At 42.4% G+C, this 144,179-nt stretch overlaps 3 protein-coding genes across 8 annotated transcripts in view; 2 read left to right on the forward strand and 1 right to left on the reverse strand.

Annotated features, from left to right (window-relative positions):
* The first annotated feature begins 13,597 nt into the window (after window positions 1-13,597).
* On the forward strand, window positions 13,598-97,627 carry CFAP46 (cilia and flagella associated protein 46). Of its 6 annotated transcripts, none has more exons than XM_060274838.2 (61): window positions 13,598-13,737; window positions 18,071-18,151; window positions 20,168-20,292; window positions 20,388-20,519; window positions 20,935-20,999; window positions 22,696-22,860; window positions 24,982-25,105; window positions 27,510-27,604; window positions 28,661-28,762; window positions 29,661-29,760; window positions 31,497-31,595; window positions 32,290-32,480; window positions 33,133-33,361; window positions 34,456-34,576; window positions 38,644-38,767; window positions 39,502-39,629; window positions 40,667-40,818; window positions 44,282-44,421; window positions 46,385-46,597; window positions 47,953-48,169; window positions 50,329-50,478; window positions 51,071-51,178; window positions 51,878-52,059; window positions 54,205-54,336; window positions 56,202-56,370; window positions 56,758-56,836; window positions 56,937-57,075; window positions 58,075-58,258; window positions 59,125-59,284; window positions 59,868-60,028; window positions 60,881-61,000; window positions 62,943-63,011; window positions 63,096-63,257; window positions 63,903-64,051; window positions 65,796-65,894; window positions 66,394-66,514; window positions 68,448-68,594; window positions 69,023-69,223; window positions 70,326-70,438; window positions 70,861-71,043; window positions 72,765-72,900; window positions 73,660-73,848; window positions 74,687-74,875; window positions 76,558-76,698; window positions 77,781-77,960; window positions 79,060-79,230; window positions 79,775-79,872; window positions 82,029-82,201; window positions 83,649-83,845; window positions 85,242-85,354; window positions 86,187-86,377; window positions 87,180-87,344; window positions 87,788-87,858; window positions 89,260-89,320; window positions 90,026-90,061; window positions 90,836-90,935; window positions 91,435-91,547; window positions 92,601-92,682; window positions 93,726-93,862; window positions 95,026-95,109; window positions 96,957-97,627. In XM_060274838.2, exons 2-61 carry the CDS (start codon window positions 18,103-18,105, stop codon window positions 97,085-97,087), a joined length of 8,157 nt encoding a protein of 2,718 aa, XP_060130821.2. In that variant the 5' UTR covers window positions 13,598-13,737; window positions 18,071-18,102; the 3' UTR covers window positions 97,088-97,627. The 6 variants fall into 6 exon arrangements, with proteins under 6 accessions (XP_060130821.2, XP_060130822.2, XP_060130823.2 ...); XM_060274839.2 differs by having other exon boundaries at window positions 86,187-86,239; XM_060274840.2 differs by having other exon boundaries at window positions 86,187-86,224.
* Window positions 97,628-111,823: 14,196 nt separating this feature from the next.
* Window positions 111,824-118,173, reverse strand: LOC118096249 (vertebrate ancient opsin). The gene is made up of 5 exons (XM_035137803.3): window positions 117,434-118,173; window positions 114,481-114,691; window positions 114,283-114,400; window positions 113,355-113,594; window positions 111,824-112,824 (listed from the first exon to the last, which is right to left on the reverse strand). Exons 1-5 carry the CDS (start codon window positions 117,798-117,800, stop codon window positions 112,594-112,596), a joined length of 1,167 nt encoding a protein of 388 aa, XP_034993694.1. The 5' UTR covers window positions 117,801-118,173; the 3' UTR covers window positions 111,824-112,593.
* A 20,380-nt stretch (window positions 118,174-138,553) lies between these two features.
* Window positions 138,554-144,179, forward strand: part of NKX6-2 (NK6 homeobox 2) — a 7,270-nt gene continuing 1,644 nt past the window's right edge. Inside the window, exons 1-3 of the mRNA XM_035138169.3 lie at window positions 138,554-139,725; window positions 140,627-140,799; window positions 143,910-144,179. The exon at window positions 143,910-144,179 is cut by the window's right edge and continues 1,644 nt beyond it. Of these exons, the coding sequence (XP_034994060.1) occupies window positions 139,293-139,725; window positions 140,627-140,799; window positions 143,910-144,179 (876 nt within the window). The 5' untranslated portion in view covers window positions 138,554-139,292. The remainder of the gene's footprint in view (window positions 139,726-140,626; window positions 140,800-143,909) is intronic.

Below are 144,179 nucleotides of genomic sequence, written 5' to 3' on the forward strand. Positions count from 1 at the left end.
AACAATGCAGTGCACGTCTCCACAGGGGTGTCGCCCTTTAAGGCCAATTACGGGCGCGACCTCAGATCTTTCCCAGAGAGGGAGAGGGAGGAGGAGGAGGAGGGCCCACAGGCTGAGGATTGGGCAGAGGAACTGGAGACGGTGCACCAGCAGCTCAGAGAACACTTGGAGAGGGCCAAGGAAGCGTACAAAAAGGGGGCAGATCGCCACAGGCGACAAGGGGAGGTCATCAGGGTGGGGGACAAGGTGTGGTTGTCCTCGGAGGGCCTTCCCACCAGAGGGAGGTGCAAAAAGCTGGCACCCAAATGGCTGGGCCCCTTCACTGTCACGCAACAGGTCAACCCGGTGGCATACAGGCTGGCACTGCCAGAGGACATGAGGGTGCATCCAGTGTTTCATAGATCGCTGCTGTCGCCGTACAGGGAAAGCAGCAGGCTCAGAGACAGCGAACAAACCCCCGAGGGAGGGGGGGAGAGGGAAAGCAGGGAGCAACTCAATGAGGCCACGGCCATCCTGGATTCAAGGTGGGGGGTGGGGGGCCTGGAGTACCTCATGGCATGGGAGGATGCTCCACCGTCCCAGAATGAATGGGTTCCCGCCACTCAGATACAGGAGGAATTCTTGGTGGAAGAATTTCACGCCCTCTTTCCCCACAGACCCAAGCCCTGGCACATGGAAAGGGAGGGGGAGGAGGAGGAGGCACGGGAGAACAGCTCACCATGGCGCTGGGAAGCGGAGTTTGAGGAACCAGAGGATGAGGTATGGGTGTCGCCAAGATCCACCCAGTCAGAGGAAGGAGCAGATTGGCAAAACATTTTTACCCCCACCAGCTCTGACGCCACGGACTTTTTGGGATTCCCGTCCTCCCAGGCGGAAGGGGGGGGCTCGCAGGACTGGGGGGAGGTGTTCACACCAACGGGCTCGGAGAGCACCGAGTTTTTAGGCTTCCAGTCGTCACCGACACATGGGGGGGGCCTGGGGAGGGGTGAAGGAGAGCTTGGGAGGGGGGTGGATGTGAGGGACAGGGGATATCGCGAAGTCCCTCCCCTCCTGAGTTCAAGCCCGTCCCCGAGCAAAGGGGAAAGCAGGGAGAGTTCCGATTCCAGTGGGGAAGCAGGAAGTCGTGTCCGAGGCTCAGGCAAGGTAGAGGAGCCAGGGTCCCAGGTGGGACAGGAAGGGGCAAGTAAGGGGGGAAGACCCATCCCCCCAACTCCAGAATTACGCAGGAAGAGGAGGGGCAAGAGGATGGGTCTGCCAAAGCTTTTGTGTTGGAGAAAGACGCGCCAAAAGCCATTAGGAGGTTCTGAAACCGACTGACAACATCGCTCCGTGTAAATAGCAATGACTTGAGCACTGTAAATACGCAGCACCAATAAAAGAATAAAATGCAGAGCTGCGTAGCGTCGTTACTCTGAAGTAGTCCACTCCGGCCACTGTGACAGAAAGTGATTGGGAAATGCACTGGAAGTGTGGAATAACATTTGTGTGATGTGGCATCAGTTGACTGTCTTGCAAGCAAATCAGAATTGATGCTCAACCTATAGCTGATGTTGTCTAATACCCCCACAAGCAAATCAGGATGAATACTCAACAGATAGGTCATCTGGAACCAATCATACTTATAAATTTTCTTTCTCAATGAGTTGTACTCTGCACCTGCTGACTTGCCAATTTGCCTTAGAGCAAATTCAGGTCAGTTCTGTGCATGCTGGTGTCTGAAGTCTAAGTCTGCTCAGAAGTGGGTCCTACTGAGTTCAGAAAGGCTTCCAGATAAGTGTGTGTTATTTTACATATCTATTTAGGATTGTATATACTATGTCGGTGCTGTGTGTTCCAGCGAAGGTATTATTCGTCATTTATTTCTGTTCTCTTTCCCCCCCAAAAAAGCAAAGCAACTTTTGCACCCCCAAAAAACCTCCAAAACTTGGGTTAGCAGCCCCCCCCAAAAAAACTCAACAACTCTGGGCACTTTGTGATAAATAAGGGGTTTTTAGTTTTGTTTGGTTAAATAATTAGTTTTTGGTTTATTAAATACAGTTATAACAATTATACATTTTTATTATTTAAACTATAAATATCGTGAAATTATGGGTTTTTTTCTTGAAGTGACACACCACCCGAGTTATGCATGGTTTTTTTGGTGAATTTTGACACACAGCTATATAAGGTCAAAAGGTTGCCCATCACTGCCTTATACACTAACAATAAAACCTTGATCTTGGCTCAGCACCATATTGGAAGCCAGTGCAATTGACTCTAACAAAAGTGTTGCATATTTGTTGCATATTTGTGGTAGGGCTAGGTTAGGGTGCTGCTACTAGCTGTAGCATTCCAGACCAATCTTAAAGGCAGCCCCACATAGAGCACCTGATCTGCTCCTGCCCCCAATCAGACCCACTTTTTGGCCTTGATGGCAAAAAGAAAACAAGAGAGACACAGGGCAGGTGGAGAGGTTTGTACATATGTCTTGTATGCATCTCTCCTGTGTGTATACATATCAGAGTGTACACACAACAATCTGGGTTGGCCACAACCACCACTGGTTCCCAGAGGATTTTGGCCCTCAGGCCCAGAAAAGTTTAACACCCCTGCCATAATGAGAGAATCTGACCCGATCTGTGCTATACAGTCATACCTCGGTTTCAGTATGCTCCGGTTTGAGTACTTTCAGTTTAAGTACTCCGTGGACCCATCTCCACAGGGTGTCTGTTGTTGGGGAGGAGGGGAAAGGAGATTGTTAGCCACTTTGAGACTCCTTCGGGTAGTGATAAAGCGGGATATCAAATCCAAACTCTTCTTCTTCTTCTTCTTCTTCTTCTTCTTCTTCTTCTTCTTCTTCTTCTTCTTCTTCTTCTGGAACGGATTAATCCACTTTCCATTACTTTCAATGGGAAAGTTCGCTTCAGGTTAAGTATGCTTCAGGTTAAGTACAGACTTCCGGAACCAATTGTGTACTTAAACCGAGGTACCACTGTACATCTAAAACAGTGTTGTACCACTTCAAACAGTCACGGCTTTCCCCAAGGAATCCTAGGAGTTGTAGTTTGTTAAGAGTGCGGAGAGTTGTTTAGGAGACCCCGTCGTCCCCTCACAGAACTATGATTCCCAGAATTCTCTGGGAAGAGGGATTGATTGTTAAACCACTCTGAAAATTGTAGCTTTGTAAGGGCAATGTTTAAAGTGGCACGATACTGCTTCAAATGTATAGTGCAGATGGGACCTAGTTAGTAAGATTTTAGGGTGAGGGCTTGCTTGTTTCTATGCCCCCCCCAAAAGAGTCTAAGAATAAATGTCTGCTCTAATTTGACTGTATATGTTTTTTGCTCCGGCTTTGCATAGTGCAGAAGATGCTCTAGTCATGCTTTTCTTCTCCACTGTGAGGGAACAGATTCTCCAATATGAGAGGATCTTTCCTAAGGGGCTAGTAGATGTGTGATCATAAATAGACACCAAAATGACTCTTCCGTTAAAGCTGGGAGAGATTAATCCAGGAGTGTATCATATAATTTTTCCCAAGGATAGAGATGCTCAGCATCTATATTTGTCCTGTGGTGCTGCATGACAGATCACATAAAAACCAGGATAAATTGTCCCAGTGGCACTTGTACACTTGTGTAATATTTGCTTAACATTTCACTACCATCTTCCTTTCGCCTGGTCCCCCCATCTACCCACCCTGCCCCAGATATCCAGGCTTTGGAAATTTGACAATGCAGCAGTGTTCAGAATCAACATGAGTTATGCCTGATGTTTCTTTTCAAGCTTATACTTAACCCCCCAAAAAGGATCAATTGATTTCCTTCCATGGTAAATTAAAGCAATGTGAAGGATCAGCCAAATGGTGACTAATCCACTTGCTTCCTTGATTGTTTGTGACTGGCAATGTTACCCCTTAGGCGTATCTTGTGCTTTAATAGACGAGCCCATCTAAACAATATAGAAGAGCAACATAAATGGAACATCAGAAATATCCTTATTCCTCACCATACCATTGTTCCATTTCGCTCAGTAGTGTAGGGGATGGGCTCTTCTACACTGGGAGGAAACAGTTGCTGTTCAGGATTCAGAGAAGGATCTTTCTCAATCCTTGTTTGGAGATGCTGAGGACTAAACCTGGGAATTTTTTGCACGCAAGTGCTCTGTCGTGTCCTGTATCAATCAGCTAAGGCTATGGAACTTCTCTGCTCCCTCATATTAGTTAAAGTTATTGCTGTCTATTTTCACTGGGGTAGGGTCTAATCCATAGAACATAGGCTCCCAAACTGTGGCCCATGGATTACCACTGGTCCTGGAGCATCATTCAGCTGGCCTCCAGAAGGTTCCTGCAAGGGAATGTGGGCCTTAGACCCAGTATACGTGAAGGACCGTCTCCACCTCCATTGTTCAGCCTGGACACTGAGGTCCAGCTCCGAGGGCCTTCTGGCTGTTCCCTCACTGCGAGAAGTGAGGTGACAGGGAACCAAGCAGAGGGCCTTCTCAGTAGTGGCATCCGCCCTGTGGAACGCCTTTCCATCAGATGTCAAGTAAATAAACAACTATCTGACTTTTAGAAGACACCTGAAGGCGGCCCTGTTTAGGGAAGTTTTTAATGTTTGATGTTTGATTGTGTTTTTAATATTCTGGTGTGAGCCACTTGGAGTGATGGGGAAACCCAGCCAGATGGGCAGGGTATAAATGTTGTTGTTGTTGTTGTTTGTTGTTAAACCGTTTCCCACCTTGGTGGTAAACGACGTGATTATATCTACTAGGATAGAATAGCATTTCCCATTAAAATAACTATTTTCTTTTTCAAATTAATTTTATTCATTTCTTTTAGCAGTCAATTGTAATTGTCAGAAGTTGACATACGAAAAAATAATACTATTTTCATTCCAATCGACTATTTTCCTTTCCAGCTTTTCTTCATGTCTACATTTAAATGCAATTTCAACATGCGGGTAAATCTTTCCAGGCAGACTCTAATGGCAAGCTCAGCTGCGGAGTGCCAACTGGACTGAAAAGCAAGAGTGAAGTAGAACGATGTATCCTGGAACGATGGCATGGGTGGCGTGGCTGGCTATATAGAAGACTCATGCTGCAACATTTTGTTGTAGGTTCCTACTTGTTAGTATTGTTAGTATGTACTGTGCCCCCCTTTTTACTTAAAGTGATCAGAATTTGAAACCCAGGTACCTGGGTTCAGCAAAGAAGCAGGCTTCATTGGTGATCCATCCTAACAGGATATTTTGTAGGGAAAATCCTCGAGTAGGTTACTTGCAACAAGTAACTGTCGCTTCATACACAATTCCTGTTTGTTGGATGTGCAGCCGCGAGTGGAGAATGAAATGGATACTTGGTAATGTGAACTTCAACAGTATCAATCATTTGTTCATGAGGCTGGAGCAATTTAGACCCACTTCCCCATCCTCTGCTATCAGAATTATAGTTCAGGGATGTTGCATATTTCTTTAGTAACAAATATTTTGCTCAAAGGCTTTTAGCTGTGGTTTGACAGCAAGGAAAGGTCAATCAATAAAATAAAAAGCATGTTTATTACATACATTTTTATGTAATAAACATTAAAGCTGAAACTGCCTTGTACCGAACTTTGAAAATAAAGAAGCAGTGTTTCATTCATATTTAATTCCAGTAATAGATAGTTCAAGCTGCAGCTTCCACATCACTTACCTTCATGCTTAGACCCTTAGGGCACTTTAACTTTTGTTTCTGTTGAAAGAAATGGGTAATTTGAAGAGTTACTGTGCTATAGCATTAAAGTACCTCTTTAAGAATATAATGCGTATCACAGAATGAAGAATCACTGCAATAGTATACACCATGGCATTGAGCTCTTCAACATTTAAAAATGTCTTAACTGGCAAGGCCAGGCCAAGAAATTTTGTTGCAGCTTTTAGTGTAAGATTAAATTTGTTTTTATATGTTGCTAATAATATTTCTAAATATTTTTGGATTTTTAAAAATGTTTTAAATATGTTGTTTTGCTGCACATGCACACCCCTTTTAAAGGCCGTGAGCTTTTTTTGGGAGATAGAACATGGCAGAAATATATAATAATATAATATAATTAATATAAATGATAAAGTCCAGAAAATATAGTTTGCCCTGGGATGGTTGGTTCAAGGGTCTGCTGCTTTTTTAAATGACTCCAACCACTTTCTTTTGCTATTCTTATTTATTTTAAATATTCTAAGCTGCTTTTCGGAAGCACCCTCGCATAAAGTGACGTGCAAAGGAGTAAAATAAAAAAATTCCTTCAGTAGCACCTTAAAGACCAACTAAGTTTATATTTTGGTATGAGCTTTCGTATGCATGCACACTTCTTCAGATATCTGAAGAAGTGTGCATGCACACGAAAGCTCATACCAAAATATAAACTTAGTTGGTCTTTAAGGTGCTACTGAAGGAATTTTTTTATTTTGCTTCGACTCAGACCAACACGGCTACCTACCTGTGCAAAGGAGTGAGAGACAAGGATAGAATAACAGGTCAAGCATACAGAGAAACTGATTTGGAGCCTCAAGCTATTTATGGTCCCAATTTAAGGCAGTTGTGAAGAGTAAGGTCTCCAAGGCCCACTAAATGACAGAGTTTGATCCACTGGAAGAGAGGGGCATAGTTTTAGAGCTGCCACCAAGAAGGCCCTTTCTTTTGTTCATGACAACCTGACTGATATTAACAGGCAGCATTCAAGAAGGATCACCGAGGTAGTTCTTAGCATATGGTTGCCATACGTCCAGAATCTCCCAGACATATCTGGAATACTGTAGTCGGCAGCAGTGTCCAGGCGGAAATCGACAAAATGGGAAAATCCGGATGTATGGGCACAAGTGGCTTAAGGTTTTCATGCTTACTCTAAACCAGCATTTTGAATTGGGCCCAGAAAGTGACTGACGAAATCAGATGGTTACAGCGTGGTGCTGATAACACCAAGGTTGCGGGTTCAATTCCTGTAAGGGGCACCTGCATATTCTTGCATGGTAGCCAGTTTGAGTACATGATCCTTGAGGTCCCCTCTAACTATATGATTCTATGAACATGTTCAGATTTTCTGTGCTTCACTTTTATCTGGGCACTCACATTTTGCACTAGTTTACCTGCTGCACCTTCTTCAGAGGCAGACCTACAGTATATTTCTGTAGTCTGCTTTGGAGGTAACCAGAGCCTGGATAACTCCTTTTTCCTCTTTAATTTGACCCCCATCTTGCCAATCTTGTGGTCTTTTTCTTGCCCCCTTCCTATTTATCTTGACTGTCCAAGGAGACATTAGGGGAGGGGCGTGTTTTTTGCTTGCAGGACTCTTTCAGGACACCATATATCATGATGGTGTCATAAACCACCATCATTTATGATGCTATTGTAACATCCTTTGCTGAATTCCTGCCTTTCTTGTATATGAGAGATAAAGCTGGTTGGAAAATTGAACTTGTTAAATTCCCTCCAGCTTCAGCATTTATTCTGAGCTTGCTTACACAATGATCTCCGCATTATAAATCCCAACAAGCCATTCCTGTAGTGCAGCTAGAGGAATAGCCCAAACCTACATTTCATTTTGCATCCCTTTGGAATTGATGACACCAGGGTCAGAGGAGTTCTACAGGATGCAATCTAACTCTGACAGTATCTCTGCTCAGTACCTCTCTTCTGTGAAATATTTTTCCATCTCTGCAGCATGCTTGGCTGATATACTGTGAAAGGAGCCTAGATATACCAATGGTTTATGATTCAAAAGATGATCATTCATACCCAGTGGCTGTTGTCTCTATCGGTAGATATGATCCAGATGTCTTTTGCAATTACAAGTGATCTCAGCCCATAGCTGTAGTCACTGGTGGCATTGCTTTCATCTCAAATAATTTTATCATAGAGCTAGTACCAAAGCACAGATGCATGTCAATGTTGATAATGCCCTGCCGTGATCCTCTCAGTCATAGGAAACTATCGATCACAGCTTTCGCTAACAAATAGCTTTTTCAAAATTAAGACTATGTATTTATTATGTGCTCGTTACTGCGACATTTATTTTAGGGAAATACATGTAGTCCGCATATTGCAGTACTGCATAAAAATAATGCTGTGGACTAAATTACTTGAATAATACAATATTTTTTTGAATTTTTTCAAACAGAGTTTCTATCTATCAAAAGGTTTCTCCAAGGGAATTATCTGTGCTGTGGGACTTGGTTACTGTAATGATTTAATAACCAATGGTCCCACCCAGTCACTGTCATTATTAACAACAACAACAACAACAACAACAATTTTATTATTTATACCCCACCCATCTGGAATGTATTTCTTCAGTAAGCAGGTCTGGCTGTGAGAGAATCTGCTTCTATTATAAATACCTATTTTTACTTTTGCAATTCGGCATGTGCTCCAAGTTCTCCCAAGGGCTGAGAAGTTCCAAGACACTGTAACCCAGATTCTGGTGTCTTCTTGAGAAATGAGCACTAGACATGGGTGTAGACAGGGGGGGCAGAAGCAAAAAAAAAAGTATTTTACAGACCATAACCAGCACTTTCCCCCTCCAAAAACTGAAGTGGAAAGGGCTTTGCTTTAGCAAGAGCAGCTCTCCACTTGCTGGGGGCGGGGGGGGGGGGCGGGCGGAACACAGCTGTAACAAAAACACATCAAATAAATAAAGCAAAGTGGCTACCGGTACTTAAGCAGTTAAGAATATCCCTTCAGGCAAGGTTCACCCTATTCACCCTATTGCTCTTCAGTGGAAGTTGTTAATGAGCATTCAGGGATCGCATTAACAGTTCTATTGGCGATTTAATGAGGGTGCAGAGGATTCAATTTGACTAAGGTGGCCCTGCAAGGCTAAAAGGAAGTGAATAAGAAGAGGGGGGGCTGTAGCTTTGATAGACACAGTGATGTTTATAAAAAGCAGTGGTGTTCCAGTCTGCCCCTCCTCCTGCATCTGTATACTGTAAATCAGTTGTGGCCACCTCCCAAGAGACTTTGATCTACTCAGAGTTAAAAACTGGGAGTGATCTACCCCCTTTTGGGGGGTTCAGGTCAAAGCTGTTGAGTTTTTTTAAGAAAGGGAAGCCCTGTTTTGGGGGGTTTAGGTCAAACTTGTTGAGCTTCTTTTAGGAGGGAGGGGGGCCCATTTTTGTTTAGGGCTTCAGGTCATAGTTCAGCTTTTTTTAGGGAGGAGGAAAATTTTGGGTGAGCTTTTTTTAGGGGTGCCAGTGATCTAGCAGTGATCTACCACAGATATCCAGTGATCTACTGGTAGATCACAATCTACCTGTTGGACATGCCTGCTGTAAATCAAGCAGAGAGAAAGCTGCTTACGAGGCTCCTGTACAGGTGTAGCATCACAGCGTCACCCAGAGGCACCCACAAGTGTGAGTTATCCCTCTCTCTATTATTCCTTCCTTTCCTCCCTCTTCCATCCTCAATAAAATACTTGGGGGGGGGGGCAGATAAGCCCCACATAGAAAGCCCATCAACATGGGGGGGGGAATGACTCTTTAAAATACAGTATTTACCAGTAATGGGGGGGGGGAGGCACATAGGCCTCTAGGAGTTGGCTGCTATGCCTAGGACAATTCAAGAAAGCAGAATGATGCATATGCTATGGTAATATATCAATAGAATCATGGAATTGTAGTCGGAAGGGACCACAAGGGTCATCTAGTCCAACCCCCTGCAATGCAGGAATTTTTTCCTAAGGTGGGGCTTGAACCCACGACATGGTTGAAATATTATGCTGATATGCAGCAACGCCGCGGAGCCATCGTGACTGCGGCTGTGCCTTCCCTCACCCTCGCCCGCCCTGCCACCCCCTCTCGCCTGCCCGACCCTCCCGTCCTCTTGCTGCAGAGTTCCAGCATCAGAGCATCACCCAGATGCACCCACAAATATGAGGTATCCCTCTCTCTATTCTTCCTTCCCTCCCTCCCTCTTCCATCCTTAATAAAATACTGGGGGGGGGGCAGATAAGCCCCACATAGAAAGCCCATCAAAATGGGGGGGTGACTCTTTCAAATACGGTATTTACTAGTAATTGGGGGGGGCACCTAGGCCTCTAGGAGTTGGCTGCTATGCCTAGGAGTAGGAGAATTCAAGAAAGCAGAATGATGCATATGCTATGGCAATGCATCAATAGAATCATAGAATTGTAGTCGGAAGGGACCACAAGGGTCATCTAGTCCAACCCCCTGCAATGCAGGAATTTTTTCCTAAGGTGGGGCTTGAACCCACAACATGGTTGAAATATTATGCTGATATGCAGCAACGCCTCGGAGCCGTCGTGACTGCGGCCGTGCCTTGCCTTGCCCTTGCCCACCCTGTCACCCCCTCTCACCTGCCCGATCCTCCCGTGCTCTCCAGCCAAGCAGGGTAGCCGCCACCGCTGCCAGCCCCAGAAGCACAAGGTGGCCGCTGCCGCCGCCGCCACCACGATGTCGTCAGGCCAGCTGGCCCTGTAGCCCCGCCCACATTCCCACTTTGTGGCCCCGCCCCTGAACGACTATGGCTTGCCCCCCCCTAGTTTTGATCCTGGCTACGCCCCTGGCACTAGAGATTGAGGGGTTTTTTTTGTAACATCTGCAATATTTTCAAATATACCAGCATTTCAAACAGATAGAATTGCTACGTCTTCCAGTTATTAACCAGCCACCTACCTAACAAAAGGAAATGTCATTCCTTTAGCCATAAGAATATAATTGTCCCAATTGCCTTCTCTGGCAGCTTATGGAAGAAAGAGCTTTTTTGGGGGAAGCGCCATTCTGGTTGTGCAACTCCCTCTCCAAAAAATACTTGCATGGTACCTATCTTGTTATTATTTGGAGTTCTGTATTTTGTATGCACTTTTTATTTTCATAAAATAAAAAATAAAGAAGCTGGAAATGGTTGAGAAAAGGATAACCAAAACAATAAAAGGGATGGAGCAACGCCCCCCAATGAGAAAAGCCTAAAATATATGGGGCTTTTTAGTTTAGAAAAGAGGCAAATGAGAGGAGATATGATACAGTAGAGTTATTTGCATAAAGGATGCATGGAGCGGAGAAAGTGGACAGAGGAAAGTTTTTCTCCCTCTCTTAAAATAGGAGAAATTGGGACCATCCAATGAAGTTGAATGTTGGAAGACTCAGGGGAGATGAATCTTCTTCCCTTCTTCTCGCAGGGCACAGCTAAACTGTACAACTCGCTCTCACAAGAGGTAGCGATGACCATTAACTTGGGATAGCCTTTAAATGAGGATTTAGACAAATTCATGAAGAATAAAGCTGTCAACGACTACTGGCCGCGATGGCAGTATGTCCTTGAATGCCAGTTGCCCGCCGCTCAAGGGGACCTCAAGACTTCTGGATTGGGCTGGACAGGATTCCGAGGTCGCAAGTTAAGCAGACCGAAACCTGAGCAGCGTTTACGGGCTGGAAATCGCAAGCTACCCTCTAGCCCACGGGTGTCAAACTCAAGGCCCGGGGGCCAAATCCGGCCCGCCAGACCTTGTCATGTGGCCCGCCGAGCGCCCCAGCCAGCGGGACCCAGCAGCAGGACCTTGCTGCTGAAGTGCCACACTGACAAAGCGCCGACAAACAGCTGGGGCCTGGGGGGGTAGAAAGGCGGCCGGAGCAGCGCTGCGTGGAGCGCCCCAAGCCACAGCAGGAGAAGGAAGAGGCAGCTTGCCAGGTCAGCGCCCAGCAGCGCCGCACGGAGAGTCCCGAGCCTCTGCGACGCAGCAGTGCTCTGTAGCACTTTGAATCCTCCTCCTCCTGCCACGGCTCGGCGCCTGGAAACGGCTGCTGCTGCTGCTGCTGAAGCACAGACAAAGCACCCAGCAGCGCCGCATGGAGGAGGAGGAGGATTCAAAGTGCTACAGAGCACTGCTGCGTCCCAGAGGCTCGGCACTCCGTATGGTGCTGCCGGGCACCGACCGACAAACCGCCTCCTCCTCCTCTTGCCTCACCTCCTCCTCCTCCTGCTGCGGCTCAGCCTCATGAACGTGAGCTCAGCAGCGGCTCAGCCTCATGGACGTGCAACTCTGAGGCTTTACGCACGTCTGCTAAGACGGACACCCGCTGCCTCATGCTGCATGGGAAATACTTTTTGCCCCTGGGTCCCTTCGCGCTCTTTTCTGCCGCTGAATCAAGGCGGCGACCCCCCCCTTCCCTTTCTTTCTTCCTCTCTCTCGTTCTTATTCTTTCTTTCCCTCTCCTTCCTTCCTTCTTTATCTCTGTCTTCTCTCCGTCTTTCTTTTTCTTTCCTTCTTTTTTTCTTTCCTTCTTTATTCCCTTCCTTCTTTCCTACTCTTCTTTCTCTCCCCTCTTTCCTTCCTCTCTCCCTCCTGCTCCCTCCCTCCTTCCTTCCTTCCTTCCTTCCGTCCTTCCCATCTTTCTTCCTCTCCCTCATTCTTATTCTTTCTTTCCCTCTCTACTTCCTTCCTTCTTTCTCCCTTTCCGTCTTTTCTCCCTCTTTCTTTTTCTTTCCTTCTTTATTCCCTTCCTTTTCCTACTCTTCTTTCTCTCCCCTCTTTCCTTCCTTCCTCTTTCCCTCCCACTCCCTCTTTTCTTCCTTCCTCCCTCCCTCCCCTCCTCTCCCCTTCCCTCCCCTCCCTCTCCCTCTCCTCAGAAACATAGGATGCTGCTTTATACTTCTGGCCCTTAAACCCTGGAACCAGGAGAGCAGCTCCAGTGAGTCAACCTCAGCCAGTCCCTTTGGTGAAGGGTGGTGGCTTACTGGCAGAACATCTGTCCTGCATGCAGAAGGACCCCAGCATCTCCAGGTACCAATAGCTCTGCAAAGCTCCTGCATGAAACCCTAGCGAGCCTCCACCACCCAGTGCAGTTACCAAAAATCATTTTTCAATAAATTGTACAATAATTGTACATTTGAATATCTACTTGCCATTATTCTGACTATGTTTCTGCTTTCAGAGCTAGTTATTACTTACATTATTACAAAAAAACAGTAATAATTGAATGCAGTGACAATAATTTATGATAATAAAGAGTGGACACATAGTCCTACAGATACAACCGGCCCTTTGAGGGTGACCAAACTGCTGATGCGGCCCCCGATGAATTTGAGTTTGACACCCCTGCTCTAGCCTATAACACAGTGCTAGCACTGGACCACCTTCCTAGTTTGTTCTTTGCTTCTTTCTCTCAGCCTTTGCCTGACCCCGAGCAACACTGGATTACATAATAAAGGGGCAACACTGGATGAATAAATAAAGGTGCAGCAGCAGATTACGCAGGGACTGTGACACCAGTCCGACTCCCACCACCCGCATCCGTGCGATCCTCCAACCTGCAATATGGACACATCACACACAAATTCGAATTTGCACAGGCAGCGCTACAACAAACTCAAGAGCGTTTCACACGAAATAAGCTTAATTTGGGAAGTGCGGGGACTCCCCGTTATTTTTGTTTTGTTTTCTTCCTCCTTCCTGCTCCTCTTCCCCCGCTTCCAGCTCTGGTTTATTCTATGAGAACGCGGCAGCTTCCCATTCAGACAACAGAAGACGCACGGCTCTGCCTACTAGCGTCGCGGGCCACGGCGGGGAAAACGTTGCGCTTGCGAGGGAATTGTGACTTGCGCAGGGACCCGTAGGGCGGTGGGCGGGCGTGAGAAAGAGGCTGCGCGCGACTCGGTTGCCGGTGGCGCGTTGCTAGGAGACCGAGGGACGCGGAAGAGCGGCGGGCTTGAAGTTGCTCCTGGGATTCCAGAGGGGCAATAGCATGTTAGCAGGCAGGGGGCCAGGAAGGAAACCAGGTTGGTAGTGAAACCGGGGGGAACGAATCGTCCATATATATATATAAGTTTATGTGTGTATAGCATTTGTATACACACACACACACACACACATACTGTATACACACACACACACACACACACACACACACACACACATACATGTATTATATATTGCAATATGTGTATATATATATGTGTGTGTGTGTGTGTATCTATATCTCTATCTATATGTTGTTGTTGTTTAGTCGTTTAGTCGTGTCCGACTCTTCGTGACCCCATGGACCAGAGCACGCCAGGCACTCCTGTCTTGCACTGCCTCCCCCAGTTTGGTCAAACTCATGTTCGTAGCTTCGAGAACACTGTCCAACCATCTTGTCCTCTGTCGTTCCCTTCTCCTAGTGCCCTCCATCTTTCCCAACATCAGGGTCTTTTCCAAGGATTCTTCTCTTCTCATGAGGTGGCCAAAGTATTGGAGCCTCAGCTTCACGATCTGTCCTTCCAGGGAGCACTCAGGGCTGATTTCCTTAAGAATGGATAGGTTTGATCTTCTAGCAGTCCATGGGACTCTCAAGAGTCTCCTCCAGCACCATAATTCAAAAGCATCAATTCTTCGGCGATCAGCCTTCTTTATGGTCCAGCTCTCACTTCCATACATCACTACTGGGAAAACCATAGCTTTAACTATACGGACCTTTGTCGGCAAGGTGATGTCTCTGCTTTTTAAGATGCTGTCTAGGTTTGTCATTGCTTTTCTCCCAAGAAGCAGGCGTCTTTTAATTTCGTGACTGCTGTCACCATCTGCAGTGATCAAGGAGCCCAAGAAAGTAAAATCTCTCACTGCCTCCATTTCTTCCCCTTCTATTTGCCAGGAGGTGATGGGACCGGTGGCCATGATCTTGGTTTTTTTGATGTTGAGCTTCAGGCCATATTTTGCGCTCTCCTCTTTCACCCTCATTAAAAGGTTCTTTAATTCCTCCTCGCTTTCTGCCATCAAGGTTGTGTCATCTGCATATCTGAGGTTGTTGATATTTCTTCCGGCAATCTTAATTCCGGCTTGGGATTCATCTAGTCCAGCCTTTCGCATGATGAATTCTGCATATAAGTTAAATAAGCAGGGAGACAATATACAACCTTGTCGTACTCCTTTCCCAATTTTGAACCAATCAGTTGTTCCATATCCAGTTCTAACTGTAGCTTCTTGTCCCACATAGAGATTTCTCAGGAGACAGATGAGGTGATCAGGCACTCCTATTTCTTTAAGAACTTGCCATAGTTTGCTGTGGTCGACACAGTCAAAGGCTTTTGCATAGTCAATGAAGCAGAAGTAGACGTTTTTCTGGAACTCTCTAGCTTTCTCCATAATCCAGCGCATGTTTGCTATTTGGTCTCTGGTTCCTCTGCCCTTTCGAAATCCAGCTTGCACTTCTGGGAGTTCTCGGTCCACATACTGCCTAAGCCTGCCTTGTAGAATTTTGAGCATAACCTTGCTAGCGTGTGAAATGAGCGCAATTGTGCGGTAGTTGGAGCATTCTTTGGCACTCCCCTTCTTTGGAATTGGGATGTAGACTGATCTTCTCCAATCCTCTGGCCATTGCTGAGTTTTCCAAACTTGCTGGCATATTGGGTGTAGCACCTTAACAGCATCATCTTTTAAAATTTTAAATAGTTCAGCTGGAATATCATCACTTCCACTGGCCTTGTTATTAGCAGTGCTTTCTAAGGCCCATTTGACTTCACTCTCCAAGATGTCTGGCTCAAGGTCAGCAACCACACTACCTGGGGTGTACGAGACCTCCATATCTTTCTGGTATAATTCCTCTGTGTATTCTTGCCACCTCTTCTTGATGTCTTCTGCTTCTGTTAGGTCCTTACCACTTTTGTCCTTGATTATGGTAATCTTTGTACGAAATGTTCCTTTCATATCTCCAATTTTCTTGAACAGATCTCTGGTTTTCCCCATTCTATTGTTTTCCTCTATTTCTTTGCATTGCTCATTTAAGAAGACCCTCTTGTCTCTCCTTGCTGCTTTTTGGAAATCTGCATTCAGTTTCCTGTATCTTTCCCTATCTCCCTTGCATTTTGCTTGCCTCCTCTCCTCCACTATTTGTAAGGCCTCATTGGACAGCCATTTTGCTTTCTTGCATTTCCTTTTCCTTGGGATGGTTTTCGTTGCTGCCTCCTGTATAATGTTACGAGCCTCCATCCATAGTTCTTCAGGCACTCTGTCCACCAAATCTAAATCCTTAAACCTGTTCCTCACTTCCACTGTGTATTCATAAGGGATTTGATTCAGATTGTATCTTACTGGCCCAGTGGTTTTTCCTACTTTCTTCAGTTTAAGCTGGAATTTTGCTATAAGAAGCTGATGATCTGAGTTACAGTCAGCTCCAGGTCTTGTTTTTGCTGACTGTATAGAGCTTCTCCATCTTTGGCTGCAGAGAATATAATCAATCTGATTTCGATGCTGCCCATTTGGTGATATCCATGTGTAGAGTCGTCTCTTGTGTTGTTGGAAGAGAGTGTTTGTGGTGACCAGCTTGTTCTCTTGACAGAACTCTATTAGCCTTTGCCCTGCTTCATTTTGAACTCCAAGGCCAAACTTGCCAGTTATTCCTTTTATCTCTTGATTCCCTACTTTAGCATTCCAATCCCCTGTAATGAGAAGAACATCCTTCTTTGGTGTCATTTCTAGAAGGTATTGTAGGTTTTCATAGAATTGGTCAATTTCACTTTCTTCAGCACCGGTAGTTGGTGCATAAACTTGGATTACTGTGATGTTAAAAGGTCTGCCTTGGATTCGTATCGAGATCATTCTGTCTATCTATACATCTCTATCTATATATCTAACTATATATCTATATCTATAATTTTTGTGTGTGTGTCCACACACACACCTGCTTGGTGTTCAGAACTGTGTAAAAAAAAAAGTCGTAGAAAAACAGACAAGACCCAGAATGGTTATGGAATATGTGCATTCTCCTCAAAGGAACAGTGCCTAAAAATGTTTGAATACATATGCTGGATTGGCAGGTATAACGGATAGGTTAAGAGAAAAGGAGGATAAAGCATATAAGGAGGATTGGAAAGTGTCTATCGAGTGTTTTTAAGAACCAGTATAAACAAGGTAAAGAACCAAGCAGATCTTGAGTCAATCTGGCAGAATAGAAGTGAATAGAATTTAACAGAGGAAGAAATCTGAAGAGTAAAAATTTAATAGAAAAATAAAATAAAGAAACCAGGTAAAGGGTGGAAGGGGAGCCACCAGGTATTTAGTTGTATGTTGAGATTGATATGAAAGTTGTACAGCTGGGATGGGGAGGGAAGGGGATGTGGGATGTGTTTTTTTCTTTTCTGTCTCTATTAAAAATGAAATGAACAAATGAATGAGTGGAACAGGGTGTCTTTGTTGACGGCATTCTGGAGGCTTTGCAAAATTCACCTACATCACGTGGTGTTTGCATTTGAGATGATGAGGATGGGCAAGGGGTGTAGTAGCTTTTTGTTTGTTTTTTAATTGCTAAGTTGCTTTTTTTGAATTATGAATGGTTGCAGTTGTGCTTTTTTAATGAAAAAATGACACCAACAATGTAAACAGCTTTGAGTTTAGGAAGCTTGCAAATGTCTTCATTACCATGGCAGTTCCGTTTTTGCAAGCTTTCAAAGCAGACCTAGCCCTTTGCATCTATCAGTGGGCTTAAAAAGGTAAAGGTAAAGGACCCAAGACAGTTAAGTCCAGTCACAGACGACTCTGGTGTTGCAGCGCTTATCTCGCTTTACAGGCCAAGGGAGCCGGTGTTTGTCAGCATACAGTTTTTCTGGGTCATGTGGCTAGCATGACTAAGCCACTTCTGGCAAAACGGAACACCGAAACCAGAGCACGGAAACGCTGTTTACCGTCCCGCCAGAGCAGTACCTATTTATCTACTTGCATGTGTGCTTTCGAACTGTTAGGTTGGCAGGAGCTGGGACCAAGCAACGGGAGCTCACCCCGTCACGGGGATTCAAACCGCCGACCTTCTGATCGGCAAGCCCAAGAGGCTCAGTGGTTTAGACCACAGCATCACCCGTGTCCCATTAGTGGGGCTTCCTCTTGAATAACTGTGAATGTGCAACCTTGTGGCCTGGTCTCATGTAAACCACAAAGGCTGCAATCCAAAAACCACTCACTTGGGAGTAAGACCCATTGCACTAAGTAGGACTTACTTTTGGGTAAGCATGTATAGCATTGCACTATAATGCGATTTACTTCCATATAAGTGTATGTAGGATTTTTGCTGCTTTCAGCATTTTAAAAACTTGTTTATATTTAATATTGTTTTGTTTAATTTGCAAGTTATTACTTTCCTGCCAGCAGATTTAGGGCAAAGTTACAACTAAGAAGGTATGGAGATAGCAATCAGGCAGCACCTGTCAGATGCTGAGAGACATCAAGGTAAATGTTACTAACCGTCTTTCTCTTTTTAAAAGATGTATAATGTTGACTCTTCCTTTTCCACATACTCAAATAGACTAGGTATTCTCCCCATAGATACAGATACTCCTAGATACAGATTGGGGCATTCCTAGGTAAATGTGCATAGGATTGCTGCTATCATTGTGTAATAAAATCCCATGTATAATACAATTCTTTCTGTTTAGATAAAAAGCCACGGGGGGTGTGGGGGGAGAGAGAGCGATGTTAACCAGAAAGTTGATAGCTTGAGCCCACCTAGGGACAGCTGTGGGCAGGATTCCTACATTGCAGGGGGTTGGACTAGATGACCCTCGGTTCCCTTCCAACTCTATGATTCTATGATTCCATTATTCTAACTGTGCTTTACCCTATATAGCCTTATGTCTATTTATCTTACATAAAGGGTGCATACATATTTCAGAATATCCTGATATCGTAGTATGCTGAAACCAATTTCAGGCATGCTGAGCTATGGTATACCCCCACTGGCAGCATAGAAATAGCAAGTCTTAAGGGTGGTATGTTACAGTTGCTCCTTGTAGGGAACTGACCCCCAGTTTCCACAATCAAAAATATTTCTTATTTTGTTTTGGCTCGTGTTTTCTGGTGGCTTGCATGTGGTGTGGTCTGAATGATTTGCCACACCTTAGACGATTGGCAACATCACAATAGATGGTGCATTGAAAGTCACAGCTGATCTGTGCAGCTGCATCTTATGCTGCAACAGGCAATTGATCCTTCCAGCCAGCATTGTCTACTCCGACTGGCAGTAACTGTCTCAGGCAAGGATCTTTCACAGAGCTGCTTTCGGAAATATTTTAATAGGAGATGTGAGGAGTTGGAACTGGGACTTATTGCATGCAAATCATATGGGCTTTTTTTCCCCAGCCAGAACTCAGTTCCGGCACATCTCAGGTGGCTGCCATTGCCATTATAAGAGAACAAGGGTTTATGATGAGTTCCAGCATCTAATTTTCTAGAAAAATAGCACTGGTTCAAGTCAAGGCTTGTGGAGAACTGCTCAGGAAACTGCTTTATCACATTTATATTTTGCTGGAACTGACCAAATAGAAAACATCAGATCAAAACAAATCCTTGTTAACCAGAAGCACCATAACCAGACACTGGAAAGACCTATCAGGAGTAAACATGGACCAATGGTACCAAATAGTATGGGAAACAGCCCTACTAGAAAAATTAACCAATAAGTTGAAACTGACATGGGGACAAATAGAAGAAGACGGCTTCACCCCAGTATGGTCCCCCTTTATCACATACACAGCCCAACATGACAATGACAAAGATCCCCCAACAGCAAACGAATCAATATGGTTAACCTGACCCAAAACACTCACCCACCCCACTCACACACAAAACAAAGACCACCACAGCTAACCACAAAGGAACAACCATATCCTAGGCCAACCCCAACATCTTTCACCATCAAAGGAAAACAAGTGAACAACAGAGAACCTACACAAGCGTCGCTGATAACCCCCCCAACACACACTTATTAAGCATAATAGAAACATTGTCACCCCACCCCACCTTCCCCCCATCTACTTTCCTTCCCCTCTCCTCACCATTGTCTCAACAAATGAAACTGATTTGTAAAAAAATGCTAAGAGAGACATTGCACTTATCTTTGTAAACCAAGAAAACCTTTAATAAAAATAAATTAAAATAATAATAATAATAATAATAATAATAATAAATAAATAATTCATGATAATTGCAAGATAAAAAAAAAACTTTGTTAATGATCATGCAAATTTGCCCTGATACATATTGATAGTCCAAAACAGTTTACTGTGTTAGGATGCAATCCTATACACACTTACTTGGGAGTAAGTCCCATTGGACTTAATGAGACTGAGGAGTATAGGATTGCATTTTGCCTGGCAATGTTTGATTGTTTACATTATGAAAATAAAAACAGGTATTTGTTCAAAATGGTTACATTATTTTCTGCCTAATTTAAATTTTATTTTCAAGATGTTGAAGCACTGAAGAGTGCTTACAAATTGATCAAATCAGCTAATGATGGGAAATCAGCCCTTGACGCCTTGGAGAGTTTCTCTTTTGACTTGTATGTCATGTGTGCAGAACAGGCTTATAAGGTAACAATACGCCCCTTTTTGTAACAATACGCCCCTTTTTACTTTGTGAGGTGTTTGTTCATCTTAATTTAAAACTGAAATCTGTTTAATTTTAGATGGGTTTTCCGGACATGAGCAATGACTGTCTACGAATGTATTTTAAAGGAAAACCTCCAATTAACCAGTTTTTGGGTAGAGCATATTTGTGCAAGAGCCAATTATATACCCCTGTGTCTACTGATAATTTGGTGAGCATGTACTGTGAGTTTGGGTGTTGATTTTAAGGCTGTCCTTTGGTAATGATCAGGTGAAGGCAAAATTCCATGTTATATAGTAAACAGTATGACTTGCCTTCTAAGAAAAGATAAAGCTATGGAACCAGTTATTTTCCATCCCCCCCTACACCCATGAAAAGTCTTTCTGAAGGATACAGAAAACGATGTTGTTGGATAGGACATAGGTGGGGGGGGTACTGAAGCAGAGAGGAGGGGAGGGAGTTGGAGCTGGCTCAAGAGCTAATATGCACAACATATATGTTGGGGTTTTTAAAATTTAAAAAAATAGAGTGTATAGAAGTTACAAGTCATACTAAGTCAGTAATAAAAGCTTTGAGTCATTCCCAGTTTTTTATATATATATAAAAAATATTTTGTTTTGTTTTAGGAACAATTTGACAGATTCACTGTACATTTGCTGAAAGTAGTAGACTTTGCATTAGGTAACGCAAGGTAAGTCCTCTATATTTGGTTTCCATTTGGGGCACTCTTTGTCGGTTTGTCTGTTTCCATCATGCAATATTTCTGAACTATGGTTCTAGACTAGAACAATTACAGTACAGTATATCACAGTGCGGAAGATTGCATTGAATCATTGTATCACAGTTTTTAAAAATGCACCCAAAACAGTGATCAATATATTTGCTGTTTTAGTTCAGAGCTGATGTGTTGCAGCAAAACAATGAAGATCATGTCTGTATTCGATCAAATGGGCTCCATCCTCCCAAATTAAGATACATTTCCTAGTCCTTACTTTTATATTAAACATAATAGTCAATGACTATAGGATACAAATGAGTAGCAAGGAGGATTTCAGTCACTTGAAAATTGCAGAAATTAGAAGCTTATGTGAAAATAAAGCCTCATGACAGCCACCGGCAGCATTTAATACCTAGAGAAGGGATCCCCAAACTGCGGCCCTCCAGATGTTTTGGCCTACAACTCCCATGATCCCTAGCTAAGAGGACCAGTGGTCAGCGATGATGGGAATTGTAGTCCAAAACATCTGGAGGGCCGAAGTTTGGGGATGCCTGACCTAGAGAGTAAACATTGTAAATCAAGGTGGGGCTACCTTTGAAGGTGACCCGGAAACTACAACTAATCCAGAATGTGACAGCTAGACTGGTGACTGGGAGTGGCTGCTGAGACCACATAACACCAGTCCTGAAATACCTACATTGGCTCCCAGTACGTTTCCAAGCACAATTCAAAGTGTTGGTGATGACCTTTAAAGCCCTAAACGGCCTTGGTCCAGTATACCTGAAGGAGCGTCTCCATCCCCATCATTCAATCCGGACGCTGAGTTCCAGCTTTGAGGGCCTTCTGGTGGTTCCCTCAGTGCGAGATCTGAGGTTACAGGAAACCAGGCAGAGCGGCCTTCTCAGTAGTGGTGCCTTCCCTGTGGAATGCCCTCCCACCAGATGTCAAAGAAATAAACAACTATCCAACTTTTAGAAGACATCTGAAGGCAGCCATGTTTACGGAAGCTTTTAATATTTTATGAATTATTTTATTTTAATAGTTTGCTGGAAGCCGCCCAGCCTTATATTCCTTTCAGGTCTGCCACGCAGACCACCTTGCATAGGCCACTTGCCTCAGGTTGGCCACCCATTAAATAGACGATGCAGTGAAGTTGACAACAAAATCTTGGTGGGGCAAAGAAGCCCTGAGCCCGTTTCATCCCTGCACAAAATCATAATGTGTTGTTGTTGTTGTTTAGTCGTTTAGTCGTGTCCGACTCTTCATGACCCCATGGACAAGAGCACGCCAGGCACTCCTGTCTTCCACTGCCTCCCGCAGTTTAGTCAGACTCATGTTGGTGGCTTCGAGAACACTGTCCAACCAACTCGTCCTCTGTCGTCCCCTTATCCTTGTGCCCTCAATCTTTCCCAACATCAGGGTCTTTTCCAGGGAGTCTTCTCTTCTCATGAGGTGGCCAAAGTATTGGAGCTTCAGCTTCAGGATCTGTCCTTCCAGTGAGCACTCAGGGCTGATTTCCTTCATAATGGATAGGTTTGATCTTCTTGCAGTCCATGGGACTCTCAAGAGTCTCCTCCAGCACCATAATACCAGTATGTCTGGTATTGAGTCAAACATAGAATGTCTAGTGCTTCTAACTCCTACTGATGTGTACTCTATTTTATTCCAGGTACTATTTTTTGATACATAATGCTTCGGTTATGTACTGGAGGATTGTAAGGCCATTTCTTAAGCCTGGGTTCCGCCACTATCTTATTCCAAGCCTCTATCAGATTGTGCCTGCGCTGAAACATCCCACTGAGCAAGACAAGGACTGGACTGCAGAACTGATGATGTAAGTTGAAGTTTATTTCTTTCTTTCTGTATAAAATGCTTCTAAACCTCTCATTTGTATATAATACCAAGCTGGTATATAGCAACGTGTGCAGATACAGTAAGAACATAAAATGCCATTAAAGCAATACAAAACAATTGTAGAAATAAGTAGCTCATCTAAAGGAAATTTAAACAACTGAATAGGCCTGCTAGCATCAAATGGTCTTCAAGTGACTCTTGAAAATTAGTAGCAAGTATTCTGGCTAAATTTATGCTGGAAGGGTATCCCCACAGCATGGGAATTTAAAAACATTCATTTTTACCCAGATGATTGATGGCTGAAAGATATTGTTCTTGGAAACTCTGGGATTCTTAGCTGCGAGAGTAGCTGGTTGGTTTTGGAAGTTTGCTTTTCGTTGCTCACATGCCCAGACGCCATAACCCACTGCCCCCCCCATCCATTAAATGACCACTCATGACAACATTATTTGGTTCAAATTAGGCCACAACTTTTTTGGTTAAAGATGTACATGGCTTAGGCTTAGGCTTTGGGTATAACCATTTCAACCTGCCCGCCTGCTGGTTGATTCTTCCAGGGACTCCTATGACATACATCAAATTGGGACTCCCCACAAAAATCACCTTTGAGGAGAGCTATGGCCCTAGCCCCCGTCTAGATGTCCAGAGAGCAGCACCTCCACCAGGACCCCATTCCCTTGGAGGGCAGGCAAAGCCTTACAACCTAACCTCCAACCATGACTTTTACCCAATGCCTTACCCACTAATGTTGTTACGATAAGGTAGGCAAAAATCCCAGGTCAGCCAATTGACCCAAAGAACAAATCCCTCCTGAGCATCAAATGCAGCCAACAATCGTAACCCATAGTAAAGTCAGAAAACGAACACTATCTCCATGATGGGCAGGAACCAGCCTAACTCTAGCAAGGGTGGGAGGGAGATTCAAAGTGCCAGGTATGAGGACCGGCACTCTTTAGATACTCTGGGAGTGGACCTGAGTGAAGTCCTCAATGGATCAATCAGGCCCACTCCCAGGAATGCCTGCCCCTTGACCTAGCCGCTGTTGACTAATTTGCAGCCAGACCCGATTCAAACACTCCAGTAATGTTTCCCATCAGTTGGAGTCCCAACTGGAGAGACTGGGGGACTGGCAGGATGCCGCCGTTCCTCAACGCCACCCACCATTGGCATAACGCAGTATTTTAGATGTTTTAATTGTATTGTTGTAGCATTGGGGTGTTTGCGAAATACAAATGTAATAAATAACAAAATAAATAACAAATAAGTATATTGATCATGCTTTAATGCATTTTCATTTTGTGCGCCTAAGGATCACAAGCAGCTAAAGTCCCCCCCCCCCTTGCTTTTTGCTGATCCAGAAGTAGCCAGTCTTGGGGAAAATTACAGAATGGTCTTTCCTACTTTAATTTAGGGAAATCCTAGCAGTCCATCATATTGCAGGAGATCATGGTTCATTGTGTATTTGCAAACTTCATATTGATTTCTGGCTTCTTTTCCTTCCTTCCATATGCCTAGATTGTAGCATCGCTTCCTTTTTCTCTTGACACACATATGCTTTGCCTTGGCAGAGATGCCAACTGCACACTGGAGCCTTTGTCCTTGTCAGTTTTCATTGAACTAAACGGATGAGACTTGTTGGTCTTTTATTGCCAATCAGATTACTGTCTCTTTCAAATGAAACTACTGGAGGACATGGTGTTGACTGATGGAAGGGAAAGAAAACTGATGGTATTTCTGAGATGATTGTAATGGCTCTTCATAGGCTCAAAACATTTCCTCTGGAGGGAAATAAAAGAGAAAAGAAATGGAACTGGCTAAAAAGTTCCAGCCAATCAAATGCTGGCTCAGGTTTCTAAACTTAAGTCTGTCTGCATTCATTGGACTTTCACCCTTACTGTCAACATTGATTAAACAAAGGGTTTAATTTACAATAAATTGTTAATGTAATATTCTGCTGGAATAATTTCAGAATCAGCAAGCAAATTGGAGTATTGAGGGAATTTGCGATGACAGGAGGAGTGCATCAAGGCTGCTTGTTAGCTTTCTTGCTCAGACTTGCACAATTGTGTTTACAATAAACATTATTTTGTTTGTGTTGCAGAGAGTTGCTTGAGTGTTACCTGGATGCTTCCAGAATGCACGAAGCTATAGAATTTTCATCAACTGCAGCAGCGTTCATTAAAGAACATGTTCCAGGGAGATATAAACAAATATTTTCAATAATGGTAACTTCTGTTAATCAACAAAGGAATCATATGGTTTCCTATTGTAGCAGTGGGGAACGTTTTTTCAGTCCAAGGGTTCATTACCTTTGGGGAAACTTCTGGGGACCACATGTTGTAGTGGACCCACCACTTAATACCACCAGTTAATAAGGTGGTGAGTCCACTCCCACTAACTGCTCCCTATTAAATATAGTGCACCCACCTCATGGTACACCCATTGCACAAATTTCTACAATTTACCACGGATTATCTAGTGGGGACGTGTGAGAGAAAACAATGAATTAGAGTCTCAGGCCAGAGTCGAACAAACAAACAAGAAAAGTTTATTGGACAAAAGAGGTTTATGAAACAAAGTGGGTCAGGAAATGATTTCTTTGAGGTAGAAGTTAACTTGTTTACTTTGACTAACTTTAAGATGTCTCGGGCTTAAACACAACACTATAGGCACAGCTCCTTTTAATCAGTTGGTGCACTTCAGGTAGATAAATATTCAGGTTTCCAGTATAGATGGGGAAATGCCCAACTCAGTTTCTGTCACTTCTCTTTTTATTCTCCCCCCTAAAAAAAAGTGCTATTTCCACCCCACCCCACCCCACCCCCCATGGCTATACTGACACTGTAGCCAATCGGTGAGAGGCTCCGGCGCTCTGGTGGAGTTTCAGAGGAACTGCATCACCAGACTCTGGTCTGACTCTGCTGCCCGTCACACATGCTAACGGTGGTTATTGAGTCAGAAGCATAGGTTACTTTTGTAACACAGAGACACCCATCTCTATCCAGGCAATCAAGAGGCGTTATCACAATTCAGACACACATTTCAGGCAGGCAAAGCATGCAAAGAGTACACAGAGCAAGGCTAGTCAGGAGTGCGGCCTAAGAGAGTTTTGAGGGCCAGCTGGAGAGGGTTTGAGGGCTTCAGTCAGACCCCGACAGGTTCTCCACCCCTGGCCTACTGTCTTGCGAGGCAAGATAGAATTTCTTTAAAATGGCATTTAATGATAAACTTGATTAGTTTAAAACAATGAGTTGAATGCTGTCGCTTCCCCCCTCCATATTTTTTTAACTGAAGGCCATTTCAGGTTACCCAACTTTCTAGAAAACTTTGTTCAATTCTGCAACTAAAAGTAAACCAGCCTGGTAGAATTCTGTTGCAGTTGTTTGTTCTGCCCTGCATACACCCTAGGAAAAATGACTAGCTAAATCTGATCACCGAGCATTATCAAATATGTATGCGTTTGATGCCTAATAAGATCAGTGATTCTCCCCACCCTTCTGTTCCATTTCTTTTCATCTTTTTGTTTCTTTCCACATGATCAATCTTGGGGTAATGGGGAATGGATTTTGCATAACATTTCATGAAATGAAAAATGTACTGAATTTCCCACTGATGTAATATTAATAAAGCCATAAGATAAAACTAAATCAGGTTTTGCATTATACACTGCTCAAAGGTACCTTTGAGAAAAGCAACCTAGCAGTGGTCTTAAACTACTAAAGCAATTTTAAAATGGCTCGTGAGCTATACCTCTCAGAAGTGCCACCAATCATTTCTGTAATAACCACATAATAAGTGAGCATTCCAGTACACCTGCAGTCCATGAGAAAGGGAAGTTGGAAAGTTTGTTGCTATAAAGCTTCAATTTGGAATAGACAAAATAAGCAGAAGAAAGATTGAATTAAAACTCTGTAGCATAGCAGATTATTCAGTAAGTTCACATTTGCACCCATTGTTTAATATTTAGTTGCTAGTGTCACATTCCAGAATTGGGGTCATTCATCTTGCTCATTTTAGTGGAGAGAAGCATCCTACACTTTGGGAGCCCAGCTGGAAGGGAGCTTTGTGTGCTAAGTGAAGCCTTTATAAATGTATAGGACTTAATGTTCAAACATAAGAAGCTTTTTCTGCATCAGCCCCACAGCCCATGGCCAACATGCATCACTTTACACTTTCTTGCACTGCATTTGCCATTCTACTGCCCGTTCTCCCAGTTTGGAGAAATCCTTTCAAAGCTCTTCACATGCCTTTTTGTTTTAAGCACCCTGAGCAGTTTGGTATCTTCATCAAACTTTGTTATCTCACAGTTAACCCTGAACTCTAAATCATTTGTGAGGAAGTGAAAAAGCACAGGTCCCAATACTGGTCCTTGGGGAATCCATTTTCTACAACCCTCTGTTGAGGCTTGTCCATTTATTCCTACGATCTGCTTCCTGTTTCTCTCCTCTTCTTCCATGACCACTGAGGTTGCTCAGGTCTTTGGTGAGACTAAGGATCCTGCTGTGGTGATGTCAGACAATGGCATCATTTGCAAACTTAAACATGCAGGAAAATGTTGTGAAGGATTTAAATCTTTCTTGACTTACTCCTTGCTTTAAATGCTGGTATAACTTTTGTAATTGCTTCTAGGTGCGTTACAAACTAATGGACGCTTTAGATATAGAAGACGAAGTGGAAAGTTCTGCCAATCTGAACATTATTTATAAAATCCAAACAATCAAGTTGTAAGTATCAGTTAATGTAGATGAGAATCTCAATTGTTTAAACCAGAGCTTTCCAAACTTTTTATGATGGTGGCATACTTTTGAGACATGCATCTTTTCACGACACAGTTTTACTAGCAAACTGGAGGTTAAACCAGCCCTTTTCCAGACCCAGGAGGAGCGTGGGGAGTTTTCACACGACGCACCTACACACTGATGTGTCGCAACACACAGTTTGGAAAGCTCTGGTTTAAACCATATGGGCAATATTCAGTGCACTCATTCCATCAGCACAGGAAATTTTGGACACACAGTGGAATTTTGCCCCCCTCTCTTTTTCCTGCTTGCTCCCTAAATCTCTTACAGATTTTCTCTCAACCTTCCAGAAAAGATCTGGGGAGAGGAGGTGGGGAGTTCAGCTGCTCAAATGGAAATCTTTGTGCTAATGTAGCAAGTGCATTGGATACCACCCAAATTCTAGAGGTGGGCTGCAATCCAGAAAGCCATGTTTGGAAGAAAAACTGCTAGTGCAGTTCAACATAGAAGTATGGAACAGTTGCCTTGCAGGATTAACCCCATCCCTTTTTCTCTCTGTGAAATAGTTGCAGGCACATCCAGCAGCAGTGTCCTGGGTAGCATGTTATTCAGGTGTTGGCCTGAATTGTTACTCAACTTAGGTGAGCAGATGAGTGACATACTGCAGATCTGTCTTATAGAGGGTCAGTCATAAATGTTTGCTGAGATAGCTGCTGTGATGATCCTCAGTATAAGAATAAAGCACTCAGAGCCTTCCCTCCACACTCAGTTCTTCTTGTTTCCTGAATGGAATGGAATTTTGCATGCTCTTGTGAAAAATGAGATTGCTTGGAGTGTAGCTTTGCTTGCCAAGGCCTATTGTCTTAGAGGAAGACAGGTCAATCAACTTTTGATTTATTTTAGGTATATATTTTTTAAAAAACACCCAATACTGTACTGTATTCACAAATCCTGCTTGTGTTAGAGGGGGAAATGTTGATTGTTTAATAGGTTTTGAGATGTTCTTCTGTTAGTAATCATTGCATTATAAAATAATTGCAGGCAGTTAGATAAAAATGAGATTCCTCAAGACGTTGATACAGAGTTGAAAACAATATACGGAATTTTGAAAGGATCTAGAAGGAAATTAATCCGCATAGATAGGTAAGTTCCATGTGTTAGCAACACTCTAGAAGCCCTTTTTAAAAACGTAAGCATTTGCTATTTATCTTATATCCATGCCAAGAAGATAAGAGTTGACAGAATGTCTCCCATGCTACATTAAAGCTCTATTGGTCCAAAGATTTTTTGTGATTTGTCCTTGGGACACAATCCCTCCCAGCACCAATGAAGTTGTTGTGATGAGGGTTCATGCAACTCTCTCCCTCCTTGGCATATGCTAGCCATTACCCAGAGCAGAAGGCCTGTGTGCTTGTGTTTTCCTCCCTTCCCTGCCCAACTCAAGTCCAACCTTGGAGTTTACTTCAAGCTCAAACAAAGTCACAGCTGGAGTCCTGGGTTGGGAGGGAGAATTGAATATGGAAACAACAAGTGCAGAGTTTCCCATGCGCATAACCATATGTGCATTGAGAGATCACAGTAGAACCCAATAGAGTACTCTGCTCCCATTACTGTATTTCAGAAAATGTTCCGTCTTCTTAAGTAATTCATTACATTTCCCTTTATGTTCCTTCCACTGTATTTGGGGTGGGGATGGGGGTTTGCTGTTTTATCCATGGCTCTCTTCTTAACCTCTTGTTTCACATAGCAGCATCCATCCACTCCCTTTTAAACAGCTGACTCTGGTAACTGGCTTGCTGGGCTACATGCCCATTTTCTCCGTTTCTCTCATAATTTGTTTGGAGGTGGAATTGTGCTTTTTTTTAAGATTAAGAGATTTCCCGGAGCACGCTCAAACTTCCATATTCATGAAGGGGGCTGGGGATTTAATGCCAGATTTTCACACACTGCCATTTTAGGTTTATAGTAATAAATAAGCAATAAGTGATTTCTTTACCAACACTACTTCTATCCTAATTGGTTTTATTTTCTACTTTTCCAGAATTTCCTTGCTGCTGGAATTGGCTCGACTTTGCTTGAAACTAAATTGTATACCTATTGCGTCTTTATGTTTAAGTGACCTGTTCAAATATAAGATTACCGTGAGTGTCAGGAAATTACTTTGTTCTATCATTCTTTTTTATACATGTATGAGTGTCAAGCTGAACAAAGAGGAAAAGATTCCAGTCCTATAGCTATTATCAGAGACAATTAAAGTCATTGTTCCCTAAAAAACAATTAATCACAAAAAAGTAAGGAGAGAATGTATCATTGGAAATAAATTAGTACTTTGCTGTATATATACATTTAAAATTGAGAAGGTTTCGCAAAAGCTGGCTATCCTGTTTGGCCCAGTGGGCCATTATCCTCAGCTGTGTTTGTGATGGAAATGATGGGTTGTTTCCAACTAAGTTATGCTCTGAGTAGACCAAATTAATGGACTTAAGTGGGTGATACTTGTTAATTTCCGTGAGTCTACTCTGAACATGAGATGGTTGGACAGTGTTCTCAAAGTTACTAACATGAGTTTGACCAAACTGCGGGAGGCAGTGGAAGACAGGAGTGCCTGGCATGCTCTGGTCCATGGGGTCACGAAAAGTCAGACACGACTAAACGACTAAACAACAGCTCTGAAATAACTTAGCTGGATACATTCCAATGTGGTTAATTTTCACAACTCCTGTCATACAAAATAATTCTATTTAGCCACAACAAACAGTATGTTCCTACCTCCCCGCAAAGCCAATGGTGCTGATATTATACAGGGTGGAAAGAGGGACATCCACTTGTTTTTGTAGATTCTTAATCTATCCCCTTTGTACTGTTTATATTAAATGTTAAGTATTGATACACCAATAATGCATATCAGCACAGGGAGTTTCCCACATCCTTGTTATCATACAAACGGTAGTGGTACCCGCCCTGTGGAACACCCTCCCATCAGAGGTCAGAGAGATACCTGACAACTACCTGACATTTAGAAAATACCTAAAGGCAGCCTTGTTTAGGGAAGTTTTTAATCTGTGATATTTGATGTATTTTAATGTTTGTTGGAAGCAGGGGAAGTCCAGCCAGATGGGTGGGGTATAAGTAATATATTATTATTATTATTATTATTATTATTATTATTATTATTATTATTATTATTACATCAGCACAGATCAAAGGCTCTTTGAGATTTCAGGGATGTAGCAGCAGGTTAGATGGCAGTCTAAAATTATCTATCTGCACAATAGTCCAACCCAAGTGTCCTCTGCCACTCGAACCTCACCTTCCCTTGCCCTTGTTGTTGTTTAGTCGTTTAGTCGTGTCCGACTCTTCGTGACCCCATGGACCATAGCACGCCAGGCACTCCTGTCTTGCACTGCCTCCCGCAGTTTGGTCAAACTCATGTTCGTAGCTTCGAGAACATGTTTGGTTCAAACTCATGTTCGTAGCTTCCCTTGCCCTGACCAGGTAAAAAGCAAGAATGCCGATGTTAGGAGGATGGCTTCGCCACAATGCATGTACTGTACTATAATTGTGTGTACAGTATAAGGCAGAAACAATTCCAACTGAAGATAACGCTTTGTGCTTCTGATGAAGTGGATTCTAGTCCATGAAAGCTTATGCCATAATGGATCAGTTTGTTTTTAAGGTGCCATAAGGCTCGTTGTGGCATTTACTGCAGTAGACAAACACAGCTGTGCTTCTAGAAGTCGCGTGACACTGCCGAGTGCTTGTAGCACCCTTGGTCAACAAGCACAAATGCGCAACACTGTAATGAAACGTCCGGCTGCATCAGAGATTAATCACGGGCATGTGCATTTCTGGGTGAAAAATATGCTTATATTAATAGGATCCAGCAAGAGAAATTGAATTGGACTGCTTGGAATGTGATTGCGAAGTCCAGAAGCTTGGGCCTAAAATTGCAACTTATGCTAAAAGTGTTGTTGAGGTATGTTTGTTCTTTAATTGACACTGCTTTGAAGAGAAATCTGCCCCTTCCACATAGGATTTGGGTTTCCCCCCCCTTTCCTTCTGTGTCATTTCCCCAAATCATTAAACATAGTACAGAGGAAAGATAGGGAAGTGTGCCCTAAGCTGGAGGGAAGAGAGTGGCCTGCCGGTCAATAACTGTTGTCGTAGAAAATTGCAAGACAAATTTCTGTAACTCATGTGCTATGCCTCATAATCAGTATATGACTACTGCAGGACAGTGCTGCTGGCTTTTATGCCTTGTCGGCTGCAAGGACACACATGTAGCCAATGCACTTTCAGCCTGTGAGGCACACACACACCCTGCCAGGAGAGGCCACCGATTGGCCCATTTGAGATGCAGCAGCCAGCGGGAACTCGAGCCAGATGTCCCGGCGGCCAGGGGGAAATCCCCTAATGGCTGCCTGACCATGTTCACTCTCTTCTCACTGCCCAGGGATGGCGGCCGAGCGCAAGGGACCTTGACAGGCACCCACTCAGAAAGGAGTAAGCATCCACTACCAATAAGATGGTACAAATTATGAATGGGAAAACAGTTTTGTGTTCTTGGGAGATGCTATCAACATGCTGTCCAGGCTTTCCTCTAGTCTGCCGATTAAGTTCAGGAAACATTGTTTCTATAATCAATGCAAAATGTATGTTTATACTTGTAGGCTCAGCTGAAAACAATACAGAAACTTGACCTAATTTTGAATCGTGCCATTCGGCTGAAGGACCCTAACGTTATTCAGGCAGTATGTGCTACCCTGTGGAATACCTGCTTACCATTACTGCAGCACAACTTGCAACAGCATGTCCGAAGACCATTGCTAGCTATTGCTGAAATCCTAGAGAAAATTGACAGGTAAATGGGTTTTGATATGTGTTGTTTGTTGTTTTACGCTTCCTCAAACTCAGCCCTACAGATATTTTGAGACTACAATGCCCATCATCCCTGACCCCTGGTCCTGCTAGCTAGGGATCATGGGAGTTGTAGGCCAAAAACATCTTGAGGGCCGAGTTTAAGGAAACCTGTTTTACGGGATCTGATACCTTTTGTATCAACATCTGATGTATCAAGGAGCTGCCTTTTACTGATTCAGACATTAGCTCTCCAGGCAGCAGTTTTTCCCAGTCTTTCTATAGAGATCCTTTTAACCAGATATCTGGCGCATATCCAAACAACCCATGGCTTTACTACTGAGCTAAAGCTTCTCAGTGTTCTAGTCTTCCTATGTGACTGTAATAACGCCACAGGTGCTTCACTGTAAGATAATATTTTATGCTGTAGATTAAGTCATATACATGAATCCTTTGAAAATTGTTCTGTCATTGCCCTTCAACAGCCAGTTATGATCATTATACATATTTATATGACTCTCTCTTTGCCAGATTTACTGCAAGTGGAAAAGGAAAAGGTTTTTTTCATCCAAATAAATCATTATTGTAATACAGATGCACCACATAAGAAGAAAGCACCTCTTCATAGTTTTATTGAATATGGTTATGTTTTCTAGCATGTTGATTTTGTTACGTTGCCAAGTTCATATGGAAATTGCCCACATTGAAGAAAATGGAGACAGAATAGAGGCTGCCATGGAACATTTGCAGAAGGCGATTTATCTTGATAACAAGGGGCTGTATCATGAATACCTTAAAATGGCTTTCAAACGGCTTAGCGTAAATACAATGTTATACCAGCCCCTGGAGCGTCTAGAAGACCAAGCAAGCTTGATGATTGAACAGGTAACTGATGGTGAAGTTATTCAAGTATATCAGTATTAATATAATCTATCTATAAACTAAATACTCATGCCTCTGTGTGTGTGTCTCTAAAACAAATAAAAAGCAGGTGCAGATTTGACTGAGAATAAGTAGTTGATTTTTCTTCATAACAAAGCAACCTATTGAAAATCTAGGGTATATTAAAATAAAGGTAGGTAGCCGTGTTGGTCTGAGTCGAAGCAAAATAAAAAAATTCCTTCAGTAGCACCTTAAAGACCAACTAAGTTTTTATTTTGGTATGAGCTTTCGTGTGCATGCACACTTCGTCAGATACTCTAGTTGGTCTTTAAGGTGCTACTGAAGGAATTTTTTTATTAAAATAAAGGGTTATGCTCAATGTTGGGAGATAGATGCTAAATGAATAAATTTGGTTTGTATTTCCTCACTCCCATCAATTATTATAATTTCAACACTTTTTAGGATTTTCCAGAAATACTAATTAATAGTAAAGAGCCATGATTATTTTATTTTATCCATTTGTATGTTTTCACATAACATTAATGTACTCTGGGTGGCTTACAATAAATGAGAAAAATGCAACTGAAATGCAAAATAATATAGAAAATCGTTATATCCAAAGCTACATAAGACACTAATGCAGTCTCTCTGGCAGCAATTCCGGAGTGAGAATGGGTGTGAAGAGAGATATTGTTTAAAAGAGGCCCCAGAAAAAGCATACATAATAAATTTAGCAGTTGCATTTATAAAATAGGGGTTTGTGAGCCTCTGTCGAATTGCTGAGGTGGTGAATGCCAAGATGGGAGGTATCAGTATGCTGAGGGGAATGCTAAATTTTGCAGACATTAAAAAATTGTTTTAAAGTAATCCTAAGGGGAAATCCGCATTCCTACCCACAAACAATTTACTGAGGAGTGAGCATATATAGTAGCCACAGAAATTTCAGTGTCAGCCAGAAAAGAAAACTGAGGGAAGGGACAATGGAACGATGTATTTTGGAGGAGAGGGTGGCTGACTTCTCTCAGGGGACGGGGATAGGCCGCCACATTTTTTCGTTGCTCCTACCTGTGTAATAACAAATGATTTCCTTTATTTAGGCTAAAAAGGGGACTCAAAAGGCTAGTGTGAGGAAAAAACGGTCTCTGTTGGTGAATGCTGGCCATGCACTAGCTCCTGATGCATTTCAGATCATCCTTGATAGTGAAAATGAAGTTAAAGGTATTATAATCTATCTGATGAAGCTTGTGTTGATGATATTTTTCCTAACCTACAGAATTGGATTTCAGCGGTCAAATACAGAGCCGGGAGGAGTAGAGTTTAATGAAATGTGTAAACTTCGTGGATTCTGCGTCTATAAGCGCTCCGTTCATTGTAGTGGCTGTTTCCTACCCTTCCTACCCTTTATTCATGGCAGGTCCTTGCCTCTGGCTAGCAAAGTGTGTAACTAGCACACGTTTCATTTTAAGTGCTGCAGCTCAACTCACATTGAGAAGGTTTCTAGTGAACTTCAAAATGAAAATCCAGTAGCTCCTTAGCTTTAGCAATAAGTACAAAGTACAGTAGCCATATTTACCAGTTGACTACATTTCATACTGTTGGCCATGCTTCTGTTGGAATTTTCCATTCCACCTTAAGGAGCAGGTGTGTGAGATTGTTACATGTCACATGTCTGTTTACATTCCAGCACAGTCTGCTGGGAACTTCCGTCGTGTATTGTTTTGCTTTTGACTCTCTCTCGGAGGAGACGGAAAGAGAGAGACGACATGTTTCTCTGTTTTGATTTATGAGTAATAAATATGTAGCTTGCTAGTATGTTTTCCACAAGCCTCACACCCTTCTGTTTGTGCCGTTGGCTCTGTTAATACAGTGTGCCCAGGCTTTGAAGTCTGGGTCGCTGATTTATGTCGCACCAGGGGTCGGGGGATTGTCCAGTGTGCTGGCTGGAAGGGCATGATCCAGCTGGGGGCTAGCCAGCTGGCATCTTGACCCCTGAGGATGCCGACAGCTTCACCCCTATATAGAAAAGGACATTATTTGGCTTACTGTCCACAAATCCTACTTGGCTTCACCTTCTGCTGGGCTGGGGTGTGCATTCAATGTGATTATTATTTAACGTGAATGTTAGGGGGAAATACAAGGTAAAAGTGCAGTGCATAATATGATGATACTCATACCATCTTAACAGGTGTGTTGTGTTGCATGATGTAGTAGATCAGGGTTTCCCAAACTTGGGTCTCCAGCTGTTTTTGGACTACAATTCTCATCATCCCTAACTATTGGTCCTGCTAGCTCAGGGTGATGAGAGTTGTAGTCCAAAAACTGCTGAGAACCCAAGTTTGGGAAATCCTGTAGGAGATAGATTGTTAGGACCAAAGAAACTTGAGTTCAAACTCTAGTCAAACATGACCCTGGGCCAGTCACGCTCTTAGCCTAAATTATGTTCTTGTAAGGATAACAAGGGCAAAGGCCTAACCTTGAGCTGCTGGGAAAATGTGACTTTAATAGTCTTCACATCTCCATCTTTAGGGGAAATGTGCTTTAAAACAATGTGAGGCACTCCATTTTGGGTGACAGATCCCGGAGTGGTTGCCATTCTCCTGCCTCCAACCTGTCATTGATTGAACAAATCAGCTCTAGCCCAGAGTAAGGAAACTACATTTTAATTTTTCTACTTAGATATGAAAATATCTTAAGACTGACACCAGCCAAATTTGGATGTTGGATCAAGTCTGTTTTTTTAAAAAAATAATCCCTAGAAACTGTTTTTAGTAAATCAGTCCTGAAGCAAAAACTGTGATCCCTCAGACAAAGTCTTGAGTGATCAAAAGCTTTCCAGTTAACATTTAATAGGCTTTTGACATAAATTAAAGATAAGTTTTAATTGAAGTAAACACCAGTTCCCAGTGAAATGTCGGTTCTCAAGACTTTCGACATCACATAGCAGAACACTTACTGCCTTTCTAAACAATCAGTTTCCTTTAAAACATATAAGTTTAAGTGTTGTATACCTTATGGGTGACCTGCCTGACTTCTTGCTCTTTCATAGATACATAGAATTGTAGAGTTGGAAGGGACCCCAGGGGTCATCTTGTTGAAGCCCCCTGCAATGCAGGATTCACAGCTAAAGAATCCCTGACAGATGGCCAGCCATCTTCTCTTTCAAAATATCCAATGAAGGCAAGTCCACACCCTTCTGAGGTAGTCTGTTCTACTGTCAAACAGCTCTTACCATCAGAAGGTTCTTCCTGATGTTTAGTTGGAATCTCCCTTCTTGTAATTTGGATCCATTGGTTTTGGTCCTACCATCTGGAGCAGCAGAAAACAAGTGTGTTCCATCTTCCATGTTATATAACCCTTCAGATATTCAAAGATGGCTGTTATATCCCCGCTCAGTTTGCTCTTCTCCAGGCTAAACATATCCATATCTCTCAACCAGTCCTTATAAGGCTTGGTTTCCAGATCCTTGATCATATTGGTCACTGTCTTCTGCTCACATTCCAGCTTATCAATATCCTCCTTAAATTGTGGTGCCCAGAACTGGACACAGTACTCCAGGAGTGGCCTGACCAAGGCAAAACAGAGCCTCTTCATATTCAGTGCCAGACAGCCACCGTTAAGTAGATTTAAATCAAAAGTACATCAATGTGAGACAATTTATTTGAATAAATCTTACTGAAAGCAGTGGGTCTTTTCCCTATAAGGATGTTTTGTTTGGGTAGGCCAGACTTTTGACTTGCTAGGATTTCTCTGTGCTCCCATTGAGTTGTTCACAATAATCAGCAAATAGAGATTACGGGTGTCTGAGAAGAAGTCAGTTTAGAGTTAACATAGGTTCCTACCTCCGTAAGTTCCTTGAGCTACTTTCTCAAGAAAAACATTCTGGAAATTTTCTGCCTCTAGTTGTCTCATAACCAAGGCCTTCTTTGTGAACATTCATATCAATGCTGGTGCTGGAGGAAACACTTGGGATCTTTTGTAGAGCACCTGCACAACCCCAAATATCCAGAGGGCTGTATATTTTACATTGGGAGAGTAATTCTGTGTGATGCAACATGCAGTTTCCCATGGCCACTGTTGGACTAGACAAACTCTTGGTCTGATCCTGCAAGGTTTTTCCCCCACTCGGCATATGTATGCTAAGTAAAGCGCTCACATAGCATTATTTTCAGTACTCCTCAAATAGCGGGAATTAGGCTTTAACTTTAATAAATAAACAAACAAATGCTTAGGCACTTTTCATAAAATATCAATTGAAAGGAGACGATACGTTTGTTTTGCAATTAGAATTTCTGCACTAAGAATGGGTACTTAAGATATGATATGATATGATGTGATCTTGTGTGTCCATTGATGCAAAAACATATTAAACTTTTCAAAGATTATTAGTAAGGGATACAATTCTATGTTCACTTGTCTGAGAGTGAAGCTCAGTGACTAAAGTGGAATTTCTTCTCAGAAGGTGAGTGTAGGATTGTGTTAAAAGAGCTCTAGTAAATACTATCAGTTCCATGATGCCTCCTGGTCCATAAATGTTTTAAAAATAAAATTTCTATGTTCATGTTTAGAGTTATTGCTTGAGGGCCATATTAAAGCTTTTTCTGTCGTGATTATGTCAAGGACGATAATGGGATGTTATTCATTGCCAACCTTGTTATATTTGTAGGAAAGCCTTATGTAGTATGCTTATAAAACCATGATTACTTTGTCATTACACTACTGAAATAATCCTTGTTTGACATATTGGTATTGCTGGAGTCATTTTATACCTGAGGGCTCAGTTCATTTTCCTGTTGTATCTTGTCTCTGTCAGTATAACTTCCTTTCTTTGTCAATTTTTGGGGGGATTGTAACTACTTCCCCTCCTCTTTTCCTATTTGTCTGTCTTTTGTTAGTTTAAAACCCAGGGTTTGTTTGATTTAACACACTGCAGTGTCAGCTTCTATGGAAAAACAGTGTTAATGTTACATTTGCATACATTATGCGGCTAGGATGTGTTATAAAATATTTTCCGTCCAGGTTTATATTTCCTCAAGTCAACAGTAGCATGTCGAAGACTTGAAGATGCTTTAATATCTTTCATAGGAATCTTTATCTTTCAGCCATTGGGGTCATGTCTGAACTGGTTTGCTGTTGTTGAATTAGCCTGATAGCATTTATAGTATGTTTATCCTGCAGTTGTTCATTCAGTGACTAAATCATCCTAGCAATCAGATTTTGAAATTGCTGTGGTAGTAATATCATGAGTATAGTACAAACCTGTCTGCATTTTTCTCCTTTTCTATTAGTTGCTTCAAGTAAAAGTAAGGGTCCAATTGGCTATCTCTGTGCAAAAGCAGAGCACCACTCCAGAAATGTGGAGAAAGCAGATGGGCATTTGAAGAGAATAGGACGCGAAAATGAAAAAGAGAGGTAACAATGAAAAGGTTTTCTGTTTGATTTTTTTATAGTAAAGTCTTTGAATTGGGGACTGTGTCCCTGCTCACTACAGCCACCAGTCAGTAATCAAATCAGGAAATTCTGTATCAGAATACACAAAACTCCTGCATTCTAATAAGGACAGACTATCCTGATTTGATCATTATCATGCTTAATTCTCCGCTTGAAAACAGTAGCGCATAGTTTGGGATGGATTGTGTTCTAATGTCATTGTGGCTAGGGGAACACCTTTTCATCTTTTTTAGGACTAAGTTTCCGCATCCTATAAATGAGTATGTATTCCTGGATTTGCTTGTGCAGTCTTTTTTTCCTAGGGTTTTGTTTTGTTTTTGTGTTGTGTTGTGTTATTGAACAAAACTACAGTGTGGTGTAGTGGTTAAGAGCGGTAGACTCGTAATCTGGGGGACAGGGTTTGCATCTCCGCTCCTCCACATGCAGCTGCTGGGTGACCTTGGGCTAGTCACACTTCTCTGAAGTCTCTCAGCCCCACCCACCTCACAGAGTGTTTGTTGTGGGGGAGGAAGAGAAAGGAGATTGTTAGTCGCTTTGAGACTCCTTAGGGTAGTGATAAAGCAGGATATCAAATCCAAACTACTACTCTTCTTCTTCTTCTTCTTCTTCTTCTTCTTCTTCTTCTTCTTCTTCTTCTTCTTCTTCTTCTTCTTCTTCTTCTTCTTCTTCTTCTTCGGATCTTTTAATTGGTGCAGAATCAGACTGTGGTCAGAAATTGCAAAAACAGCACGGAAACAATGTGTGTGGGATGTGTGTCGGGCTGCATGTAGATTCTGCCTCTTGTATGATGACAATCAAGCGAAGGTGTCAAAACGCAAGAAGTGTAAGTCATTGTATTACCATGTTTCTCCGAAAATAAGACACTGTCTTATATTTATTTTTCCTCAAAAAAAAAAACCACTATGGCTTATTTTCAGGGGATGTCTTGTTTTTTTTCCTCCTCCTCCTCCTGCCGCGGCCGGCATTGCTGCTGTGCCTATCACTATGTCTTATTTTCGGGGTATGGCTTATATTCCTTGAATGCTTAAAGATCCTGCTATGGCTTATTTTATGACTACGTCTTAAAATAGGGGAAACGGGGTATGTATAGTATTTTATTAGGTGGCATCAAGAAAATGCAAATGCGTTTTCTTTCTTTTTTTAAGCAGAGACCTGTTTCTGACCTGTTCAAATTCTCAAAGCAACATAGAAGGGCATTTGCGCAAGTCAATACCCACATGTGATGTAACAGTAAGCCAGAATGAGCAGAATGGCTAACATTTTTTTTTGGCTCAAGGTCCAAATGTAGATAATCTGGAAAGGGGATTATCACCTTTGCTCATCAAATGATTGATGAGGAGGGAGGGGGCAATTTGCAACCCAGTCAGGGCACTGGGCTTCTTCTACCCCAGAGCTGTGTCATTTTTAATTTGCTGATGCTGTCAACATTAGTGGGGTCTTGGTGTCGGGGGGGCGGGGGAATTGAGGGCCAGATCAGCTCCAAAATAACCTCTTGAAGTTCAGCTTCTCCCTTCACCTGCATGCTTGCTTTGGACCCTGCACCCTGAGCCAGACGTATCTGCTCCCATGCCTCAGATACCAGAATTTGCCATTTCAGGTCATAGCTACCATATTGTAATCTGTATCTGTACTTAAATTATATACCCCAACAGATACAAAATGTAATGTAATAATAGTGTATGTCAGCATAGTATTTCTAACAACAAAGAATTCAAAGGAAATTTGAATTGCATGGTTAATTGAAAAAACAACAACAAATTTATAACTGGAAAGGAGGGCTTTATCATTTTAAAAGTTTACATAAACACATGCCTGCATACAAAAGTTGTTAAAATAATGCACATTATTTCTTTTTCTTAGTATTCAAGAAAAGAGCAAGTATTATTATGGCAGATGAGGAACAGGAAGCAAGTGTGCAAAAAGAATTACCGGTAGCTTCACCCACCAAATGCTTCTCTTTAGAAAGAGATTTATTAAGAACTATAGCAGAAGTAAGATTCATTAATGCAGAGGTTAGTAAATTGCACAGTGATCAAAATAATTATCTCTCTCTTTCTGCCCTTGGTTTCAGATATGCAATGCTAATAAGGCAGTGATATCCACTTATGCAAGCTTGCTACTGATAGCTGCTTATTTACGAGAGAAAGGGCCATAAAAATGTTGTCTAATGCAAGTGCTTATGCTGTTTATCTCTTATATGAGTAGAGCTCTGAAATCCACACACTATTTAATTGGGTTTCTTGCACTTAAACTGTCACAGGGTTTCTTCTAATCACTATTCTCGCCTTCTCTGGAAACATGGAATGTCAGAATATGTATGTTGGTATGCTTAATGCAGGCTCAGCGATATTAATAATTTTTAGTGGGAATATTGGCTCCTCCACACGTCTTCTGATGAGTACTGGTATATTGAAAGATTCCTTTTCAACTTTATGTAAGCAGTACCAATAGTATTATCATTGATTTGACCGCAAAAAGGAAATGCCTATATTTATATCTTTTGTTTCATTTGTTTCAAAAGATTTATATACCACTTAATTGTAATAAAACATCAAAGTGGTTTACAAAAAGAATAGCACAAAACAATTATCAGTTAAAACAACAACAACAACCACACCACAATGTTAAAAGCAGCTATTTAAAAGATTTTAAAATAATTAAATTAATGATACGGTAAAAATTAGATTAAAACATATGTCAACAGTCTACATGTCTGGATAGGCTTGCCAACACAAAAATGCTTTTAGCAGACACTTAAAAGAATACAATGAAGGCACCTGCACTGTGTCATTAGGCAGGGATTTCCAAAGTGTGGGTGCTACCACATTAAAAGATCCAGAGGATGGAATTTCTCTAAAAGTACAGGGTTAAAAGGATGCTACAACTACAGTGGTGCCTCGCAAGACGAATTTAATTCATTTTGTGAAAAAATCGTCTTGCGAATCGCAGTTTCCCATAGGAATGCATTGAAATTTCTTTTTTTGCCCATAGGAACGCATTAATTAAATTTCAATGCTTTCCTATGGGAAACCACGATTCGCAAGACGCATTCGTCTTGCGAAAAAATCGTCTTGCAGGGCATTCGTCTTGCGAGGTACCACTGTACTAAATATTGTTCTTCAGAGTTTGATAATTTACCTCGTGGGATGTCGGGCCAATGGTGTGGGTTTATTCTCATCACATGATCGCAGATAGGAGCGAAGAATTGTGGGAGGCAGGCACGCTCCCCTCAGTTTTTTCCTCCCGCCTGACACAGCAGAATGTTTCTCCCGGCTCTCCTCCTCTTCCTCCTCAGATAAGCTTTGCCTTTTTTTCCCAGTGTGATGGATTATTGAAAGACGGATTGCTTGACATGTGGAGAAACCTGCATATTAGTGTTTGGCTGGCATGGTCCCTTTCTTCCCTCTCCTGTAAGGAGAATAACTGTAGCTCAGGGGCAAAGCATCTACTTTGCCCAGGTTCAATCCCCTGAAAACGTGGAGCATAGGTGGCAACTCCCGGGGTGCCCGAGCACCCACAAAATTCCCCATGAAGGGGCTGGGCACCCACAAATTTCAATGCCAAGGCCATGCCCACTGCATGGCACCCACAGCCCCGAGCACCCAGGGTCACAGGGGCAAGCTGGCACTTGAACCCTGGAGAGGTACTTGTTGTTGTTTAGTCGTTTAGTCGTGTCCGACTCTTCATGACCCCATGGACCATAGCACGCCAGGCACTCCTGTCTTGCACTGCCTCCCGTAGTTTGGTCAAACTCATGTTCGTAGCTTCGAGAACACTGTCCAACCATCTTGTCTTCTGTCGTCCCCTTCTCCTAGTGCCCTCAATCTTTCCCAACATCAGGGTCTTTTCCAAGGATTCTTCTCTTCTCATGAGGTGGCCAAAGTATTGGAGCCTCAGCTTCACGATCTGTCCTTCCAGGGAGCACTCAGGGCTGATTTCCTTAAGAATGGATAGGTTTGATCTTCTAGCAGTCCATGGGACTCTCAAGAGTCTCCTCCAGCACCATAATTCAAAAGCATCAATTCTTCGGCGATCAGCCTTCTTTATGGTCCAGCTCTCACTTCCATACATCACTACTGGGAAAACCATAGCTTTAACTATACGGACCTTTGTCGGCAAGGTGATGTCTCTGCTTTTTAAGATGCTGTCTAGGTTTGTCATTGCTTTTCTCCCAAGAAGCAGGCGTCTTTTAATTTCGTGACTGCTGTCACCATCTGCAGTGATCAAGGAGCCCAAGAAAGTAAAATCTCTCACTGCCTCCATTTCTTCCCCTTCTATTTGCCAGGAGGTGATGGGACCAGTGGCCATGATCTTGGTTTTTTTGATGTTGAGCTTCAGACCATATTTTGCGCTCTCCTCTTTCACCCTCATTAAAAGGTTCTTTAATTCCTCCTCACTTTCTGCCATCAAGGTTGTGTCATCTGCATATCTGAGGTTGTTGATATTTCTTCCGGCAATCTTAATTCCTGCTTGGGATTCATCTAGTCCAGCCTTTCGCATGATGAATTCTGCATATAAGTTAAATAAGCAGGGAGACAATATACAACCTTGTCGTACTCCTTTCCCAATTTTGAACCAATCAGTTGTTCCATATCCAGTTCTAACTGTAGCTTCTTGTCCCACATAGAGATTTCTCAGGAGACAGATTAGGTGATCAGGCACTCCCATTTCTTTAAGAACTTGCCATAGTTTGCTGTGGTCGACACAGTCAAAGGCTTTTGCATAGTCAATGAAGCAGAAGTAGACGTTTTTCTGGAACTCTCTAGCTTTCTCCATAATCCAGTGCATGTTTGCTATTTGGTCTCTGGTTCCTCTGCCCTTTCGAAATCCAGCTTGCACTTCTGGGAGTTCTCGGTCCACATACTGCCTAAGCCTGCCTTGTAGAATTTTAAGCATAACCTTGCTAGCGTGTGAAATGAGCGCAATTGTGCGGTAGTTGGAGCATTCTTTGGCACTGCCCTTCTTTGGAATTGGGATGTAGACTGATCTTCTCCAATCCTCTGGCCATTGCTGAGTTTTCCAAACTTGCTGGCATATTGGGTGTAGCACCTTAACAGCATCATCTTTTAAAATTTTAAATAGTTCAGCTGGAATATCATCACTTCCACTGGCTTTGTTATTAGCAGTGCTTTCTAAGGCCCATTTGACTTCACTCTCCAAGATGTCTGGCTCAAGGTCAGCAACCACACTACCTGGGGTGTACGAGACCTCCATATCTTTCTGGTATAATTCCTCTGTGTATTCTTGCCACCTCTTCTTGATGTCTTCTGCTTCTGTTAGGTCCTTACCACTTTTGTCCTTGATTATGGAGAGGTACTGCTGGTCAGTAAAGAAGACAATACTGAGCTAGATGGACCAGACGCCTTTGCCCTCCAAGCCACAGTAACTTATGTTTTAGAAGATGTATAATTTTGATGCCGCATATGCTTATCAATGCCTTGTTTTCTGTTTTTCCTCTTGTGCCTCCTCTTTTAGGCTACTATTCAGTTATTAAGAATGGAAGGTGTCCAGCTGAATGATCACGCAGTTGTCCCTGTAGATACAAGCTTGCACTCTGCAGGACATGCTATGCACAAAGCACAAACTGAGCATGAATCCGAATGGAAGACGTACAGGTGGTTTGATCTGAAGAACTGATACCTGCTTTTCTCATGCTCTCACTGCAATTAACCCTTAGAGCAGTTAAATACGTAAACAAATTTTTGAATTGCGAATGTGATCTTTAAGTGACTCTCTAGTGCTCATCTTTTAAATTTTTGTGCAGTTGACTAAACTCTGAAATGCAAAATTTGAATTTTGGCATCTAACGAAATGTCTGTGAAGTCATTCTTCCACCCCTGCATTTTTCACAGTAATTAATATTGGCAAGAATATTGGCAAGAATATACTTTGAGGGTAGCACATCTCTCAGCTTATTGTTGACACCCAAATCTGTCCAGTAAAAGTTGACTCTCCAGTAGATTTACCATAATTATATTTATAAGTACAGCTCTTAATCCCAGGGTTGTGGGTTCGAGCCCCACGTCGGACAAAAAAACTCTGCATTGCAGGGCGTGGGACGTGATGACCCTCATGGCCCCTTCCAACTCTACAATTCTATGATTCTATGAAACATAGCCATACTTTGAAATTTGAGGTGCACTTGTCCAGCCAAGTAATGTGTACAAAAATGTATATTGCATGCCCAGCCACAGAGTCCCCCTCCCCACGGAGCCTGGCTAACTAGGGTATATGAATAAATGGACACCACAACTGCCTGGGATTAAAAAATATTAGGCGATTGGGGTCAGCTGGTTTTATATGCAGTGCCAAATAAATACTTGAAACAGACGCTTGAAACAGATATCTCATGTTTAATTTAAAAAAAAAAGAGGCAAAGGCTTCAGTCCAACTTGGAGGCAAGAAGACATAAATTTGTTAAATAAGCATGACATATGATGCATGGGGCATGACAATATGAACTGCTGCTGCTACTGGAAATGCTGCTTGAAGCTACATGGCTGCATATTTCAGCTTTCCAGAAAAGCGAGGCAGAGTGGTTCACTGATCTTTCATGTCCTGGAGGGACCCTGTCACTGTAGATAAGTTAGACAGAATCCTGCAGCTGAAAAGCAGCAGGCCCGCATTAAAATAATTAGAAATCTGTATGTGGCTTAAGAAAGCATTGCACCAATGAAGTATCTAGTGGGGAATTATTCATCCTTAATTATTTCCATCTTCATTCCCTTTGACAATGGTTGTTCCGTTGTTTTATTTCTCATACATACCTTGTTGCCTCATGGTTCTACTATCAAACTGTAAAAGCTGATGCTGCATTAAGCTTGGGGCTCCAAAATTTCCAGACCAAATGCACAACTCCTCCTGGTCAGAATGGTTGGTGAAAATATATGCAAGGGGACTGTGGTCAAATATCTATTTTACTGCACATTAACTTGGGCCAGTTTAGACTAGACTTTCCTAGAATATGTAACATTTAGGATGGGGGAATATAGTTTGATCAAGTTCTCATCTCTTCCCATTTTTGTAAAAGGCCAATGGGACTGCACTTTGGTAATAAGGGTAATCACATGCTTGCCCCAATCTTGTTTCCTATTGAAAATCCACCAAGACTACTCTTTGCTCCTTAGAGAAAACCTTTCTCATGTAGGGCGGAATATAACTTCAGTTGTGGGATGTGTGGATGGAATGGACTTTTAGAAAATTAAGGCAGCGGTTGGATCTGGGAAAACCATAGGTTTCCACATTTTGACACAACTCTGCCTTTTCAATCCTTGGGAAGTCAGAATACTCTTTGTATTTCTATATGAAGGTTGTGTTGGCAATTATGCATGTATATATGAATATGTGCATTTAAGGGGCATGAGTGTATTCATGACCCTGGATTACTTTGGTCTTAGTAAAACAGAAAAGCAAAGAGAAAGTCTGAGGATTGAACTATATTTTAATGGTAGCATTTGGCAATAATAGTGTTTGGGAGACTTGAGGGCTGGTACTCCTTAGTGTATGCATTTTGCGGTTTTATTTTATTCTGAGCAGGGGGAGCAATATAAAAATCCTTGCTTACTCTTAATTTCATAGCTCCTGGATCGACCGCTTGTCTCAGTACGCTATGGAAAACTTTCTACGGGCTGCCAAAATTGGAGAACAGTTAAATGAAGCATGGATTGTACATAACACTGTTGTGTATGTCTTAAATCACAATAAACACCTTATTGCTGCAAAAAGACAAAGAGAACTTGTGGAATCCCTGCATACTCTTTTCAGTGCAGTTAGGAATATTGGACATTTTGGGTAAGTTCTATAAAAGTTCGATGGGATGTTTTATGCAGAATTATTTTACTAATGCCATAACTTTTATTTTTACCATGCTGTGCCTCAGCATCACTAAAACACATTGGTTTGGAAGGATTTTATTGTGGTAATTAGTAGCATGTCTCAGCTGATTTTCATACTCTATATGCTTTACCTACCCAAATCTCATCCAACTGAAATAGTGATTAAACACAGTTTTTATAAGTGACAGCAGAGTGGCCAATAGCAATGAAACTGTGCTGTGCATAGTCAAAAGGAAAATGTGTGCATGCACCATTTCCTTAATTCAGAATAGCTTGGCATTTAGACAGATTCTGTTAGGTGCATTCAGATTTAATGCATAGGGTTTATTGTAAATATTAACAATTAAAATCAACCTGGTTTGAGTTTTTAAAAGTTTCATTGTTTTATTTTTTAAAATGAAGACAGGCTATGTGATATGGCTTGCAGGCCAGCTGAATTTCAAATATAACTAGTATGTAAACTATTATGAACAAATTACTGGTTTATAATTTTCATTTTTTCCTGTTGAAAAAATCTGGATGATGTTTTTTAACCAGTTCAGACTATTGGCATCCCTACTACATGTTAGTCAAGAGGGGCTATGCAGTTCTGCCAGCAGGGATCACGCAAAGGTGTCGAATGTATGCTATAGGCGTCTTACATTGGCAGCCACCACGGTTTGCGAAATCCATTTTTCAGGCCACTGTCATCTTACAGCTTGTGGCAGCCATAGATATAGACCCCATGTAGAGGCAATGATTCTTACAACTGACACTTCCACACGGTCCCTACTGAGTTGTGGTACAATCTCCCTCAGTGGAGCTGCTGACAATACCCCCAAAAAAGGTATTTCCTAGGAGGCAGTGCAGTCCCACATTCCAGGACTTGCACATATTTCTCCCACAATATGTAGAGGGAAACAGGCTATTCCCCTTTTATCATGTCAGGACAGGAATATAGTGTCAGTGCTATTAAAATACAGAATCTTACACTTTGTGAGCATTATTTGGAAAGGAGAATGGATGAAAGAGGCCCTCGGTCATACAACAACTAGCTAAAAAGAGATTGTTACAAACACTCAGAGATGGCAAGGAGTGAATGGAGGACCCCATTTCGGTCACTGAGCTTATATTTCTTACTTAAATGTTACCATATGTGTATATTCTTACCCTAATTTTCAGGTATGTTATATAGAGTGCACAAGCTTCATGCATTTTAATCTTCACTTATATTTTTATTGATTTACATAGGTGATGAAAGGTGCTTCCATACTCTGTTTCTAACACTATCTTTGTGAGTGGTTTAGGTCCTTCGTTTTGTTTCTTGTTCAGGAATACTACTATTTTGGTGACATTATGTAATGCTCTGGCTCGGGGCCTAATTCTTCCTTGGATCCCAAAGCCTATTTCCAAACCTGATGAAAAGAAAGTTCCGGAAGAAGGGCCCCCCAAACGTAGAAGGACTGCTCCAAAAGTACTAACGTTATCTTCCGCGCCAGTGTTACCCGTGGATTCAGCTGGGATCCCTGATATTAAAGCAGCCATAGAGGTACCAGTACACCTTTTTTTTTCATCTCATTTGTCTTCTGTATGGAGGACAGGCTATGTAGAACTGGGCTGGCCAGCTTGTTAAGCCTGGGCGAGAAGGTGCTGTTTGCTCCCAGTTGTCCAGGGCCTTGGGTGTAAAAGACTGTTGGAGAATATTTATTCATATTAGCAGCATGGAAAGCTGCATGAGAAAGTTAGATCATTAGTCCATCTAGTTCAGTATGGCCTAAACCAGGGATTGTCAACCTGGTCCCTACCACCCACTAGTGGGCATTTCCGCATTCTAGGTGGGCGGTAGGGGATTCTATGGCACAAGCTGAATCCTCCTTCCATCGAGCACCGGTAGATGGTAAGGAAATTTTACTATCAAGAAAGGTGCATTAGTGGGCAGTAGGTATAAAAGGTTGACTACCCCTGGCCTAAACCATGGGTGGGTAACCTCAGGCCTGGGATCTGAATGTGCCCCCCCAAGCCTCTCTGTCCCTTGAGACACTGCACTCCTTACTGGCTCTGCTCTGTGCCCCCCCCCAACTCCTTTTTCCCCCTTTCTGAAATATATCCTTGAACTAGCATAATGCTTCTTGGTTAACTGCATGGAGGATTGGTGCTTGAAACAGCAATGGGTTGATGTGGGCCAACAAATTGAAACTGAATCCCAAAGAGACAATGGCATTATGTGCTCTACGTTCTTGAGTCCAGGAGGTGGGAAGACAACTTGTTTTGCATGGAGTTGCACTCTCCTGGAAAGAGCAAGTTTGCAGCTTCGGGATCCAACACGGTCACTTGAAGCTCAGGGAGCCTCGGTGGCTAGGAGTGCCTATTTGTTTGGAGCTGCCCAGAGTGCCTGGGGAAACCCAGCCAGATGGGCAGGGTATATTATTATTATTATTATTATTACTACTACTACTACTACTACGGAACCTCGATTTTTGAGCGTCTCTGAACCCGAGCACCGAAAACCCGGAAGGGAATGCTTCCGTTTTCAAATGCGCCTCGAAAGTCAAACAACTTCCAGTGTGCATTTCTCCATTTTCTCCATTGAAATTGCCGACCGCCCATTGCGCCTCGCTTGTCGAACGTTTCAGAAGTCGAATGGTCTTCCAGAATGAATTACGTTCGACAACCAAGGTTCCACTGTATTTCCAGCTCCAACTGGCTTGTCTGCTATGGCCCTCTTTGGGCCACAGCACTCTATGCTCTGGTAACTTCCAGCTTAGAATACTGCAATGTGTTCTATGTGGGCTGCCCTTGAAGATGGCTTGGAAACTTCAGCTTGTCCAAGATTGCTTGCTGGCGTTGCCTCTAGAACTCACATGAACACTTATTCTACAACAGGTTTTTTGGCTGCCAGTTTGTTTCTGGGTACAATTCAAGGTGCTCACACTAGGGTTTAAAGAATAATGGTGAGCTGGACAATGCCAGGAGCCCTTGAAAGAAGTACAGCTACTACAGTCTACTCTGTCCCTTCATAGCAACAAGGCAGAGGGGAAGGAGGAGAGGGAAAGAGGCACAATTTTCAGCTGTCTTGCTTCCTGCTACTGCTGGTACCATTCCACCACCAAGGGGAGGGAAGGGAAATGGAGAGTGTGTTCTGGGGGTTGGTAGATTTGGAGAAAAAGTAAAGTGTTGGAGATTTGTGGTGGGAACACCTGAGATTAGTCTGGGAATTTGGGGAAGGTTTCCTGATTTATCCTTCCCACTTCCCTCCCCCAAGAAAACCAGTCATTCCAAGCTGTCCCTTGAAAGCTCTGCCATCTCTAATAAGAAAATATTATTTTAGCATTAATGGCAGGCCCTTTAGCATATTTAACTCAACAGTGGTGTGATCAATTCATAATTATGCATTGATTTTGATTTTTTTATGTGCCTCATCTCAAAGATCAAAGAACAATATTATGCTGTTTTTGTATATGTGGTTCTGTTGTGTGTGTTTTATGTATGCTGCCTTGACAACTTATAAAAGAGGGTATAGAAATATTATAAATAAGTAAATAAATAAGCAAGCAAGCCAAGATTATGAATCTCACCATTGATTTTTAGGGAGAAAATTTACCAAGTGTAGTAATCTCAGTTCAACAGCTGGATAAAACAGAATCTTTGTTAATTGCGTGCATGCACTAACTTTTTCTTCTTTCACATTTGCAAAATATTCTTCTTTAGGTTTGTGAATTTGCTATGCATTTGCCAAATGGGAGTGTACCTGATGAGCCGGTGCCTGCTGCTATGCGTCAACAGGTCGTTGCTACCTGGGTGAAAGCCAAACAGCTAGTTCAGCATCAGATTGGGAAGTGGCTTGGAGTCGATGACGAGGTAGCAAGCCTAATTGTTTGAAAAATTAAAGGTCGCTGTTGGGCCCTTCATTATAAATACTTCGTTTCAGGGGCGGGATAGAGTCACTACTGCAAAGAGAGCTCATTCCCTCCTCTCCCATTCTCATACAGGAAAGCAGGCAGTTAACTTTTGCTTGTGGAAGTCAGGGCACCCTGTTTTTGCAGGTCTACCCCCTTCTGCTGCAATCCTCCAAACTGTATCCCATTGTGTCCCAGCAAATCCTTGACTTTCAGCACCAACTTCTCAGGAGAGGCAGGCAACTTAAGTAGATTGAGGGAACAAATCACGTGCCCTCACTCGCCCAAGCAGCAGTTGTTTACACTAAAGCAAAACCACCATTAGATACAAGCCAAAGTCCATAGCTGCCAAGTTATCCCTTTTTTAAGGGATTTTCCCTTATGCTGAATAGGCTTCCTCGCGAGAAAAGGGAAAACTTGGCAGCTATGGCCAAAGTCATTATAGAGTAATCCATGTGGATTAGTAAGTAGTGTAAAGTATCGGTCCTTAACTATTCAATAATATGCCTTGTTATCTGCAAACACCCTGAATATTGATGTCTCTTTCTATTCAGGGTAATGAAGAGGGGTTCAATCCCATGGCAAAAGTTTTTATTGGTCTGGAAATGTACTCATGCAATGGTTTGGGTCTCATGGAGTTTTCGCTTCCAAACCTCTCTAATGTACGTATGTTGTTCTTTTGACTGTATGTGTGCAATTACAGCTAGTAGCTTGCTTTAAGTGAGGCAAACAATGGCACACCGAGCCAAACCATGGTTTAGCTCACTCACATGAGCACAGCTGCCAACGCCATTTCTTCTCTGGGAGCTCACGTAATTGTGTGTTCATGCCAAGTCACCTTTCGGCTTACATGCAAGTCAACTCAACCTAGAAATGTCCTGGACTAACTCTGGCCAGGGCTGCTACCCCTTTGCTAATGTTCTCATTCGGAGGAGATTCAATTATTCTCTTTCTTCTGCCCAAGTGATCCAAAGTGTTTGATTCTATCTACATTCTGAGCCTCTTGAGAAACACTACAATGCCGTTGTGCTCTAAAAAAACAGACACTGAGAACATGGTTGCCTTTATGATTTCAATTCCAATGCAAAGGAGATAGGTTTCTTTGAATTCTTCAAAGAGTTTTCCTTAATTATATTTGCTCGTGCATTATATCCCACTTCTACATGGCACTCTCAGTATTTTGCCATCTCTGTTCCCAAATAGATCCACACTTGTGCAGCACTGCAGCATCAGATGCTCCCAGACCATTCTGTACAACAGGGTGCAATATCTCATTCTGTGAAATATCTTAGACTGACAATATTAGATGTTGGCATTGTGAACACAGGAAATTATTATTATTATCTGACTATCATCTGCAGTTGGTGAAAATGGCATTGGAGTGCAGTTGGTCAGACTCACTGGTGGAACTTCAGACAATGACCAGACTTGCACATTTTGCACACACCATCCATGATCATGAAATGGTATTGACTTGCTCTCAGAAGGCTTTGGAATTAGATGATAAAGCAGCATACAACACTGATGCAAAGAAAAAGGCAATGTAAGTAGATGCATGACTTGCAAATCTCGACTTCTAAGAAACATTGGGTGATATTCAACTACGTTTTATCCAGAGTAGACCTGTTAAAATTAATGGACCGAATTTCATCACGCTCATTAATTTCAGTGGATCCATTCTGAGTAAAACTTAATTTAATACCACCCCATTAATCATATTTAAACATGGGTTGGAATTCAACATTGTATTATTACAAACGTTCCATCTATGCATGCTTATTAGCTTACCAGGCAAAGTGATCTCCCCCTCTCTCCTTCTATGCCCTGTTCTGGGGGTTCTCCCAATCCTCCCCCCCACCAGTTTTGGGAGGGGGGGAGCCCCATTGTGCAGAGTATTCACTGGTGCAGAAGCTGGTGCAGATTTAACAGAGCTGATCTCTTAACAGCACAGACCCTTCCAAGAGGAATTTCCCCATTCCATCTTTGCCTCAGCTAAGTAATATTTTGGCATCATTAACTGTTAGTTAAAGCTAGAAGGTTCCAAGTTCTCTTAACTAGGCTTTGAAGCTGGTATAAGATGCTTGTTATATTCAACCACATTGTTTGTGGTGGGATGATTGAAATTACTCTGGGGAAGAGGCCATGCAATCCTGCGTCTCATTACCTCTGTTAAGATATTTCCTGTTACATCTGTATGGGCTCTTGGGTGATCATTCTCTTGCTCTTCTGTCTCTGCAGTATTGACTGTTGAATAATGGTTTTGTGGATGAATTTACTTTATCCACATCTGTCTCGTGAACTACAAAGCTGTATATGAAATATTTTGTTCTCAAGCATTCCTGAGTTTGAAAAACTCTGTAGGGGTTTCCATTCCATTACCATATCTAATAAATGGAAATAGCATCCCATCTTTTATCAGTGTCTTTTAGCCAACTTTAACCTGAAAATTTTCATGCTGTTGATAAATACAGTTCATTATGAATATTAGAACTGAAAGATAAATACGGCATAGCAGGGGTTGGGAGAATGCTTTTACAGCTTCCTTCAGAATGTGTACAATAGAACTTTGCTGACCTCTAATGGATATAAAAATTATTGCATTATACTATTTGCCCTATGTTGTACCAATCTATGTTCAGGATGGTCATAAGGGTAAAAGTAAATAGGGCCAAACTAAACATGGTATACAGTTGCATGTAACATTGACCCTTTAAAAAAAAAAGAGAAAGAGAGAGAATCAACCACAGGAGGATGAAGTCTTAAGCAGAAAACCAGGAGGTAGAGAAGAAATGCTTCTTCTTTCTCCTTGGTCCATTTTTATGCTGAATCCTCCCAGTTTCCAATATCTGTTATTTGTACATGAATAATTTGTAAATCCCAGCTGTCCAGATTATTTCTTGTAAATGATTTTTAGCATTTCAGCTTGATATGAGAAGCCTTCCCAAACTCCTATTCATTTTCATTCAGGTTTAACAGCATAGGTTGTTTTGAACTGCATATTATCCAAATGCCTTTTGCATGTCGCCCAGACCATTTCAGTTTATAAGATTTGTTGTGGTTTTTCTTTCTCTCAAAAATGGTACCCAAGGTGGTTTTCAACATTGAGATAATATCATGTAACGTTATATTGTAACATTATAATAATGATACTATAAAAATACTGAAGAAGAGCTGAAACGGCCTCTCAGAACTGTGTGGAGGCATAACATTTTGCTTGGAGACTTTGATTTTAAAGGTACAATTCCCCTCTTTGCAATGGAATTCGTTTAAATAAATCTTGCTCTGAACACCATTGCTGTAGCAAGAGCCAGTCTCTCAAGTTGTAGACTACATCCTGGAAATGAAAACATTCATACCAGGACAAAGAGGCTGCCGAGCCTAAATTTGCTGGCACTTCAGGCTGGTACTATGGGCTTTTGCAGATGGTGCACAGAATGGCCATGTGCTGTTTCTGCCAAGGAAACGACCACAGACATTTATGCAAATGGACAGGAAATTTCCCTGTGAACTCAGATGCTTCAGATTTTGCCACAATCTGATTTTCATAGTGTTCCACAGGAAGAAGCTGCCCACCAGGGGACACAAACATCCTTGTGCTCGCAGATGTGTTTAAAGCCTAGTTTTTTACCTATATTGTACTGTACTGTAATGTTAAAACTCCAGTTGGCAATGGCTTGTTTTTTTACAGGAGCGATTATGCAGAGAGACAGAGCATGCTAAGCATTGCTGCTTGTACACAAGGGAAGAGTATGATGGAAAATTTGGCTGGGAAGAAACATATGCGTTTGGCGGCATCAAAACTCTTTGTTGAAAGTGCAAGGTATGTTGCACGTTTTGGACCATATTAAGTTTCCTTTCCCTTAAAATAAGAAATGTATATACGCCATACATATGCAAAACCTATGCAATGAAGAGTATTGACAAAATCAGAATTTTTACCCACACAGAACATTCATATTCTCCTTACAGCATAGAGTTATAGAATTGTATATTTGGAAGAGACCATGAAGGTTATCTAGTGCAGGAATCTTTTGCCCAACATGGGGCTCGAAACCCTAAGATTAAGAATCTCATGGTCTGCTGATTGAGCTATCCTAGCATACTACTGATTTCTTCAAACGTCATGGTACCCAATTATGGCTTACTGCAGGCGTCCCCAAACTTCGGCCCTCCAGATGTTTTGGACTACAATTTCCATCTTCCCCAACCACTGGTCCTGTTAGCTAGGGATCATGGGAGTTGTAGGCCAAAACATCTGGAGGGCCACAATTTGGGGAAGCCTGGCCTACTGGGTCTAGGGTGACCGACAGGAAATACACATGTATAAGGCCCCAAGACCCTTCACTTTCATTTTTTCAAAAAAGTAAAACAGTGAAATATGGAGCCGCTGTTCTAAAGCTGCAGGTGCAGAGGCACTAAGGATGCTTCATCACTGTTGCTAAGCAACCAGGGACAAGAACGTTGACCACCCTCACCTGGGACTTGGAAAGGGGCTGTGTCTCCCAGAGATCTAGCAGACATTTTTTTAAAAGTTCTCAGCAGTATGGCTTACAAATTATAGAATAATTTTAGCGGAGACTTGAAGTTACTAATTATTGTGCCACGTGTTTTTTCAGTTCTTTGGATGAGTTGCCACATGGGCAATAGATATATTTGCACTTTCCATTTTTGTGGGGGAGGGAAAACAGCCATGGCTTCTCCCTCTTGTTTGCTCTCCAGGCATGACATCAAACCATCTCACATTGCAACTCCCGCACCCTGTGAAATTATTATATACTCTGATGTATTTAAATTGGCATCTCATAATGGGAAATGTGTTCAGGATAGATATGAAAGTAGCTTGAAGCTGCTTAAGGGCTAAATAGCTCCATTATTTGGATTTCAATCTTAATGGAGCATTAGAAAAATGTCATTTATGAAAATAACATCACCTAATAATCTGTACCTCTGAGGTTAGAAATGCTATGGACAGATGGTCTGAATATCTGCAGATAAAAATTTATGTAAGGAAGTATGAGTGCAACATTTCCAGACTGCAGGAACAGACTGCATTTAGAAAAAAATATATATACCAATTGGTGATAAGAAACATCTATAAAATACTGTTAGGTTCTGTTAAGCAACACACTGCTTGTTTAAAATTTAATGATAAACTGGATGCAATATTTAGGTCATCTAGTAAGTTCTGACATTTGAGGAAACATCTGGACATGTTGCATTATTTTTTTCACCTTGTACTAACCTGAGGGAAAACTGCTATGAAGTGATTACCAGATGGTATATAATTCCTCAAAAATTATAATTATGGGCACGGAGGATTCTCTCTATTGCAAATGTAACTGTGGCTATTTTTTTTAAAGTGTGGCAATGGGAAACTATTTTCAACAAATCCATAGGAATCTGTTAAATAACTTGGAGTTCCATTCACAATTACACCATTTCCCCCCCTTTACAATGTGCAAAGATATACATATATTTTTGAGTGTGAAAGGATGTACATTTTCCACAGACTTTTTTTTCATTTACAGAAAACATACCCTTTTGTTATAGAGTGAATCCCTTAATACATTTAGGAAATGTGATATCTAATCCTTGCAAAAGGATACTAGGCTTGCTGCACTGTAATTGGATCAAGTTTTTACTACATCTTGCCAGCTGACTGTATTGTGTTTTCCACCTTCCTAGGTATGCAGGAGAAGCTGGGGATATTGCTCTTGCTATGATAGCAGCTAGACACTTCTGGAATGGCTGCTTACCCTTCATTGGTTCCTCAGCGGATAGACAGCAGCTCAAGAAGCCCACTGAAATCATTATCAAGAGCATCAATAAAGCATCAGAAGCCAAACATAAGCAGGTAATAAATAGCAGTACCTTCTATATCTAATACCTTTTATGGGAATGTTTTCCCTTCAATTTAAAACGGAATGAGCAACTTAAAACTAAATTGGGGCTAGTTCACTCATATCCTTACGTGACATTTGCCAAGAGGTCCTGAATTTGCTGGTTGGGACTTTAAAATAACTACAACTAATCAACAGCCCTTCACTTCCCCATCCTCTTGGCTTCTTAGACCACGAACTGCCAAATCTCTCTTACATGCCCACAGTCTACTGCCATTGAAGGCACACCTTATTCGAGCTGTTTTGCCAACCAAATAGACCTTCCTTCAGAGAAGTATGCTTTGTCAAAACTGTATTAAAATGTTCATGAGCATTCCCCCCACCCCTACTCCATTATTTAGGAAATGGAGCATATGTTACACTTGCATCAGTGGGCTACATCAGACTTTCAAAGCAGTAGTTTCTCAGATGGGCATTCAGGTAAGTTCTCATCCTTTGATCATGAAGTTTGCTTGGTTTTTGTGAGTTGGCTGTATTGGCTTTGCAATATCTAAAATATCGCTTTTAATCTGTTTCAAAGGTGCTGATGAGGATTTGACCTTAAGGACATTCTTATATATATTACTGTTCCAAGTATATGCTGATAAATTTGACTGGGAGGCAGGCCTCAAAGTCTTAGAGGAAGCTAATCAGATGCTCCCTCGAACTAAGCACAGACTGTAAGTTGTTTGGATTGTTCTTAGGAAGTTGTGGGGGTTGCTGGTGCTTGTTGTTATTTACCAATCTAGAAATAGAGCTGATCCAAGATCTGGAGAGGGTGTGGAACTGTAGGAGGACGTGTGGAAGAGAGATAGAAGAATGGGAGAAGGAGAGTAGGTTGAAAGTGAAGCACACGCAAAGGAGTTCTGCAGAGGTCTGCTGGTGTGTGTTGCACCTTGTCAACCACTGTACCACCCCATCGCCCTTCCTCTGGCAAGCAACAGTGACACGCATTCCAGGAGGCTAATGTTGTGCTCTGCTGCACTGTTTGGCTGAGCACCCGCTGGCAGCACAGCTGCCCCACATTTGGTGCTTTTTCTCTCGTGCTTGTAAGATGACAACAGGCGGGAGTTGAACTTCCCTAGCAATTGAAGGCAAAAATCACTGCTCAGATTTGAAGAAGCTTCTGGGGTCTGTTATATTCTGAGAAACCTATTTTGGCATTAAGTGGTGTGTAAACTAATTAATAACGGTGATGATTAAAACTAAGTGTTCATTATCAAGTCTCAAGAAGTAGACACTGTGGGAGGAATTAAACGTGCTATGTTGAACATTCATCAGCTCAAGCGTTTCAGCTTGCTGGACGGAACGATTCCCCCCCTCCTCCCCCCATGCTCCATTTTGGGGTGGGTTCCCCCAACACTTCCCTTCTGAGCCAGTTTAGGGAGGAGAGGAGAAGGAAGAAGCCCCGTTGCATGGGTGGAAGTCCTTGTGCAGAGCTTCCATTGCTGAGATGCATTAGGTGAATCCCTCTTAAGTCTCATATCCAGTATGCATTTTTCAGGCTGAACTCTGGGCTAAGATTAATTGCTGTAGATTGTTGGAGACAGAAGTACTTGTCACACATATATGTTGACTTCTGATTCCAAAACGCACAATAAAAGCCGTAAGATATCACTTAAAAATAACTTACATTAAATCAGTACTGTGCATTGATTTTGTCAAATTGTTTTTCCTAGCCCAATATTTAAACAGATGGTAATGGTGAAGGCAAGACTTGGGCGTAACTATATAATGGAAATTCAGAAATTCAGAGATGAAAGTGAAGACTACATGTCAGATTTGTGGCATTGTCTGGCATCTGTGTCGTCAGATCTTGTGGGACAGTTGTCTTGCTACCAAAATGCAATTGAAGTTTTACAGGTCTGTATCTGCCTTCTTTTTAAAATATTCTTTTAAAATATTACTGCTAGGTGTTTCTGAATTGTAAAGATTGTAACAGCTGTATGGCAGGCAAAAATCAAACAGGTTAAGCCATTTCTAGTATGAAAATGCAATTATGGGAAAATTTTCTGCTGTTCACATTCTATCAGCCATTTTATGTGTGTGGCCATGAATTTATTTTGGGGCTATCCACTCCAACTGCAAAAGAGGACATAAATTTGTATATAACACCAGTTTATGCAAATCTGTGTCCTCTTTTGTGAGTAGGTCATGGGCCCAATCTTTTGAGCCCAGAAAATCCTATTGGCACTCCTATATGCTGTATATACCTGGGATGTGTGGCTTGAGACACTATGCATAAACATTTATTGTAGTATTCTGGTTGACTTTATGCATTCTTTTTTTCACTGATGAGGAGTCATCAGTAGATGTTTAAAATATTGCTTTGCTAGTATGTTTGCAAATAATGTTGTCGGTTAACTTGAGATGTTTGGATTCCTAACAGCTGTGGACATACAAGTTCCATAGTTTGTCTGAGATCAATGCATTCCTCTGCACTGGTTGCAAAATTTGCCTTGGCTGCAAGTAAGTTGTGAGCTAGGCACCAAGACAAGTACCGGTATCATAAGGGGGAGTGTGAGATGTGTGACATGCTTAACCTAGGCAAGAGTGATTTTTACATTTTTGTATGTTTGCTTAGCTGATGTTGTTCAGTTTAAAATCAATTATTTGTATTCTGCACATTGTGACCAATTGTGACGGCTTAATAGCTTTTAGCAATAAAGATTCATTCATCCATTATCAAGAACAACTAGGTTAAGAATGCATTCCCTGTTTTTATACAGAAAAAAGAAAATGCGTTAAAGAAAGTTGATAATCTAATAGCATTTGCAGAATGGCTGTACTGCAATCAGTTTCCTCTTAGTGAAGCTATTAAACACCTGGACTGGGCAGTATATATATTACTGTACCTGAAACCTCACCGAAAAAGCCCTGAAGAAGAAGGTATTTGAATAAGTTATTTCAGAGTTTGTTTTCTTTCCAGTGTATTCTGATATATTAGTAACCTGTATAACTTTCTCTTTGACCCTGAGGACATATTTTAGTTTAGGCTTCTGTTTATTGTTCTCCTTTCTGAACAGTACTTTTTATATTAAATTTATAGATTCTGCAATGTCAAGATTTTAGCTTGCATGACTTCTCCTTTTAAAATGAAGATAAATACAAACTCTCTACCATGAATATCTAGAGAACTGCTACATTTTTTATTTTAAAATAATGGCGAAGGAGATGTGTTTCTTCATCCTAGCGTCACTAGACGTAAAAACAACAACAACCCCTACCTAGGAGAACATAATCCATATTAAAATTGTGGCTAAATACAAACTTAACGCTTCCACCCCAAGCCAGCTCCTCACCATACCCCTATTTTGCTTAATATCCTGATTATGAGTTCTGAAGCTTGTTCACAAGTTTGTGACACTTTGGTTGCCTGGTAAAAGTATTGACCTAGTGTGGATTTTGGATTTTGTTTGTATGAGAGAACGTGGTGACTTTATAGTAACTTTATAGTTATTTCTTACCACAGATTTTAATGACCAAATTGCCATTGAGGATATAAGAAGTATAAAGCAGTTAGAAGCTTTGTTTAGAGCTCACACGGTAATGGCAGTCATTTCCGGACATAGTTCGCCTTTTCATGAGCAGCACTGTTTGATGGCATATGCTTTTGTGATGCGCATTTGGCAGGTAAGAAAATAATAAAAAGTATGGTGAGTTGATGTACTGTGTCAATATGCCAGCTTTCCTATAAACTGTTCCCCTCAATCACATAGATTGTATGAAAAGTAAGATTATTACAACAACTTTTGACTTCATTTTTCTATCCTTATTCTGTATAATTCTCAAAGGATGCTCATCCATATACAGTGGTACCTTGGCTCTCAAACACCTTGGTACTCAAATGCCTTGGTTCTCATACGCCGAAAACCCAGAAGTAAGTGTTCCGGTTTCCGAACATTTTTCAGAAGTGGAATGTCTGATGCAGCTGTCAGCTATTGTTTCCAGGGCACCTGCACCAATCAGAAGCTGCGCCTTGGTTTTTGAACATTTCGGAAGTCAAACTGACTTCTTGAGCGGATTAAGTTTGAGAACCAAGGTACCACTATATGTGTAAATCATGGCGCTTTGATGCTGTATTTTTCCTTCAAGAATGTAATGAAAGGGTTATTTGCAAAAAAGAAGTAAGATTATTACAATATAGGTTTTGATGAAAATATATTGTGTGTTTCCCATGCTCTCCTCTCTGCAGTATATTCCCCTTGTTCTCCATCCCTCATGGTTCAGGAGGTTGCTGCAGATATAGAGTGAGGGTTGAGTAGGACAAAAAACTCTTCTATGAATTTCTGTAAGTTAACCGGTTTTAGAATCAAGGCTATTAACTTGCATCTGTATAGGTTTGCTCTTTATAAAAGTAAAGGAGATCAATCCTACTCAGTTGTCCTAATTCTTTCATTTTCTGCATTTGGTTGGCTGTAAATAACTCAGCCTTTTGTAGGTTTCCTTCCCGGACTAAAAACAAATGCAATTGTTTTTGCTCAGGTGTCACTGGCAGCGGCGGGAACCTTTTTAAAGACAATGGGTAAACTTTCACCAACTCAGCAAACGAGTCCCAAATCGAAAGGCAAAAAAGATGCAAAACAAAACAAAGATGCAAAACCAGTAAGGCACTCTTCTATATAAAAAACATGCTTTCCCCCCAAAGAAAATGTTTTAGTTCTGAACAGCTATCGCTGTAATAAATTATTAAGTAACAGTTCTGTAAATCTCCTTTTCTTTAACTCCCTATGCATCCCAATCCAATGAAGCAGGTTGCATGTCCAGGCGTTGTGACTGACCCGCCCCCACCCCCCGTTAAATGACCACTCATGACAACATACGTTTTTGGTTTAAATTAGGCCATAACTTTATTGATTACAGATGTACAGTGGAACCTCGGTTTACGAACACAATTGGTTCCAGAAGTCTGTTCATAAACCGAAGTGTTCGTAAACCGAAGTGAGCTTTCCCATTGAAAGTAATGGGAAGTTGATTAATCCGTTCTAGACGAGGAAAAACACCCCCTAGAACGGATTAACCGCTTTGCTCCGATGCCTTCGCGGAGGCCGGGGAGCGTTTCCACGACTGGGCTGTGCAGCCGCAAAAGCAGTCCCCGGCCTCCGCAAAGGCATCGGAGCGAAGCCCCAGCCTCCAGAAGGCATCGGAGCCGGGACTTCGCTAGAAGCTAGAAACTCCGCAAAGGCATCGGAGCGAAGTCCCGGCTCCGATGCCTTCCGGAGGCCGGGGAGCGTTTCCGCGACTGGGCTGTGCAGCCGCGAAAGCAGTCCCCGGCAACCGGAAGCCGGGGACCGCTTTCGCGGCTGCACAGCCCAGTCGCGGAAACGCTCCCCGGCCTCCGCAAAGGCATCGGAGCGAAGCCCCAGCCTCCCCAAAGGTATCCGACGCTCCGATGCCTTTGGGGAGGTTTGGCCTTTGCTCCGATGCCTTCGGGGAGGCCGGGCCTTCGCTGCGGGCCTCCAGGAGGCATCGGAGCGAAGGCCTGGCCTCCCCGAAGGCATTGGACGCTCAGTAGACCTCCGGCACCTCGGTTTACTAACTTCCGGGTTAGGATAGTTCGTAAACCGAAAGTTCGTAAACCGAGGTGTTCGTAAACCGAGGTACCACTGTAAATGGCATTGGCTCAGACATCGGGTATAACCTATATCAACCAACCCACCTGTTGGTTGAATCTCCCCAGGAGTCAAACTGTTGGTGAGGGGGTCCTATGGCATACATCAAATAGCTACTGCCCCACTGAGAATGCGTTTGAGGAGTGCTATGGTCCTAGCCGCAAACTGGGCATCTAGAAGGAGCACCTGCTCCAGGAACACTTTAATGGGATAATGCATTCCCTTAGAAGGGCAGGCAGAGGCTTACAACCTCCCCTCTAACCCATGACTAAGACTTAACGCCACATCCACAATAGTTGTGACAATTGCTACGAGGTAGGCAAAAACCCCAGGTCAGCCAGTTGACCTGAAGGACAAATTCCTCCCCGCTCCCAAAGACAGTGACCAATCATAATCCATAGCAAGGTCATAAATACACACTGCTCCATGATGGGTAGATAGCAGCTTAATTATAGGGAGGGTGGGGGATCCAAAAGACCAAAGTGCCAAGTTTGGGGCTGGCTTTCCTTAAATACTCTGGGAGTGGACCTGAGTGAAGTCCTATGATGGACTCAGTCATGCCCAACCCTTATGAGTGCCCACCCCTTGGTCTGGCTGCTATTGGCCAATCTGCAGCTGAACCCAATTCAACTTTTCCCCTGGCCAACAGGAGAGGATCTAACATCTCCCACTGCCCAGGGGACCCAGCTAAAAGTGGCTGCAAGTGCAGCGGGACATGACAATGCCATGCTACTAATGGCGGTTGACCTGTAGAATTCACAAGTGCCCATGTGAGCCCATGATCCAGATCTTTGTGAAATCCAGTGGAGTGAGACATAGCTTCAGTTGCAGAACTGTATGTATGTATATAAGCTGTGTAAAACACTGAATATTGTATTAATACTTTTATTCTATGGTGTAATAAAAAATTCCTTTCCTCCCTCTTTTTCCCAAAGCCTTCTGCTAATCAGACTTCACCAACAAGCCCTCCTAAAAAAGACAAATCTTCAAAAGATGCTAAACAGGTTCATTTTCTTTTAATATTATTTTAATGTTCATGGGGGCGGGGGGGGGAATAGACTTCCTTAATGCAGAGTCTTGTTTTTCAGGCACAGTCAGCCAAAGACAAAGCAAAGAAGAAAGGGCCAAGTGAAGCCTTGCCCGCGAATGTGGAGGAGTGGGCTAGCTATGAATGTCCTGATGAAATTAGAGATGCATTTAAACAGGACTTAAGTGGCTATGCTCTGAACAGGGAAACCATTTTGGCACCTGTGAGTAACATTTCCAGATTTTGGTTTGTAGGGGCTGCTATCTTATCTTCTTAGATCTGTATGAATTTGAAAGACTTGTTGGAGTCGGAGGGAACAGATTTGCTATGGCAACATATATTGGGTAGAGATGAGTGACCTAACTGAACACCACGGTGGATTCAGTTGGAGATATAACATCTGCCAAATGTTCAATGCTGCATGTGACCAGCTTGTGTTTCAAAGAAGGCAAAACCAGTTTTCCCTGAGCTTGATTCTAGAGAGGGGTTGTTTGTGTGAGCAAACCACTTCCACAGGAACCGTATCTCTCAGTTCCACATGCCCATAAAAGAAAAGATAGTATTTTTTGTGGATCCTGAGTTTTATCTGAGTATAAATGTCCTACGTATTTGGCTTTCTGATAAAACCATTTTTAATGAGAATGTTGAAAGTTTCTTTTCACGCTGATTTTCAGGTTGCCACAAAGATGGCATATTTAGTGGTTCAAAAGGTGGGACAATGTGTCCGAAGTATACATTTGTGTATAGCAAGTCCCTGATGTATAAAATTGGAGAACATTGCTTCATTGCCCCACTTTCAGAGTTAAAAATGCAGAATTGAGACAGAAGTATTGACAACGTTTCCATCATCCATTCTTTTAATTTTCAGACACGTACCATATACTACCTAGACCTTTTGGTTAAGGAGCTACAGACAATTTTATGTACTCACTTGACTGTTCCGGTTCTTCATCTGGCTGAGATCATTTCTCGTGATATCGTAGAAAGCAAAAGTCTGTCAGATCTCTACCACCTTCGGTTTGTATTCATTATTCTGCAGTCACTATAAAACATTTCACTTCCCTGCCCTTCATAAATTCAAATCTGTTTTTGGTTGTGGTGTGTAAGTTAATCCCTTTCTGTACTTTATGATGTGCCACAAATTATGGATTTATGGTTCCAGAAGGTATTCCCACAAAGTTCCCTGCATGAGCTGAATCTCAGGGAGGTTGATTCTCACCCATTACTAACAGAGCACGGTCATGACTACAACTCCCATCAGTCTTAGCCATTATAGTCTGTTGTCAAGACCTGTCGTCTGTATGACCACTGGTTTCCCATGCCTGGTTGATCAGCAGAACAAGTGTGCTGGACCAGAATAATGTGTGTTCATATTGATGTAGGTGATCATATGTGGTCTGAAACATAGGGAGAGGCAAGTGCCCCTTGCACCTTCTAAATGGCACCCCCAGTAAGCCTAAAAATTGCTTGTATGCATAATTGCTTGAGCATTAAAAAATCTTAGACGTTAAACAAAAAAATAAGTCTAGGCAGTTTGAACTTTCATTGGCTGTGCTTTGTCATGTTTGTGTCTGAAAATGAAAGTTTTAGCGTTTATATTTTGATGTAGTCTACATTTCAGTGTTTCAGATTCCAAGCATTTTGCTATCAAAAACATAAAAGTACGAGTGTGTGTGTGTGTGTGTGTGTATGTATGCAAGTCTCCTTGAATTTGGGTTTTTTGTCTGATAGCACTGTTACAACACAGCTATACAGCTGCAAATAAAACGTTTTAAGTGTGTTTTAAGTCCAATATACAATGTGACACTAGATTGTGATAGTGAACCTTTTGTAAAATTCAATGTATTCAATGTATTTTTTAAAACGCTTTTTTTAAAAAAATGCATTTTCAGAACTTTTTAAATATGTGTATTTAATATTCCACCCATCTAATTAACTTGCTATTTCAGAAGAAGTGATATCTGAGACTGTTAATGACAAGTATTTTCTCTTCATTAATACTCATAGCATGACTAGGAATCCTAGCCTTTGTTGCTCTTAGGCAAAGTGATCTTGTGGGGATTGATTTATAGGTGAGGAACTAGGAAGTATTGCTTAACTCTCCACTCCCCCCCCCCCTTACTGCCTTTCACCACTTGATGTAGCAAAGGGATCTGGGAACTCCAGCATGGAGCAAAATACTTTTCTTCCACCCATCATTTCTCCCCTTTGAATTCCACTCACTGCCACCACTGTTTGTCTTGGAGACAAGACAGCTGGGTTTTCCAGGCCTGCAGTGGCCTCTGAATATACAGTTTTTGCCTTTTTCTTTGAAACTATACTGCATTACTTGAGCCAAAGTGTACATAGATTAACTATAACAACACTGCTTTCTGCAGAACATCTTTCCGTACCAGAAAGTGCAAGTTTTAAAATGTCTGTTTTAAAGCTGTGTTTAATTGACAATGCAGACAGATAGACTGTTCTGTTTTGCTCTTTAAGTCCTCAAAATTCTGTTGATGGAAATGGGATTTTAAATATACCTAGCAGCAAGCCACTCCTGATTCAGGCATCCCTAACTGATCCTGTAGCTTCCCTTCAGTTTCATTGGGTTCTAGCTTTATGCAGGTCCCCTTCTTGCCACATATTTCCAGAATGCACATTGCATGAAATCAATTACATTTTCAAATGAACTAGGGCCAAGTCTTCATTGTGCAAAAGTACCATATCTTGTCAGCAGGTAATTTGTATTTTGTATAGATTGTGTCCTTTGTTTTCACAGACTCTCCAGGATGTGTTTAGATTTAAAATTGTGCCAAGCATCATTTAATCATGAGAAGGCAGTGGGTGAAGTATACATTAATGAAATGGAACAAGGAAGGTATGATCTTCTGAAGCAAAGTGTGTAATCTGAAAAGTTCATCATGGATTCTGTACGTACCTAACACCCCATTTCCAGTGGAGCAGCTGGGACTATTTGCATGCAGCCTTTCAAAAAGCTTAAGAGTCCACCAGTCAGCTATTTAATAGGGAAGGGGATTAGGGATGCATGGGGATTGTATCCAGCTCCCCAGTCACCCCCCTTAGTGGCTGAGTGGAATTTTAACCTTTTTGAGAGGGTTCTATAGATGGATTCATCGTTCCCTGGATTTGGATGTATTACAGTGTAAGCATAACAGTTGTTTCCTCTAAGAGCAGCAGCTTTTTGCACTGTGCTGGCATAACTGAATTTAAGTTATTCTACGCCCATTAACAAAATGATTAACGTGGCCCCATGGACATCTCAGTAATGACTTTCCATGTTAACATGTTGATCCTCATTGTTGTTTTGCTTGTTATTGTTTGCAAAATTGTTTTCCCTTCTCTTTTCTCTGATTCAGGTTTAGACAAGATATAGCATTTAAAAAGGAGAATGCCATACAGAACATGCTGAAGGATACCAGACTTGCCAGTTTAAAGCCATCTGATAGTAGTAAAAAATTGCTTATTGCAAAAGATAAGGTAATTTACTTTCACTTTGCAAATAGATCAAAGTGAGAAGGCATTTTGATGCCTTTAAACTCTTTATGGCTTTTAGAAACAAGGTCAATTGAATGAATGCCATGCAGTAAACCAGGGGTTCCCAAACTAAGGCCTAGGGGCCGGATGCGGCCCAATCACCTTCTCAATCCAGCCCGCAGACAGTCCAGGAATCAGCATGTTTTTACATGAGTAAAATGTGTCCTTTTATTTAAAATGCATCTCTGGGTTATTTGTGGGGTATAGGAATTTGTTCATATTTTTTTTCAAAATATAGTCTGGCCCCCCACAAAGTCTGAGGGACAGTGGACCGGCCCCCTGCTGAAAAAGTTTGCTGACCCCTGCAGTAAACTATGGCTTCCATTGTTAGCAGTATATCCCTTAATTGCTGCGGGGCCCAGTGAGCGAAAACGGGTGGCTCTTGTAGAGATGGAAGTTTGAGGCTTTTCCGAGTTTTTTCCTTTTATTATTAACTCTTAAGGAAAAGTACATGTTCACAAGGGCATTTCCCAATGTAGCTGATTTGGTTAAAGGGGAGTAATTGGTGATACACCACACATCTTTAACTAGAATCCTGTTGCTTTGTCCTCCACTGAACCCAAGATTCTATACCATTTTTATGCTGGAATTTTCCATGATTCAGGTCTCTTGCTTAAGATCTGCCTCTCCAGGAACTTGTTGCAGGTGGCCTTCTCTCCATCAGCTATTTTTCTGGAGTCACAGTGCCGAGTATCTTCACTATCCCCTCTCTGGGCCTCTTGTCCTGTCTGGTGTTAGGACATTCTGTTGGTTTCCTCAGCTGCTTCTTCCTCAGCTGTTCACTCACCTACCCCATACTTTGTTTCATTATTTTAGAACTGCATTTCCTATCACCATGCACCTCCTATTTCTGCCTCCTGTTATGCAGATTTTAGAGGCGTTTGCACTACGTACCTAAGCACAGGCTTATGGTGGCTGGCTTATGGTGGAAATACTGTTTGTGGGGGACAGGAGGTGGGCAGGTGTGGAGGACACCCTGGTCCTGAATGGGGCAACTGTGCCCCTGAAGGACCAGGTGTGCAGCCTGGGAGTCATTTTGGACTCACAACTGTCCATGGAGGCACAGGTTAATCCTGTGTCCAGGCCGGCTGTCTACCAGCTCCATCTGGTATGCAGGCTATGACCCTACTTGCCCACTGACTGTCTCGCCAGAGTGGTGCATGCTCTAGTTATCTCTCGCTTGGACTGCTGCAATGTGCTCTATGTGGGGCTACCTTTGAAGGTGACCCAGAAACTACAACTAATTCAGAATGCGGCAGCTAGACTGGTGACTGGGAGTGGCCGCCGAGACCACATAACACCGGTCTTGAAAGACCTACATTGGCTCCCAGTACGTTTCCGAGCACAATTCAAAGTGTTGGTGCTGACCTTTAAAGCCCTAAATGGCCCCAGTCCAGTATACCTGAAGGAGCGTCTCCACCCCCATCATTCAGCCCAGACACTAAGGTCCAGTGCTGAGGGCCTTTTGGCAGTTCCTTTGCTGCAAGAAGCCAAGTTACAGGGAGCCAGGCAGAGGGCCTTCTTGGTGGTGGCACCCGCCCTGTGGAATGCCCTCCCATCAGATGTCAAGGAAATAAACAACTATCTGACTTTTAAAAGACATCTGAAGGCAACCCTGTTTAGGGAAGCTTTAAATGTTTGATGTTTTATCGTGTTTTTAATATTCTGTTGGGAGCCGCCCAGAGTGGCTGGGGCGGGGTATAAATAATAAAACAATAATAATAATAATTCTCATCGGGCTTTGCAACAGATTTCAGATTTTTTAAAAAAGGAATTGGAATGCTAAACATAATCCCTTTTGCCAATTTTAGAATTAAATGCTGACTTAAATGGAATTGCAATTCTAGAATCACTCTTTCCTTCTTTTTTAATACAGATTTTGGAACTGAACCCTGTGACTGAAAAGGGATTAAGTGGGCTTTCTTTCCCCTACTTGTGGATAGACAAAGCTGAAGTTCTCATGAAATTAGGTTTATATCAGCCAGCAAGGCTACTACTTGCAGAAGCACACCATGCAACTCAGGTAAGTTTGAAAATTGATCCCAAACTGGAATGTGATACAGTCCCCTATGCACTGGCATCGTCATAAGATTCTCTCAGTGCTCCTTCCCAGCTTTCAAGTTGTCTTCTTTTGAACTATTTATTCAAATTTAATCTTAGAGAAGTCCTACGGCTTACTCCCAGGTAGCGATGGAACGTTCTCTCAGTTTCTCATTTTTCAGTTCTCCATATTTTGCAGCAATTTGCAAAAAAAAAGAAAGAAAGAAATTAGCATGAGAATTAATGTCATTTTAGTCTGAGTTTCTCCTAATAAACTCCTGTAGAAATTAGGAGGTGCGTTTTACATGTTCTCGATTTTGTTTGTTTTTCATTGTTCTAAATACATAACACTGGGCTCTTTGGTAAGACTGAACTTACAATTTCATTTACCTGAAATACCATTTTTTCTAGGAAACGAATGATTTATGTACTGTATCGCGGTGCCTTTATCTTCTAGCTGTGCTAGCTAACTTGGAACAAAACCATGGACAAGCTAAAGAACTGCTCGAGAAGGCACAATTGATAGGTGGAAATGAGAAATTTTGGCTGAATAGCACTTTGTGTCTCACAGATGCAATTTTAGGGGAAGATGAGGAAAGAAAAGAGAAAATGGTAAGGAAATGATCTGGATATTTATCTCACTTTGTCTTTTGTCACTGATGTTTACTTCAGTACTTCAGGCACCTTTCCTGAGAAACCTTGTTCAACCACAGGGATCTGTCCTACGTATTCTGCAATGAATGCAGATGCAAATAATTCCTTCAACTTCTCTGCTGTCTCTCTCCCCCCCCCCTCTGCCCTTTAACACACTTTTGATGTGTGTATTTTAATGTTTTTAGCAGTATGTTCATGAAATACATTTTTTTCCTCCTCCCTCATCCTCTTCTTCTTCTTCTGCATCTCTTATTGTTAGCTTGCGTTTATTTTCTAAAGTTCCGGTTCCCTTTTCTTCTTCTTATTTGGGTAAAGTCTCCCATTTTCTAAAAGGTACCTTCTTGCCTCTGACAGCGTGCTTGACTCTGTTAACCACCCTGACCTTTTCATTTTTCTTTTTGGCCTTGGTAATACTTTTTTTCTGATTTGCAGTATATATTCTAGTTGAGCTTCTACTAGTTTTTAATAACATCACCCCCTGGCCTTGGAGAGATTTGGCCTTCTTGACTTTTACTTTCGACTTCCTTTATAAGCAACGCCCTCCTTTTTTAGAAGTTCCTGAGTTGAAGTCAAAAGTGACTGTATTGAGCTTCACATTGGCAATTTTCCACTAAGACATATATTCAGTGCTTTTTTCTAAAAAAAAATGTTTAGGGGTACTCTCATTTTGACTCAAGAAAAATCACCATTTTACAGTTCAAATCGGGGGAAATAAATACAGTAAATGGGCAAAAGTACAAAGATTCATGAAATGTTTAGGGATATGCGTACCCCTGCATTTCCCCCCCCCCCCGAAAAAAGCACTGCATATATTGAACTTGATAGCACTATGAACACTGTTCCCAATCAGTTAAATGTAGAACCTTCTGGTTTTTAAAAACCTTTTTTTCTTATGTAGAGATCACAGTATCCTCCTTTTGTAGCTATATTTAATTAAGGTATACCTGGTGAGCCATATGCTCTTCAGTAAAACACAGCTTGTGTTTTCATTGAATGGATTTGCTCTGGATAGAATAAATACCTGGCCTAAAACATTTTGAACAATTCTGCTTTCTCATAGGTACAGTCTGGCCATTTTCTGCAGAGAACTGTAAATGCATTGAGACCATTATTGCTGGGAAGACCCAACAGCGAAGCTGAGTTGGGTATTATAATCACAATCCTTGAAGCCAGGTAATTAATTACAAGTTAAAACATTTATTATAACGTTTTGTGTATGGTTTGTTAACTAACAATGCAATTCCATTCAGTCAGTATATGAATTCCATTCATATACCCACTTAGTCCTGGGTATATGATCCTATATACCCTTTCCAGACAGTAATCCCCACTGAAATCTTCATGGGATTTACTTTTGCATAAATATGTTTAGGATTGCACTGTAATTTTTTTTAACTCTCTGTGCTTTTCTTAATGCAAACACAGCATAATCCAAGCATAAATATAAAACTATGCTTTTCTCTTAGCATTAGTCATAGAAATCTAAAAAACAAACAAAGAAAAAAGTGTATTAGTACAGCATACTTACTTGATCAAATATTTCATACATTATTGAGATATTTTACCCAATACTATTAATATACTCTTTTATGCAGGAAAGCATATATTCATGTAGAGTTTGGTCAAGATTTCATCAATGCTAGTAGTCATGCGAATGACTTAGCAAGATTGTTGCTGGAGCCTTATGACAAATTAATTCACATTGAGAAGGACTTCCTTTCTCACCGGTATAAAGATCGTAGTACTGAGGTTTTGCTGGTACGTGCAAATATTCACAGGTAAGTCCATAATAGTCCTTGATTATTTATTTGAATGTAAGTAGGCAGAGACCCAAAGGACAATTTTAAGATAGCTCAAGAACTTACGGTCACAAAGTAGATTTCCTCCCTCTCTGCAGCAGGTATCCATGCCACTTCTTGAACCACTTGCAACTACCTTCAGCTTCAAAGTTCTTTTGTCTTGCAGTATAGGAAAGAAGCTGCGTGCTGTTAAGAACACACACAAATCTAAAGCATTTTTGGCACATGATGAGCAGATCTTTGGAGACTGGCCCATGCATATTTTAAAAAAACCCACATGCTGATTATTTCTGGCTTGCTTTTTCTACATTGAGTCTAAATAGTTACAACAAAAATAGAACTTCTTTATTGCATCTGAATCAAATTGCACAAGCAGTGGCTGCAACGCAACAAAATGTGTGTGAAGCCAACCCACATTAGCCTGGTTCACATGCAACGGGAAGCCAAATCATGGCTAAGCATGCTTATGCAAATGTGCAGGTCCTCACAGTGGAAATTGTGACCTCTTTCCTCCTCCTCCTCCAGTCCTGTTGCTGCTGCACTGCCAATTATATGCAAGCTGGGTTCATGGTTTGTCTCGCTCCAGACAAACTACCAGCTGTAATCAAGCTTTGTTCTTGGTTTACTACTCATGGTTTGCTTGAGAGAAACAAACCACAGTTTTGCACATAATGCTAAGGGAAGTCATAGCTTTGCTCATGGGTAGGCAAACTAAGGCCCGGGGGCCGGATGCGGCCCAATCGTCTTCTAAATCAACGTGTTTTTACATGTGTAGAATGTGTGCTTTTATTTACTGGTAAAATGCATCTCTGGGTTATTTGTGGGGCATAGGAATTCATTCTTTTTTTTCTTTCCAAAATATAGTCCGGCCCCCCACAAGGTCTGAGGGACAGTGGACTGGCCCCCTGCTGAAAAAGTTTGCTGACCCCTGGCTTAGCTCAAGGTAGCCGGGCAGCAGCAGGTCCAGTGGAGGAACAATGTGGCTGTGTTCACATGGAGCTTTGTTGTGACTTAGCAGTTTGCCACCTAGGCCATGAGCACAAACGATTCTTAAGCTTTGTTGGATTCAAAAACCTGCTCCATTCATATTACAATGGTACCTCAGGTTACAGACTCCGCTAACCCAGAAATAGTACCTTGGGTTAAGAACTTTGCTTCAGGATGAGAAGAGAAATTGCGCTGCAGTGGCAGTGTAAGGCCCCATTAGCTAAAGTGGTTCCTCAGGTTAAGAACAGTTTCAGGTTAAGAACGGACCTCCAGAATGAATTAAGTTCTTAACCAGAGGTACCACTGTATTTGCTGGATCACAAGCTGCATGTAGCAGCTCTAATATTTACCATTCCTTATTGAATAAATGGAAGTAATAGTAATATTGATTGAAAGTAGTGGTGTACAATATCCGGAAATGCGAAAGCACAGAAGTAACTTTTCCTTTGTGGACACTTTCGATCAACATCTTACATGTGTGAGTGCATGCATGCATGCACACACACACTTGGCATTTTTGAAAAAATAAAATACTTGTATCATTTACTTGGTTGCCGTTACTGAATGGTGGTTATCTCTTTGAGCACAGAACTGGCACATGCTGGTAAAACCGCAGAAAAAACATTATCTGGTTATCTTTCTAAATAGATAAATTATCAAGGACTAAATACCATTTTTGAAATTTTTTAAATGTTGTTGGGTTTTTTTTACAGGATTCTCGGAAAACATGCAGTATACAAGGTAGACAAGCAGAGCCATTACCTGGATGCTTACAAGTTAGCCCAAGCAGCAGTATCACAAATGGAAGAGCTTTTTCGATATATTAATAATGTGATTCCAGTTAATGAGGTAGGTAAGGTAGTTGTGTCTTAAAATCATCTTGTAGTTTGCGCAAATTTAATAGGGAGTAAGTCCCATTAAGCTCAGTGAAGCTCGTTTCTGAGTGGACATGTATAAGACTGCACTGCGGAGACTGCAAAATGTAGAGACTGTTGACAGTCAAATGAGAGCGTTCAAAGTCCCGTCCAAACCTGGTGAACATCTGAAAATACAGAGATAAACCAATGGAGGCAGTTACTCAATGGTCATTATCTGCATTCCTTATTGCAACTCTAAATTGGGGACATTTCTGGTCATATTCAACTAAATTGTTGTGCTAGTGGAAGCCTGCTCAATGATTCCTGCTAACGCATCAGGACTTTGCTCCCTCTCCTGCCCCAGCATGCTGCCCCTGCCCTCCCCAAATCTGCTCCAGAGAGTTGGGTGAATCCCTAGAACAGCTACAGTACATTGAATACAAGCATTGGCAGGAATTTTGGACAGGTCTTTGTGGCTGTCAGCAGCCTTCACATTTGTAAATTTTACATGCAGTAATAAGTGTCACTTTGAAAAGCCACAAATGATCCTCCCCTCTCTATTCTTTTTTTCCTTCATTTTTTTATTTAACAGATCTGTGTTTCCCACCCAAGAAAGCAGTGGCCTTTTAATCTTCAAGGTGCAAGATTTTCACTCTTCTCACTCTATCCCTGATGTGTTTCATCTTGCCATGCACCACAGTCCTAGAATCTGAAGTGTTATTTTTAACTCAGTCTTATTTTTGTATTTCAGACTAAAAATATAAACACTCCCTTGATGAGAAAATTGGCTAGCATGAAAGTGACATTTATAGAGATCATTTTGGATATTTTTGTTCTCATCAATATTGAGAAAAAACGGAAAGAGGCCAAAGCAGACCAGATTGAGCAGATTATCGAGGATTTTGTGAGGTTTACGCCTGATGTTGCTTCTGTTGAGCAGGTTTGTGTTTAATTGCTTTCCTGTGATTTGGGCTACAATCGTATATGAACTTACTTGGGAATGTGACAATGATAGATCTTACTTCAGCATAGGATTATGCTGTGACTTCTGTCAAAGCAAATTTTAGAGAATCATCAGTACAGTGGTACCTTAATCCGTTCTGGAAGTCCGTTCCAAAACCAAAGTGTTCCAAAACCAAGGTGCGCTTTCCCATAGAAAGTAATGCAAAACAAATTAATCCATTCCAGACTTTTAAAAGCAACCCCTAAAACAACAATTTAACATTAATTTTACTATCTAACGATACCATGGATCCATAAAATGAAAGCCATAATCAATGTACTGTATTGTAGATTATAAAAATTAAAATTAATATTTTTCTTACCTGCGCTGATGATTGTCATTGTTTGGATGGGGGGCTTTTATCCATTTCCACAGTCACACAATCAATCAATCAATCAGTAGCTCAGCTAGGTTCCACACGGTCACAAAAACAAATTAACCGAAAATGCCTCAAAAACAAAAATGCAAAATAAATAGCAAAAACAAAAATGCCAAACTTAATCCGTTCCAGAAGTCTGTTTGACTTCCTAAAAGTTTGAAAACCAAGGCGCAGCTTCTGATTGGTGCAGGTGCCCCAGAAACAATGGCCGACAGCCACATTGGATGTTCAGCTTCCGAAAAATGTTTGAAAACCGGAACACTTCCAGGTTTTTGGCGTTTGAGAACCAAGGTACCACTGTGCTCAGTTTCTGAAGCATTGAATCATTTTTGTTGTTCATAATGTTACCAGTTTCCTGCATATTGGTTTTATTTCACGTTTTCTGAATTCTGACAGGCATGGATGAAACTCAGCCTCACAATTGGCCATAATGCCCAGGCTCAGCTAACGAGCCTACAGAGTCTTTATGCTGGCTGTCCTGATATCAGAGCCAAGTACCTCTATCTCACTGGGAAGTGTTTGCGTTTAATGGCTGATCACACAAACCCCATCTTTACAGATGTTCATTGGAGTGAAAAGGCAGCGGTACGGCATACTTTTCCTACATTTAATCAAACCGTTAATGGAAGAGGGGGAATGAACAACTTCAGGAATCTGTTTTCTGCTTATTCCACATTTTTATTTGGTGTATTATTGTGTCCTGTGTTGATTGTGTGCGCGTGATTTTACAAATTGGAATAAGTTTTGGAATAAATGTGGGGGGTTTTGTGGAGATGTGGGATATAGATATTGAAAATAAATAATCATTTTTGTGTGTGTGATAAAGAGGGCATGGGGTTGGAGGTGGCTGGGTGCCAACAAGAGAAACCACCCGTGTTGTTGTTGTTTAGTCGTTTAGTCGTGTCCAACTCTTTGTGACCCCATGGACCAGAGCACGCTAGAGCACTCCTGTCTTCCATTGCCTCCCGCAGTTTGGTCAGACTCATGTTGGTAGCTTCGAGAACACTGTCCAACCATCTCATCCTCTGTCGTCCCCTTCTCCTTGTGCCCTCAATCCTTCCCAGCATCAAGGACTTTTCCAGGGAGTCTTCTCTTCTCATGAGGTGGCCAAAGTATTGGAGCCTCAGCTTCACGATCTGTCCTTCCAGGGAGCACTCAGGGCTGATTTCCTTCAGAATGGATAGGTTTGATCTTCTTGCAGTCCATGAGACTCTCAAGACCAAACAACACCTTGCCCTGAAGTAAAAAGTAATACAGAGGCATGTTGGTGTCATAGTTCTCAAGTACTGTAATTAAGATCATGCTCAATTTGCTTGAAACCTCATGTTTAAGGGAAATAGATTGCTTGTCCTCATTGGGTCTTCCATATATTTTGGACTACAATTTCCATCAGCCTCAGCCAGTGTCAATGGTCAGGGATTGTGGGAGTTGGGGTCCAACAACATCCAAGGGCATCAGGTTGGGAATTACTCCAGAACAAAGTCCAAGAGATGCATGATCTGGAGAAGGATTTGGGGTAAGATTCGAATTCTGTGTTTTGGTAGTACATTGGTCAATCGTTGGAAGCTGAAGCAAACGTTTAAATCCTTTCCTGGTTATGCCATGTGTTAAAACTGAGCAGGAAACCAAAGATAGAAATTGGAAAAGTGACTGCACTGGTCTAGTCTGCATAGACCTCCTTTAGTTACCAACTGAACTGCAAATTTTCGTTCTACTTGAAATAATGGTTATTTTTTTTAAAAAAAAACCCAATTCAGCATAAAAATAAGAGATATAGCAGATTTAAGAATAGGAAACCCTTTGCAAAACATTTATATATGAGCAGTCCTGGTTCTTGGCATGGCAGATGTTCTTTTGAATGCCATGTTGTTATTTTGACACACATTCAAATGCCAGTTAAAGCAGGGGTAGTCAACATTTTTATACCTACTGCCCACTAATGCATCTTTCTTGATGGTGAACATTTCCGTACCACCCACCAGTGCTTGATGGAAGGAAGATTCAGCTTGTGCCGTAGAACCCCCTACCGCCCACCTGGAATCCTGAAACGCCCACTAGTGGGTGGTAGGGACCAGGTTGACTACCCATTAATTAAAGGGACCATGTTGTTACTAGAGTGCCACATCAGACAAAGGAGGAGCTTGTGTGTGTAGTCATACTATATTATTGCATACTATATTAGGACTGGGCTGTGTGTGTGTATTCACACATTTCATGCATTACATTTTGACAATGCTTTGTTTAATTCTTTTGTGATGGATGGACAGGAGGAACCTAAACCTGTCCTTGAGAAATCCCCCTCACCAGAATTGGAAGCAAAATGTGATGAAAGTGAAACACCAACTCCGTGTTTGCTACTTACCAGAAGACAGCTTGATGAATACAGGAGGAAAGCAAGTGAATTAAGGGTACATTTATGTGATAACCTATGTACTTTACACACACACACACACACACACACATATATACACACAGTGGTACCTCGACTTACAAATGCCTCGACTTCCGAAGGTTTCGACTTCCAAAGTCCGCTAACACGGAAGTATTTTTGCTGCGCAGAAGCAGTGCGTGTGAGCTGCGCATGCGCAAAGCGCAAAATTGCACTTTGCACATGCGCAAAATGGACGCTTCAGCTTACGAAGGATTCAACTTCCGAAGATCGCCGCGGAACGGATCGCCTTCGTAAGTCGAGGTACCACTGTGTGTATGTATGTGTATATACATATATATATATATATATAGTAAATTCTAAGTTTAGGGCATGCCAGGTGAGTGCTATAAAGACAGACGGTGAAGGGAAAGTGTTTAGGACACTTCCACTTCACTGTAGAATATTTTTATAAGATAACGCATAAAGTAGAATTTTAGTTAAGAAAGTAAATAGTAAAGAATTTGAACAAGCTGTGGAGGAAAAAGCTGAAAAATTATTTGCTGATAATTTTCCATTTTTTGTATTTTATTTCTTTGATTTCTTGGTATGTTGGTTTCTAAAAGTCTGTTGTAAAATGAGATGAAAATAAGAACTGGACCTTTTCCTTTCTTTTTTTGGAAAGTAATTTTTAAAAAGGAATATAAGCTCATATTGATCTTGCAGTTCTCATATTAATCATTTTAAATTACTTTGCATCACCTTTTCATCACTTTCCTCATTTATAAAATGTTTTGTTCCTGTATTTTTGTTCCATGGATAAAGAGTCAGAAAAAGGAAGCCCAACAGGAACATGTATTTATTTTGAGCTAAATGGAAAACAGAATCTAATAGAGCCCTAATAGGATGCTCTGACGGACAAAACAGCATAACTGGGAGCCCAGTTTGAAACTCAATTTATGCCCATTTGCCCTCTCTAGAAACATTTAATCTTTTCCATTAAGAACTATTATATGAGATCAGAATGTTCAATCTTCTTTGAAGTGATAAACTACTATTTATGTTGGATTTATGTAGTTTTAGCAATATTGAATACATAGGATTCTGATCTTTGCTATATAGAGGAAACAGACTTGGACCCAAAGATACCTGTTTCAGTCAACGGAGGTTTTGATGCAGAGCATTAATGTTGCAATGAATAATAACATGATTGATATCCTGGCTGCTGCTAGCTTGGAAATGGTGGAGTGCTTTGGACGATTTGACTCCGTTTCAGCAAGCCAGTTTTTGGCCCTTTATCAGGTGAGGCAACAACTACTTCAATTAGCTCTTTAGTACCATAATCAGCCAAATCAATCTTAAAAGTATTAAGAACATGTGAATTCAGATGGTGATGTTACTAAATAAAATCATTTCTTTTACGTGATGGTTTCTAGTCGCATGTGATATAATTATTACTTTAAATATGTAGCAAACATAAGTTAAGCCTTGTGCATAACACTTGCAATCGACTATCAGTGGTTCAATGTTTTGGAACATGTATTTTGGGGGCTGTGCACCAGATCCAACCAAATGCCAGATCCTAAGATCAGGCTGACTCAAGTCAACACAGGATTCAACCAAAGTGGGGTGTGGGCATCCCTGGATCACCCTAAAGTTGGGTTGGATCCACCTGGAGTGATCCAGGGCTGTCAAAAGGGGAGGGCAGCTTGGTGACAAGGAGAAGGAGGGAAAAGGAGACATTCAGATAGCCCCCGACCACATGATTAATTAGTGAAAAATTCCTTCTGTCTTCCTAAAACTTTTCCTGAAGCCCTTTCCCATAAAAAATGACTAGCTGAAATCTCCAGTTTAAGCAACTTTTCGATAAATGCTTTGTGCGTTTTGTCTCTTTTTGTCGTCTCCTTAATCTGCCACCACCTCAGGTACTTGACCCCTACTTTCAGTCTCCCCTTAACTTCTGCCCACCCTGCCCCTCTCTGTAAGATCAAAGCAGATCAGTCAGTGGTAGCCAGACACCCATTTTTTAATTTGTCCACCCTCACCCTTCAACCCTAGTGATGTTAATTTAGCTCAACCAATCACTGGCAGAAGCTTTATCACCACCAGTACTATCCCTTCTTTACACCAATAGTTCCTTGGTCAACTATATAAATATCATTTAAACATGCGTGGGGGGGGGCATTTCAGTGAAGCACATTTATGTAGAGATCATTCCACAGAATGAAGCTGAATAGTTGAGAAAACCCATTCTTAATATTTTGATGTCAGGGCTTCTTTACTGTGAATGTAAATAATCACCATATCGGGGCCACTTTGTTTCATGCTTTCTTGAAAGGATTTTCATTAGAAATCTGTTTTAAAACATTTGCCAAACTAGACTTGTATTAAAATGTTGCAGAGTTGTTCAGCATCACTGATGATGAAAAATATCATGCTAGCAGCTACACTGAACACCAGCAAATCACAGCTGGCAGCAATGTTGCATCTGCAGCACCACTTGCAACAAAAAGGAGATGTTACATGCAGTCTTCTCAAAAATGTGGAGCACAGGTTGGCTGCAATCTCAAAGGTAACTTGGTCAGTTAAAATAAAATTGCAATTTCTCATCTAGCTGGGGATCTATAGGACCTGAGAACGATCCCTAGCTGTAATGGAACACCTGTTTGGAGCATATATGATCATTTATTCTCTTGCCTTTACAAATTGTTTGTGTGTGTTGTATATATTGGAATATAAAGCAGGTGAGAGCATTAAAAGTTGGAGGGAAGAATTAAAAAGCAGTGGTAGATTGTCTGAGCAAAATTGGTTATAATTTTTGCAACCTGCTCTGTTTTTTGTATTGTATGTTTTCTAATGCACTGTAGTTCACAGGTGGCACTGCAGAGTACTGTGTTATGACAAGTTGGGCTCTCAGGGCTACTGCCCTACTGCAGCACCATCAGATGGTTAGGAGCAGGAGGGAACTGAATCACTGGTGTATATTTCACAAAAATATGGCTTATAAGAATTCTACAACACAGCCATGCTACTACTTTGACACTTTGTCATGAAAAGATTAAAGCTACGTTTTAAACGGTCTGAAAATTTATTCACTATTACCTTTTTTTGCATAGGCGTGGGGAAATCTTTCCATTTCTCCACAACACTTTAACATCATGAATGAATTACCACCAAATTTTCATGTAATGATTCTCCAGCATTCAGAAGACAGGTATGAATATAGGTTCTCATGTTGGAACTCTTTAGCAATACAGTTGCAGTCAGTGGAGTGGCGGTGCTTACCTGGCCTCCAATCACCACCATTGTTGGGCTTACCAAGAGGGTGAGGGGTAATGCCAGCATGGTGTAAATGTACTAGCAGGAATGCCGGATTGGCTCTGTTGTTGCATTAACACCATGCTGGCACCGCTGCCACCTCACTCCTCTTCCTTCTCACACACCAGAGCAATAGCAGAGGTGATAATTTCAGGAAAGCAGTCCCCCACCAGCCGTTGCTGTTAGAGTAACTATTCTATATGCCATTGCTTTGGTACAGGCATAAAAAGTAACCATGACTGGTTAGTGCAAGTCATAGTTTGCTACTTCATCCTGTTTACGATCTCAAATATCTAATTTGCTTTAACTGGTCAAGCCCTGTTCTCTGAGGCTGTTGATAGAAAGACACCAGCAAAGGCATAAATCAGCTTTTCTCAGCCTGGTACCATCCAGGTGTTTGGGATTACAATTTCTATCATCCCTGACTGGGGCTCCTGAAAGTTGTTCAGCAAAACATCAGGGTGGCACCAGGTGGGAGAAGGTTGAGGTAAACCATGGTTTTAGGTTCTGGTTTGTAGCCAATCCTTCACCATAGCAGTGTTACCCAAATCTTACTCATGTTTAAAGGAAAAGACACCATGGTTAAGTATTTCATTTTTATAGGGCCATGCTCTTCAGCTTCTGTTTCAGTAAAACATGGCGATTATAGTGTAAGCAAAGATAAATAGCTGTGCTTAGCCTTTGTTAGAATCAAACCCACCACTGAACACCTGTCTGTTGCGTCCCAAACTGCTTCTTGGCTGCCTCTGTGCACTCATGTCATTTCAATATCGCTTTGCCACTCCTGTGACATCTTTTCCTTCAGCGGCTTCCAGCAGCTGCTGTGTACCAGCAGTTTTAACTACGGTATATATGGTTGTCTCCTGCACTTCATGTCCTTTCCCACTTTGAAAAGATGGGTTTGAAGAAAGGTGCATTTGTTGTCACATGTTTTAAAGATAAGGTGCTCCCTGTTGGATGACTACAGTTAACAGTGATGGTATTTGAGGATAGTATTTGTCCTCTGGCTTTCCACCATCACATTTTACAGTGGTACCTCGGGTTAAGAACTTAATATATTCTGGAGGTCCATTCTTAACCTGAGATTGTTCTTAACCTGAGGTACCACTCCTGCTGCCGCCATGCCGCCGTCTGCCGATTTCTGTTCTCATCCTGAAGCAAAGTTCTTAACCCAGGATACTATTTCTGGGTTAGCAGAGTCTGTAACCTGAAGCATCTGTAACCCAAGGTACCACTATTTATTTATTTGCATTCGTTTCCATTTTTATTTCAAAGCCGGGAAGCGTGTCACAGTATTTCCGATCTATTATATTTAGCTATGAATGTGAAGAAAGGGGTTTTAAAAAACATGACAGAAACCATCCACCACCCATTTCACTTGAGCACCTTCTCCCAGTTTTAATTGTTTCTCCAAGGAATTCTCCTTTCTGCCCCAGTAAATGCAGGGAAAGTAGAGTTAAGAATCTCAAAAATGTAGCACAGACTTTTTCACAGGTCCCACTATCAGAACACTACCTGCAATTTCAGACACATAAACATAAAAACTATGACCAAACGTTGCTACATACATGGCTGATTCAGAGTTTGCCCACTTCCTTGTTTGCCTGTGCAATATGGCGGCAGCCATTTTGGGGAAGGAGCCATGGATAGAGGAACTGGGTAGAGAGACCGGACAAATCAGGGAGCAGGAGGGAACAGACAAATCAGTTATCCCTTTGTCTCTTCTTTCCCGTTTGGCTACAGCCATTTTAGGAGGAAACCATGGCGGGAGGGGAGAGAGAGATCACAGATTAGAAATGTTCCCATAGGAAATAATAGCAATCATACGCTCATTCTGTAAACACTCACCAAACGAACAGTTTGTGGGAATGCATTGTGTTCAGAAAGTGGGGTGTGCACATACATATAACTTATTATCATTTGAAGTATTGAGGTGGTTAGGTACTTGCATCACATTCAGTTATAAGTTTATGTTGGATAAGAAGGGAATAAGGCATTATCTGAGAGGAAACGGTCTTCTGGAAAATTTGATTTGATTGTTTTCTTCACTAGATCTTTCTTGTATGGCGCACTCCTTGAGAAAATGAAATTGACCAGTCCAAAGGAACAAAAGGACCACAAGGAAAAGGAAAAGCAGAAGGAAAAGAGTGGACAGCAAAAGGAAAAGAGTGGGCAGCAGAAGGAAAAGAGTGGGCAACAAAAAGGAAAAACTAATCAACCAACTTGTAAGCATTTCTAAGAAGTGCAGATTCAATTATGGTTCTCTTTTGTTGGGCTGGACTGAAACTTCACACATGAATATTTGGGGCAAAAATGTTCTGTTTTTGAGGGAACCAAATTATGCCCTTAAGTAATTAAACGAGTAATTTCGTTGTTCCCGCAAGGGGACAATGACAATAAAGATATCTTATATCTTATAAGAGCCCTCTTCCACTTAACTTTATTTGCTTTGTGATTGGCAGCAGCTCCAGCTCCACTTTCTAAAGTGCACCTTCTAGTTGGGAACAGTATTCTCAGCCAGCTGGAGGATCATGTCATGAGCATGATGAAGTCCCAGTGCCACCTACCCATTCAGAGTGAGGACACTTGCTCTCCCCTCAGTTTCTTGCTGAAACATGGAAATATTTTTCATGGCTGCCAAAAAACCTTTAGCCACAGGTAGTCTTGAGTAGAAATACAACTCATCCTGTGGAATTAAACCATTTGAATTCCCAGTGAAGTGTTAGGTTGGTACCCACAGTGAAGGATTAGGATTGAATCATGCCAGCTCCATGACTCATGCCTCCCCAATGAGTACAGTGGTACCCTGCAAGACGAACGCCTCGCGCAACGAAAAAATCGCAAAATGAAAGCGTTTTGCGATTTTTTTGGACAACTCGCAAAATGAAGCCGTCTATGGCCGTGCTTCGCAAGATGAAGCAGCCTCGCAAGGGGAAGGGAGGCTGCTGCTGCCGCTGCCACCACTTACCTTTAGGACTCCACCTTTAGGACTCCGCCGGTGACGTCCACGGCCACCACTTCTGCCTCCTGCGGTGGTGCTCATGGTGGCCTCCGCAGCTCCGGCCTTGCCCTCCTCGGTGGCTTCTACGGCTCCGGCAGGAGCAGCAGCGCGGCTCGCCAGGCGGCCCTTGGCAGAAACAGCGGCAGCGCCTGAAGGAGCGGAGGCTGCGCCGGGAGGAGACCTTGCGGCTCCGGCCTTGCTTTCTCCCATCTCTGTAAATGGCTTCCGGACTCCTTCCAGACCCCTGGCCCTCCTCCTGCTTCCCCCTCCCCAGAGCCTTGAAGACTTTTGGCCGTGGCGGGTTAGTCGGCGCCTCTCTCTTTTTGCGCTTCTTTTTTCCCCATAGGAATGCATGAATTAAATTTCAATGCATTCCTATGGGGAACCGTGCTTCACAAGACGAAATTATCACAACACGAAACGACTCGTGGAACGAATTAATTTCGTCTTGCGAGGTACCACTGTAGTTATCTTGGTTCACAAAGGTTATAACATCACCTAATTTACTTAACACCACTACCACTGCTGCAATAATTCATGCTCTCTCGTGCCTGGATCCTTTCTGTATGCCTGGATATGGAAAATGAAGATGCATTGCATGTTTAAAAAAATTACAATGCATTGCAAGTGTCAAAATGCTTTTAATAGGTTTGTATTTTAATTTACTTCAGTGCAGGCAAAAATTGTGCGATCCCAGGTGAATTCTAATACTTTGATGAATTTGCTGGAGAAGGTAAAGGTTTTGAAAGCTGAAAGGATGAGGCGTCTTCGGAGACAAACATCACCAGAGAGAAGCCATGAAGACAAAACTGAGTTTCAAAAGCTGCAAGAATCAGTCATCAAAGTAGAAACAGGAAGAAAAAATACTGTAAGAACTGCATTTGTTCATATTGGTGTTTTCACACCTGATGTACTGAGATAGTAGAGTAATATTTAATAACTACTTTTTCCTCTTGTGAATACAGCGTAAGTTGTTGTCCATAATAGTGTCAACTAGTACCCAGACAGATAAGCGGGGTATAAATAATAAAATTACTATTTTTATTATCCCTAGGGCATTGGTCTTCAACTGGGGAGTCTGTTGTGGAGGTGGGGAGTGATTAACAAAATCAATCTGGGAATTTCCCCTCAGTCACGCAGTTTAGGACATTCCACACCTCTCCTCAGCAGAGTTTCTATTTCTTGGAGAAAATTAAGGCACTCACGTAAATGTAAACTAAGCTTTAATAATAAATAATAATAATATAATATATTTTATTATTATGAATATAATAAAGAAATAATAAGCAAAATAACTATAATGAGAGAAACTAAATACAACAACAGGAGGCAAGTCTGAGGCAAGAAAACAAGAAAAGACAGTTGGTCCCTCTTATTTGAAACTTAATGGAACACAATGAAGGGAGGGGCCAATTCCGGAGCCCCGCCCACCAGATATCAAACATTCTACTGATCAAATTAGGCTCCAGGGTTTTTATTACAGAATCAGAACTAGGTATGTCATCTGATTCTTCACACTGGTTCGGATCCCAATTTGATGCACTCATCACCTGCACCATTTTGCTTCAGTTCCCACTTTGCTATTTTTAACTACGGTGCTCCGAATCTGGCCTTTTAACTTTTAGAAAATAATGTTGTTATTAATGGCGTCCTAATGAATACTATTATAATGTTATTACAAAAATACGTGCATGGGACTCAATGAGGCAGAAGTAAAAGTAAATACAAACTGGTCAAAAGGAAATCCACTGCAAGCAAGACTGCTTCACGAAGAGAGCAGCCAAGCAGACTACAGGCCAGTACAATGCTTGGACTGCCTGTAGTCAGGACCAACCATTGGGTGACAGCCAGATCTAAATTAAGTCATAACGGCAGCACTGCCTAAATCCTAATTAAGACAAACAATTAAAAATTGTGTATCCAAAAGTATGCTTTGGCTAAAGATGGGTCCCTGCTCCCAACAGGTTGATGGCTACTATTCTAGTGGATGTTTTTATAAATACAGTATTACAGCTATTGCATCAGTGTTTTCATTAGAGAACACATTATCAAATAAAATAACACATACATAAAAAATAAGGTGTAACGTTGTTTAAAGGTGATTGTCCAGTTTCGACCTGGGATAGTTTAAAAGTTACTAAACTTCCATGACTGTTCTATTTCTATTTGGCTTTTCAATTGTCCTTTTTGTCTTTGATATTCTTATGCCTTCTAACTATTTTTTAAAATAAATTAATCAGTCACTGTTTTACTTTATATCATAGGAAACAGAAAAGGAAGATGAAGAACATTTTATATCAGAATTCCAGGGTATAATGAGAGAAGTAGAAGAATATCTGAAACCTGTTTTGTCACAATTTGATTTCTCTGAGCTGAGGTATTTTTTTTAATGTTTTCTCTTAAGTATTTGTTACATATCTTTAGGCACCAGGCAAAATCATTCCTCTTCTCCCAGGTCTTTGGCTAATTAAACAATCTCTGTCCTTTTAAATAGTGTGGGGAGGTTAGTATTTTGTTTGTTGTTATGATGTGTATTTTTGTGTTTTTATACTATAAACCACCCTGTGACCCTTGGATGAAGGGTGGTATATAAAATTAATAAATAAATGTTGTTCCCAGCCTCTGAAGCAATTCTGATATCACAGTAAAGGAAGCTGACAAAAGCACAGTTGTTTTCATTCTGAACAGATAGAACTGCAAACAGTACCCCATTTTATAGACCATTACAAGAAAAACCTGTCAAACCTAATGAAAGAAATTTCTTATAGAAGTGCAGGAGCAAATCTGCACCAAAAGGGGCCTTCTGCTTCCTCTGAAAAGACACATGTCAGACAATCTTTGGAACCTCATTTTTTCAGGCCTTGGCAGTGTCACAGTAAGGTATCTTTGTTCCAGTAGCCACTACTGCCAGTGATGTGCTTGGTTCATCTTGGTCCCTGTAGCACCTGCTGCCTGGAGGTAGAAGCAGCATCTGTAATTTTATACCAATTTACTCAGGTCATCAGAACCATCAGAACTACGCATGTCTATGTTAACCTTAAGTAAAACTATGAGAATGTGTGTTTCTCTTGTATGATAAAGCCAGGTGAGTACTGATTTTCCTATTGCGGGTAACATGAAACAAACTGCAAGTATTTGATTCCTGTTACTGTTCTTTAAAAAATTATATGCTGTACAATATTTTTAAGACCTGGTCTTTGCCTCCTCAGGCCAAGTCCAGCAGTCTCTCCAGCTGATTCAGGAAAAGGTAAAGGTGATGCAGGTAAAACTAAGGCAGGTGACTCAGGAAAAGGCAAAAAAGGTAGTCCAGGAAAAACTAAAGCAGATGGCTCAGGAAAAGGCAAAGGAAATGAGGCAGGGAAAGCAAAAAATAAAAAGGAGAAAGCCAGTACAGCTCCAGGTATGTCTTAAGCTCTAAAGCATATATATATAGTGTCAGATTATCCAATAAAGTTATCTTCTTGATAAATAGTTAGCTACAAAATTTCAAAATATAAAGTATTGTATTCTCAGGTTTGCATAAGTTATCTCTGATTTTTGTAATTATGCACTTTCGAAGGCAGGTTGTTTTGTTTCTAGCCCATCAGTAGATATATTTAACCATGATGACAAACCATTGCATGCTTGTGAATCCTCTTCCCCTTTCCCAATAGTCCATGCATGTTGGGAGGAAAATAGAAATTTCATTTCCTGGTTTATGCAAACCATAGGTTGCTCACAAACCAGAACCCCAAATAATGGTTTCATCCTATGGTTTGAGCAAATGACAGATTTCTAGGTGTGGATGAGGCAACGAACTATGGCTTGCCTCAAACTAGGAGCAGACACTTCTAATCTCCTCTCTTTGCATGTGCAAGAAGCAAGAGAGGAAGTGTGCAAACCCAAGACTCAGTTTATTGTGCTTGTATGTAGCCATTATATTTGGGTGTAGAAAGAAATGTTGACTTCTGATTAATATATGGCACTGGCTCCCTCCAAACCAAGAAGTCCTATATTCTGCATGATTTTCCCAGGGGCTTCCCAAATGTGTTTTTTAAAAAGAAAAAGAAAGAAAAAAAAGACTTCATTTATCTCTTCATCTTAATTGAGGATGAAAACAGAGTCAGTTTATTTGAGCAGAAGAAAAAAATGCTTCCCATTTAAGAACAGTTGTTATTCTTTCATTGAGGATTATTTGTCTTCCCCATTTTTCCTACATTCAGCTGGCATTGAAGATATAGGAGAATGCATAATACTACTGGTGGACAAATGTCTTTTGGAATTTCCTTTGGAAGGTCTGAATATCTTTCAAGAAAATACAATAAGTTCTGTGTCCAGAGACTTTTCTCTCCAAATGTTCTACAACCGCTTGCGTAAAGACGAATCAGGTACAGACATGTTGATATATATTTGAAAATATAATCTTAGATAGATATAGACTTTGAATCCCTTTGAATTTTGATGATAGTTGGTATCAAGATAAAATATTTTACATTTCTGCTTAGGGAGCAGCCTTGTACCCCACCACTAATTGTCTCAGCTTCCCTTCCAGTTCTACAATTCTACAGTTTTATGATTCTATTATTCTTATTCTTATGTAGAGACTCCTGTGAAAAAGTCTTGTGGTGTTTGAACCTGTGTATACAATTAATGTTAGAATGCAAATGTTGGTTATCAGAAGAATTACTTGTAATAAGCCTTCAGACCATCTCTGTAATTCACATATATTGATGGCCATGAGAAGTATGTCAATCTCTGGAAAACATTGCAGGGATTGGGGAGAGGGTGTCATATCTTATTCTAAGGATGATTGTGCTTTTAACATTTTCAGAAAATGAGTTCAGAAAGGGTGGTAGAAGAGAATCAAAGCTAAAAGGTGAACAGAAAAGGGGTATGAAAGTGGTAAGTATATATTTTTGACAATATCTGATGCATTTCTAAGCTATATCATAATGCCCTGTTAGAGATCCAAAAACTCTGCAACTTTCAAATAGTTTTATTTTAACTTTATTATGCATATTAGTGAAGCAGTTGTATAATGCATTGTGTTTGCATGGATCCTTGTTTCGTCTTGTTATACCTTTTGTTGCAAAACAAGACCTATAAACTTCACAACTTCTCATTGTTGATCATAAATTCCTGCTGCACTTCTGGAGAAACAGCACACGTTGATATTCCTTGCGAATACTTTTAGTAATAAAGTTGCCTTGAAAAGGGGATCAATAGTCTGTCCCAACCCAATAGATAATATAGGCAGTTGTCAAAAATCTTGGGAAATTCTTCAAGGGTGAATATAATTCTTCACTCCATCCTAGACCCTTTCAACCAGGAGTGGGGGACCTGTGGACTTCTAGATTCTGTTGGACTCAGAGACAGTCCTACCATTAGGCACAGTGAGACAAACACCTCAGGCGGCCATCAGGAGTGAGATGCTGGGAAATAGAGCTATGTGTGCTAGGCAGCCTGATCTTCACACCCTAAGCTAGACTACTATCCTTGGGAGTGGCTGGGGAAACGCAGCCGGATGGGTGGGGTAATAATAATAATAATAATAATAATAATAATAATAATAATAATAATAATAATAATAATACCCATCACTGGTGCTGAAGTAAGATTCGGCTATCAGTCCAGTAGGTTCTAGAACATGTAATGGAGGAAGCACAATCTAGTCCTTCAGCTCAGGCATCCAAATGGTTGGCCAGCTCTGGTTGGACTCCAGCTCCCATCACCCTTAGTCAGGGATGATAGGACTTGTTGTCCCACATCTGTAGAACCACAGATTGTCCACCCCTACTTTAAACAGCAAGGTCTGAGACATGGAGGCTGTTTGTGTTCTTCCTCCTTCCCCTCCCCTATGCATTCCCATTATTCCCAAGTCATCTTAGGAAAGGGACTACAATAGGAGAATACTATCAATAAAGTCCTAAGAAAGATGGGGGGGGGGCGGTAGCATATAATTAATTTCTACCTTGGACAGCAAAATAGTGTGAGCAATCCCTGTGTGAGAAGTAGTGTTGATCAGGAAATTTATTCATATTACTTCCCCACACTCTGACATGATTTTTGTGGCCACTGGGATCTTCCACAAAAGTTATACACAGTAGCATTTTCCATGTTATTATGACAAAAACAGTGTTATGCAGTACTGATGGGTCCTACTTAGGATTCCAGTCCTGAGCATGCTTGCCAGAGAGTAAGTCCCAATGGAACTTATTAGACTTTCATTCTGAGAAAAAAAGTTAAGAATTGTGCTGTGGGTGTTCTTTCATACTAAAGCTAAGACTGTTTCTTATTCAACAGCCTAACCTTAACCGTGTTCTGCCACCCAACTGCCTTCCAATTGATATACATAATGTTAAATGTATCCTTTCAGAAGTTATTGATTAGAAAATGGAATACTTAAATCGTGAGTTTTACATCTGAGCTGCCCGTTTCCTTGAGCTCAGCAATCGAGCCACATCACTGCTACTGCATGCGTCAATTACTGAATCGTCTTCAGAGCTAGGAAAGCTTGTAGGGCAATCGGACTGACTTCCCTATGCCAGCTACTACTACTGTTGTTGCTACCAAATTCTGCAGAAATGCAAGTGTCAAAGTGTTTGGAAAGTGTCTAGCTTTCAGTTTGCTAACCTTTACAGTCAAGAGGAAATGGTGTGGAATTGGTGTGAGAGAGACCTTCAGACAGTAGAAAAAGATACTTGCTTTTTAGACAATACTTAAGCTGCAAAGATGGAAGGAAAGTGGTTTCATCATGTGAGAGGACTATGGAGGTCCTCTTGGGAAAGAGAGCTTGGATGCTACTGGCTTAGGAAGGGTAAAGAGTTTGCTTAGGTACAAAGGTGGGGGCCTGGTAAGCAGAAGGAGGGAACTGCTGGTGGTGATTTCTTCAGGGAAGATATCAAAAGGTGGCACATGAGGATTGGGTGCTGAGGGTGCCACTGGCTTTATTTCTGGTTCCTGCACCCAATCGAAACTGGGGAGGCAGGGGGGGGGAGTTGTACCGTATGTAGTTGATTATATTTAAATTTGACGCCCCTCATTGCATGTTCTTAATGGTATGTCTCAGATGTTGTGGATCCATATAATGATGTAACCGACAGAGGTAAAGTTTGTATATTATAACTTGTTTGCCGTTACAATAGCTGTAGTAGAAATCAACCGAGAACTCTTATTTCCTTTCTTTCAACATCAGTGAATCCATTTTCAAACACCATGCACCTAATATGTAGGTTTAAAAGTGGCTAGTTTATGGTTGAAAGAGAATGACCTGGTTTTATTTTATATATTAAAGAAAGTCACTTTTTTAAAGTTCCTTTTTTTTGCATGCAGAAAGCTCCATGTGATAACTGTAATATCTGAAAAAGTTGGTGTTGTAGTCTTGCTCTGAACAAATCATCCTGCTGCCATAGGCAAGTGAGCAGGCTGGCAGAGGAACAACAGATCACTCTGAGCCTACTCCTTCAGCTTGCTTGGTTAGTGTGCTAGTTGTGGAAAGAGAAAAATCCTTCCTCTGCAACCAACATGGAAACAAAGCAGGCTAGCGGAGAAGAATCCAGGCCCTCCACTGGCTAGAAGGCATTTAAAGAAAAACTAGAAAACAAACAAACAAACCCTACTCTCCTAAGTTGCTAGAAGCCTGCATTTCCAGTCTGCCAGTCTTCTGTGGTCAGCATGAAAACACAGACTACTACCCTGCTAGCAGGCTCGTAACTTTTTTTTTGGTAGGCTACTAACCTTTGTAGGCTTTTTTACAAAGCTACAATAATACTCTTTTTAGAAGCTACAGCTGCTTAAAATTATGCAGAGTGGGTGGGTGGGTGGGTGTGTAAGCACTGGAAAACCCTATGTTCCTAATGACAAAAAATTGTATGCTCAGAATCGGATAATCCTGCACAAAAATTTAAGACACTCCTAGAGAAATTTGAGCCGTTTACACTCCGTTGGGATGGAATTATGGGTAACACGCAATTTGCAAGGTATGTAAGCTTGTTTCTCTTAATTTTGCACATTTTTTAGTACCTAAACAAGTGCCTAATATGTGGAACATAGCATCTCCCAGCAGATGTCAAGGCAATAAGCAACTATTTTACTTTTAAAAGACAACTGAAGGCGGCCCTGTTTAGGGAAGTTTTTAATGTTTGATGCTCTATTGTTTTTAATATTCAGTTGGAAGCCGCTCAGAGTAGCTGGGGAAACCCAGCCAGATGGGCGGAGTATAAATAATAAATTATTATTATTATTATTATTATTATTATTATTATTATTATTATTATTCCGTTTGACTTCCAAGGTATGACTGTATTCCTGGCACTAGGGCACATAGTTGATGAAAACTGATCATATTTCTTTAAATGTAATATTTTCTAGAGCTGAACTGAGCTACTTAAAGTAGCAGAACATCATGCTAATACAATTTAATAGCACACAGTGCAGATTAAAGATTTGACTGTTCTTTTTTTTACCTTCCCCTTTTAGTCAAGCAGACTGGGAACACTTACTGAATAACTGCAGTGCGTTTATCTTCTCTGGACTGGCAAGATTTCTCTTATATACGTTACTTGAAAGATTAGTTGCTATGAATCTCCCAGGTGATTTTATGAAGCTGAAAAAGGCTGTTTGCTTTCCTTGCAGATCATAACAAAATTCTATTTACAGTACTCAGATTGAAATATTTGGTTATGTTATTACAAGTGTTAGATCAGCTTTCTGCAAAAGTTGTCATTTGAAGGTGATTTAATTTGTGGTCCCTGTGCAAATTACATTATTAACACAAAAGCTGCTGTAAGCATGGTTTCTTCTTACATAGTACTGTATAGGTAAAATCAGAAGCTTGGGCAAGGTGGAAGGCACCCAAATTGCACGTCATCCCCTTGTCAGCTTTTGTCTTTCTGGAATAGGAGCACCACTGATGTAGGGAGGAGGGAGGCACAGATTGGGCCTCTCTCATGTGGCCTGGGAATTTTAAGGTGTCAGAAAGGAGCCACTAGTATCTCCCACAGCATGAGATTTACATTAGATGGGGTACTTACAACCCTGTATTGAGGGGGGTCATCCCTTGAGGCGCACTTTCTGAATAATGGAGCGAATTTCTGTTCCATGGAGTGGTCTTGGGATGATGTGCCTTAACAACTGACTGTTCAACACTGCACAGTTTTATTACATCTTGATGGCAGTACTAGCAAGGCAAACATAGCAGTTAATGGCTGTGACCTGAAACAAAATGTGGCCCTTTGCAGTGTTCCCATTCACTGTTCCAGTCCATCAGCCATGCTTCTTCAACATGCTACATTTTGTTCCACAGCCACCACACCAGCTTTTCTGTTATCTACCCCTGGTTGATCAGCATTCCGCAACCACTGAGCACGCTCAGTCCTTATTGACTGTTAGGGAGTTGTTCCCTTAAGGTCTTTTATCAAGGTTTTTAAAATACTTCTTGAAACTTGGGGTTCCCAATGTCCATCACTGCCTCCCCCAATTTCCGCCTAAATTCCACTGCCCACACCATACCATTTTAGATAATTTCACAGGGGTTTGCAGTGAGGAATGTGGGATATTAAAGCCTTGTTAGACAAGCAATTTTCTGCTCATGTATCTTTGGATTCAAAACGCTAACATTCATATTATTGTTTCCCTTCCCACAGAGTGTCAGTTGGTGATACTTTCAGACCTCGTGCATTCAAAACCAAGTACTGCACGAGTGATAAACCTCGATGGGTTTAAAAGGTAAGATCGGCATAAGTTTTAAAGTCATTGTGTGCAAGGCAGTCCTATACATCCTCTACTCCAAAGTAAGCACCACTGAGTTCAATGGAACTTACTCCCAGGAAAGAGTGCATAGGATTGCATCCTAAATTCCTCATTCTTTGCTGTCAAGAATGGCCGCTCACACAGTCCCAGGGTGGGCGATGATTGCAGCCCATCATGGCAGACTCTGGGCCTCAGAGAGCAATGCCATGCTAGCCAGCCAGCCTCCCCGGTGTGGTGGGTCTTTCCCGCCACACAGTTCAAACCGGCCAGTCTGCGTGGGTGTGATAAGGGAGCAGACCAGAGTGGAGCAGGCTTTGCTTCTGTCCGCCCCCTAAACGCCAGCTAAACCCAATCTCAGGACCACAGTCCCTATATGTTCTATGCCCTGCTTCTCTCCACCTGGCTTGGGGTGGGGCCTGACAGGCTCCATAAAGGAGTGCTGCTGCTGCTGCTGCTGCTGCTGCTGCTGCTGCTGCTGCTGCTGCTGCGCAAAGAGGGCTCCGTTTTTTGTTTTGTTTAGTTTTTTAATTGCTTTTATTTTTTATCTATGTCATTTTAAATTGTGATATTAATGCTGCATTTTTAGTTTTAGATTTTATTATTTATGTGGAAATTGTTTTCCATTTGGTTGTGTACCTTTTGATGTGTTTTATTTATTGTTTATGACTTTTGTTATGTTGGTAATTATGCAATTCTTGCCACGTTGTAAGCCGCCTTGAGCATTGATTTAACTATGGAAAGGCAGCATACAAATAAAATGGTGGTGGTGGTGGTGGTGATTTGTATTTAAATTGTTTTTAAACTTATTTATTGTAAGACACCCAGAGAACTCTATAAAGATACTGTAGAAAATAAATAAAATATTTAATGCCAGACATGCTGGTGAGAAAAAAATAAGAAAAATGCCGTTCACATTATATTCTTGTGAACTGATGAAATTTGAATGAACGGGTTTTGTCTCTTTTGTTCAGGTCATTCAAGAATGCCATTCATTGCATATTTTTATTTTATTTTTTTAGCTCTGCACGCCTCTCTCTGGAAAAGCCAACAGAGACAACAATCTCTCTGAGCCTTGTTGGAGTGCGCTCTGTCATAGCTAACCAATGGTATACGTCCCTGGAAGAGAATGCAACAAAAATGGAAAGCTTATGTGAAAGTGTGTAATAGCAAACTTCATAAAACAGCTGAGCCTAATGCTTTTCTTCTCAATGGTGACGTTAGTGACCATGCTTAGATGTGAACAAATGAAGCTTCTATACTCCGATGAAAATAGGGATATTTCATCATCATCATTTTATTATTTATACCCTGCCCTACTGGGTTACCCCAGCCACTCTAGGCAGCTTCCAATATATATAAAAACATAATAAAACATTTTAAAACTTCCCTATACAGGGCTGCCTTCAGATTTATACTAAAGGTTTTACTTATCTCCTTAGTTCAGGTCACTTAACTGATGACAATAGGGATATCCTACCATGCCCTCCAACATTTCTCCAATGAAAAGAGGGACGTCCTAAGGAAAAGTGGGACATTCTGGGATTGGATCATAAACCAGGACTGCTCCTGTAAATCCAGGACTGTCCCTGGGAAATAGGGACATTTGGGGGTCTAGAGCAGTGGGAACATGCTCCCAATCCAGATTTGTGCCTTGGGCTGATTTCCTATCAAAACTCCCCCAGCTGCTATTTGTCCCAAATAGTACTTACTGTTTACAGCAAATAGTAGCTGGAGAACAACTTTTAGCAAGAAGGCAGTGCAGGACCTTGATCTGATAAGGAACACATTCCAATTAGGGATTCAGTATTGCTTTTTCTTGAATACGCATGTGACCAGTTTAACCTCACTTCTTAAATGTGTAAATAATCTGAAGTATAGCTTGGTCCACAGGATTTCAAAAAGCCATTGACTTCAGTGGACTTACATGCACCTAACTCTGGTTAATACATTTGCAAATGTAGAAGAAAACTGCAGGTTCTGCTTCCATGTTTTATTTTGAGTGTGTTCAATTATAAAACTACAGTGGTGCCTCAACTTACGAATTTAATCCATTCCGAAGGCGCCTTCGTAGGTTGAAAAATTCGCAAGTCGAAAAGCACCATTGGAAACGCGATTTCCCATAGGAATGCATTGGAAACGGAAAAATTCATAAGTCGAAGCAGTCCTATCTAAAAATTCATAAGTCGAAAAATCCCTATCTAAAACCGCCGCGGTTTCCTTTCGGTAAGCGCGCGGCCATTTGCCCCATTCGTAAGTCGAAAAATTTGGTTGTTGAGTTGTTCGTAAGTCGAGGTACCACTGTACTGTGTTTCTTTGCAGATTTTATCAGAGTAGGCAAGACAACTGGACAGGCTGTTCGTTTTCTTCAAAGGAGTAAGAGTGCTGTGGATGAACCTCCTAAAAGTAAGATTTAAACATTTTTAAAATAAAAGTACACAGATTGAAGTGTGAACAGATCAAAATCTTATACCATTTTCTTCTCACCATTTTCTTAGTTGGTTAAAATGCCATTATATTGTATATTACAAGCACCAAAACTGCTGAGCTTGCTAGTAGAAATGGTATCACTCTCATCTAAGCAATTTGCTAACCCCATATTGAAGACACCAAGGTAAAGGTAAAGATACCCCTGACCGTTAGGTCCAGTCGCGGACAACTCTGGGGTTGCGGCGCTCATCTCGCTCTATAGGCCGAGGGAGCCGGCGTTTGTCTGCAGACAGCTTCCAGGTCATGTGGCCAGCATGACTAAGCCGCTTCTGGCGAACCATAGCAGCACACGGAAACGCCGTGTACCTTTCCACCGGAGCGGTACCTATTTATCTACTTGCACTTTGACGTGCTTTTGAACTGCTAGGTGGGCAGGAGCAGGGACCGAACAACGGGAGCTCACCCCGTCACAGGGATTCAAACCGCCGACCTTCTGATTGGCAAGCCCTAGGCTCTGTGGTTTAGACCACAGTGCCACCTGCATCCCTTGAAGACACCAAGCAGGGTTTAAAAAAACACATACTGAAAGATGCATATATTTAAAAGTGTGTGTGTGTGTGTGTGTGTGTGTGAAAAAGAGAGAGTGAAATGTCTCCCATAAGGAAGGTATTGTTTTTCCCCAAAGGAGCATATCTGTACATAGCTCCAGTGCTAAGAAAAGTTGCTCCTCTGAATACTGGGTTTGTGCTGAGCCATCAAAATAACCAAATTATATTTCTATACGCAGCTGTAATGCCAACATTTTTCTGATTTACTTACTACAAAAAAGGACTCAAAGGTCCAAGCTAAATGTGATACAGGAGATCCAGAATTAGATTCTCTCACAGTTGAAAAGAAATTAATAACAGACATAGGGATCCCAAATCAGTCCTTGGGCACCAGGGAAGGGGGATTAACGCCATCTCTGCTCTCTGTTTTCCTAATTAAAATTTGCTGCCCAAACCTTTATTTGCTGCCCTGGGGGAAATGACTAGATATTTGTAACAGAAATTTTTACTTGTCACCGGCAACCAGAGGTTTCTGTAAGTTCAAGACGGGGAAGCCTTTTGCTGTCAAAGGTTGTTGGAAGCACATTTCCTCCCCCCCCCCCCTCCCAAAGAATTCTGAGTACTGTAGTTTGTTAAGAGTTGCTGGTAACAGTTTCTCTGTAAGGGGTAAACTACAGTGCCTTTAAAGTTATAGTATGTATGTAGCCAATAATATTTTCCTCTGTCAGGTAGAAGAGATGGTTTCCCAACAGTTAACATTAGGATTAGCTACCCTTTGATAGTATCTAGCTTTGTGGCATTTAATTCAGACAGTTCTTTAATTTTTAGCAAAGTTTCTGGTCACTGGGTTATTTTATGGGCTAATTTTAGATCCGATTACATTCTTGGGGATTTCAGGGATTTCTGAACACTGTTATATGAAAAATGAATATATGGATAGGCAAGTGTATATCCATATATGGTAATGTATATATAGTCCAGGACTAAAACTATGTTAAGAGTTCTCCTTCTCCACTATATGTAGCACCTGAACAGGCCTAAAGAGACAGGTATTTAAGCAAGTAGACCTTAAAACTCTGGGCACCATTCAGCCAATGTTAAGCCCCTTTAAATCCATTTGATGTCAATAGGAAAGTTGGGTGCATGTTTAAAACTCTTCCATTAAAAGCATTTGCTTAAAACTGCTTAACTTGAACAGGATCGTGCTCTGTTTCTTTAAAATATCTCTATAGCTAAAAGAAAATTTTAATTATTTGTTCTGAACTGTGTTTCTAGCGGAGTTGGATGCCGCTGGGGACAAGAAAGAAGACCAGAGAGAAAGTCCCGGTGGGCTAGTGCATCCTGCCCCACAGCCATCAGCTTGTAATACCGTTCTGTATGGGTTGCCCAACATGATGTTTGTGTGATTCACAACCAATTTCTTTATGGAATATGGAAAGTATGGAAATATGGGGATCTATATATGGATAGATTGTGAAGTAAAACTATTTTTACTGTAGTTTGATAAAAAAAGAGTTTATAAAAGTTTGAGCTGTGCTTAGTGGCTCTTTTCAATTTAAATATGTATCAAATGTTTTTTTGCTATTGAACGTTTCCAATTGCTCAGGACTTTTCACTGCAGATTTTTGAGGCCTGTTTTCCCCTTTATGTGTACTCACAAGCTAAATTGTGTGTGTGACACTACTACATGCCGCCATAGTACTATTAGCTGTACAAATAGCACTATACTGACACCTAGCGGTCGCAACACTATATTTCAAAACAAGTTTAGTATGCTAACCTAGGAGGGAAAGCACCCGTTTGTTCCAGTTTTGTATGCTTCTATAAAACAGAAGCATGCTGCTTCAGTAACCATTCGTACAACCATCTATATCAACAGTAGCAGACCAACTGTGTAAATATCATGTATGTGAGGTTACAAATAAAGTGTGCTTGTTGGGTTTAGACATATGTGTGGTGGGTCATTTATCTGAGTAATCACTGCATTCAAGTTTAAGGCTTTGTTTCTCAACCAAAATAATACAAGGCCAGTTCTGGGGGAAATGTCAGTCATTGTACTTTCAAAGACATGTCGCTGTTGGAAGCATTGCTTTGCATAGATGGATACATATACTTTTTCAAAAATGATGTATACTTTGTAACTTACAAATACAGTGGTACCCCGAGTTAAAAACTTAATTTGTTCTGGAGCTCCGTTCTTAACCTGAAACTGTTCTTAACCTGAGGTACCACTTTAGCTAATGGAGCCAGTGTGGTATAGTGGTTAAGAGCGGTAGACTCATAATCTGGGGAACCGGGTTCGCGTCTCCGCTCCTCCACATGCAGCTGCTGGGTGACCTTGGGCTAGTCACACTTCTCTGAAGTCTCTCAGGCCCACCCACCTCACAGAGTGTTTGTTGTGGGGGAGGAGGGGAAAGGAGATTGTTAGCCACTTTGAGACTCCTTAGGGTAGTGATAAAGTGGGATATCAAATCCAAACTCTTCTCTTCTTCTTCTTCTCCCACCGCCGCCACGCCACTGCCGCCGCATGATTTCTGTTCTCATCCTGAAGCAAAGTTCTTAACCCGAGGTACTATTTCTGGGTTAGCGGAGTCTGTAACCTGAAGTGTCTGTAACCCAAGGTACCACTGTAACATACAGTCGATAAGCCATAGCATTGCTCTGCTGTATTACTTGGGTGCTTCTGCAGTTCAGTGGAAGAATGCGTGTTTGGATGTACAAATAGCCTCGGATTTGAAGCTGAGCATCTGCTGTTAAAGGATCTCGGGTTGCAGGACTGGGAAAGACCTGCCTCAGAATCTAAAGTGTTTGGTCCAAGTTCTGCTGCCACTTGAAATGTGAACTAATCAATGGCGTTTCCATCGCAGTCAGGGTCTTAAAGATATTTGTGAGATCTAGAAAGCCACTTGTATAAGTGCAAGTCACTTTTGCTGACACAAGAAGGGGGTGCTGAATTTCCATTGATTCTCCCCTGAAACTGCAGCACTCTCGCAATGCATCAAGCACCATTCTGAAGGGTCCCTGACTGCCAGGTAAGGATAGATGAATCTGCCAGTTTCACTTTCTCATTATTCCAGTCTTAAGTTTTGTTCTCTACATTCCCCCATCACTCTGAAATTTTTGTTAATGTTTGTATGGAATATTACCTCTTTTTTGCACAGCAATTCCCCCTAATATAATGCATTTCAAATGTTATTTTCATGAACATATGCATTTTAATTCACATTTTACCCTAGTGTGTGCATTTTTGTACACATTGCCTGGCCAGATGCACATTACCTGGCCAAATGCATTACAAAATGTGGAGAAGTGTGGGTTTTAATTGAGTAGGTTCTCCTTTAAATTTGAACTGCATCTAATTTCTCCCCCATCTCTCCTGTCAGGAATAGCTGCAGCAAAAAGGTAGACAAACCCTGTTGTATGACTGGAACTCCTATTGGTCTTCTCTGGATCCAAGCCAATGTGCTGTTTTACTGGCAATCTTGTTCATTATTTTTCTTGTAATGCTTTAAAGAATATAAAACCACACGTTGTGAACTGCAGTGATATCAGCCAAAGTTTTGAAATTAACTTTAAATCAACATATATCTTAGAGACAGTCTCCTATGGAAATTCTGCATTTTCTTTACTGTTCTGTTTCCTGGGGTTTAATAGGAAAAACATAACATCAAGAGAAATTGCAAAAATCCATTTACCACTTAATCTCCCAAAAGTTCTGAATATTTCTTTCTTAGCAATCCAGGCATGCCTGTTCCCCACGATAAATTATTTGTGTTCATTTTAAAGGCATTAACATGTCACCGAAAAATAGTATTCTTGGCTCTCCTGCTATGCTAAAGTTAATTAGAAACTGATAAGGATTTGTGGCGTAGTATTAAGAAATCATGACATCTGTAGCATTCCTTTTTGAAAGTTCATCCATGGATATAAATAAGTGCACTTTCACTTTTCCACAGGACCCCCCCCCCCACAAGCCAGCTTATCAGAAGAGGGAAGTCCAATGAACTTCCACTATAAAATAATGTATCTTGGAAGCATGCATGCTTTTGCTCATCACTATGTTATCATTTCATTTTGATATTTTCCCTTGTTTCTGTTTTCAAGTTAATTGAATTATTTTGCAATGTAATGTTTTTTGGAAATAGCTTCAATCATTTGTAAAGGAACATTGTGGCTATCATCTGAAAAGGAAGAAACAACGTTTCCTGGCAATGTTTCCTGTTCAAATGTTTCTGCCCCCAAAATAAAAACCTGGAAAGGACCATAATTTAGAGGTACAGCTTATGGTTTGCATGCAGAAGGTCCCATAGTGAGTCCCCAGCATCTCCAGGAATGCCTGGAAAATACCACTAAAACCCTGGAGAGTTGGTGCCACTCAGTGTAGACAATACTAACCTAGAGGGACCAATAGTTTGACTATAGCAGCTCCTTGTGTTCCTAATGAAGGCAGATGTTACTTCTTCATGCACAGAGAGACAATAGCAACTTCCAGAACTATGAACAATAAGCTTCCTTGAAAATGTAGGTGAGCCCAATAAAAATGCCCATGCTGCCAAGCAACATCACAGAATGAGAAGGTGGAAAAGAATATAGGTTTTCAGCAACAGGTTACAGACAGTACTCATCATCTGAGAGGTTTGTGTCTTGGCTGCTTATAGTGGTTTTTGTATTTTTTTAAAAGGAAAAAATAAACGCTACAGTGATGAAGAAAACAGGCATCAGGCAAGCAAAGATTAAGGGTGATTGTCCGTCGGCCTAACATCAAGGTATAATGAGCTAATTTGAAAGGTTGCAAATGTTCGTTTTCTTTATGCAGCTGGTGCAAAATATTTAATCTTCCAAAGTGTTTTCCCCCAAAATGTTCCCATGTATAATAGATGCTTTGGCCTTGGCAACTACGTCAGCATCCTCTGTCAAAAAGATGGATGAGTAAGTCCAAAAATTTCTTCATGGCCTGACAGCCCTACTTTATCATAAAGCACTGATAAAGAGTAATGTCCAGATCCAGGAAACTACAGACTGAGAATCTTGACTTCTTGAGCACAAGATACTGGAAATGTTTGTCAGTAATACAATAGGGGAACACGCAGAAATGCCTGGAATTTATATTTCGTGAAGGTAGTGTAGAAAGCACACATAGTATCACACAATCTAGAAAATCTTGAATAGATAAAAAGGCCAGCTAAAAGGTACCCCACTACTGCAACATCTAAGACCCAGATTTGTAATGTCTAGAAATGCACATTGAGAATTTAAAAGAAAGAAAGAATATGAATAATACTTCGCTATGCGTCCTGTTGTGATATAATTTTTTATGTAGTTACCAAATCCATAGAAAGCACATGCCCTCCTTTGCCTTGTCTCTGTCATAAGGTAAAGGTAAAGGGACCCCTGACCATTAGGTTCAGTCGTGACTGACTCTGGGGTTGCGGTGCTCATCTCGCGTTATTGGCCGAGGGAGCCGGCGTACAGCTTCCAGGTCATGTGGCCAGCATGACAAAGCCGCTTCTGGCAAACCAGAGCAGCGCACAGAAACACCGTTTACCTTCCTGCTGTGGTGGTACCTATTTATCTACTTGCACTTTGACGTGCTTTCGAACTGCTAGGTTGGCAGGAGCTGGGACCGAGCAACGAGAACACACCCAGTCGCGGGGATTCGAACCGCCGATCTTCTGATCGGCAAGCCCTAGGCTCTGTGGTTTAACCCACAGTGCCACCCGCGTCCCGTCTCTGTCATAGATGGGGCCAAAAGATCAGTTTTGGGATCCCATCCTAGAAGGACTAGCACATCCATAATTGAGAAAGTTGCAGATAGTAATGCCCAGTATTGAATGGGGCCAAGAAGTACTGCCACCACCATTGCAAAAAAAAAACCATTGTATAACACTGACTTACACATTTTTAGCTCTCTATGTTATTTATTATTTGATTTAAGTTCATTAGACTACCCAGGGATGAGCAAATGGAGAAATGCTGCTTGTCGGTGATATATCTACTAGCCTTTTTATGGCTTCTCAGTAAACACCCTACCCTACACAGATTGATTGTGTCTTAGCCCAAAATGACATAGAATTGTAGAGTTAAGTGAGACCCCAAGGGTTATCTAGTCCAGTGTTTCCCAACCTTGTGCCTCCAGATGTTTTGGGACTACAACTCCCATCATCAAGACCAGTGGTCAGGAACAATGGGAATTGTAGTCTGAAAACAGCTGGAGGCACAAGGTTGGGAAACACTGATCTAGTCCAACCTCCTGCAATTCAGGAATCTCCCCTAAAGCATCCTAAAAACATAAGAATCGTGCTGGATCAGGACAAAGGTTCACCTGTTCCAGCATCCTGTTCTCATGATGGTCCACCATATGCCTATGGGAAGCCTGCAGGCTGGACCTGTGTGCAATAGCAGTCTTTCCACTTCTGATACCCAGCAACTGGAATTCAAAGGCATACTGCCTCTGGCAGTGGAGGTAGGAGATTGTCACCATAGCTAGTAGCCTTGGTCTCATCTTCCATGAATCTCTTAAAGCCATCCAAACTGGTGGCCATCACTATGGAACCTGCTGTGCTGAAGTTCAAGTCTTCAGTGAAGTCTCTGTAAAAGGAGCACCCAAGTGGTGCTCCACTAGGACTGGGCAATGTTGGGTTTTCAACATTGCTGTGTATTGCCAGCCAAAAATTGTCGTTTGGCAATAAACTGCAGTGTTGAAAAAAGCTGCATTGGCCCCAGCTGGCAAGGTGCCGGGGAAAACTGCTGCAACTCTCATCATGGGAGCTGAGGTGCTTTCACCCCAGCGCCTCGCAGGCTGAAGCCAATACAGCTTACCCCAGCCAGCTGCTCACCTGGCGGGTGGAAAGGCTCCTGCCCCCAGCTGAGGGAGCCCCGAGTCCCCTGCCACTTGTGCACGACCAGCAGGGGACTTGGGGCTCCTTGGTCAGGCTCCACTGGGGACGGGAGAGCAATGAGAGAGAGTGTGGTGGCAGTTTCACCAGCGGTATTATTGCTGCTGAAACCACCACCACTTGAGTTCCTCTGCCTCCAGCTCCCAGTTAGTTTGTGCCCTCAGCGCTCTGGGCGATGAAGGCAGAGGGACTCAAGAGTGGTGATGGTTTCACCAGCGATATACCGTTGAGTGAAGCTGTCATCACGGTCCTTTCCCCCCAATACCGGACCTGGGCGATATATTAATATATCGCCCAGGCCTATGCTCAACATAGGAATGCTCAACATTCCTTTTGATTAGTCCACTAACATAAATAGACCTGACACTATGTCTATTGACTTGCAGTAAATGCACATGAAATCACTCGAATCATAACTGTGTAAAGATGCAGTTCTATAACTACTTATCTGGGAGGAAGTAAGCCCAATTGAATTATGTCTAGACTTACTTCTGAACAGACAAGTAAGAGATTGAGCTGTAAATGTTTTCAAAATCATAGCCACTACATAAGGCTTTCAGAAATAACTTCTCAAACAATGCTTCTACTTAAGAGTCCCATGAATATTGTAAACCTACAAAAAATGAAATATTTTGCTAAGGTGCTCCAAATAATAGATACAACTATTGTTAACACTTATTCTGAAAAATACCCTGAACGTAAATTTAAAGCCAACCATTTTGCAGGGTCATACGCATAGCTGCCAAGTTTTCCCTTTTCTCGTGAGGAAGCCTATTCAGCATAAGGGAATTTCCCTTAAAAAAAGGGAGAACTTGGCAGCTATGGTCATACGGTGCAGAAGTCAGAAATATGTACCACAAGTAAGTATATTGCTCATAAAATTTAGCTTTATTTTAAAGAAATGAAGCTCTTTAAAATGTGCTACTATATTTTAATTACCTATTAAACCTTTATTTATTCCTTTCTGTTAACACATCTACACACACACACAAATCCACTAAGACTGATGGATACATTCTAACAGAAACAGTTTAAAAAATACGAGCTTTCCACTAGAAAGCCATTGGCAAAAACCCAAACAACAAGAATAAAAGCTTCCAGAAATATTTCATTCACACAGCAACACATTTTTTCAAACCTGATGCATTGTGTCTATTCACACAAGAAATATTAAACAGTTAGTGCTGTTCATGTATCAAAGCCTTTAAAATAACTTTCTGAATTATGTCTCAGCAACATAACAAATCACATTATCAATTAGGTTTTACAACAGTAATGGCATTTCATAATATATTTCGGCAGGAGAAAAAATTGCACTGCTTAAACCTATCTAACCTTTCAAAAAAGTGAATGAAGGGGGCCCGTGATTGAATTTTATTAATAATATTAAAGGACAAGAGCCTAATTTTGTGTGATGGGTAGTTTTCCGAGAAGATATTACAAAATTGCAGTGTTGTAAATGTGCCATACTGGAGTAACTTGCTGGGTGAAAATAAGAGAACTTTGCAAATTAGTCTTTGTATCCTAACCTGATTGGTAAGAGCTTCCTTATTATGATAAGATAGAAGTTTTTCAGGGCCATTTTGGACAAGGTGATAATTCAGTGGTGAAGTACAGGGACCGCCTTCCGCCGTGGGGAGGAAGTGACATCCAACGCAGGACATGGAGTGTCTTCTATCAGCTTCAAGTGGCCCTGCTGTGACTTTGTCTGGAAGAGAGAAGGATTGCTTCTTGTCTGTGCTCTGAGAGCCTACAGGCTGGATTACTGCAATATGTTGTACATGGGGCTGCATTTGAAGACAGTTCAGAAACTTCAGCTAGAACCAAATGCAGCAGCCGCCAAACTAGGAAGGTGTGAACATATTACTCTGGTTCTAGCCTGACTGTGATGGCTGCCAATTTGTTTCCGGGCTCAATTCAAAGTGCTGGTTTTGACCTTCAAAGCGCTATATGACTCAGAAACCTAAGGGAGCACATCTTACCATATGAACGAGCCTAGACTACATTCATCATCTGGGCCCTTCTTTGGATACCATCACCAAAACAAGTGCCAAGCATAGTGAGCAGACAAGAGTGACAGCCCTTTGTGTTTGGAACGCTCTCCCTGGGGAAGCCCACCTGGCACCAACTGCACTATGATTTCAGCACCAGGTCAGAATGTTTAAAAAATTTTCAGACATACAGACATCTTAAATGACTGTGTTGCTAATCTGATTTTTAGTGTGTGCTTTTAATTGCAATTGTACTGGTATTGTGCATTGTTTTAATATGTTCTCATGAAGTTTTTAGTTCATTTTTAAAAAATATATTGCAAATAACGTTGAGACTTCGTTTCATATAAAGCAATATATAGACCTAATAAATCAGAGCAAGGGATTACCCCGCTTCTCTAGCAAAGGACATCATCACTCCTGCTCTGGAAAAAAAGTCACGTAGCTGCACTCCCTTGAGTTTACCCCTCCACTTAAATGTTTATATTTTCTTTCAACAGAATAATTTGCCCCATGTGTATTTAGCTTGCATGTTACTCTGCTTTATTAACATCAAAGGATGTCCTTTCTTACATGGGTTCAGTAAAGGTAAAGGGACCCCTGACCATTAGGTCCAGCTGTGTAATTGGCTTTCCGCCCCCACCCCCCTTCTTTTTTATATACCAGTATTACTGGCAGTGAGAATGTAAAATGGCCTCACCCACTGAAATAAATTCACAGTGGAGTTCTCCAGGCCTTTCCGATTCTTCATCAGTATGATTCAAGGGACGTGGCCTGCAGCTCTACTCAATCAAATACGGCTGTGATGGCATATATAATCTAACTGTTTGACATTTTTATTGCAATTCATTGAGACTAAAGAGAGATGACTACATTAATATCTTGATGCAGTTTAGTAATAGCTGGTATGAAACTGATGTGCCAAATTACCAAAGAGCCCTTAAATTCTCCTGCAGGCTTTAACTCTTTGTGACTATCACAAAGTGAGGTTTCAGTGTGAATACCATAAAAAAAACCCAGCAAAACCCTCTTACTGAGAACTAAAATAAGCAGTAGTAGAGTTTTGTTTTTTTTTGAAGGGGCATTATTTTCTGACTACTTAGAAATGTTGGTTTTTAAACATCCGGGGTTATAATTGCAGCAAGGATTCCCTAGAGAATTTATATTTTTAGCTTCTACATCCCCAAAGGATTTAGGAACAGGAGCATTGATCCTTATATTAATTAAGTTTTTTATAATAAAAAAATCAGCATAATTACACTCAAATTATAAACATTACTGTCCCCCTCTGTGCCAAAGTCCCCAAAAGGCAGTTCCGAAAAATGGTTAGGCTCAATTTTTTTGTGGGTCTCCAGAGTTGCAAGACAAGCACTGAGAGTGCCTCTCTGTATTCCCCTGATATTTAAAATTGGCATATGAACCATGGTATTATTAAATGTTGGTGCGGCATCCATTATTTTTCCATTTCTGCAACAAATGTGAAAAAGTGTCCATAACATGCAATGGGGGAAAAGTTGATCAGCACTAAGCTTATGTATTTAAGCCATAAAACCCAAAGTGCCTGTTTTCTAGGCAAAAATCTAATGCCTTCACTCTCCAGGAAGTTTTTGTGGGCACAACCATAGGCTCTCTGTGCCCGGACTTTGGGAAGGGCCATAGCTCAGTAGTAAAGCATCTACTTTGCACGCCAAGAGTCCTATGTTCAATCCCTCTCATTTCCAGGTAGAGCTGGAAATGTTCCCTGTCTGAAATTCTGGAGTGTCACTGCTTGTCAATGTAGACAATACAGAGTTGCAATGGTCTGACTCATAAAAAAGCAGCTTCCTATGTCCCAGTGTTAAAAAGTTAATAAATGATTAGGGGTATCTCACCCATTGCTTTCACCTCTGCTTCTCAAGCTTTCTGCAGCTTTATTGAATGAAGGTTGTGTCAATGTGTTACTCTCATATTGCCAAAGAATATCTACCTCAGCAAAGGTCATTGCTAAATGGTCTTGGTCCATTTCTAAATGGCCTTTGTCCATGTCATTGCGGTAGGAGAGACTGATCTCGGGGACAAAAAATAGCATTTTGTCATTTTGGAGACTGTTCAGATGGAACCCGGCTGCCTGGGAGAAAGGAAGCAGCCAAAATCTTTAAAGCAGAGTATTGGATAGAAAAGCTCAGTGCAAACTTCTAAGTGCAGAGTACTGCTAATAGCAATTACGTATGGTTCCTACAAAATGAGAGCACGATTTCCCTTGTAAACAAGCCGTGTGATGGATTACCATTGACATGTTCTTTAAAGACAAACACAAAGTAATTATCCTCTAATGTCATGGTAGATTTATAAGGAGGTCAGTTGGTTTGTCTAGGCTGCATCATTAAAATGAAATAACCGACTTGAGAAACAGAAAGAGGTTGTAGCTGCAGGATGCTAATTTAGCAAATTGTGCATAATGCCACGAAATGTTCCTTGGTAAATCAGTGCAATTTCTGATCACCATCTTCGTCATGTGGCAGAACTCTATATCAAATACTCCATTACTGACTATAGCTTTGTCACATGACTGAGGTGGTAATCAGAAATATTAAAAAAAAATAGTAAGCTAATATCACTTGTGACTATTAGCACTACCATGCATGTATGGGGTGGTATCCCTGTATGAGCTCTTTTCCCACTCCACTGCACAACTTTTTAGCATGCTAAAGTCATAATATTAGGTCATCATCCAATTTTTGAAAAAGAATAAGGCACCTTGCTGCTATAAATCTTATACTATTTTTTGTTTGCTTAGTATTAAAATACCATACTGAGGGAATATCTGTCATACACAGAGTTTATTCCCTACATTAAGAAATATAAATACCATCAGTTCTGCAGATCTGTTTTCAACCTTAAGTGAAACACACAAGCTAGTGGTTAAGTAGAAGGCATAAGTGAAGAGAATCATAGCAGTGTTTTACATTCACAAAGCTGGAGACTAATTTTAGGCTGTGTACTATACTGGGTTAAAAAAGTTAATAGAAACCAAATTATGTAGCATTACATATCAGTTTCTTTGTTTCCAAGTTTGGTGATAGGCAATTCCCTTATATGAGTCAGTCCTACTATGTGTTTGTATGAGCATCCAGTTGCTACAGCTACTGAGGAATGATTGAATTGATTGCAAAGACTTGTGTGAATAGCATACCCTCAAACATTTCTCTGATGAAAATAGGGACGTCCCATTCCATAATGATAATTTTACTGTTTATACCCCCCACATCTTATACACGTTGGAAGCTACCCACTTCCAACATATATAAAAACATAATAAAACATTAAACTTAAAAAAAACACCTTTCCTATACAGGATTGCCTTCAGATGGCTCAGGGCTCCAACATTTCTCCAATTAAAATAGGGACATCTTAAGGAAAAGTGGGACATTCCAGGATCAAATCAGAAACCGGGACGGCTTCTCTAAATCTGGGACGCCTCTAGAAAATAGGGACACTTGGAGGGTCTGGTGAATAGGTTGTTTCACTGATCATGATCTAATTTATCTCAAGCTCATCAAAACAAGTGGATGTATATCAGAAACATCTTCACAGATATTTTGTTTTTAAAAATTACTACATGCTGTCTTTCATTTTACAAATGCTCTGGGGAACTAGCAATGTTTTTAAAAATGCATTACAATAACACTCAGAAACAGGGCATAACAGAATGATAAAATCCATAGCTGGATTTTAGCTGCATAGCTGGATACAATAAAATCAGCTTCATACTTCATGCTGAAAAGCTTCACCAAATAAATTGTTTTCATCAGAAGGAAATCTGGTGCAGGGCAGAGATCTCCCTCCACATTGCCCAGTATCTGCTGGAAAATATTGCAGAAGGAATAAGCAATTTTGTTGTTATGCTCACATGTACGAAGGATACATGAGCATCTCTTTCACACAAGTCCCATAATTCCCTGTGAGAAAACCGCCTGCACACAACACTCACAACATTGTATTTCCCCTGATGCTGCTGGGACTTCAGCCAGGGACTGAAGAAGCCTTTCTGAGAAGCCTTGTGGGAGACTGCAGCAGCAAGGGCTTTCTGAATGAGGGTGAGCAGAAACCCCGCTCACATCAGACTGTGAACAGGAGACATTTTCAACAGGCCTGAATGAAAATGACCGCCCAGGTTTTTCCATACCCTTTGTGAAATTGGAGGTGGAGGAAGTTAGCAAGATGCCTTGTGCCAAGTCGGACCATTGTTCCCTCTAGCTCAATATTGTCTGCACTGACTGGCAGTAGTTCTCCAGGACTTCAGGCATGTCTCTCTCATAATCCTACCTGGAGATGCTGGGGATGGAAGCAGAGATTTTCTGCTTGCAAGCCAGATGTTGTGTCACGGAGCTATGGCTTGGAGTGGGGCCTGAAATTCTCTTCCAGGAGGGGGTGTGGGACTAAGTAACATTCACATGGCAGTTTATTCCTTTTTCCTGTCATTTCCTTAAGCATTAATTTCCACACAATGTAAAATCCACTTCTGGAAATAAAGAGAAATATAGCGCAAGTTTAGTGCTCATTTCCAGTAAGAGTGCTAAACTTGCGTGATATTCTGCTTATGTCTACAGAAGTGGCTTTTACATCATGAGAAGCTCAACTATAATGTGGAAATAGCAGTTAGGGAAACATCAAGTAAATGGAATAAACTGTTGTGCGGATGCAGCCATAACCTCCAAAGATAACCATTTACTCCAAACTAAACACACACACATAGGCCTTTCATTAAGTTTCAATAATTTTTAGTAGTTCAGTTAGTTTTACTGGTAACAGTTTTAGGGTTAACATCTTTTTCTTAGCTTCATGTGTAAGTTATATAACAGAGAAGGTTGTTTGTTCATGTCGTCTGTGAAATGCAATTATGCATTTTAAATATTGCGTTTGTGATTTTGTAAGTTCCGTGAGCCACCTGGAGGCTTTGGTGTAGGCGATGCACGAATCAAATTGTTCTCATAATTCATAACAATTAATGATGATGTTCATCCATCAAGTGAAACAGCGGAGGTACAATGTCTGCTTTGTTTCTATGCGAACACTGTACTTAAGTGGACTTTTGTTCTCCAGTCTGTAATATCCACAAGCCCTCTGAGCACTCATGTTTCGGCTTTCACCCCATGCAAGCCCTTGCTATTGTAATTCTAATAAGCGTCACAAGCAATTAATCTAATCACTCTACATATTCTCTAGAGGTAAAAGATAATTAAATATTAATCCTTGCTACAGCATCTTATGATTTCTTTTAGTTAATCACTCTTGCGACTGGCTGACCCGAGGGAGTATATCTGTAGAAGAAAATTATTCTTAACACAAGGGAAAATGTGTGTGTGAGCGCATGTGTGAGCTAGAGACAGACAGATGTATTCCCCCACTCAAATATTGAATTGGCCACAAGAGGGCTCCCTCGCCTTCTCCATTGAGCTTAGAGTTTTGTTATACTGGTACACAGGGAAACAAGAAAGTGCCTTACACTTTGTACACACCATACATTTAAAGCACATACCCCCCCCCCAAAAAAAGAATCCCAGGATTCTTTGCGGGAGGGGATTGTGCTTTAAATGTATGGTGTGTTGTGTGTACAGCCTTATACACAGGAGTCATTCCATGGGTCTGTAATGGCTAGAAGCAGCTCTCCAGGGTTTCAGGCAGGGGGTATTTCTGCACCCCACCTGGAGATGCTGGTGTTTGAATCTGAGACCTGCATGCAAAGCAGGTGCTCTACAACGGGGCTGCAGTCCTTCCGAATGTGCTCTTAAACAGTTAATTGGAAACGGGGGGGGGGGGACAATCTCAAAAGGTGTGGCAGGAAGATTCAAGGACAATCAAAGAAACATTTAAACATATCAGTGTAGTGTAGTGTAGTATAGTACAGTATGGAAATTTAAAAACCGGAAACAGTATCCACACCTTGCTATTCTTCTACAGCTCTGTTAACGTTGTGAATGGGGATTTTCAACTCTGACAAATATGAACAATCAGAAAAGGTAAAGGCTTCTTTGCATTGATGAGGAGGTGAGAGTTTGTCTCAAATTACACTACACACACACACTTCTATGATTCTTCGAATTTAAGGCAATTCGGGGTTCTTCAAAGTGAGTTTGGTTCTGCTATCCTGGAAAACGCCATTTATTAACAGGAAACAGTGAGCATCATCCGTGATATACCACTTAGCCCAATTATCCCTTGATGCAATTAACATTCTTGCCAGACTTTGTAAATTATGTGGCCTTCATGTCCTCTGCATGATCCATATATCCTGAACTAAAGAAAAAGAGCAAAGCAGGCACACCTTTCAATGGGGAGGAAATAACAGGACATAATTGAGTTGTTGTGTGTGACTCAAATCGCTGATGAAATTATTCCTAGTCAGCTTATGTTTGAGGGTGATCTTGAACACTGTTCGGTTTAAAGACTGGATTGTTTTGAAAAGAATTCCAGGCGTTCAAATGATTTCAAAATTACATATGGTCAAAGATTGGGAAATTGTTTATGGCATCGGGGAGAGGGGTGTGTGTGTGTGTGTGTGTGTGTGTGTGTGTGTGTACATGTACACAAACACACACTGTAGACACAGCATGGATGACAGAATCATTTGTAACCAGTTGTCGTTTCTGGCTCAGCCATTCCTGGCAGAAACCTGCTGAGCGATGATGTAGCTTTCCGAGCTACCTAACTTGATGAAATCATGGACTTTGGGGGATGAAAGGTAGGGAGATGGAGAAAGATGGAAACCGGCTCCAAATAACTTTTCAAAAACAAAATTGCCCCTGTTTTGATTAAGTAAAAACATATAATTACTACACCATTTGACTTGCTCTAGGTCCATGTAATTGCAAGAAGGAAATCCCATTACTGTACAGTAGTTGTTTTCCTAAAGCAGACAGATTGGGAGACTGGGGGTGGCCTGGGGAAACAACTGAGTTAACGAAACTTAGTTCTCCCAATGCCTTCATCTCCTTCCTGAGTGCTGAATCACTTCACCAGTTTTTGAAGGCTTGGTGATGACTTTGTAAGTTGCACTACTGGGGACTCCCCCCCCCCCCCGCCCAAAGGCTCCTAGCGCTGGGGTGGTGGGTCAATCTCCATTCTGATATCAGTGGGGAAACAATGAACAGAGAGGAACAGGCTTTATGTTAGGGAGGCAGAACCTCAGTTAAGTGTTTTTATTGATTTACTTGATTTAGATCCTGACTCAGCCATGAAACTCACCTTGGGTCAGGTCACTTATCACTGAGCCTGCGTCACAGGGTTGTTGTGGGGATAAATTGGGAGCAGTCTGTTTCTCTGAGCTCCTTGGAAGATGTGCAGAATGACAAAACAGTATTTGCAAAAATAAATACGGCATGTTTATGTTACATACAGAATTTCTTAAACTGTTACACCTCAGACTCTCCTCTCCTCTGAAAATATCAATCCACCTCATTTGTAGATGAAGAAGGAAAGCAAAATGCCATTCCAACAATTTCAAACAATTTCAGTGAAACAAGAAATACAGAAAATATAAAGAGTGATGTTAAGACTCTGGAGTAGTAAACTCTCTCCATGAACAATTCTTTGTTATTTTCTTAAGGTCCATAACATAGATGGTATCTTCCAAATGTTACGTTGATGCTAAAGCATGTGCATTAGAATCGTTTGAGGGAAAAGCACTAACAGCACAGTCTTATGTTTACCTACTTACAAGTTATTCCCAGGTAAGTGTGCATATTATTGTAGCTTAAATGGATTCATAACGCTGCCAGCTAATAGAGCATGCTAAGCAATTGGCCTTGACATTCTTGTTGGCTGCCATTTTGTGAAAATGAATGCTAACAATGGAATGGTTTACAGTGGGGACAGGGAACCAGTGGCCCTCCAGATGTTGTCGGATTTCATCTCCCATCAGCCTCAGCCAGTGTGGCCAGCGGTCAAGGATTGGGGAGGGGGAATCATAATCGAACATTATCTACAGAGCCACAAGTTCCCCATCCCCAGTTAATAGCCCTGGCTCATCATCTTGAAGAGTTGCATTCACATTGGACAAAGTTGATTTTCTGCAATGGTCAGCTGGGCAAAAGAATGGCAGCTGCTTTGCTCATCTTCGCTTCTCCGGCTGAAGACAGTAAGAGGTGGTGCCGCTGTGGACATCTCTCCGCCATTTTTGCTGTGTGAGACAACTGCCCTTTCTGAAATCGGGTTCACGTTGGAGTCGGCAATATCTTGGCCTCTGCATCGAAACAGTTGGACGAGACACTTCCGGAACTAGGAATGAAATCACAAATAATTATTGTTGTGCTGAAATTATGTGAGGTGCCCTGGGAAAGCATTGCAGGGAGTTGGGGTAGATTAACCTTTGGGTCCCTTCCAATTCTACAGTTCTTTGTTTCTATGCTGCATGTTCAAAGAGGAAGGTACGCATGCCTAAAATGAACCACTAAAACAACATAACGGGCCAAGCCTAATCATCTCCTAAATCGGAGGATTCTCCCAGAAAGGGGAATGGTGGCCAATATCCATGGACAGTCCTCATCCCACATTTTCTAAAACCCTGCAACTGATTTTAATAGAGTTACTCTGAAGTAAATATATTCTGGAATGCAAGCCAGAATCGATAGCGCATATAACAAGCTGAATAAAAGATGTTATAAATCATGGGAGTGAAGCAATAATTTAACACGTAAGTGGACAGAAACAATTTGTTAAAACAGGAATGGAAAAAAACAAACCAGAAATGTTCCCCATGGACTAGGAAACAATTTGGTTTAAATACCCAAAGAGGAGGTGTGCAGTACCTGACTGTTCATAAAGGCATAGATAACTGGATTATACACCGTGGCCGTTTTTGAAAAGAAAGCTGGAATGGCAGCGAGGCGAGGGTCCAGTTCGACGGAAGGACAGGTGGTGACCAAGATTGAAAAGGCTGCGTAAGGAGACCAGCAAATTAAAAACGCAAGGATCATAATGACAACCATTCTGGTCACCTGTCTTTCAGGCTTCCTTGTAGAGCCCAGTCTGCCTTGAGTATCTGAAACCTTGAAAAGAGAGAGCGGGGGGAGATCTCGTCAAAAGCATGAGCAAAGTAAGGGCTTTCTACCTAGATGACATCTGCAAGCAGGGATACCAGTAGGATTTTTTTAGACCCAGTTTATTTGTTTTCAGGGAGGACATATCTAAGCAAACTCCAAGTTTAGAGCACATGTTTGAAGCCCAAGAGTATTTTGCCTGTGCTCTCCTTGCTGCTGGAGAGTGCTGTAAGCTCTGTGTTTTGAACCTAGGCAGGCACCCAGCCAATTCTTGCAACTGTATAGATGCTGTTGTTAAGATGAACCAAGCTGAAACAAATTGCACTGTTTGCAAAAGGGAGTGGCATGACATGAGATACTGCAGCACCACAACCCTCGGCATGATGGAAATGCCATCACCAGATCTGCAGTACTCATAAACATCCCCCTGAATAGCCCCCTGAATCAGCTGCACAGGTGACGTTGTTCAGATTTCTGCTGCTCAGCTGAGCATCTAGACATATTCAACACGCTGCTGGCCTAGGAATCTGCACTAATCAAATCGCAGCCTAAGATGTGCACAATATGCATGACTAATTAAGATCCCAAAGTTTGAAAACTTGATCCATACAAAATCTAACCCTTTGACACAAAAGCCCACCAGCGCCAAAGCACTCCTTCAGAGGGATTCGTATCTCTTGCAAATGTTCTCACCTACCTTTCTAAGTTTCCGCATCAGTTTTCCATAGGATATCAAAATCACCAACAAGGGCAGGATAAAACAGGTGGTGAAGAATGTAATAATGAAAGTACGGTTGTTGTAGTCTCCAGAATACCTATAAAAACCACACGAGGTTTTTAGGTTCTGCCGGATTAGGGCTTATCAAACAAGTGCCACATCCCCGAGCTGCCTTACCAGTTGGGTTCACACGTAGTCCCGATCTTGCTGGTAGTGTAGCTGCTCCACCCCATTGTAGGAGGGATGGTCCAGATGAAGGAGAAAACCCACACAAAGGCTACTCCCAGAGCTGCATGCTTCCCCTTGAGGCGCATGTTTCCCAGGGGGCGGCAAATCACAACGTAGCGCTCAAACGCAAGCAGAGCAAGGGACCAGAGGGCAACTATTCCTGCAATGAGAATGAGCTAAATTAGGGGGAAGAAGAAGTTGGTGTAACATATTGCAAGGATGGGGAACCTGTGGCTGTCCAGATGATGATGCACTTCAAACACCAGCATCCTTGACCACTGGCCATGCTGATGAGAGTTGGGAGTCCAACATTTAGAAAGCTACAGATTTCCCACTGGATGGAGTGCTGGACTTTGACCAGGGAGATCTGAGTTCAAATCCCCAATCAAATGGACATTCCTGTACCAAGTCAGGCCAGGAAGCAGTTCTCTAGGGCTTAAAGCAGAAGGGTTTTCTCTCTCCTTTCTAGAGAGACAAGGGACCATCTGCAGGTTGGTCCCTTAGGACAAATGAGGCACTGCTCTCACCACCTCAGTCTGCCATCAGCTAGTCCACACCTGCCTGCTTTCTTCAGCCCAGGGGGTGGCCAAATACTGCTTGGAATGTCTTCTTCTGGGGCTATAAAAACTAAGGCAATGCATCTGATCTGAATTGGAGGCAGAGCGCCCAGAGAAATGGGATGCTTAGAATTCTGCATTCACAGAACTTTCCAGGATTGGAAGCCATTTGGCACAGTTCAGCCCATTTAAAATGCCATTAATTCTAAAGGGGAGAGTTGTCTGTGTTTTATGATGCTGCTGAAATAAAGGGGGCATGAAGGAACTTAAGTTCAGTTGCATGGTGATGACATATGCAAGGGGAGAGGTTGTTGGATGTTACAGGGAAAGCAGAAGTGTGAGTAACTTATCAGCTGGGCTGCTTGCACTGGTCTGTAACATCTAATGGGAAACCTACACTGGACACATGTACAAAAAGAGTCATTGCAGTGATGTGGTTAGAGTGTCGGGCTAGGACCTGGGAGACCAGGGTTCAGCTCCCCACTTGGCCACGAAGCTCACTGTGTGATCTCGGGCCAGTCCCTGCTTCTCAGATCAACCTACCTCACAGAGACGTTGTGGGGATTAAATGAGGAGGAGAGGAAATCCAAGTATGCCACCTCGAGCTCCTTGGGGGGGGGGGAGTGGGATATAAATGCAATCAGCCAATAACAGTTAGATACATAAACTCTGTGTGTTGTGCACTGATTAACCTTACGTTGCGAGAAGCACTGCCAACCACATGTCGCTCATGCACCCAGTTAGCAGAGCTTCCTTTCAGCATGTACAAGCTGCTCAGCCTTTACAAGGAATCATTTTAGGAATGGTAGGAGAGGGGGTAGGTTGTGGTTCGGGAGGTACAGTAATATGCCACTGAAATGCTCCAGTGACAGTAGAGGAAGGCAGATGTTCCTGCTGAGCAAAATAGAGAAGTGATTGAAGAATAACTTTACCCCAGTCCAGTATCTTCTCCCTATAAGTCACACATCCTGCAGGAGTTATAGCCTAGGGGCACTGGCTAGTCCAGCCTGTCACAAGCCACCTTCTCCTAACCCCTCCTACCTGTTCTTGAAATGTGCATTACAGAATATAGGTGCTATATTTACATTGGCTGTTTACCTCTTTGCTTTCTGTTAGGACCACTGCACTGTGGAAGAGTTCACTCTTTGCCAGCAGTCACAGTGTTATTATTGCTAGAAGATTCGGGGACAATGACCTCCCATTGCCATCCCCCTGAGGGTGCTTGAAAAAGGATGTGATGATTGTCCTAGGAAAGCATTATTGCTCTTGACCTGCAGATGGAAATAGCTTGTCAGAGGACCCTTTCCAAAGGCAATTTGAAGCACAGGTCCCTATGGAACAACCATCACCAAGACCCAGTGTGCTGTTGTAAAGTGGGTAGTATATTAGATTTGGGCAAAGGAATTCTGGGTTCAAGGCCCCCATACAACTCTGAAGTTCCCTTGGTGGCCTTAAGTTGCTAGTCCTCAACTTCATGGCATTACCATGAGAAGAAACTGGAAATACATATATCTATGTAAAATGGGACAGTCCCAAATTTAATCCCAATGGGAACATAAGCAGTACTGGACTAGTGGTCTGACTCACTTAACAGGCAGCTTCCTATGTTTGCAATCCAGCATACAGTAATTGCCCTGAAGTAGCCATGTGGACAGCACAAAGATAGAACCAATTAACTGCTAGATTTCACCTAGGAATCCTATTTGACAGGCTAGGTGCAAGTGTGTTCAGAGAATATGAAGATTGTGAGGATTCATTGGCTAGCAGAAGGAGCCCTCTTTGGGTGACCTGAGATGCAGAGTAATTGACCAATTAACCAGATGAAGCACCACACTTAATCAACGAAGAGCACTTTAATTGGTTAATAGCCCTGAGTTACAATACCGTTATTTTTCAGGGAGACACGCTTCAACATTATCTCTTGAAATTATAAAAGGTCCCCCAAGAAAACATGCCTCATACCTCCCCCTGACCCTGAAGTTTGGGTTCTGTAGCACACAGGATTTCTTCCAATATATGCAAAGAGATAAATCCCTATTAGCAATCACAAAGGCGCTTTTGCTAAATCTCATAAATGGATAGCTGCTAGCAAACCTTGCTGTGTTATCTTCAGAATGAAAAGCTCAGTAACAGCAAGCGCAAAAGAACTCGGCAATCGTCCCAAGGTACAACATGTCTGTGAGCAGGTCCCTTTTGCCTGCAGGCTCTAACAATGCAGTCTTATGAGGGAGTAAGACTCAATGGGATTGACTTCTGAATAAGCATGCATAGGATTGCACTGTTATTTAAACGCATCTGCAAGTGTAACATCGAGGGCTGGGAAGTTCAGAAACCTTTTCACTTACCAAAGAACGTGACTGCAAATCCTTCCAGCACACATGCCCAGTGGCCCATGAAAAAATAACCCTTCAGATTAGTCAAGAAGCTGATTGTGCCCCCAATCAAGGAGACCAGGAAATCGGCCACAGAGAGGTTCACGATGACATAGTTTAGAGGTTGCCTCAACTGTTTGAATTTCAGAGTCACCAAGATGACGGTAAAATTCTCGAAGAGGGACAAGGAAGTCACCAAGAACATCAGAGCAGAGAGAAGGTGGAAGTTCCAGGGTTCGATGAAGTCCAGGGGTTGCAAGAACGGATCAAAAGGTGAGGAACTTGCTGGGGGATCTATCAGAAAGGATCCATTTTCAGGTTCTCCCATCAGACCATCCATTTCTGTCTTTCAACACAGAAGAACACAAAGTGTGCCACAACACACCTAATCAACCACGGTCATCTTCTTAAAATGGAATTTCTTCTTTATAGTATGGTTTCTTTAAAAACAAATGAACAACACTCTTGCAGTCTTGCAAACTAAAGTTCTGAATGGAAAGGAGTTTGGTGCTTGTGGTGGGATCATGCCCAAGCAAGGGAGTCTCTGGCAAGCCATCTGGTCTCCTCCTTTTTCTCTCTTTGCAGCTGCCACCGTCTCCCTGCCAGCAAGATTAAAGGAGCAAAGGGCTTCCTCCTTGTGATTCTTCAGTGAGGCAGCCAACAGCAGTGCAGGGATGGCCCTGGCTGCAGCTGCTCTAGCAGGGGAGAGATGAGGAGGCTCGGGCAGACATGCCTTGCCTGCTCTCGAGAATTAGAGAGAAGGAACCTTCTCTTCATTAGCCCGGGGGGGGGGGGGGGAGAAACGCCTTCCTCCTGTTCTCTCACAGCTGTAATTGGAACAGAGTGGAGGTTTCTTTCTGCCAGATCTGCTGGAAAGGAGGATGACCAGACACCATCACAAAGGCAATTGGATTGATACCTGGGCAGGTAGATAATGAGGCACAACAAACCTCTTTGGCACCATTAAGGCAGCGACACCGAATGCCTACAACTAAATTGTGGCAATTTCTGGGCAAAATTTGATTTTTAAAGTAAATCATTGCATAGAGGTGACACTGACATTACTTTTTGTAATGTCTGTTGCCTTTTCCTCCAGCAGTGCATTCAATCAATTTGTTTTAATAAAATGATTTCTGATTTCTAGAGGGAACAAATATGCTCCTCGGACCTTTTCGTGATCATAAAACCCCACCCCCCTTTTCAATAGACTCATAGCTTCATAGCATTGTAAGGTTGGAAGGGACCTGAGGTCGACCCCCTGCATTACTGGAATCTCATATCGTAGGGTGAATATCAATAGCCATACGATTGCTGCATTGTATGTACGTAGTGTCTGCAAGTTTCTCTGGTTAGCAAATGGGTTCCAAAAGGCTGGTGATCCCTTTAGTCACAACTGATGGGAACTGAAAGCTCAGAGCATTGTCCTACACAGAGGTGTAACCAGACTCCTTTTAGAGATGATACTGTAACTGCTCGGGACCCAGGTGGCGCTGTGGGTTAAACCACTGAGCCTAGGGCTTGCTGATCAGAAGGTCAGCGGTTCAAATCCCTGTGACGGGGTGAGCTCCCGTTGCTCGGTCCCAGCTCCTGCCAACCTAGCAGTTCGAAAGCACGTCAAAATGCAAGTAGATAAATAGGAACCACTACAGCGGGAAGGTAAATGGTGTTTCCGTGTACTGCTCTGGTTCGCCAGAAGTGGCTTTGTCATGCTGGCCACATGACCTGGAAGCTATACGCCGGCTCCCTCGGCCAATAATGCGAGAAGAGCGCGCAACCCCAGAGTCGGTCATGACTGGACCTAATGGTCAGGGGTCCCTTTACCTTTATCTTACTGTAAATGCTATGGGATGCGGGTGGCGCTCATAGCTGCCAAGTTATCCCTTTTTTTAAAGGGATTTTCCCTTATGGTTAATAGGCTTCCTCGCGAGAAAAGGGAAAACTTGGCAGCTATGATGGCGCTGCGGTCTAAACCACTGAGCCTAGGGCTTACCGATCAGAAGGTCGGTGGTTCGAATCCCCACAATGGGGTGAGCTCCTGTTGCTTGGTCCCTGCTCCTGCCAACCTAGCAGTTCGAAAGCACGTCAAAGTGCAAGTAAAAAAATTCCTTCAGTAGCACCTTAAAGACCAACTAAGTTTTTATTTTGGTATGAGCTTTCGTGTGCATGCACACTTCATCAGATAGATATCAAGTAGATAGATAGGTACCGCTCTGGCGGGAAGGTAAATGGTGTTTCCGTGCGCTGCTCTGGTTTGCCAGAAGTGGCTTCGTCATGCTGGCCGTATGACCCGGAAGCTATACGCTGGCTCCCTCAGCCAGTAAAGCGAGATGAGCGCCGCAACCCCAGAGTCGTCCGCGACTCGACCTAACAGTCAGGGGTCTCTTTACCTTTACTGTAACTGCTGCATTTGAAATGATTGAATTGCAAGCAATGTAGATGGTAAAGTTACCTGCTTGTAGTGGAGCTTGACTGGAAAGAGCACAGCCCAGAAGAGGCAGAGAGAGGCAGCACTGAGGACCACCCACCATCTAAATTTTGCACCAGAGGCCTTTTGTATCCCAATCCATCTTCAGCTGGGGCCTTCTCTGTCTAGACTTTAAACTAGCCTCCCTGCAGCCATATGCCAGGCCCCCTCTTGGCCACCTTTAATTGGTCAATGGATAGATCGATTTATTCAAGCACAGTTGTCCTAGCACTTTTAAACAACCTCACTGAACACAGTCTCTGAAAGCGAGGCACAGTATTGCTCTTTGGAAAGATAGCAGAAGAATCTGCCTCTGAAACAACATGCCTCTTTCCCCAGCCATTTCAAACAATTTGGTCACAATTTATAGATCCCAGCAAATTCCAGAATGGTTCAGAACCTGCATGTTCATTTTGGCCCAGTCTCTATCTTCTTGCCTGGTTGTGATCCTGGTTTAGTATTCATGCCATAAAGAGAACACTTTTCAGTGTTTGGCCTGCAGGTTCTTTGAAAGATTAACCTCTTCTGCAATCAACAGCATTACTTTGCAAATATTTTGTAAATTTAGAGCAGTTCCAACACACACATTTATAGCACATGGTTTCCCCTAAAGAACCCTGGGAACTGTAACATGTTAAGGTCTTAATCTCAGGGGCATGGGTCTGAGCCTCACATTGGGGAAAATATTCCTGCATTGCAGGGGGTTGGACTAGATGACCTTCAAGGTCCCTTCCAGTTCTACAGTTCAGAATTGGCTCTGTGAGGGGGAAATGACACTTCCGGGGTTCTGTTGGGAAAGTCATGTGCTTTATATGTGCATTAGATGTGCCTTTAAATTTATGGTGTGGGGATCTGTCTGTAGTCAACAAATCCATTGAGCCTGAGCTTATAGCTAAAGGGCAGCAGACTTGAGTGTGAATATCATCATTTTACCCAACACAGCTGCAGAACAAAATGCAACAGGAGAGAACTGTGCTAAATGATATCCAATGTCATAATTGTATGTGGCAGTTTGAAAACATGAACTGAATTTACTAGTCCCTGGAGAGAGGTGCTAGAGGAAACAGGATATTAAATCAGCAAGATATGACTTATTCTTGGATTTACTCCATGAAGCTAAAATTGAATAAATGAGACGAGTCTATTGGTCTCACAAGGTGATGGCCTCTAATGAGATGGGGTGCAAACTCTGAAGTGTGGCCACATATCCTGAAAAACCTCATGGGCCAATCAGTTTTACATTATGAAAGCCTTCGCTCTGCAGAGAACTTAAGACTCTAGGACTCGGGTGGAGGTGAAACCTGAGGAAAGCATTTGCTCACATTGTCAGTGAGTTTCCTCATTGGTTTTTGTTGTTGTTCAAACAATGGAGGAGGGTTGGGTGAGTAGACCTTTGACAGCAACGCCACTGCAGCTCTGCTACCCTTCATTTTATGATTTCTTCAGCCAACAGGTGGTAGTCAGTTTCGTGGTTCAGCTCAGCCTGTCCCCACCCCAACAGACAAATGAGCTCCCATGTTATAGCTGCAGGAGTGTAGCGATATCAAAGCAAGAGAACATTGACAACTGCAAGCCTTGCCAAAACAGAACCAGCATGGTTCTACAAAGGTACCGTAAGTCCTATCAGAGTTATCTGAGAAGGTAAGGTGATCCAGCTTGGCACAGTTTTCTCGGACTTTCAAAAAGCTTCCAACAAAGTATCTCACCAAAGATTCTTGAATAAGCTTAACAGTCATAAAATAGGCATCTAGTTGGCCATATGAGAATAAATACCTACATCCTAGGCACCCCCTACTGAGTTGTTTTAGGTTGTAAACTTCTGACAATGTTCCTGATATAGCTTTGCTCTAAGTCATTGTGAGAAATTAAAATAGCAGGCTTTGGGGGGCACAGTTTAAATGTTCCACAATGCCCTGGTGTGGGAAGTTAAAATGGTGGCTCCTGGAGTCAACCACCTGCCACTGCCAGGAAAGCCCAAGGATGCCTACCTGGGCCTCTTCTCAGTGAAGAAAAAGGATGTGTGAATCAGCTTCTGCCAACTGGTTGCTAAATGTTTTAACTGATCCCACTAAAAAGCACTGAAGGGAAGAGGCCATTCAGTCTGTGGTGACAGATCTGCAGCAGCCCATTCACAGCCCCAAGGTGATAAATATGCATATATATGTGAAACAATCCATTATTGTTACTACTACTACTACCACCATACTACTACTACTACTACTATTACTATATTTACCACCTGCCCTTTACTGTAAGGTCCCAGGGTGTGCCACAAAATTTAAAATACAACATTAAAAATAGTTTAAAACTTGGGAGACTCCTTTTTATATTGGATTACCTCTAAGCTGTCAACAAAAGTGCTTTTGCAGTTTCATAAGCTGCCATTATTAGATGGGAAAGGATGATAGGAGTGTGAGAAGTGGTGTTTCGTTACGTAGGGGAAAGAAATGAAAAATGAAAGAGCAGCAAAGTTAGAAATCAGATCAGGAAATTAGATCAAGAAGAGGAAAACAGATAATCTTTGTTACAGTGTGTCTCATGTGGAAATCCAGCTTCCACCAATTTTCTGCCTAATCTGGAGAGAGAAATTTACATAAGGACCCTGTATGTTGTTATATATTTATGTCTGTTATATTAAGAGAGAAGGAGGGAAGTGTCCAGTTTTCCAACTTTTTCGCATTTGAAACCTAGTTTCAGATCTGTTTGCCAGGATTCTGACTAGTCAGTGTTTGTTATTTCTTCGGGAGGAGTTAAGCTGGGAGATGGCATTTTGCTACCAGTATCTGCAGATCTGTCTTGGGTGTTTTGAATGGAACCAAACTCATTCCTGGTAAGGGGATGGAGCAGAGCTCTCTGTGTGTGTCTTTGTGTACAAAGATTCAAACTTGCTCTTTGAGACAGAGAGTGAGATATGCAAGTTACCTGAAGACTTGAAGAACCCTGGGTACAAACTGAATCTCTCTGGGGGGATCTAGTGTGAAGCAGTGGGGCTGCTGGTGTGTGTAGGAGCACAAATAGGCTGCATTCCAATTGTGCAAGTTATTAGGCAAATGTGAAGCTTTCACATGACACAGCAATGGAATCATGATAAACCTACACAAGGTCTCATGATAAACCTACTTTGTTCAACTTAATTATGAACCTAAACTGCCTGCTTCTGGCCATATTGGCTAACAACTGAACTCAGGTCCCAGCAAAACCCTAAAAAGTGGGCAAAGTTGATTGGTTTCCCACACACACAGGCACACCTGGGCCTAAAAAACAATCTCCTTTTGCTGTCATATTCTCATCATACAATTTTCTTTTTGCCATCTTTTCTCTGTTCCCCAGGTGCAGCTTCTGAATAGGATCCACTTAGAGTTATCAGATAGAAGAAGATCTACCTTTAGGAGTAAGAGACGCATCCCCGATGCAGCCTGAAAAGGCTACACCACATGGAAGAGGCAGAGGCTACAAGAGAGAAAAAGCCAGCAAAGTCAGTGAATTTGCAGGCAAGGCATCTAATTTATTGATGGGGAAATTGGGAGGGAATATGTTCTAAAGGCTAGACTAGCCGTGAATTTAAGGCGTCTGTTTTACAGTTACCTTTGGCTGAGAAGAGTGCTGTACGTTTTATAGCTATATAAAAGGCAGGAATTCAAGAGCAGAACTTGCCTATTTTCGCATGGCTTGGAATATCTATGGATGTCTGCCTGTCCTGCAGCCATTAAAGGTACAGCCTTTGTCAGGGGGAAAAATAGAACAGCTGTATGTTGATTTAATAGCAGGCAGAACTTCAACCAGAGTTGATCGTGGCATGAATGAGCCCTGGCTTGTGTCTGTCCCTTGTCTACTCCTACTCCGATGCGGCCACATGAGAAGATCATTTCAGTTATTCCTCATATCCTGTTTCTCCCACCAGAGGGAAGCCCAAAGTGGTAAACAGCAAACAACTTGCTTAACACAAAATATCACGTTGGATGAAGTAGATGGAACTTAACTGGGCCTCTCACTGGGATAGCCTAGAAGAAGCCTGTTCCTCTGCTGGCTGGTGAATGTTCATGGCAGCTGAGGGGGAGCACCAGAAGTGATGGAAATAAACAGTTCTACCCCTGGCTTCCAGCTTGTTGCTTCATTTGAACACAACAAACTGATGTCACTTTTAGCTATGGTTTCTTTCAAATAAGCCCAACGTTAAACTAAGAGAAACTGCAGTTAGTTTTACATATGGCTTCTCCAAACAAACCGGCTTCAAACTGCGGCTTATGATGTTGGCTTATTCAGATAAACCATGGGTAGGCAAGCTAAGGCCTGGGGGCCGGATCAGGCCCCATCTCCTTCTAAATACGGCCCATGGACGGTCCAGGAATCAGCGTGTTTTTACATGAGTAGAATGAGTCCTTTTATTTAAAATACAGCTCTGGGTTATTTCTGGGGCATAGGAATTCATTCATTTTTCTTATTCAATATATAGTCCAGCCCCCCCCCAAGGTCTGAGGGATAGTGGACCGGCCCTCTGCTGAAAAAGTTTGCTGACCCCTGAGATCAGGCATCCCCAAACTGCGGCCCTCCAGATGTTTTGGCCTACAACTCCCATGATCCCTAGCTAAGAGGACCTGTGGTCAGGGATGATGGGAATTGTAGTCCAAAACATCTGGAGGGCCGAAGTTTGGGGATGCCTGCCTGAGATAAACCATAGTTAGAACTAACTACCATGCCTGGTATGGACATAAGTACAAACTGCATTTAGTTATATGCAGAAGAAAATGCTTCCAGTCTCCTCATTACATCCACACTGGAGAGGAGAGAGACTAGGCTTGTGCCCAGAACACTGAGCTATGGTTTAGTTAGTGCATGGGTCATGATCTGTTTCCAGGTTGTTCATATGTCTTCTTACTAATGGCTCACTCTACGATTTTCAGTGCATTTCTCTATCACTTTCCTAAACACAAAGGCCCATTGTATATTTTAAAATGGATTTTTTTGTGCTAGGTCAACAGAGCACTTTCATCTACTATTAATCCTATACACCTAAATTTCCTGATATGCACTTGAATCCCTCCCACAAATTCCTGATAGTATGGGGCCACCGGAATAGAAAATTACCGGTAATGTGCAGTGTGGGGAAAATCCCAACTGTAGAAATGACATAGCATTCAGCCCCTACCCCCCAAAAAAGCAACTACTGTGCCTTTAATTCTAACAGCAACAACAAATTAGTTAGCAATCGCCCCTGCTCTGCAAAGCAATTTGGTTGCACATTGATGTTTTCAGCGAGCACAGCAATACAACTGCATTTTGTGTTGTAGCAACTAGGCTGTCTTATGCCACTAGGTGTAATTGAATTACTTCTGGAGGATGACAAATTTACAGTGTATCAAATATTTTTGGCTCTGTGTCATAAAGCTAACCTTGTCCCCATTTGTTAATTGCCTCCTCATTTTCTGATGGGCATTCTGATAAATGCAGGCCTCCGGCTCTCAGAAGTGGTTTTCATGTATTTGGGAGCCTTCACTGATGTCTCACTTTGATGGCTTATTTGGTCTGCCAGGCTTGTGTATTCTTCAGTATGTCTGCCAGAGAAATAACTTTTTATTTTGTCATTTAAAAAGTTCTTTTTTTCCTTATCTAAACCAACACACACAGTTAATACCACTTTATCAGACACAAGACTTTGTGAACCAAGAACAGCTTTAACTTTAAATATGTTTTTTTTAAAAAAATGCAAACCTAGTTATTTATGCTGAGTTCATTTATAATCAACTTTGCAATGTATGTTTTTTCTGTGCAGAGTTTGTGGAGTTCAAGCCATGCTAAACCAAGCAATGTTAGGTGGTTTTGTACGGTATCTGTGCAAAGTTGCCTGAGGCATACCTGGGGAGAGCCTTGGGCATGTTAACAGCTGGACAATGTGCTGCCATGGGAACCAAATAGGTAGCCAACAGCTTCTCAAGATAAAATCAGGCTGGGCAACACATGGGCTTCATGCAGTTCCGGAGGCCTTCACGGCATGGCCTATGCTGTTGTCCATGTTGCCATCTGCTGCTGAACTTGCACAACCTTCTTTGCTTGAGTGCCCCAACTCCTGCCCAATCATGGAGAAAGGAACTGCAGTGTGTTGACAACCTTACCTTTTTATTATATGTACATTCTCAAAAAATGCAATCTTTTCTTGATTGCGGTATGATGTCCATCTATAACTAGTCTTTCAAATAGTCATGTGCTTAGTAGCATCTCCAAATCCTAATTATAGGATTATAGTTGCCAAGTTAATCATGTGAAAGGGATGCTTTCCACTTCCCTGATCTGATCAGATTATCATTTTTGAAGAAGACCCAGCAAGGTAAGCCTGGCCCCTTTGCTGACATCCTTTTGGCACCAAGTAAAAACTCACCCTTTCTCCCCATGCCTTTGATAGACTGAGCTGAGTTTGTTTTATTATTAGTGTGCTGCGAATGCTCCCTAACATTGTTTTATATTAATGTTTTATGTGATTCCCCCATTAATGATGGGGTATAATGGTATAATGTATTTAATTGTTAGTTACCTTTTAGTGACTAATAAATTCAAATCACCATCATCGTATCCACACTGCAGTAACTCCTTTTGATCTGTGCTTTTCCACAAATGTCCATGGCCATAATCTTGGACCTAAGAATCTAGGGCTGGATTCAACTAAACAGCTGCACCAGCAGGAACCAGGGCAATTACTGCTAGTGCAATGAGGCTTTCCCCCATCCCTCCCCATTTGCCCCTGCCCCCCGCCCAAATGGCTGTGGGAGCTGAGGAAACCCCCAGCACACAGGAGATGGGATATTGCTTTATCTGGCAAGCTGAAATGCCTTGCTCTGATGGAACAATCATAAAAGCACAATGTTGAACACTTCCCCTAGCTATATAATAAAGCATCTGCTTCCTGCTGTTTGGCAGTGTCTTTACAGCATCAGAAGCTTTTCCTGCTCTCTCCACAGATGTGTAGCGATCATTTCTCGCTTGAAGGTTCATCAGGCAAGAACATGCATTGCTCAACATTATTACAGACTCTGCTCTGTCTCCTAATAGGACAGATATTGAGGGCACTATGGTCATTTAAATGATCTATACTCTGGCTGTATTTGCACTTCCTTCTATTATGAAACAGGGTTGCCTTTTACAGGTGTGTGTTTCTGATTGCCATGTGATTATTCTATGGGACATTGCAAAATTTGGAGACTTGTGACTTTCAAAGGATGGTTGCATTTCAGTTTTTGTATTGTTTTGGAAACTGCGAATCATCTTTAAATGCAAACGGAATCAAATTTCTTTCCCGTCCCTAGTTTTTAGCATCCCTTCTGAAAGCAATCTGACTCACCTTGCTCAGGTCATTTTAGGAGCAAAAGTGCTACATGCTATAGCAGGAATGAGTGGAAATTGGTCTTTCCATTGCACTGAATGCTGCTCTTGAGAAGTGAGTTGTTATATGAACTACTGTATAGTGGAAACGTTATTGTACCATGGAGCCCTCTTGTGGAGCAATTAAGTTCTGTCCTGAGCAAATCCTGCAGTTAATGTTCACCTAAGCCAGGGAGGGTGCTAACTGCATCCCTCCAAAGGTTGCTGAGCTACATTATTTTTGACCATATTAGATGGAGCTAATTGGAGTTGCAGTTCAACAACATCTGAAGGGCCATGGATTCCCCACCATGATATAGATTATCCGCTACTTTCATGGACCAATTTTTCAACAACATACTTTATTTTTTTCAAGTTTGGGAGGACCGAGATTAAAAAGTAGGGAAAAACCAAACTAAACTGTAAAGCACTTCTCATTTGGCTATATTGTCCTCTCAAAGCAAGTTCAAAATTGTCACCCAATTCATACAATTTTCAGTTGCTGTCCACAGAAATATTGAACAAACGTCAGTGCTCCAGGTCAGCTGAAAAATTACTGGGTCCAGAATGCATCCCGCATAATGTGTGGGGCCAGTTGTGTGTCAAGATGGACCAGCTGTGGTCTTGACAACCATTACATTGCCTGTATTAATAAGGCAGCCTTGGCAAGACTATTGAGACCCCCTAGATCAGGGTTTCTCAAACTTGGGTCTCCAGCTGTTTTTGGACCACAACTCCCATCATCCCTAGCTAGCAGGACCAGTGGTCGGGGATGATGGGAATTGTAGTCAAAAAGCAGCTGGAGACCAAAGTTTGGGGAACCCTGCCCTAGATCCTCCAGCTCCCATTAGCACCAATGATCAGAGATTGTGTACATTGTAATCCACAGCATCTGGAGAAACCTTAGCCTGCCACCTTCTTTTCAGGAGGAGGCTCATTAATTAGATTTTCACCTTGCTTGCACATTCAGGAAGTCAGACAAAGCACCTCTCTGCAGCTCAGTGAGTGGGAATCAATAGATCCTATAAGCCAGCTCTCTATTTATTGGCAATTTGTTCCCGAAACCCCCACTATAGTTTATCAGTAAGAAAGGAACCTATTTAGAGCACTAATGACTTGCAGCAAAGCACATCCGTCTAATTAGAATGAGGACAAACTATGTCTTCATTTGGCTTACAAAAAGAACACTGACATATATCTTAAATTGTGGTTGGCTGGGGGGGGGGGAGTGGGCATTGCATGTAGCCTTCTCTCATTAGAAGAGGGAGAGTGATTTGGAACGCAAACAAATTTGTCCCAATTTGACCTATGGGAGTTTTTGATCTACCAAGCTTAGCAAGCCATGCACTTTTGCCGCCACCCCCGCAATTTCCAGTCCCAGGCAGGCAGCAAGGAGGCAAGGGGAAAGTTATGTTTCTTAGGGGAATAAGCCACCATATGTGGCTGATGGGATGTGAGATCAGGGCAATGGACCACAAATTTGCAGCCTTGCCTTAACCAGAAAAGAGCTATAATGGGGCCATGCATCACAGCTGCCGGGGGCCTTCAAAGAAGCCAAGTCAGAACGGCTGTAAGCAGTGGCAAGTAGAAGCAGCCTCTGCTAGACAGAGAAGCTCTCATAGCCATCTGACTCTGTAGGAGCATTCAAGGCAGGCACAAGCTTAGAGAGACTAAAGGTGGTCTGATGGAGAAGGGCAAAGAGCAAACTTCCAGCCATTCAGGAACTAGAATGGCCCTGTGATTAGGCGACTGGACTAAGGACAGCACGCATGTTATATTTGCCAGAAGGTCTCCCACACAAACTTAAATATTTTAGGTCCTAAACATTTGGGAATATCAGCTAAAATTGAAAAAAAATCGCTCTAGATATACCTCTATAGCAGGGGTAGGCAACCTAAGGCCTGTGGGCCGGATGCGGCCCAATTGCCTTCTCAATCTGGCCCACGGATGATCCGGGAATCAGCATGTTTTTACATGAGTAGAATGTGTGCTTTTATTTAAAATGCATCTCTGGGTTATTTGTGGGGCATAAGAATTCATTTATTCCCCCCCCCCATATAGTCCAGCCCACCACATGTTCTGAGGGACAGTAGACCAGCCCATGGCTGAAAGAAGTTGCTGACAGGGCCGGCTCTAGGTAGACCCCCGGTGGCGTGGTGTGCTAGGGCGCCGGGCCGGTAGGCCGGGCGCCGCGCGGAGACCATGCTGCGCCCTGCAAGGGCGGGGGCGCCGAAGCGATCTCCGCCCCTCAGCGCCAGGGCACGCGACCTGCTCGAGACTGCCCTGGTTGCTGACCCCTGCTCTATAGGGTCCATAGCAGGAATTCTCAAAATGCGGTCCATAGACCACCAGTGGTTTGCAAGCTTCATCCAGGGAGTGTGCCTTCTTTTCTGTCTTTTATCTGATATAAGTTAATGGGAGGCTAGAATCAAGAAGTTGGCCAGAGCCAATGGCAGCAGGGACAGCTTATTCTAGCTTTGTCCCAGCCATCTCTGCTGAATTCTACAAGGGCAACACTGAGACTAAGGAGGAGGAAACTGACAGGTAGTGGCACCCCCAGAAATGGTTGTAAGTAACAAGGCAAGGGAATGACTGAGGGCAGGTTGAGACTGGTGGGGCAGTGCCCACCCACCCTCATGGAGCAGCCTCCACTGAAAAGAGCCTCTTTGGCAGGGCCATGAGGCAAGGTGAGGAGACTGCCTCAGGTGGCAGGACCCACAGGGGCAGCAGATCCCAGTGTAGATCTTTATTTCCCCCTCTTGTTCCTTCACTCGTCCCTTCTTCCTTGGCAGGGAGGGGGGCATCATTCTGTGCTTTGTCTCAGGCACCAAACTGCCAGGTCAGGTCAGTCCTACTCTTTGGATCCCTAACATAGGTAGAAATATACTGAGTAATTCTGCAGAATAACATTAGGAACAAGCACCTTTCATTAGACTGGGAGTCTGTGTTATGTGACTAGCCAGCAAGCACAGCAGAAACTTTGGCATTAAGGAAAAAGTTCTTAGTGTTCAGTTTTCAAGATGCCACTGCAGTGCATGAAGATACCCAGCAGGTGGCATTACTTGCACTCTAATATTGATTCCTATTAATTATTTGCTGGTCAAAGGAGAGAGACCACAGCACTGCTGTTTTCAACTACTGGGAGAGGGAAACATATAAGGTTGCAAGGAGCGTTTTCAGTAAAAAAGTAACAGTGCAATTCTATACATGTCTACTTATAAGTTTCATTGAGTGCAAGGCAAGTAAATGTTGGATTGCAACCTAAATATCTATGATTGTGTACTTCATATTTCCATCACATTTATTTGATCTTTGCATCCTGTTTACTTTATATAAAATAAATAATGACAACATCTTAAATATAAAACACTATTTTTCAGCCCACCAGCAACTTCTAGTGATATGCACAGGGCAAAATCTGGCAAATGTATTTCCAGGAGTCGATAAGCACACACAAAAAATGTCTGAATGACCACAATGCACAACTTAGAATCAATGTCTGAATTCTACAACATCAGACAATGAAAGGACTGTTGGTACTAAATTCAATATACACAGATGAATCTGATTAAGTTTACAATAATACAGATTATAGACTTCAGGTTAGCAGAGCTGTATAGGAAAACAGAAACAAACAAAATGACAGAGCTGTAGACATCTTCAGAAGTGCTGAAGATAGCCAGTCACTTTGCCCATTTCCAAATATCATAATCACAAGCCTAGAATTAAAAAGGAAGGACTTCAACATAGTATGTATACACGATTCAGTGTGATCTTCTGGTGGAGGAACTTCTGCCTACAGCCATACAATTGCATCAACAAGGTAGTCCTAATCACTTACAGTAGAATTTTTTTATATAGTTCTGATTGATTAGTACCATACCACCCATGTTTTCGATGAAAAACTCCTGGAAAGAGGAATTTTCTAAGACTCAGGTTTTTGTAAGGGTAACTCTCCAATTACTGGTGAATATTTCCTTCCTTCCTTCCTTACAGTATACTGTAATGCCAAAATTGGCTTATTGGTGGTTTCCAAAATATAAAAACTAGTTACACAGGCATTTAAATACAAACATCCAGAATTTATATGCAATAAAACAATCCCATTAAAACAACACAGCAGTTAAAACAGGAGGCTCAATTCAAGAGAGCAAGGGAACACATGTAACAGGGGAACCAAAAGCCAGGGGAATGCCAATACAGATGAGCCCTCTCATATTTCAGCAGGGAGTGCAATTATTCCGTAATGACTGCATCTGTATAATTTCAAAGCATGTACAGTTTTAGCTCATTAAATGTAGATTTGCTAATAGTGTCCTGAATTTGTAAGCACTTGAGCACCTCTGCCTATGAGATAATATAAACTGTATAGTCTTTTAAGCTAGGCTGATATAATCATTGCACTCTAATATTGATTCCTATTCATTCAGTAATAATTGATACATCAATAATAATTGATAAAAAATAAATGATGCCTTCCAAAGTGTGGTGCAACATTGTAACCATAGAATATCTCTATCTCAGACAACTCAAAAACTCTCCCCCTTTACTATACTGAAGATTGCTGCAACTGGATCTGCTTTTTAACCAGGGATTTCAACCTTCACTTCTCTCTGTCACTTGTCCTCACAAAGCACATGAAGAAAGCAAACCGTACTCTTCTATTGAAATGGACAGTGCTATCTAATAAACATCACTAACCCCAGAAATCAAGGTCTCTTCTGCACCTAGGTGTACAAAATGGAATGAGAATTAGGACGGTAAGCTTCAGATTCCTGCAGCTTGATCTTGTCTATTGGTTGAATTCCATTGATTGGGAATGGCCTAGGATTGCAACCTTGGCCATGTGATCCACGCCATTTGAGCCAAGATCCTCAGATGCGTAAACGTTTTAACAGATTTCTGGGTTGTCACAAAGAAAATCTTCAGATTTTGTGGTTCTGCTGCACTTCTTTCAAGAATCTCTTCCTAATGAAAGAAGTGCCAAAGGCAAACATATAATTCAGCCCTGTAAAGACGTTTTGCCCAGGCCATGGGGGCTGGAAAGAGAAGAGACCCATATATTTCTTCGCAGAATACTTGGTGATATTCACCAAGTCAAGCAAGTCAATAAACAGGACAAATACCCAATTAATGAGTAACAAGTGCTGTTGATGACAGATATAAATTATCTATTGCATTCTGAAAGGTGATAACAGCATGGAAAATCACAGGCGCCCAAGAGGGAAAAATTAATATATTGGATTGTGAGTTTTATTTTCATACTGGTTTTTTTAAATACATAAACTATTTGTAATGCCTGCCACTCCAGTTCCTATGAGAAGCAGGCCTGGTGCACTAAGAAATAGGTGGGTTTCTTAAAAAAATAAAATGGAAAAAACAGAAGTAGCCTTGTTGGCCCATAGTTCCGTCATTGTGTTAAGTTAGAATGATTGTCCACATCCATCTCAAGACAGTGACGAATGCACTCTTCATCCATGCATGGCTCCAGCCATCAGCCAACTCTCTGCCTCCCTGGTTTGTTTACCATCCATCCTGGGGAGGCCTTCTGAAGAACCCGAAAGCTTGCCACACTGCACACTATTTTGTAGCATTTTTATATTGCCCTAATGTAAATTCTGGAGTTTCCATTTGGCAGAGAGTTGGAAACTTTTTGGATGTTTCTGGGTGATATTATTTCCTTGCAGTTCCTCGGTACGTGGTCACAGGTCAGTGGCACCAACCTGAAGAAAATACTGCAGCGGCAGGGCAGTCAAGGATGGTGACATGGAAGAGAGGCAGACAGGAAGGAAGAAGGGACAGCAGAAAAGAATCTTGACAGTAAGTGTGATTTTTTTAAATAGTATTTTTGTTTTTGTTTTGATTGTAAATCGCCTTTGGACTTTTTTTTGTGGGAAGTGATGTGTGAATTGAAGAATAAACCTAAACCTTTAGAGCCTGCCTTTCCTTCTAGCAGTAGCAGAGGAGTACATAGGGTGCCTTGCACCATTGGCAAGGAGATGTATCAGCGCCCCCCCCACCTCCCCCAAAAATCATGTTACCGCAGAGAAGGACAGCTGTGGTGTGTTGCCGCATGCATGTATGTCATACTCACCATTTGTCTGATGGGTGATTTTGGCAGGGGAGGGGGCTGGGCCTGAGATTCCAGCCGGGGCCAGTTTTTGCCAACCCTTAGGTACACCTCCATGTAGCAAATGGTAGCTTCTGTTTACTATACTATATTACACCACCCCAAATCTCCAGAGTAATGCGAGGTTCCAGGCACCCATATCCAGGGTCCATGGTTCCTTTTGGAAAATGAGACACAGCGGAGATGGTGGTTCCTTTGTGATATATGGCTTATTTACACATATATACAACCCGAGCATGCAATGGAGGGATGCTTAGCATCCATACGGCAAGAGGTTCCGGCTTCTCCTATAGCCACACAGCAGCCTTGGACTTAAGCAGACCCTGACCATTGCTCTCAAACCTTGCCGCTTACTAATGCCATTGCTTAACTCCCAACTCTCTGCGAAGCTACTGCCCATATGACTTTTAACTCTCTCTTATACTAAACCCCTGACTTTTATCTGCAGAGCGAGGGAGGGGCCCATTCAATTGCCTTTTCATGCTTAGTCCTTTGATCCTGTGTGTTGTCTTAATGGCTCATCCGCAGGCCATCACCTCAAAAGGTGAAGTAGCCTGATTCAATTAGCTTCTAACACATGTTGATTCCAGGGGTTAAAAGAGGTGTCTCATACATAGCCAAATAATGCACAGGGGTCTTGATTAGATTCTAACACATGGGAGTCTAAACACAGTTTTAGTACACAAGACTTAATTAAATTCCAGCACCTATTGGTCCCAGGAATTTAGGGGATGCCTAGCACCCACAAACTCATGGCAACATTGTCATTGTTTTGACATTTAAGGAAAGCCTGTCACCTTCTCTCAATATATCCACCAAAAGGCACCTTCACTGGGATTATGCAATGGCTAATTGTATATAAATGTCATTGATTAATTGGTTAATCAGCCAAAAGATGAACTATTGAAGAGCTTAAACTGGTTGACAGACCTACTGGTTGCTGCTGGTTGTTCTTATATTTCTTTTACCTGGTGTGTTAAAAAAGCACATAAATAGTTAAAAGATACATACAGCATAGCTGCCAAGTTTTCCCTGTTCTCGTGAGGAAGCCTATTCAGCATAAGGGAAAATCCCTTTAAAAAAGGGATAACTTGGCAGCTATGACATACAGTTTATCTAAAACCAATCTACAAACCAGTGAAACTGAAGTCACTGGGATTTAAATGTATACTAGTTGTGCTGTGTTCACTAGGAATGTTCTTCCTGGGCATAATTAGCACATATCAGCACTAACTGTGTTCATCAACATTCCCATCCTCACACAGGAGCACATTTGACCCACATTCTCCCTCTCAAAGAATTCCAGGCACTGTATTTTGCTAAGGGTTGCTGGGAATTGTAGCTCCTTGACTCTCATCTCCACCGCTCAGAACAGTTTAACCCCGTCGCTCACTTGGCAGTGTCGGGAAAGCCCATCATTTCCTTGACTGTAACTAAGGTACAGTAGTTGATGTTTCGTTTGCTTGCTTGCTTGAAAAAGTTAAAGGAAACCCATTTGCATCAAGTCCTTTAAGAACATGCTCCTTTTTCAGGGTCACCTAGCAGAACCAGTCTCGTTGGCCTTCCTCATGTGGACTAGCTGCTTGAGCACCATCGCACCATCTCCTTGAGCAGTGAAAAGTGTTGTTGAGGGGACACACACACACACATGCGGCAGACTTCGGTTGCATGGCCAGTAGATCCGCCCTAAGTTGCAATGCAACGCCAGCTGGAATCTGGCCCCTTGAATCTCACACTTGGGCGACACTTGGATCCGAGGGATGGGAAATTGTAGGTTTTGTAGGCGTGTCTTGCAAAGCCAGGTCCCCCGGCAGCTTCCTACTGGCTGGACAGCGGAGGCTGCGAGGGGGGAGGAGGCGCTGGAGGGGAAATTCATCTTTTTCCTGTCGTAGGTCTGCCAACCGCTCCATTGAAAATATGATATTCTCTCTCTCTCTCGCCACCACCGTCTCAAGCTCCCGGGACCTCCTCGAAGCAGCCCAGCAGCAAGTGGGGGAATGAGACCACCCCACACTTTCTTTTCTGCGAGAGAAAAGTCCCAGAAAAGTCCCTGGACGGAATTTGATCCCAAGGGACAAAAGGAGGCATGGGATCCTTTCACTTCGGCCAGTCCCTCTTAAGGGAAGGGAAAAGTGGATCTCGACAGAGACTAAAGCCAAGCGTAAGAAAGTATTAGGAACCTCAACCCGTAGAAAAGGCACTTCTGAATGAACTTTGAGAAAGGCACATTTCCTTCTCAAGATTTCTCCCAAGCCCTCAATATGTATTATCAGCATCAACATTTTATTTGTTTGTTTTATTTCATAAAATACACCAACAACCCTCAAAGCGATTTACAGAACGGTAAAACAATAAAAATCAATACAAATTTACAGCCGTACTTTAAAACATGCAAACGTCACAGGAATTATGTTTCTTCTTCATCAATAGTTATAATAAATGTTATTGTTTAACAACAAATGCCGTTATTTAACAACAGCAACAACCATAAAATGTTGTTATTATTATTAGTCTAAGAACTTGGACATTGCACAAAGCAAGCCACCGTTACCAATGCCGACTTTGGTGAGGTGGGTGGTGGAATGGAGGTTACTCTTCCGAAGCAAATCCCAGTAATGGCTTTTCAGAGTTGGCCTATTCACCCAACCATCTCCGTCTAATTCCTTATCCGATTGATGTGATGGTGTGGAGGAGTCCCCCTGAAATCGATAGGTTTCCAGCTCCCGACCCGAAGTTCCCTTCGGATCACAGTACAGTATTGAAGAGGCCAGGAGCTGCCGTCGAGGACCCTCGGCGAAACTGCGCTTCGACTGGGCAGCGAACATCCCAGAATAATTCCAGAACCAGGAAAGAAGTCCGAGGAGGCTGGACTGCCTGGACAAGCAATGCCCTGGGATTTTTCTGCCCCTCCAGATGTTGATTTGGGCAAGAGGTGAAGACTAGGAAACGGGCGATCTGGAGAGCAGCAGACTTGAGCAGCAGATCAAAAGGCATCGAGATCGGATCTGCACAGAAGGCCTGCTACTCCATTTGTGCTGTTAATTCCCAGCGGGCACAAAGACTCTCTTCTATATCCGAGTGAGGGGAGGTGTACGTGTTTACTTGCTTTTAGAGACAAAACCCACCCTTTTGGAACCGCAGATGTAACGGTTAATTGCGCTTGGGGAGAATGAGGATTTTTTGTTTGTTTGTTTTAAATCCAAATAAAATATTTTAATTAATGCTTCTGGGGCTACAGTTGTAAGAAAAGGATATTGGGGCAGAATCCGATATTTGTTTCCAAGCACTGTAAATGATTGTCAGGAGACACCACAATCCTGGATACGCAACTTGGAAGTAAACTCCACTATGGGCATGAGTGCAAATTACATGGCACACACTCTATCGTGCAGCTAAGCCCTTCCTGTTAAGATGCGTGTCTTGCATTTGCTGCGGGGGAAACATGCAAACACGCATCAGAAGAGCTGCAGTTCACGTAACATTTTACACAGGTTAATTGCGTGTATAGAATGGAGAACTAGCGTAGTGCCAACTAATCAGGATTTACTTCGTGGTCGTCTGAAAGCAGGTTTTGACGCACAATCACAAGGGTGCAGCTTTTCTTTCTTTCTTTCTGAGAAGGATCCTTTCACCATAAGAATCACTCTGGTTTCCCCTTAAGAGTCATTTGCCAGGCTTCAAAATAATAGGGTTGAGGTACTATTTTGACAAATAAAAACACGAATTTAATAAGCAAGCTTCTTCAGAAACATTTCCCAACATTATTATACCACTTCGATTAAAAAGGAAAACTATCACTGAGAAGCAGTAGGCAGCACTTTAATCCTGACTACATTCCCTTTAAATGAGCTGCAACTTATTTATGTCAGACTTCCTTTCAGGAATGGATGTTATCATTAAAAAGAAGAAGAAAAAGTAGCAATATATATTGGTGTCTCGGAGCTGAAATTCTGGAAGCCCGGTAGAACGAGTTTAGAATTGACGTATGGAGCCGTCAATAAATTCCTATTTAATTTTTTGAAAACTCAACATAATTTTTGTGTCAACCTTGCCAGCGTTTCAAGTACTGTACCTCGTAGGATTGGCGGCTGACTACTATCATGAATGATGTTCAGAAGGTTTTCTTGATCTTCGCCTTTCAAATGTTAAAAAATAATGAATGGCCGAGGAAGGCAGGATTCCTAGGCAGGTGCAGAAGGAGATCATTTATGCCCGTCAAATCAAAGGCTCGGGAGAGCTGAGTTTTGGTCAGGGGCCAGTTTCAAAACCACCTTGCCAACCTCTCGGTCGCCTTAAAACAACAACTGTAAAATCGGAAGGAGAGAAGGGGGAGCTGGGGGGGGGGCAGGACGGTGACAAGAGTCCACGATGTGATCAATAAGGACAAAAGGTCCTCTTTTAAAGGCCTTTTGCTAGATAAGATTGATACATATCAGAAGCGAGTTCAGGCAATAAAAGGATGCGAGAGTCACGCAGAGATAATCATCTACGCCGCGGATCTTAATAGAACTAAAAGACTCGGGGGCCACACGCCTAAAGAGCCCTTCTTGTGGCTTATTCCACGCTTATTTATTGAGCTCCTGGGTGAGAAAACAGATAGGGTGGACAATTCTTGAGGGATAAGAAAAGATCAGCAAATTCAATCTCTCTTTCTCTCTTCAGCTCCTCTTCCGTTTAGACTCGGTTGCTTTACTGTAACAAGCCCTACTGGTTTGTGTTTTTCACGCAATGTTAGACAATCAAGAAATGGCGAGGGATATTTTCCATTGTGAAAGTGGCTTTGGCTGGTCGATTAAAAAAAAAGTTCTTGCTGATCGTCACGATTACGAGAACATGACACATGTACCTATATTGCCGATTCCTTATAAAGGAAAAGAGGAAGGGGGGGAACCCTTAAGCCTAACTAAACTCCCATTCAACGGAATTTATTTCGTCGTTGGAAAGATAAATCAGCGGGCAAATTTACAGCCATTTAAAGTACCTTGACTTTATAATAGAACCTTCATTTAATGTTGCTCTTTTTCTCCCCCGCAATCTTCTGATCTCTCTCCGCCGCGCGCCCTCCCCCCCCGCACGCCCCGCCCCTTCCAGCACACACTTCCATGACGCGCATGCAAAGCGGGGAGACCGGAATGCCCGTCCATTGGCCAATAGCAGCGGCCTCGGAAGAGAGCGCGACCAATCCGAGAGCTCGGCTGGCAGGTGGCTGCGAGGTTATCAGCGCATCTTGTCCAGACTCCGGGATTCCGAGCGCTCGAGTCCATTTCACCGGGAGGGAAAACTCCCCTTGCTTTGGGAAGAACGAAATAAAAAAGCATTTATTTGATTTTTTTGGAAGGTGGGGGGAGGGGAGAAGAAGAAAAAGAGAGGAAAATATAAATATATACACACATATATATACTCCAGCAGCAATTCCCGATCTTCAAGAGGACTTCCAAATTTGGGAGAATTCCCCCCTCCCAAAAAAAGTTATTTCCTACAATTAAAAGCTTGCGAAGAAGAAGAAACCTGAGCCGCCGAGATTGGCGTTGTCGTTTTCCCACCGAGGCTTTGCGGCCGACCCGCCTTCCTTCTCCCTCCCCTTCTTGGCCGCAGAACTTCCCGCCGGGAGTTGCTGCGGCTGAAGCCGCCCTCGACAGAAGGACCCGCGGCCACCGAGCGCTCCCGCCGAGCGCTCAGGAGAACCGGAGCAAAACTTTGCAGCGGCCTTGCCGGCGAATTCCCGCCAAAAACAGGAACGGAGGAGAAGGTGGAGGAGAAGGCGAGCGAAGTCTGGTTTCTGTGGCTCCCTCGGAGGCGGCGGCGGCGGCGGACTGTTGCTGCCCTTGCTTGGGGCCGCCTTCCTTCCCCGCTCCCGCTCGGCTTCGCCCGCCCCTTGATGCCCGCCAATGTTAGCCGTGGGGCAGATGGAGGCTAACCGCCCGCCGGGCGCCTTCGTGCTGAGCAGCGCCCCGCTGGCGGCGCTGCACAACATGGCCGAGATGAAGACGTCGCTCTTCCCCTACGCCCTGCAGAGCCCGGCCGGCTTCAAGGCACCCTCGCTGGGCGGACTCAACGCGCAGATCCCGCTGGGGACCCCGCACGGCATCAGCGACATCCTGGGCAGGCCCGTGGCCGCCGCCGCCGCCGCCAGCAGCCTCCTCACGGGCCTGCCTCGGCTCAACGGGCTGGCCGGAGCCGCCGCGGCCGGGATGTACTTCAACCCGGCGGCCGTGTCCCGGTACCCGAAGCCCCTGGCCGAGCTGCCCGGCAGGCCGCCCATCTTCTGGCCCGGAGTCATGCAGGGGGCGCCCTGGAGGGACCCCCGGCTCGCCTGTCCCGGTAAGAAGGCGGGGGCGAGGAGCCGGGGCTGGGAGGGAGGAGGGGAGGATCTTTGCAAAAAAGGAGATTCCTTTTAAACTTCCCCAATCCTGATCATTAGAGGTGCCAGTGCCAAAGGGGCAGCCAGTCCCATCAAGCCCTGCGCTCATTAGGAGAGACAGGGTGGAACAGCACTCTGCACATGCTCGGAGGCGCCTCTTTTCTCTCCAGTTGCACGGCTGGGCTCTGGGTGCAGCGTGCGGGCAACAGGTGCTAGGGTTAATTCCCAGGAAACAGGTCCATATGGATTGGTTTGGTCAGCCCTAGGCGGATGGGCAGGGCGAGGTGGGGTGGGGGGTTCCTTCTTTTCTGGCTAAGCGGTTCTAGGGCTCGGGTGGGTCCCAGATAAAGAGGCAGCGGGTTTCGCTTAGGGAAAGGGGGTGGCCCTTTGAGAGTGAGCGGGCGCCGTGATCTGCAGCCTCAAAGAAGGACGCTTCCAGCTGGCTGCTGTTTTGATGTCTGGAAATGAAACCGGCAAGGATCGGTTTCCTGAAGGCCAGCTGAAACTGGCCAGGTCGCCTTCGGGAAACTGATGGAGCAGCTCGAGGGTCTTGCGCAGCCCCGATCGCGCCTCCACAACGACTGGCTGGTTTTTGTTTTGTTTTAAACTCTCCCTTGACGTTGCATCTCCTGCAGGCTAGCTGGTGACAAAGTTTTCCTGCTGGGCCCGAGCTCTGCGGCTGCTCTCGGGAAAGGGCGGGTTGGATTTGCGACGGCATTTCAGGTTGCTAGTCCGCGTGAGATCCGCCGAGGAGGTTTCTGCCCGGCGCGCACAAAAGGCTTTGGGGTCCAGGAGGTGTTTTTTCCTCGGCGCTTGACGGGGCTCTTTTTCTCCCTCCGCTCCCCTCGTCCCTCTCTCCAGCCCAGGCTGGGATGGTTTTGGACAAGGACGGCAAGAAGAAACACTCGCGGCCGACTTTCTCTGGGCAGCAAATCTTCGCTTTGGAGAAAACCTTCGAGCAAACCAAGTACTTGGCAGGACCCGAGAGAGCCCGCCTCGCCTACTCGCTGGGAATGACGGAGAGTCAAGTCAAGGTAAGGAGCCTTCCTTTGCTGGCTGCCTCGACGGTCAGCAGGCATCTCGGGCGCCCGAGGCTCCGGTGGCAAGTGGCAAAAAAATAAAATAAATATTTGCGGTGCAATGTTAAGCATGTCTGCTCAGAAGTGTGACCCTTTTTCCGTGGCACTTTTACTCCCAGGCAAGCAGAAATACGAATAAACAATCTTATACAATCCTCTCCCCTCAGAATAAGTCCCTCTGAACTCAAGGTGGGTAGGCTTGCTTCTGAGTAGGCACTTATAAGGTTGCACTGAGAAGACAGTTGGCACTGAAGGGGAGCTGGTTTCAGAGGGACTAGCAGTCCCAGTCTGCGCAAATTTACTTAGAAGTAAGTTCTCCAAGTTCAGTGGGACTTAACTTCCCAGCAAAGTGGCTGTGCCGCCATGCGCCTTCTCTTGGAGGTAAATAAATGAGTTCAGAATACGTGGGCTTAACAGAAGTACTAAGAAACAGCCCGTGGCTATTAGTCTTGTCGAGCCCGCTAAAGCCTGTTTCATTTTTTCTAACCATGAGATGTCACACAGCTTTGCTGTTTACTGTATCTGATAGACTTAGTATCTTCCCTCTACCAAAATAAATATCTTACTAATTCTAATTATTTTTAAAAGTCATAATTAAGAGAAGCTCAAAGACACTAAATTTAAATCTTGTAGCTCCTCAGTCCTAAGCTGGTTTGCTTACAAATAAACTGGCCTCAGCCGATCTGTGTCCTTTAAGGGCTCTTCTGGAGTTCTTCCCAAGGGCAGAGAGATGAGCAAGCTGATCGCAAATATTCCCCACTATTCAATCCATTTCCTTCCTAGAAATAATGTATAAGGTTGCACTGAAAATTAATTTATTAAGGTTGTGGACGGATTATAAAATGTGTTTGCAAGGGATTGGGGGTGTGTGTTCCTGCCGTCTTGTTATTTCCCCCCCCCCCTATAAAAAGGCAGAACACTTTAAAAGCATAAGTTGTTTTTAAAATGTAGAGTTGAAACAATATTTATAGCCAAGACATTTCTTGCTCTTTAACACACACATCGCCATTTTCCTCATCGTTAGTTGAAATTTGATTCGATCATAATAGAGTCTGACTTTTGAATGAGAAACAGTGAACTCAGCGTGGCTTACTTCTGAGTAGACACGTGTAGGACTGCACTGCAAAAGTGTTTAACATGAGGTGGGTCATTCCTTGATCAATGGAGGGGGAGGCTTACAAACTCATGATCTCATAAGTTTATGGAAAACGTGGGATTTTTAAAAAATATTATCAACAGATATTTTTCTGATTTCATCACAAGAAATTCTGCATTTGGATTGAGAGGCAATTTCAGTTTTTTAAAGTGCATTGCATTCAGTGGATCTTACTCTGTTAGGATTGCCATCTTAGTTCCCGTCATGGCTTTCCAATGGGGTCCCAGTGTCTTATTTGAGCAGTTCATTTGTCAGCACTCAGTTTCCCATGAAATAACATCCTCAGATTCTGGTTTTCCTACTGTTCTCGAAGGCCAGTAATAAAACCTCAAAATAACCAGACAAATGTCTCCTGTCAAGACCCCCAGTGCTTTTATGAGGCCTAAAAATTGGCTTCCTATACCATATTTCTGTACACTTGAAGCTGGAACATGATGCATGTTTACTCCTCAGTGGGTTTTGCAGGATTTGATCTACTTTCCCACAAGTAATATTTCCCCCCTCTTTTTCATGCAAAAGGGGCTAGATTTAAATGCCACTCAGAAATTTATGGATTCAGGAGATGGGGAGAGTCACACCTTTCTTGTTAAGGCTTGATTTGGCTTACATGAAAGTAAGCCTTTTGGGGTTTGGTGTCATTTACGTCCCAGTATGTATGAAGGGAATGAAATCAGCTGCCCTAACACCACAATCCTCTGTACTAAGCAATAAGTCCCATTGAGTTCAGTGGGGTTTGCTTCTAGATAAGCAGGGAGAAGGCAGCCATCAAAGGACACTGAGCATTAACTTAGCTCAGAGCATGACTTAAAGAGAACCTGCTTGAAAGCCACCTGCCGCTGAAGTTGAGGTCTGGGCTGAGAAATCCAGGGGTGTGATGCTTTTGGAGCAGGGATCCAATAGGATGCAAAGTGATGGGATAGCATAAGATGTGGATGAGGGCAGGTTTCCGGAGATCTGTGTCTTTGGGAATGGTTAGCTACCAAGGTGGCGTGTGTGTGTGCGCGCGTGTGCATGCCCTGGTGGATCGTGAGCTTGGTGTGGGTGTGTGGAGCTGTATGCAGATATAGAATATAGGATGGGTATAGATGCCTGCCTGTGCCTTCCTTTGGCCAAGCCAGAACAGGGTCAAACAAAATTGCCTACATTCAGCCAATATTTATTTACAGGATTTTTTACCCTCTTTTCCACCAAGAACAAACAAACCCAAACCCAAAGGCTATCAAAAAGGCCATGATGGGAAAGGAAAATAAGACTGAGTGGGAGTAGGGGGAAAGCAAGCTTCAGCACTAGTTCTGAGTTCCAAAGTTTGTACAGTTCTTTCTGGCAGGAAGAAGAAAGGAAACCCCTGCTCCCTGCAGCTGCTCCTCTTCTGGCCGACAGATGGGGCCACCATGCTCTACCTACCCCTTCCCCAATGCAAGTGGGTTGGGATTCTAAGATTTTAGGAGTGAACCGGACCTCAGGGATGGTTGCCCTCCAGGTTTCCTGGAAATAAGCACCTTCCTGTGCTTCCTTGGAAAGAGCATGCGCAACTTGGAAGTAATGGGGCAACATCCCTGTGAAAAGTCATCTGGGAGTGATGGGGTTTACTTCCAAGTAGACTTGGTTTTGGCTTCCTTAGCAAGTAACTTTGTTAGTAATTCTTCCCTGTCTAGTGGCGATTTTGAACCCTGGTCTCTCAGGTCCGAGTCCGAGACGAGACTCTAACCCCTGCGCCGCACAGCCGGGTACCAGCGCACCCCGATTGTTTCTCTTGCGGATCAGGGTTGGGGGGTTGTTGTTTTTAACCTTTGTGACTTGCGCCCTGGAGACACTCGTGACCAAAGATGTGTGTGTGTTTTTGTCTTCCCCTCCCTCCTCCTCTTTCTGTCTCTTTCTTTCTCTCCCTCTCCCTGGCTCTGCGTCCCAGGTGTGGTTCCAGAACCGGAGGACGAAGTGGAGGAAGCGGCATGCGGCGGAGATGGCGTCGGCCAAGAAGAAGCACGACTCGGAGACGGAGAAGTTGAAGGAGAGCTCGGAGAACGAGGACGACGACGAGTACAACAAGCCTCTCGACCCCAACTCGGACGACGAGAAGATCACGCGGCTCCTCAAGAAGCACAAGGCGGCCGCTGCAGCTGCCGCCGCCGCCGCGGTGTCGTCGGGCCCGCTGGCCCTGCTCAGCCCCTGCAGCAACGCC

Source organism: Zootoca vivipara, chromosome 5 (assembly GCF_965207765.1).
Source record: "Zootoca vivipara chromosome 5, rZooViv2.hap1.1, whole genome shotgun sequence".
NCBI lineage: Eukaryota > Metazoa > Chordata > Lepidosauria > Squamata > Lacertidae > Zootoca > Zootoca vivipara.

Excerpts from the sequence above, each read along its gene's own strand:
- CFAP46 (XM_060274838.2), top strand. The coding sequence starts at position 18,103 with ATGGAGATAGCAATCAGGCAGCACCTGTCAGATGCTGAGAGACATCAA. Across the intron at positions 22,861-24,981 it reads TGGACTGCAGAACTGATGAT|AGAGTTGCTTGAGTGTTACC; the intron begins GTAAGTTGAAGT and ends TTTGTGTTGCAG. Across the intron at positions 63,258-63,902 it reads GGGAAACCATTTTGGCACCT|ACACGTACCATATACTACCT; the intron begins GTGAGTAACATT and ends TTTAATTTTCAG.
- LOC118096249 (XM_035137803.3), bottom strand. The coding sequence starts at position 117,800 with ATGGATGGTCTGATGGGAGAACCTGAAAATGGATCCTTTCTGATAGAT. Across the intron at positions 113,595-114,282 it reads TGATGCGGAAACTTAGAAAG|GTTTCAGATACTCAAGGCAG; the intron begins GTAGGTGAGAAC and ends TCTCTTTTCAAG. Across the intron at positions 112,825-113,354 it reads ATGCCTTTATGAACAGTCAG|TTCCGGAAGTGTCTCGTCCA; the intron begins GTACTGCACACC and ends TTTCATTCCTAG.